General features: G+C 42.9%; 3 protein-coding genes across 3 annotated transcripts; 1 reads left to right on the forward strand and 2 right to left on the reverse strand.

Annotated features, from left to right (window-relative positions):
- Positions 1-17273: 17273 nt before the first annotated feature.
- On the reverse strand, positions 17274-20181 carry RPL37 (ribosomal protein L37). The gene is made up of 4 exons (XM_080636802.1): positions 20084-20181; positions 19272-19407; positions 18708-18792; positions 17274-17385 (listed from the first exon to the last, which is right to left on the reverse strand). Exons 1-4 carry the CDS (start codon positions 20084-20086, stop codon positions 17316-17318), a joined length of 294 nt encoding a protein of 97 aa, XP_080492928.1. The 5' UTR covers positions 20087-20181; the 3' UTR covers positions 17274-17315.
- A 14737-nt stretch (positions 20182-34918) lies between these two features.
- On the forward strand, positions 34919-62875 carry C7 (complement C7; the record flags this gene model as incomplete). Its single annotated transcript, XM_080638267.1, has 18 exons — positions 34919-34924; positions 35213-35268; positions 36022-36097; positions 37032-37173; positions 37955-38096; positions 38921-39059; positions 39612-39746; positions 40909-41152; positions 41773-41886; positions 42305-42471; positions 43476-43704; positions 44258-44429; positions 44793-44880; positions 45628-45760; positions 46765-46956; positions 50370-50466; positions 59722-59906; positions 62688-62875. The coding sequence occupies 18 exons, from the start codon at positions 34919-34921 to the stop codon at positions 62873-62875; spliced, it is 2505 nt and encodes an 834-aa protein (XP_080494393.1).
- Positions 62876-77975: 15100 nt separating this feature from the next.
- Positions 77976-100934, reverse strand: C6 (complement C6; the record flags this gene model as incomplete). The annotated part of the gene is made up of 17 exons (XM_080638761.1): positions 77976-78157; positions 80115-80356; positions 81682-81772; positions 82287-82478; positions 83481-83613; positions 84041-84152; positions 85229-85400; positions 86604-86829; positions 87892-88058; positions 88967-89089; positions 89768-90008; positions 94065-94265; positions 95872-96010; positions 96839-96980; positions 97628-97772; positions 99900-100056; positions 100777-100934. The coding sequence occupies 17 exons, from the start codon at positions 100932-100934 to the stop codon at positions 77976-77978; spliced, it is 2823 nt and encodes a 940-aa protein (XP_080494887.1).
- Between the last annotated feature and the right edge of the window lie 11103 nt (positions 100935-112037).

Consider the following 112037-nt stretch of genomic DNA (forward strand, 5'->3'; position numbering starts at 1 on the left):
GTTTTTATGATGTTCTTTATTTCCTGAATAATAAGTAATCATTAAAAATAATAAAACTAATGATAATAATAACAACAACGGGGCCGGATGCCGGATCTTTTGAAGATTGGCTCGACCCCCTCCTGGCAGCCTGTCTGCATGTTGGCCGGGCACTGAGGCAGCCTCCCAGTGTCACCGACGGCGGGGTGGCTTCCTGGGCGGCTGGGAGGGGTCCTCGGGGCTGCCAGCCCTCCTCTTCAGGGCTCGCCGGGGCCTCCCAGGGCAGCTCTGGCTGCTGCGGCTGGGAGTGGAGGACCCGGGCACAGGCTCCTGCGCGTCCTCCTGCCGCTCTGCTTGCTCCCCACGGGTGCCAACGCGGGCACTGCGGGAGCTGCCGGGACCCCCACGAAGTTCTGGTCTGGGGGCAGGAGAACCCCCACGGGAGGCAGAGGAGCCGGGAGCAGCCTCGGGGATCCCCTCCCAGCCCCCGGCAGCACGGGCGTTCCCAAGGCCCATGCGGTGTCGGGCCTCCTCGCTGCACTGGCGCACGACGGTGTCGATCAGTTGGTGGACGAAACTCCTCGTGCGCCGGCCCAGCGAGGGCTGCAGCACCTGGATCAGAGCCTCCTCATCCAACCCAAACATGCGCAGGCTGGAAATGACGCGGCTCTGCGCTGCCGGCGCTGCCGGCACTGCCTGGGCGTCCTCCACCAGCTGCCCCAGCTGCCGCTGCAGCCAGGGCAGCAGGGGATCGAGGACAGCGGGGTGGGCGCGGAAGATGAAAGCCCAAACGTACACGTGGAAGCCGCCCAGTGGCTCTATGCGCAGGTGTCCCGCAGCTGGTGTCTGGGGTGCTGCAGGGCCACGGAGGCCTTGGACGGCTGCGTGTGCCGGCGCCCCTGCCGTCCGTCGGATGACGGACGGTGCCGCCGCAGGCGGTGGCAGGACACGTTCCTCAAAGTCGTCGTCCGCCCGCACCGAGTGCACGATGGACGTCACCCTCCTCCTGCAGAGGGGGCACTCGGGCTTGCTGTCAGCCCACTGCGTGATGCAGGGGTAGCAGAACTGGTGAAGGCACGGCAGTACGTAGCTGGCCCCCTCCCCGCTGTCCAGGCATATTGGACAGTGGTCCTCCAGCTCCGTGGCCGTGCTCTCCATGGGCTGCGGTGGGCTGGGGGGAGCAGGCGGTGTCGAGGCGCTCCCTCTCCCTGGCGCTGCAGCAGCGGGTGTCACGCTGGAAGAGAGGCCACAGTCAGTCATCCGCTGCTCCAGGGAGGGCTGCAACAAACGTCCAGGCTCCTCAAGCGGGAAACCCTCTTGGCTGCCCAGGGTGAGGTTTCCGGGCACAGCTCACCTCTGCTGCTGTGAGCGCTCCTGCGCTGTGTCCCGGCTGCCTGAACCAGACAGGGCGGGTAAAATCCTCCAGCGGCTCTGGGGTCGGGCACTGAGAGTTGCAGTGAAGAAGTTCCTGAGCACGACCTCAGCTCCAGCAGCAGCCTCGCTCAACACTCCAAGCTCACGAACTCGCTCAGCTGGAGTGCGGGCACAGCCGACGGGTGAGACGCGGCGCCCGCCTATAAGCCACGAGGGACAGGATGTCACAATCCATCGCTTGGAATGTCACGCTCCAGCCCTCGGTGACATCAGAGCCCGTTGCTCGGTAGCACCACCGTCCATCGCTTGGTTGGGCATTCACACATGTGGCTGGCATCACCGTAACGCCACTGTCCGCCTACCCCCCATCTCTTGTTTGTGCCCCGTATCAGTGCTTCACACCCGTCACCGAGGCCCCAGCCGCCTCATCCTGCTTCAGCGCGAGGTTGCTCTGGCTGTGGCTGACTTCCCCAGGCGCATGCAGCCAGAGGGTCCTCTACATAACACCTCGTGCCTCCCTTGGAGACGTCAGGACAAAGTCCCACAAGCTCTCTCCAAACCCCAGCCCCGCTGACAGCCCTCTGGGCTCCCCGGCTTCCTGCCACAGCAGGTCACGGGCAGCAGTCTGCTCTCGGGGATCTTGTTCTACCCAGAGGAGAATCCCAGCGTATGGCTGACTCCAGCCCCAAGCACTGGGTGTCAGTCTGCCTGCCAAAGGTGGCTGCATCACAGACACCCAATGGAGACACCATAGGACGTGGTCCCTTTCCCAAAACGGGTTGTGTTTCAAGGTCCACTCGATGACATTTACAGGTCTCTTCCCGTGCAATCCATTCTATGGTCCTATGGGTTTTGCCAAAGCTGGAAACAGCAGCAGAGATACAGGCCTGGAGCTGGCCGAAACAGACTTTTAGGGGGAGCAACGGGAACGCCAAAATAGGACCTGGCGTCCTTAGAAGCAGCAGGCGGTATAACCCGTGGTAACAAGGAGTAGCAAAGGAAAGGGCCAGAGCCGAGCGCATGGTGGCAAATCGTAGCAGTGATGGGAAGGAGATCCTAATGGGAGCATCAACATCCACCAGCCCCCTTAATATTGTTAAGAAAGCTGAGGACCTTTTTTTCCTACGGTCTTCCATCCTTATCTTCTCGTACTGTCTCATCATCAGACCTAGACGCCTCCTGAGAGCCAGTGGGTCTCCTTGCTAGCTCTAAACTGTGCAGCTTTTTCATGGCCAGACGCAAGAAGCCCCCCAGCATTTCGTTTATCTCCAGAGACATCGGTTTTGGAAACCAAGGACAAGAACAGACTGCAGATTTCTTGCCCTGCTGTGTCCCTGACCCACAGTGCTGGCTCCCCGTGCGTTGCAAAGAGCATCCGCACCTTAGCGCCACACAGAGCTCCCCGGGGCAGCTGTAAGCCCCTGGATCCTGCCAGGGTGCGGTGTTTCCAGGGAACAGCAGCTCTGCTTCAAGCGCAGCACCCCTGAGGAAAATGCTGCTGCAAGGCATCCCCACCGTTTGCCAGGGAACCGAAGCCGAGAGGCTTGTGATTCGGCTCCTCTGTGGGACTGAGCCTCGCCACATCTCGCGGTCATGTTCCTCAGCCCCACGGAGTAACAAGACCCACAGTGGGTGCACCCCATCCCTTGAGTCCCGTAGCTCAGGAACATGGCACTGCCGAGGCTCATCGTGCACTGCAGGCTCTGCGCCGAGTTTGAGAGGGTTCTGGGTGGAGGAGGTGGAAGACCCAGCGGGCAAGTCAGGAAATGGAGTGCGTAGCACCGGGAAGCGCGGGAGAAAGCAGCACAGGTGGGGGTAGCAACGCCACCGGCATTGCCAGTACCACTGACACTTCTGCTGCAGTTTTTATGATGTTCTTTATTTCCTGAATAATAAGTAATCATTAAAAATAATAAAACTAATGATAATAATAACAACAACGGGGCCGGATGCCGGATCTTTTGAAGATTGGCTCGACCCCCTCCTGGCAGCCTGTCTGCATGTTGGCCGGGCACTGAGGCAGCTTCCCAGTGTCACCGACGGCGGGGTGGCTTCCTGGGCAGCTGGGAGGGGTCCTCGGGGCTGCCAGCCCTCCTCTTCAGGGCTCGCCGGGGCCTCCCAGGGCAGCTCTGGCTGCTGCGGCTGGGAGTGGAGGACCCGGGCACAGGCTCCTGCGCGTCCTCCTGCCGCTCTGCTTGCTCCCCACGGGTGCCAACGCGGGCACTGCGGGAGCTGCCGGGACCCCCACGAAGTTCTGGTCTGGGGGCAGGAGAACCCCCACGGGAGGCAGAGGAGCCGGGAGCAGCCTCGGGGATCCCCTCCCAGCCCCCGGCAGCACGGGCGTTCCCAAGGCCCATGCGGTGTCGGGCCTCCTCGCTGCACTGGCGCACGACGGTGTCGATCAGTTGGTGGACGAAACTCCTCGTGCGCCGGCCCAGCGAGGGCTGCAGCACCTGGATCAGAGCCTCCTCATCCAACCCAAACATGCGCAGGCTGGAAATGACGCGGCTCTGCGCTGCCGGCGCTGCCGGCACTGCCTGGGCGTCCTCCACCAGCTGCCCCAGCTGCCGCTGCAGCCAGGGCAGCAGGGGATCGAGGACAGCGGGGTGGGCGCGGAAGATGAAAGCCCAAACGTACACGTGGAAGCCGCCCAGTGGCTCTATGCGCAGGTGTCCCGCAGCTGGTGTCTGGGGTGCTGCAGGGCCACGGAGGCCTTGGACGGCTGCGTGTGCCGTCGCCCCTGCCGTCCGTCGGATGACGGACGGTGCCGCCGCAGGCGGTGGCAGGACACGTTCCTCAAAGTCGTCGTCCGCCCGCACCGAGTGCACGATGGACGTCACCCTCCTCCTGCAGAGGGGGCACTCGGGCTTGCTGTCAGCCCACTGCGTGATGCAGGGGTAGCAGAACTGGTGAAGGCACGGCAGTACGTAGCTGGCCCCCTCCCCGCTGTCCAGGCATATTGGACAGTGGTCCTCCAGCTCCGTGGCCGTGCTCTCCATGGGCTGCGGTGGGCTGGGGGGAGCAGGCGGTGTCGAGGCACTCCCTCTCCCTGGCGCTGCAGCAGCGGGTGTCACGCTGGAAGAGAGGCCACAGTCAGTCATCCGCTGCTCCAGGGAGGGCTGCAACAAACGTCCAGGCTCCTCAAGAGGGAAACCCTCTTGGCTGCCCAGGGTGAGGTTTCCGGGCACAGCTCACCTCTGCTGCTGTGAGCGCTCCTGCGCTGTGTCCCGGCTGCCTGAACCAGACAGGGCGGGTAAAATCCTCCAGCGGCTCTGGGGTCGGGCACTGAGAGTTGCAGTGAAGAAGTTCCTGAGCACGACCTCAGCTCCAGCAGCAGCCTCGCTCAACACTCCAAGCTCACGAACTCGCTCAGCTGGAGTGCGGCCACAGCCGACGGGTGAGACGCGGCGCCCGCCTATAAGCCACGAGGGACAGGATGTCAAAATCCATCGCTTGGAATGTCACGCTCCAGCCCTCGGTGACATCAGAGCCCGTTGCTCGGTAGCACCACCGTCCATCGCTTGGTTGGGCGTTCACACATGTGCCTGGCATCACCGTAACGCCACTGTCCGCCTACCCCCCATCTCTTGTTTGTGCCCCGTATCAGTGCTTCACACCCGTCACCGAGGCCCCAGCCGCCTCATCCTGCTTCAGCGCGAGGTTGCTCTGGCTGTGGCTGACTTCCCCAGGCGCATGCAGCCAGAGGGTCCTCTACATAACACCTCGTGCCTCCCTTGGAGACGTCAGGACAAAGTCCCACAAGCTCTCTCCAAACCCCAGCCCCGCTGACAGCCCTCTGGGCTCCCCGGCTTCCTGCCACAGCAGGTCACGGGCAGCAGTCTGCTCTCGGGGATCTTGTTCTACCCAGAGGAGAATCCCAGCGTATGGCTGACTCCAGCCCCAAGCACTGGGTGTCAGTCTGCCTGCCAAAGGTGGCTGCATCACAGACACCCAATGGAGACACCATAGGACGTGGTCCCTTTCCCAAAACGGGTTGTGTTTCAAGGTCCACTCGATGACATTTACAGGTCTCTTCCCGTGCAATCCATTCTATGGTCCTATGGGTTTTGCCAAAGCTGGAAACAGCAGCAGAGATACAGGCCTGGAGCTGGCCGAAACAGACTTTTAGGGGGAGCAACGGGAACGCCAAAATAGGACCTGGCGTCCTTAGAAGCAGCAGGCGGTATAACCCGTGGTAACAAGGAGTAGCAAAGGAAAGGGCCAGAGCCGAGCGCATGGTGGCAAATCGTAGCAGTGATGGGAAGGAGATCCTAATGGGAGCATCAACATCCACCAGCCCCCTTAATATTGTTAAGAAAGCTGAGGACCTTTTTTTCCTACGGTCTTCCATCCTTATCTTCTCGTACTGTCTCATCATCAGACCTAGACGCCTCCTGAGAGCCAGTGGGTCTCCTTGCTAGCTCTAAACTGTGCAGCTTTTCCATGGCCAGACGCAAGAAGCCCCCCAGCATTTCGTTTATCTCCAGAGACATCGGTTTTGGAAACCAAGGACAAGAACAGACTGCAGATTTCTTGCCCTGCTGTGTCCCTGACCCACAGTGCTGGCTCCCCGTGCGTTGCAAAGAGCATCTGCACCTTAGCTGGGGTGCTGCAGGGCCACGGAAGCCTTGGAATGTTGCGCCAGTGCTGTGTGTCGGACGACGGACCATGCCGCCGCAGGCGGTGGCAGGACACTTTCCTCAAAGTCGTCGTTTTCACCCACCAAGTGCACAATGGACGTCACCCTCCTCCTGCAGAGGGGGCACTCGGGCTTGCTGTCAGCCCACTGCGTGATGCAGAGATAGCAGAACTGGTGAAGGCACGGCAGTACGTAGATGGCCTCCTCCCCGCTGTCCAGGCATATTGGTAGCCAGTTCTCCTGATACCTTATGGAGAGTGCCCTCATTGTCCCTAGTCTCTCTTTTTATTTGCTATGTACCCCTAAAAGCCCTTCCTGTTGTCCTTCACATCCTTAGCCGAGTTTAATTCTAACTGGTCCTTAGCTTTCCTAACCTGCTCCCTAGCTTCCTGGATAACATCCCTGTATTCTTCCCAGGCTGCCTGTCCTTGCGCTCACCTTTTATAAGCCTCTTTTTTCCCTCAAAGTTTCATCAACAGCTCCTCATTTATTCAAGGAGGTCTCCTGGCCCTCCTGCCACACTTCCTTCTAATCGGGATGCAACACTCCTGAGGTTGTGGCAGGTGATCCTTGAATATAAACTAAAAGTCTTGGGCCCCTCTGCCCTCTAGGTCTATGTCCCATGGAATCTCACTAAGCAGGTTCCTGAAGAGGCCAAAGTCTGCTCTGTTGAAGTTCAGGGCAATGAGCTTGCTGCACGCTCTTCTCACTGTCCTGAGGATCTTGAATTCGATCATCTCATGATCGCTACAACCAAGGCTGCCCTGGAGCATCACATTTCCAACCAGCCTCTCCCTGTTGGTGAGCACAAGGTCAAGCATGGCACCTCTCCTTGTCAGCTCGTCTATTACTTGCAGAAGGAAGTTGTCACCCACACAATCGAGGAACCTCCTGGATTGCTTGTGCCGGGCCGTACTGTCCCTCCAACAGATATCAGGTGAGGGTGGTTGAAGTCCCCCATGAGGACAAGGGCCTGTGAGGGTGAGGCTGTTCCTATCTGCCTATAGAGCACTTCATCCACAGAGTCCTCTTGATCAGGCGGTCTGTAACAGATCCCCACTGTAATGTCCCCCGTAGCTCTTCTCACTTTAACCCTGACCCACAAACTCTCTGTTGACTGATCACCTATCTCCAGCCTATCACAGACATAAATAGCAACTCGCCCTCCCCATCTGCTGGACCTGTCTTTTCTAAAGAGCCTGTAACCTTCCATTCCAACACTCCAGTCATAGGAGCCATCCCACCATGTTTCTGTGATACCTATTATATCCCCATAGACGTGCACGCATCTCTAATTCCTGTTGTTTATTCCCCATACTACGGGCGTTTGTAGAAAGGCATTTGAGCTGAGCTCCAAATGAAGCCAACTCATTGGTTAGAGCAGCTGAAATATCTCTGCATCGCTCCGAGCATTTATTACAGGTGCTGGCAACTGACTGGGAGTATTGGGATGGAATGATGCCCCCTCCCCCAGTACATCTAGTTTAAAGCTTTCTTGTCCAGCCTGGCAAGCCTCCTACCAAAACAACTCTTCGCCTTCATCAGACCAGCTCCACCAGCCTTCAGTAGACCTGGCCTCCCAAATTGAGTCCCATGTTCTAAACACCCTAACCCCTGGCTATAGCACCACCATTCTAACCATTTATTAACCTGGCAAATCGGCCTAGCCTTTTGAATGTCCTCCCCTTTATCCTAGAGAAGTGATGAAAAGACAATCTGAGCTCCAGAGCCTCTAACCACCTCTCCCAGGGCTCTGTAGTCCTTCTTAATGTTTTCCGGGCTACTGCTGTCTACATCAGTAGCTGGAAGGGGGTAATCGTGGGACTCACTAGACCGGGCAGCCTCTCTGCAACATCCCTTACTTGAGCCCCTAGTAGTCAACACATCTCCCTCAAGACTGGCTCAGGCCTCTGTGCTTTTCAAGGGAGAGGCCCCTACTACTATGACCCATTGCCTTTTCCTGAAGGCACCAGTAGTGATCCTCTTTGCTGGTGCATTAGCTGGATGTTTAAGTGGTGAGGTGTGGGCTTCCTCGTTAACCCCCTGCAGAACTGCAAAGCAGTTCTGTGTGAGGACATCAGATTTAGGAGGAAGCCTCTTGCTTTTAATTGTTTTGTTTGGGGTTTTTTTGTTACTAGTTCCTATCTGACTGGGTTAATGCCCTCCCTCTTTCCTATCTGCACTATGACGGACGCTTAAGGCCCCTGCACAGTTTGGGCCTGAAGCAAGCAGTACTGCTTCCTCTCAGCTTCCCTGACATCATTTAGCCTATTGACAGCATCCCGCAGCTCAGCCACCTGCCAGAGGAGGACATCCACCAAGGCACTCCGAGCACAGCCCTGCCCATTGTGCACCTTCTTCTCACAAGACCACGCAGGCACTCTCTACACTCCGAGCTCTGCACTGCACTCTCCCCTCTCATCGGCTCTGTCTGCTGGCGATGCTGTCACCGCCGCGGCAGCCAGAGCAGAGCTCCATGACCGTGCTCTGCTCCCGAGGGGACCATGCCCCGTGCCTCTGGCCCAGCCTGCGCGAACTGCTGCGCCACGCCCTGGAGCGGGTTTTACCCTCTCAGGGCGGGGCCGTCCCTACTGGCACCGCCCCCTTTGGGTCCCTGCTCACCTCAGCGTTTCTGCCGGCTACTGGGTAAGTCCCGTCGAGGACTTCAGGTTCTTGCCTCTCTGAATTGAGGCTCGTGGATGCTGTGCTTCTCCCCTCTCCGATCTTGAAGGCGTCCTCTCTGGAGCTACTTACCTCAGCAATTCATAAGCCAACTGCTCAATGTCCAGTTGGAGACCAGTGGTGTCCCTCAGGGATCGGTCTTGGGATCCGTTTTGTTCAGCATCTTTGTTGGCGACATGGACAGCAGGATTGAGTGCGCCCTCAGCAAGATCGTTGATGATACCAAGCTGTGTGTGATATAAGGAAGAAGTTCTTTATTGTCAGGGTGGTGAGGCACTGGAATGGGTTGCCCAAGGAAGCTGTGAATGCTCCATCCCTGGCTGTGTTCAAGGCCAGGTTGGACAGAGCCTTGGTTTAGTGTGAGGTGTCCCTGCCCATGGCAGGGGGTTGGAACTAGATGACCTTGAAGTCCTTTCCAATCCTAACCATTCTATGATTCTGTGATTCTATGACTTATGTATGTTCATGTTCCTCAGGGAGTCTCAACCTTTATTTTCTGTTACAATGTGAAAGACTTTGCTCCCCTTGTCCCTGCCTTGAGGTTCATCCACCCAAGATGTGTGGGAGGAAAGGTTGCCAGTGAAGACGAGGAAAAAGCATTGTAGAGTTTCTCAGCCTTCTCCTCATCTGTTGTTTGCAGTTTGCCAGTTGTGTTTACTGGGCAGGTGGTACACTTTCCTTGACCTTCCTTTTCTGGCTCACATGCCAACAGAAGTCCTTCTTATTTTTGTTGATACTCAGTCTCAGGAGTTTGCTCTTATGCTATATATCTACAAATCTTAGGAGCCTAAGTCAATAAGTTTTGTCCTTGCAAAACTGTCCATGTTGGTAGAAAAAACAGTAAATCACTTTTTGCATCCACTTGCTGCACTCTGTTAATGCTATTAGACGCAAAGTGTCGTGGAATGGACTCAGTCAGAGATCAATGTGATCAGACAAAGCCATTTATTATAGAAAACTAACTCTCCATAGACTATTTCTTAAAGTTGTTAGCACTAACTTGGCCCTTTGTGATTGGATACCTATCTTTGAGGTCCTTAACAACTAACATATAATTTATTAAGGACAGGTGTGAGAACCTGACCTTCAAAGTTTTCCAACAGTCCTCAATTTAGCAACTCAGTAAATTCCAGCTCCTTCTTATCTTGCTGGGATGCTCACTCCCAGTGCCTCACTCTCATCCTCCTTCACCTTTTGTTGTTCCTTGGTTCATGTCGAACTCCATGTAGGCACTTGCTGATCTGGGTACATGGCCGTTCTTTGCCAGAAAGTCATCCACAGCCAAGGATTTGGGGTTTCTTTCATACCTAAGAAGAAATTTCCTCAAAAATTAAGGAAATTACTAGCAGCCTTTTACCAGCCAAACTAGGAGACAAAAATGATACTGAAAAGAAGTTTCCAACATATTTCACTCCCTCCCGCTCTCACATTTTTTGCAGAACTGGAATTAATCAGCAGCAGACCTCTCTTCCCTAGGGCATCCCTGAAGTGCGGCATTGTCCTCAGACCGGTTTTTCACTGCCATCTGCTGTCGTTTAGATGGTGTGGTACCTTCTATGACTGCGGCCCAAGGCTTGCACTATGCACTTCGAAACAGTCTTGAATCATCATCAGTCACCACCTCCTCTGAGTTGCCAAGTGCTCTGTGTCTACGCAGGCAACGGGCGAAGTGCTGAGAAGTGATCTGCTGCATCTCCCCTGGTCACTTTGCATCTTCACTCACACTTCCAAGTGATTTAATCCATATTACCAGGCCGTGCAGGCCTGTGTGGGCTGAAAACATAACCAACTTTGAGGGTTACTAGGTTTCATGAGTGGACAGGGGAGCTGCAGTGCTGCCCTGGCATCTGGAAGTTAAGGTAGCGTTAAGACAGCCTTGCTTCATAACCTGACCCAGGTATTGCTTTGGGGTCCCTTCTACAAGCTCACTGAGGGACTTGAAGGAGAAGGATTTTCCTTCCACTGTCTTGCTTCAAAACCATGGGAAAGGAGCTAATGTTTGCAATGTGTAAATGAAATACCCGTTCAAATCCACCTGTTTTTCCTTCTCCATCTGATCTCACCATCTAGGGGTCCAAGTCTGGGTGTTAAATATGATTGCATCAACCTGCCTACTTGCTATATCAAATGAAAACAAACCTTCACATTGCCATAAATTGACTGTAAGCCTACCAGGTCTTTCTGGTGCACCTTGAGGAGGAGGGCTTGTCTCTGCATTGCCCCTACTACTGGGGGAGTTTGAGACAAGGAACAGCTCCTGCTGCAGAGTTTCCTTGGTTTCCTTATAAAACAGTTGTAAGGACAGCTCCAAAATTCCCTTCAAAGAAAGAATGGAGAAGAAAGTAGGTGTGAAGAGCTGTGTAGGATCTGGTATTTTCAGCACAATGGCAAACAGTTGTGTGAGCGGGTGAGTTTTGGAGGCGTGATGGCTCAAATTCTGTCAGAATTCCCTTGTTTCCACTTCTATATTTTATCACTGACCTTTGTTTCAGGTCCCTAGGGTTTTTCTTGTTGGCCACTGTCTGAGGGAAGATAATTGAGGCTTCGGAGCTTGTATTTCATGACAGGCCATTCATTTGCTATTGAGTTCTACAGGTACCAATTGTAAGGGTTGGAAGATGTTATTTGAGTCCTTCCAAAATAATTGCTCATTTCACAATTGTTGCATTTGCAGGAGATGAGATTTAGTGATCCTGATAATCCTTGGTTTTGTCTTCTGATGTTCCTAAGAGTTCTGTGGAAGTGGATGGATGAAAAGCATAGATCCCCTTGAAGGATCAAGGCCCGAAGAGGAGGCACTTCCACATGACCCAAGTAGCAGGCTACCTCCACACTCCTGGGGTTCTCATTATAATTTTAGAAGTAATTTTAGTCTAAGCTTATTGGGAATTTGGGCTATAGCTGTATGCACCGTAGGTATCCCAAGGATGAAAGGTTTTATCATGATGGCTATTTTAGTACAGCAAAACTTTTCTGGGCATTCTCTATATAAACTTCCCAAGTGCGTGAGAGTATCAAGTAATAGTTTGTATTCACCAAGGAAGAATCTCTTCACTACTACAATTCAGTGTTTTTATTTTTTCAGTAAATGGAAGTTACAGGAAGAAATAATGGTTCTTGCTGCGGTTTCAGGCTGTAGAAATTTTCACATTATGGACAGAATCCTAATTTCAGCATTTCTGTATACCTCCTAGGGCAGAAGCTGGCTTTGGCCACATGTGGGCATTGTTTTTCATTATTGGTAACTAGTTTTGTTACCAATGTGTTTATTAACACTCACTGCTCTGAATCAGTCCTCCTCACCTATATGAAACATTGCTGGTGTGACTTTCACAACGTGAATATCTCTATCTAATTTTTTGAATTAATTTGCTGTAATGTCAGGATTTGTAGCAAGAAAGTTCAGTCCTACAAAGATGAGCTGAAGGTATGTGGTACTGTGTCCATCTCGGCATTCTCCAGTTGTATTGATTTACACTTGCAGACATGTGCCATTCATACTATTTCTTTAGCTCTCTGCAGTCAATATACTTCTTCTTTCACAGTCTTGTCCAAGCGAGTGTATCAGTAAGATCAATGCTTACAGCCAAGTGCTCAGAAGCAATCCTATTTCATAGCTGTCCTGTATGCTCATAAGGTCATGAGAAAATGTTACAGAAAAGAAATAGGTGTCCCAGGCCTAACCCTACAGTGTGCTACGGACTTCCAGGAAACGAGTGAGTGTTTTAATTTTCTGTTGACTGCAGTGGATGTAGGACTTCTGGCTACATAGACTCACTTTCAGCTATTGGGGTTTTACAGTGCAACTAAGGGGAGTTGTTTTGATTCTGTTTTGATTATTCTTATGTGTAAGTTTAATATTCTGTAGGAATATGTTTTAATAAAGGAAATTCTAGCAAAATAAAACTTCATTTCAGTATGTTGTGTCAGACATCTTGTCATGTATTCTGTTACAGCGTATTGTAAAGTATAACAATTTATAACAGACACTAAATTGCAGTATTGACTGACACATACATGCTTTTACTGAAAACATTATTTTCCAGTTCTTTTCAAATATGAGTATTGTATTTTGAAATGCAGCAGATTTCTTTTTAAGGTAGAATTTGCAAGAAGGTGGAAGTTCTCTTTGCTGTATAATTCCACTTGAGGTGAAATCCACCAAGGGCTTGGCCCAAGGATTTGCAAAAGTGAGGAAATAACCCTTATTTTCTGCCTTGTGAATTTTCAGATTTGGGGGGTTATGTTCTACAGAAAAGCAAAAGTGGTGTGGTACTAAGTCAGTCCTTTAATGTCTTATGTATCTCTGACTGTGAGTGAAAAGGACATGCAGAATCAATGAAAAGCTGACCATCTTACATCAGTTTAAGGCAAGCAGTGACACTGAGAGCTGCAGTCATTCTGGGTTTGTATCAGTAGGATTAAAGGCCAGTTTTATATGAAGCAGAGTATTTCACAGGTCACAGCACCTCCTGGTTGTTAATATACTGTATACTTCGTATTCCCTTTTCTTTTCTGTAACAGCCTACAGTTCTTCCAACCTCCACCCAGCCTTACACAAATGTATATTCTAATTTCCTATGGGGCAATTTCCATTGAATTTCTAATTACAGATATACTAATATGTATTAGAGAGAGTGGGTTCATGTGTGAATTACAGCTGCCATTTCCAGATTGAGCTACAGACCATGTTTGGAAGCAGCAACCACCAAAGGCCACCCATACCACAGGAAATGGAGCACCTCTTGTCCATGAGGAGCAAGCTGGACACTCTGCAAGCCTCCCAAAACCAGCATACAGGCTCTTCTTTCCGCTCTGTCCTCCCTTCCTTCTTTCCTGCCTTCTCTCCTTCAGTCCTTTCCTCCTTCCCTTTCTTCCTCCCTCATTTTTCCTAATTTTCTTGCCCCCTCTTTCTTCCACCTGTCTTACCCATTCATTCTTACCACTGAGACACTTCCATCCAGTGGTATTGTGTTGTCTGAACACTGGAGCAAAAGGGAGTGCCTTGCCAAAAAACCTCTTGTCTAGTATCAATACATTAACATTTCCCTAATGTTTGATTTCTTCAAAGAAGCTCCTCAGTTCTTGATATCCTGTATATCAAAAATGTCAACACACTGGACAGGGCCAGTAGCAGTGGTGGGAGATTTAAACATGATATAACCAAAACTAGCACTCTTTTGTTGAGACGATCTGCTCTGGTATTTGCACGATCTGCACTGGAGTGCTCTAGTGCAACGTACTGCGGTGTTCCAGAGTTTGAGGATTCCAGGTTGAGAGACAGTTGAGACACAATGGATAAAAAAACTAGTTTATTATCAGAGGGAAAGAGGGCGGGGAAGAGCTAGGGAGGAAAAGCCAGGAAAGGGTTAAAGAAACAGTGATGGATCTTGTCAGCACGTGTTTATCTTACCAACCCCAGAAACCACGTGGTGATGCTTAGGAAACCAGCTCTGAGAGACACCATCGCAGTATGAGGCAGCAGGCTCAACTGTTGATCTGGGTGGTATGAGGGTCTGCCTCCCCGCACTGCATGAGGCTCGGACTTTTATGCTAGCAAAAGGGCACGCTCATTCCAACATAGGGGGCCAGCCTACATCGAAAGGAGTGGCCAGTTGTGGCCATTTTCTTGCGACTGCGCAGTTAGTACAAAAGGGTCTCTGTTCGGGGATTTTCAAAGTGGACTGAGGGACTTTTAGGGGATTTTCAGGGAGGAACCACCATGGACCATTATCTCATGTGCCTTGCAACTGGTATAAGACTCCCTTTTGCTAACAGCAGTGTTAACTCCCCTATTTTCAAGGTTATGTTCCCACAACCTGTGCCAAACAGTACTGTTCTATTTTTGTGTATTTCACCACAGGCCATTATCTATTGTCACTGACACATGGGGATTCTCCTGAACCAGAGGAACTCCGAGGAGCAGAGAAACCTATCAGGAGCCCTCATCATTTGTAGCAACAGATGACAAGACCTGGGCAGGGCCAGGAGCAATGGCAGCCAAGCCCCTCACCTATGAAACAACCCCCAGCACAGCACTAGAGAGCAGGAACACTGCAAGCTGTGCACGTGAATCGAGCAGAGCTTGGCAGTTTGTGCAGGATGGTTGCTGTAGCTCTTTCAGCTAGGCCAGGGAGCAATGGCATCTACCTGAAGTAGCCTATATCCCCTCTAAACTCTGCACCCACCACAAAGGACGCATTCTCCCACGCAGAGCCCAGTGGGAACACTCTGTCACCCAGGTTCCAAGCTGCAGGCTGTGCCCTGCTCCTAAACCAGCTGATGCTGTAGAGCAACTCCTCCTGCTTTGTGACAGAGCTCGGGGAGGAGGGGAGGAGGTTGAGGAGTAGCAGAGAGTCTGAGGAGATTGACTACTGGAACTACATCCCATCATCACTGGGACAGGCCTGTCAGGCAAAAAAGGGCATGATACAGATATCCTCTCTCCATCCAGCAGAAGGCAGTTACCTAAGTGGTAAGGAGCAATGGTGATAAGTTCCTGCCCAGCACAGTAGATGCATCTCCTCTGTGACTGCCTCATCTTCCCAGGTGCCCTGGTACAAGAGGTAAAAGGCTCTACAAGTAGAACCAAACAATTATGAGGATGATGGTCCATCTAGGTTTGAAGTGTCACAAAGTTTAAGTGGATAACTGGTAACCCCTAAGTTGATTGTAACAAGATCTCAACAAAAGATTATTCATATACAGAAAAATCAGCAAGGCAGTCCTGCTTTCAAAATTTAAGAAAACACTACGAAAACTGAAGTGCTTCAGAATCTATATCCAGTAAAGCTTTCAGTCCAGCTATGACCGATACATTAGCTACCTGAGCTCTTCTGACGAGGTCTAACATGAACTCAAGTTAACCGATTTCCTGCCCACCATGAAGAATTTTATAACAGTTCAAAGTGCAGTGGCTGTCAAATTTGGTGTTGTCCTGGGTTCAGCTGTAGCAGTCATTTTTCTCCTTCTTAGTAGCCAGTGCAGTGCTGTGTTTTTTACTTTAATCTGAGAGCAATGCTGGTAACACACCAATGTTTTTAGTTGTTGCTAAGTAATGCTTACTCTGATCAAGGACTTTTAGTCTCATGCTCTGTCAGTGAGGAGGGTCATGGGAAGCTGGGAGGAAGCAGAGACAGGACACCTGACCCAAACTAGCCAAAGGGTTATTCCATACCACAGCACATCAAGCCCAGTATATAAACTGGGGGGAGCTACCCAGAAGGCCCAGATCGCTGCTCAGGGCAGCAATTTCTTGTTGTAGGTAAAATTCCATCTGAAACACTCTGTTAAGTTCTCTGCTTTCAGTCACGGTTACTTTGGTATGCATTACATAAATACTTGGTTTTCAGCCTGATTTGTGCTGAAGACCTAGTAAGTAGCAGCAGCAAACAGTTAAGCATTGGCTCTTGCAGTATTGTACCATGTGAGTCATTGTCCAGAACAGAACCCCATTACAGAAAGATTATGCAAGGCTTTGCAAAACAAAGGCTTTCATTTCGACCCACAGCCAGAATACCTGCTGTAGCACTGCCCAACAAGCCTTTATAGAGCCTTGCTGACCTGATTTAAGATGCTTTGATGCACTTTGTTGTTACAGAGATTAACAAAGACACATTTACCATTACTACTTCCTATACATACCTGTCCCCCTGTGTACCACAAAACCCACAATTCAGATGCACTTCTGAGCCCTGGATGCATAGTACATGAAAAGTGCATTGTAACAGCTTCACCACCCAGAAGGACCAGTTAAAAGCAGAGTGTGTAATGTGTTTGCTACATGCAACCAGAACAGCAGAGAAAAGATCTTTGTCTAGAAACAGCCCAAGTAGATAAAGCATCCAAAAGCATTAACTCTACTTAATTTAAAAATGCAATAACATGCTGCCAGGTGCACTCCAATTTCACACCTGGCTGAAAACTGCATGAGGCACCAATCCATCAGTCTGGAAATCCGGCAGGGGACTCGCTTCTAGATCATCCTACCTACCTTTTACTGTCTACACCCAGCCTAGTTAACACAGATCACTTTGTGCATCAGCTTATCTCACCCACCTCCCCAGACCATCTTGGCACTTTCTGTCCCAACTACAGCAGATCTTCAACTCCTTCATGTTGGGCAGTATGTATGCTCCAGACTTGGGAGTTTCTTTTTGCCCAAGACTCAATGACCCACTGAACAATACTTTTGCAGGCCTTCCAGCCCCATGCTGTGAAAAAAAGGCCAGGACTGGAAGCGCCTCATTAACTACTGCCTCCTATAACAGCAGGCAGTCATTATTCAAGTTAGTCTCTTCAAGATAAAATTCTGACTCTCCATGCTAGAGCACAATGAAACTTGGAGGCAAGCATGGCAACTCCATGGGGCCAATACTCCATTTCTCTCCCAGGTGAGTTCTTTTGAGTAACACATACAAGCCTCTTTTTAATTTCAGCACAGAGATAACAGTCCTTTTCAGGTACTATGGAATGAGAAGTGAAGAGACTGTTTTTAGTAAATCGCTTCAATGCATACCATCAAGAAAACACTGTGTGTAAATGAATGCATTTTCAGGAATCCTGTATTTCACTAAAGTAAAGCATAAAAGGTGACAGATTTTCTGTATAAGACCATTTATTTTAACAAACAGATGAGTCTTTATGATGAACTGGAGGCTGCAACAGCTGCTCTCTTGGGCTTCGGGGTGGTTCCCTCACGGAATCCATTCCTGCAAGTAGAAATATGGTTACTACATTTTGAAAGGATAATTCCCGCTCCAAGTTATTTTCTTACAAGCAATGTTTTGTATCGAGTTCACCAGCTTTTTTCAGGGATGCACTGAAATCACTGTGGAATTCCTATGTTCGTTTTTAGTAAGAAACACCTTACTAATAAGTGTTTGGAATAAGGAATACAATTTTCACTCCCTTCGCTGAGGTAAATCCTATTTCTTCAAATAGCAAGATTTCAGTAACTGAGTGAATACTGCAAGACTGCATCAGATACAGCACACCTGCTGAAAGCACACCTTACTTCATGTTCCTACTAAGCAACTCAGTGAAAGATTTCATGTTTGTGAAATGAAAGCCAACTTCTTACTGTAATCCTCTATTTCTGCAACCAGACATTAGGAAAGGCATGACAAAAAGAAGCCTCAGCCCTAAGCTCTGTTTTGGACCTGACATTTCTACGTCACCAATGCCCAGTGGAATGCCGGCTACAGCTGCACACTGTAAGGTGCTTCCTGGCTGCTGCTGGGCAAGTCTAGGCTCACCAGAACAGATGAACTGATCTCTCAACTACACCCACGTCTCAGACTTAGAGGACTCCTCCTACTTTTCGCTACTAAAGCCAATCTACATTTTCACAACAAGACTCTTGAATTGGTATTTTTCACCCAGCTTTCTAAAGTATTAAGCCAGAAGCTACATGTCTCAATTTTAGAACACGGAGGCCATACAAAAGAATTTCTCAGTGAGTTTACCAGTACAGTATCTACCTCTACCATTACCTCAAAGTACAACTCAAAGCTTTGTAACAAGTTTCAGAAACCTGTAAATCAGAGCCTGATACTTAAGCTACTTCCCTGCTAACTTGAAATAAGAGAGTAACTACTGAAGTTATCTCAGTCCTGAACTTCTTTTGTGGGCAAAGAGAATTGGAATGCATTTCTGACTTGTGTCTTAGGAAACCTCCACACTTCAGTGCAACTGGCATACTGTCTCACAAACAGAGGTAATACTAAACAAAACATGTATTTTAAAATGTGGCCATTTATATACAATAATCTGTGTTCTGTAGTATCTACACTGAATAGAAACATCAGAGCTTATTATACACTGTATGCCTTACAGGGAATGAGTTTTTTATCCTCAAAGGAATATGCAGTCAATTATATAAAACATCATTTATTTCATGATATATTAAAGAACATATAATATCAAATGTGCCAAATAAATAAAAAATGTTAAGTCTGATTGATGAGTTTTATCATTAAGTGGTATTTATGCACGATTTCACACCATGCCATGTTGTAATAAAACATTATACCTGAACCGACGGTAGACCTTCTTCAGGTGCCTCATGCGACCAGTACCAGTGGTGTTGCGTCTTTTAGCCTTTGCACTCCAGTTATCTAAAACAAACAAGCTACTGTCACTCTTTTGCACCAATTCATTAAGTTGCACATTGCATTTGTATAACACAATTATCCTTATCTGTCAGAAAAAAAAAAGTAATTATAAAATCAATTTCTGTGCAGCAATACTGCACATTAGCTAAAATACAGGTAATCAAACACTGCAGGATGATACAGTATTCCTCCTTGGTCAGAATAAAGTCAGACTACTTTGCACCAATTCATTAAGTTGCACATTACATTTGTATAACACAATTATCCTTATCTGTCAGAAAAAAAGAGCAATTATAAAGTTAATTTCTGTGCAGTAATACCATACATTAGCTAAAATACATGCAATCAGCATTAGTTTAATAAACTCCAAACACTGCAGGATGATACAGTATTCCTCCTTGGTCAGAAGAAAGTCAGACCACTGAAGAAGACAAGTAAGTGCAAATCTGTAAACTAAAGTCAGTCAACAGTGTGTTACTTACACTTTCTCTTACGCTTGGCAGGGTAACCACATTTTCCACAGGTAGATTTCTGCAGATGGTATGCCTTGGACCCACATCGGCGACACAAGGTGTGAGTCTTATTTCGCCGCTTACCAAATGACGATGTACCCTTCGTCTGAAAAGCATTTCAAGACATGGCATGTTGGAAATACCACCAGCAGTTACAGGTCATGCATCTACACAAGCAAGCTCTTCTAAAAACCAGAGCCCAATAATCACGTCAGCAGCACACTGAACTCTGAACCACCAGCTCAGTTTCGCCTATAGGTAGCCTCCATTTCAAGAGATCACTTCCTTATGCCCTCCGCCGCCCATATTCTGAAGTAACACTGAGCTGTTATCTCCAGCTACCTTCCTGTCACCCCCAAGCTCATCACTAATGAACAATAAGCTGCTTTTTCCTTGAAGAACGGCGATCTGCCTCTCGCAGACCCGCCGCACACTCACAAGAGGCCGGGCCCACCGAACCCCCTCTTCCTACGATACCGCGCAGCATGCTCCCAGACACTCCGCAGGAGACCACAGCGGCGCCCGGGCGGCTGCAGGGCCCCGCCACCGCCTCCCCGTCCGAATGAGCCGCCCCGTGCCCCAGCAGCAGGGACAGCGCGGACCGCTGACGGGCCCTCAGGCTCTGGCTCTGCCAAACCCGCCCCGCCTCAGCGCCCCGCGGCCAAACCCGGCCGCAGCAAAGCGCAGGGGCGCCCCGAACATCAGAGGACTCCCGCAGCCCCGCGAGGCCCGATACGGAGGCGATGGCGGCGGATACTCGGCGCCCGCTCCCCAACACTCACCATCTTGCCTGCTCACCAGCACCAAAGAGACCAAGCCCCGCCTCGCTTCCGCTAAAGCCCGACTACTGCTTCCGGAGGCGGGACAGTTGCGCGCGGCTGTGCCGGTGCTGCTGCGGCCTGGGAGTGGGCCCGTGTCGTGTATCCGCTGGCGGCCCAGCCCTGGCTTGGCCTGATCGTAGGGACTGGTCGCCATCAGCGTCCCTGCAGGCCCTAGTGTCCCGGTGAGACGTGGGAGGCCCGGGCGGTGAACCTCGGTTGCGGTGTGCCGATTCCGTGGTGCTCGTAGTAGTAGCCAGGAGGTGTCTTTATGTAAATACATATTTGCCTGGTAAAGAGAACGTGAAATGCACCCATGCTGCCGTACCGGCACATCGTTTTTAAGTCTAATGCTGGTGTTCTGCCGCTGGTGCCGTTCAGATGTGGCTGCTGCTCTGCTTCATTCTGCAGAGTCCTGGCCCTGCTTACACCTTCAGAGAAAATGGTTTTAGTAAATGAAATTTAGGGGCAAAGCGTTTCTGGCTCTAATAACACAATTTCAAAGTAAGCAGTCTCAAATCAGCAGGGATCAGACGGCTGCAGTACCTCTCCTATGAGGGAAAGCTGATAGAGCTGGGCTTTTTCAGCCTGGAGAAGCGAAGACTCAAGGAGATACTTTTTTTGTGGCATTTCAGTTCTTAGAAGAGGCCTATGAGAAAGATGAGAGGCTTTTTGGCAGGGCATGTTACATTAGGATGAGGGATAATGGTTTTAAACTAAAAAGAGGAGAGATTCAAGCGTGACATGAGGAAAAAATTCCTTACACTGTGGGTGGCACCATCCCTGGATACCCTCCAGGCCAGCCTGGATGTGTTCCTGGGCAGCCAGATGCAGTTGAAGATGTTCCTGCTCATTGCAGGGCAGTTGGACAAGATGGTCTTGGAAGATCCTTTCAACCCAAACTATTCTGTGATTCTACAAAAAATAGGCAGTCTTCCTGCACTCTCTGCTTGTCCATGTCCCCCCAGGCTTCCCATGTGCATTGCAGTCTGCCTGCAGTTGAAACATCACAGTAATGCAAAGTCTGGATCTATTCAGATTCACCTGTCAAATTCTCACATGCCAGTCTATCATGCATCGTCAGCAGACTGACAATCTATATGCAGTTTTATCTTAGAAGAGCTAGTTTTGGGGAAAATAACACAGAGAAATGAAAGAAATTTGGGTTTTTTGAAGAAAACTGAAGAAATATTTTCTTTTAATCACGAGTTCAACACCGTCTTGTCTCAAAATGTCATGAAGTTCAGAAACTGGTGATAAAGCAAATTTATTTAATCCTTGGTTATAGAATTAATCTTGTCTAACAGCTCTTGGTAAACATACATATTTGTCTGGCATGCTAGATCTCACTCCTCACTCCTACTTCCAGTTTACTGACCAAAAATGCAGTTATTCCAAAATGCAGCTGTTTGGGCCTGCCACAGACCACAAAAGTGTAGGGAACCCTGCCACAACGAAGTTGAACAACGGCAGTTGAACCTCTGTAACGTGGTGCTTATTGTCCAGAATAAAGGATCCTGCCATGGCACAAGCCCCAGAGCAGTGAAACTGCTCTGTGTCCAGCTGCTGCATTTCCACTCCTGGACAAAGCAGCCTTGTACAGTTGTCTCAGTGTTAATTTATCCTCACTTATTTCTTGAGCGTGGACTCTCACTGCCTTTGTATGCTGAGAGGCTTTTGACCTCTGCTAAGGTTGAAGGATGGGACAAAAAGCAATTTTTACTTTAGCACCATTGTTTCCAGACACGTGAAAGTGTGGCCCAGGCTGTTCACTTAGTGGTTTATTTTGGTTGGTGATTTCTATCACAGAAATAACACTGAAAGCAGAGGTCTTTGCTCATATTCATTTTAACAATTTACCAGTCTATCAATTTAGTCCATCCATGGTCCTACTGTAGTTAAAGGAGAGAGATAAATGGTTCGAAAGGGTAAATCACCCCTAAATTAGGTGTCCAAAATAGGCTGGAAAAATCACATTTGGGAGGAACCCTTCTCCTTCCACTAATTCTAACAGGAGCCTAGACAGATCCCTTAGGCTAGATGCATAGATGGCTGAAGTTAGTCAAAATGAGTTTTGCCCTGATTGACTGAATGAAAATATTATTACAGCAATTTTGTCTTTCTTGCCAAAAGTCAGAAGAGAAAACTTGGTGCCTATGAATGCAATGCCACACAGAAAAAAAAAAATCCAAATTAACTCCAACAGTATGAATACATCCTACAGGCTGGATTGGAGTCATGTATCTCCAGCAACTTTGCTGTGTGTCGTTTAACTAGTGCCTTCTTTCTTTCTTTCTCGTTAGATCTCAGAAATCTGGAAGATCCTGTGAAGACATTGGACAGATGCCATGGCAACAGCTTCCAAAGGACGTGTGTTGGTTTGGCTGCCTGAAAGGATATGCTGCCAGAGGAATTATTCTTGTCCTCTGTGGGATAAAAATAATCCTGTTCATTTACATGTCTTCAGAGCAGTTAGGAAAGAAATGTATTTTGTGTTTCCGTGCAGTTGTCTTCAATGTTCAGGAACGCTGCATACTTTTAGTGTAGACGATGGGCAGAGCTCTGCCTGACCCAGTACCATTACAGAAGCTCTTAGTCCCCATGCAGTTCATGGGTGAGGACAGAGTTCATTGCCCATAGTGAAATCCAGCATGTTCGAAACCCACAGACTCATTTCCTGGCACCGCTGAATGCATCAGCCTAAATAAAATCGTGGAATGGTACTTAAAGATCATCCAGTTCCAATCCCCTTGCCACAGGCAGGGACACCTTCCACTTGACGAGGTTGCTCAAAGCCGCATCCAACTTGGCCTTAAACACTTCAGGGATGGGGCAGCCACAGCTTCTCTGGGCAACCTGTTCCAGTGTCTCACCACCCTCACAGAGAAGAACTTCTTCCTAATAACTAATCTAAATATCCACTCTTTCAGTTTAAAGCCATTCCCCCTTTTCCTGTTGATGTACAGTGAGAATAGAATTTGCCATGGTGATAACAGCATCTGGCCTGATAAGCAACATCACTTGGAGAAAACAGAGTTTGTATAAGCAATACATTCCTTACTAACTACCTTAACCTCGGAAGCAGAGCTAAAGAACTGATAAAAAGAGAACATCTTCACTAGAAGGTGCCCAAAACAAGTACGAGAAAATAAGTAGTCAACAATAAATGGCAGTAGGTGGGTGAAAGGGAAAGGTGGCAGGGGGAGATTGTGACCACTGACTCAATTTAGGACCAAAAAGCTTGTCCCCATCCTCCCTTCATGGAGTAAGTGTGCTAATTTACATGGCAAGCAAGGACAATTTACCAAATAGAAGTTAAGAATACTAATTAATCATACATTTGGTAACTTTTGACCAATGAGAAGTAATTTCTTTGTACTCAGAAATGTATATATCTGATGTACACAAAACTAAGGTGTGCTAGCTTTGTGGAGCTTTCACTTCGCACCCTATTTTGCAAAACAGTTGGCAATAAAATACCTTATGTATATTCTGTATACGGACATTTTGCACACCAGGTAGCAATCCCACTTTTGGGATAACACTATCACTATATGTCCTTGTAAAAAGTTCCTCTCCAGCCTTCTTGTAGGCCCCTTTAAGTATTTGAAGGTCTCCCTGGAGCCTTCTCTTTTCCATGCTGAACAACCCCAAATCTCTCTTTTGGTGTCCTAGTTTTGGCTGGAATAGATCTATTTTTCTTCCTTATAGCTGGTGCAGTGCCCTTTTTTTTCTTTAGTCTGAGAACAATGCTGATTACGCACTTATTTTTTTACCTGTTGCTAAGTAGCACTTCCTCTGATCAAGGACTTTTCAGTCTCATGCTCTGCCAATGAGGAGGGGCACAAGAAGATGGAAGGAAGCAGAGACAGGACACCTGACCCTAACTATCAAAAGGGGTATTCCATACCACAGCACGTCATGCCTCATATATAAACTGGGAGGAATTGGGTGGGAGGGGACGATCACAGCTCAGGGTGGGGTGGGAATTGGTCAGTGTGTGGTGAGCAATTGCATTGGTTTTCCTGAATTTTATTCCTCTTCCTCTCTTTTTCCTAGTATTTCTAATATTATTGTTATATTTCACTTTGTTTAAATTATGAAATTGTTTATCTCTCAACCTGCAGGTTTTACCTTCTTCCTATTCTCCTCCCCATCCCACGGGGGACTGGGGGGAGCAACCGGCTGTGTGGTACTTGCTGGCTGGCTTAAACCAGACACTCAGCCTGTCTTCACAGGTCACAAGGGTGCAGTACAGCCATACAGTCCCTGAAGTGACCTTGTGGGATTTGCTCCAAAAGAGAGAAGTTGTACTGGTTCTGCAAAACCTGAACACTGTTGAAAGGAGTTGTGTGTGACAAATGGAAGCCTGATATCCAAACAAGTTCTGTCTGATGTCATCATATGATATCACATTATTTGTGCTCGTATGTAGTGCCCTTTGTACAAGCAGGGATGATTGCAGAGGATAGAAATAGTGAAGATTCAAGCTTCATATACAGTAGAAGCCAGTGAGTGTTCGATACCAATTATCTTCAGAGGTGCAAGCAAGCTGAAGTCTTTATTTCTAAACGTTGTGTTAGATCAAAGGTGTGCCTTTCATTGTCCTCTTGATGTTGATCACTTTGACCTAGGTGACACTGTCTCATGAAGGCTGCAGGAGAACTGAGGAATTCAGGGGCAACATTTTCATGAGGTTCAGTTTGGATGCCTTTTTTTCTGGATATCATCTTGATTTGCAGAGGTAGACACCTTGGTTGGAATTGGTGGGAAAGAAACTACACTGAATATCTGTTGCCAAGCAGCCACAAGAAACATAACTTCATTTGTACAGTATCCAGATTGTTCAGTTTGATCATGTGTGAATTTGAACCAGAAACTTTGGTCACCACCAGATGACAGTATAGCTCAACTAAAAATATTTCTCCTAAACAACTCAGTACAAACTCTCTAAACAGTAGCTGTAAATTAGGTAAATAAGTTGAAAACATTATCTGTACAGTTCTTACATCTCTATGACAATAAGAGATTATATGAGCAAACAGCAATGCTTATGAAAAAGGCTGTTGCATCCTGCTAAGAAGCGAGTAAATGTAATACAAAAAGCTTTCATTTGTTTAAGATGAAAATGGTAGAAGAGAGTTAAAACAGCTGTCATTAAATTATGACACCGATTGTTAAAATGTAGTGGAAATGATAAAAAAAAAAAAAAAAAAAAAACAAAACAAACCAACAAAACCCCAAAACTGTTTGTGTAACAAAGCTTATACAGTGTGTATAAAATGCGTTTGATACTGTTGCCTCCTGTCTCTAGTCCTTAACGGAAAGGGAAGAGCCCAGGGGAAGGCTTGCAGAGGTAGTTGTATGGCAGTTTAAGCTGAGCACCAGAGGGGGTGCATAGGAGAAAGCTACAAGTTCCTTTACAAAGTGGCAGCCCTTTTCTTCTCAGTTGTGTAACAACTAGATATTCCTGTGCTGCTAGTATTATTTTGATAAAACAACCTATATTCATCTTGTTTTGTTTGATACTGTTGTCTTAAATATTTGTTATATTATTTATACACAAATGTATGCACATACAAGCCTAGAACAAAATTTTTTTTACTGGACATGCACAAAAAACATTTAATAGAATCACAGAATTATAGACTGCTTTGAGTTAGAAGGGACCTTAAAGCTCATCTAGTTCCAACCCCCTGCCATGGGCAGGGACACCTTCCACTAGACCAGGTTGCTCAAGATTTCTTGTCATCCCCTTTAAGTACTGGAAGCTGCTCTCAGGTCTTCCCTGAGCCTTCTCTTCTCCAGGCTGAACAAACCCAGCTCTCTCAGCCTGTCTCCATAGCAGAGGTGCTCCAGCCCTCTGATCATCTCTGTGGCCTCCTCTGGACTCAGTCCAACACACCCACATCCTTCTTACATTGGGACATCCTTCCTATGTTGGGCCACCACATTTCAGCCACCGCAGCTGGGAATTGTAGTCTGTATTATGGAAAGACCCAGCTTCTAAGCACACTTAGCAGTGTTAGCACTATTTTCTTTCCTTTTTGTTTTTTAACTAAAAAATTTATTAAAAACTTGTCTGATTCACAGCTATACACAGCCTTTGTCTAAGCCCAGACATTATTGCTGGAATTTGCTAACCTGAAAGCCGAGTGTCTAAACAGAACTTACAATGTCAACTCTTTTATAATTCAGATTGTTCTGGTATGAATGATACATGGGCATACTTTTTCTAAAAGAAAAAGAATTTCATCTGGCTGGAAAAAAACCCCTAACAGCCTTTCTTGCAGAAATGTTGAAGTAAAAGTCTGCCAGAAGCTCAGGAAAGGAAGCCATCTTAAATTTAAAGTTAGATTCAAACAGTTGGCTATCTTACCCTCTCAGTTTTCTCACTTTTTATGTGGAATTAATCAGTTGCCTTGATGTATCTCTGTCATCATGTTCCCTCCATGTGTTACTCAGCTGTGCTTTAACTGCATATGTGAATGATTTTATCTTTAGTAAAAGTATGTGAATAATTTTACTTCTCGTCAGCCATTCCTTAGAACATGATTTGATGTTCTCCTCCTAGAATACTTCTGGGTAACTGGAGAAACACACACGCATGTTTTATAGTGCTTTCTGTCTCCAAAGGTAAGCAGATAGTTCAGTTTTGCAAGACACATCCAGGTTTGGCACCTGTTAGTGTTAAAAGCACTGGTACAGAATGTATATGTTATGTGGTACATGGTATGTTATTATGTACCACGTACCATGTACATGTATATTGCAATTCAAAGTATCCAATTACGTGAATAAATACAAAGCTGTGTACAAAACATGCATTAGCTAAATATAAGATGTCTGATTTTCTTTCAGAATATGTATTTACTTCTCACAAATATTTATTGTTCATACATTTCAAGTTTTCCTTTGGCCTAACATTCAGGGGAAAAAGTACAGATGCCTGTAGTAAAGTGGGAGGTAAGAGGAGAAAACATTGGAGAAAACTGGAGCATTCAGGATTAATCTGAATAAAATAAGCCCAATACATTATCTGTTATTTATTTAATTCATCTCACATCTCACTTCAGTCATCTCAAAGAGTTTATTTTGGAACTATGACAAATGGCTGCTTTCCCTGGTCACCCTCTCCCTTCTCTAGAAATAAAAATAAAAGCCCACTTTAAAGTAGAAAAACCTGTCACTTGCACAGCACTCTATCCTGTATGGAATTGTGGGGTTTACCTTTAGTTTTTGGATGTGAGACACTAACTGTAAGAAAAAGAAGGCTTTACAGTGGACTGAAGTGGACAAATGCAAGTTCTGTATATATTAAAGATAAAGCCTGTTTCCCCAAGAAAAATAAATTCACCTTCCTTCAACAAAATCACTGATGCATTTCATTATTTTCAGCAGCTGAGAGCCTTCCCTAAGTACAAATGCTTTGCTAACAAAGGTCAGCTTAACTCTGCAGTTACAAATGTTATCTTCTGTTTATTCTGGAATTTATTTTCCCTGTATCAGGCATTTTCAGCTTTGCATTTACTGGAACTGAGGCATACTGGCTCCATCAGGGAATTCCCCTAACACCCATGTACAATTTCCCTCTTGCACTATTTCACTTTAATAAAAATAGAGAAAAAACAATGCATGGCCTTGATAGTGCGTGCAAAGAGAACACAGAAAAGAAATGGAGCCTTTTGATTTTTCGTCTTGTCACAACATGGAGCTCACAATCGTGTGGCCACAAGACTTAGGTTATACTGCCACATGCATCGCAGCCAGTCTTTTGGAGGGGAAGGCTGTGAACCAACCGTTAGGACACAGTGAGGTGGTGTTATTGGTTTGCCTGCCAAGGCAGCAGGTACACAGAAAAGTTTTCCAAAATGCCTGGTTAAGAAGCTCCCATTATTATGATTGGAGCTACACATTAGCACCTTTCTGTCTCTGAAAGGCTGCCTTTGGATGGAACAGGGCAAGCTCCTCTTTGCCAGCACTTATGCAGATGGTGGAGATCTTGCCAGTACTTACAGTTTTAAATTTAGTTTATCATGTTAGTCAGTACTTGTTAATTAATTAGATTAAATTATAGGTGGTTTTCAGTTGTGCTTGAACATGTGGTAGGGAGAGATGTAGCCTAAAAAATGGCTGCTTGAGAAGGAAAAAATGCCTGAGGGTATGTTGTACTGTAAAAAGGTCACAAAACTGTGACAAGTCCAAGCCTAGTTATTCTGTCTTACTGTGTTTTAACAGCAGAATAAGATGTTGTAACCTTCAAAGCAACTATATTGGTAATTGACTTTTTCTGCTGAGTCTTTCAACCATTTTACAAGTTTGTTATTGACTACAGACAAAACTGATCACCAGCTTTTCTCAAGGTACCTTTCTCATGGCTGATACATTTTTTTATGTGGCATTATTTCCCTGCCCTAACTTCATTACTGCCTCAGAAGACATAATGTATAGTCACCAATAAACAGGCAGAAGTGTGCACCACTCTTGCCATGACCCTGTGCTTCAGTGCTGCTTCTTTGAACTGAACCACAGGTACAGAGGAAAGCCAGAATAACACAGCCTCTCCTTCTCTGAGGGAATGTCTCCTTCACGGGTTGACCACTGAGGAGGAGAAAAAAGACGTGTAATTGTTAAACACTTCTATTACATACCTCCCAAAGTATAAAGGTGGTGACCACACTGGGAACACAAGCCAGATCAGTTTCATGATCAATCATTCTATTGCATTACAAGTCATTACCATAAAGTACAATGAAACAAGAACCTCAGCCCAAGGCCCCCAGCTGAGAAACACTAGCACAGCAAATACCGGCTCTAAGTAATGTACGACATGCTGAAACTGTGAGATCAAGAGCGACAACTTTGAGAGCCACTATATCAGCATTGTGATGAGGGACTATTAATCCAAAACAATAAATGCTTATCACAAATACAATTAGACACACTCTGGTCAGATCTGTCGTTATCTCAACTCTTCGTGCCCCACGTTGGACACCAAAAAGAACTGTCGTGGTTTAAACTCAGTCAGCCACGCAGTCTCTTTCTCACTCCCCCTGCTTCCTCTCCCCCACTCCCGGAGGGATAGGGAGGAGAATCGAAAGAATGTAACGCCCATGGGTTGAGATAAGAACAGTTCAGTAACTAAGGTACAACACAAACCACTGCTGCTACCACCAATAATAGTAAAGACAAGGGAAATAACAAGGGAAGAGAATACAGCCGCTCACCACCCGCCGACTGATACCAAGCTTGACCCGAGCAGTGATCTAGCCCTTCCGTGTAACTGCCTCCAGTTTTATAGTGGGCATAATGTGCTGTGATATGGAATACCTCTTTGATTAGTTTGAGTCAGGTGTCCTGTCTCTGCTTCCTCCTGGCTTCCCCTCCTCCCTGGCAGAACATGAGACTCAGAAAGTCCTTGGTCAGACTAAACATGACTTGGCAAGAACTAAAAACGTTGGTGTTATCAGTGCTGTTCCCAGGCTGAAAGTCAAAACCACAGCACTGTACCAGCTACTAAGGAGGAGAAAAATGACTGCTACTGCTGAACCCATGACAATGGCTCATAAATTTTAGAAGAATAACAAACGTTGAGCACACCTAAGTTTCTGTGGAGCTCAGGTGAATCTCTGCGATTACAACATTATTACCGGTATGTGTTTTCATTTATTGCAGTGTGATGGTTGTGGTATTCATAGCCAGACCAGATTTAGGGAGGAGAAAAGTCAATGCTATGTCATTTCCATTTCTACACAATGCTCGGCATCTCTGTTGTCTCCGTGCAAGTTTGCAAAAGCTTACTTTGTTTGTTGAACTTTGGTTCCAGCTGGAAGGTGTCTACAAAAGCTCATTCCAGAAAGTTTCACAGTAGCTGTTAGGGTTAGTTACTGAATTCTTGAGTAAGCTGACAAAATTTTTAATGGATTTCAGATTGTCCTAAAAATTTTGTAGTTAGAAAGACAATTTCAAGATACTTGGACTTTTTCAGAGGGAGATTGATGGACTTTGATGACCAATTTTTGTTCAAAGCTTGCTGCTTGGAGCATTTTAGATTTCCAACTAGTTACAATAATAATTCTAAAATATATAATGCACATATATTACTGATTCAGAAAGAACCAGAAAATATAAAAGCATGGGCAACGCTGCTAATGGATGATGTTTGACATTCTATTCACTCTAAAAGAACAATCATAAAGAGATGGTATTTTGAAAAGCACCAAGACATCAAGCTTAAAGAGAAGTTCTGGATCAGTAACTCAAGATACTGCTGTCTCTGGCAGTCATATAAAGCTGCTTATGAATTTATTAAACTTCATAAAGTAGATTAGTAGTTGATATAGAAAAATACAAGATAAAATCAACAAAAATTTAATTCATTGGATACACGTGAAAAATTGACCTTGTCTGACCCTGAGGTTTAATTGCTTGCAAAGCGGCCTGCAGTCCTCCATATGATTTAATTCTGATGCATCCTTTTAAACACTATGTAGGGTTTTGTGTCACTATTAACACAAATGCAGTAATACTTCCACTTCAGCCTGTTTCACATGACTTTTCAGTGTTTAAAGTTAAGTTTAATTCACCTGTTTTATGTATGTGTGAGCCTCTCTATTACTGGGCAGCAAGACGAGAGCATATAGATCTATGGTAGATACTCTGCTCTTGCACATAGCTGTCAGGTGATCTCTCAGAAGAGCTTGCGCAGAAGCCCTTACCCCTGGGAGCTCTGTGGGCATGATTTTCAAGGAGTACCTGACTGATGAAGGTCATTGGAAATCTCACTCATATTTACTATCCATACTTCAGTTGCAATTATCTTCAAAGATGATCTTAGCAGTATTTTTCACACTGAAAGTGGGATGTCTCAGGGAGGCAAGTATCAGTAATGGTAGAAATGAAAAATATGTATTCAGCTTCTATCACAACCTAAACCAGGTCTGTCGGGCAACTGATCAGTAGCTAGGATAGTGAATTGTGAATTTTGATGCCACCATTCTGTCCAGAAGAGTGAGCAGGGGTGGTCTAAATCTGGTACTGTAGGATGAGCAGCAACCAGAAGAGTTTGTGCAAGGTCGTGATTCATTGGCACTTGAGGAGATGCAGTGCCTGGCTGCATTCGCAAGCAGAGGTGTTTTCTGCTGCCCTCCCTCTTCTCACACTTCCCACTTCTTTTCTCTCCTCTCTTTCCTCCATGGTTGTATGTTTTTAACCTTTTCCTTAGTCTGTTGCCCACTAGACCTTTCTGAGAGATGATCTAACTCGTTAAACCAGCACAAAACCACAAGATTTTTTGCTAAAGTTATTTTCTGTCATTGTAATAAATTAAACTGGCTCACAGAGAGGGCCAAGTTGTGCCAAAGACAGCACTCAGATGTGCAGAAGGAGCACATGATGGGGATTGGAAGTGGAAGCAGGAGAAAACGTGTAAAAAACGGAAGAGTAACTCACCATTTTGGGCAGTTTCAAGCTGCTGAATTTGTTCACCTTGTCTTGTGTCCTAAGATCAGAACCTAATCCTAAAGAACAGTAATTATTTGTTTGCCCACAGTTGTGTGCACACAGGCCAAAATGTCTGTGCTCTAGACAAGTCTGATTTATTATGTATATACTACTAAAGCTCTCTGAATTTTGAATTAAAATAACATGTGCTCTTTTCTTCCAACCGAATTCATTCAAAACTGAACTCTCACAGTCCTTTTTGTGTAGTTTCTGCAGCATATGGATTCTAGTATCTAAGGCAGTATCCTTCTTCAAGGTCCCCTGAGAGATAATAATTTGCATTACAGTTAGCACAGCAGTAATCCTGTCTGACATATTTCATAGAGACACATCCCAAGGCATTGTCATTAATCCTTGAAATGTGACAAATACATTAAAAACAAAATAGGCAATTAAAATGCTTTTTTTTAAAAAAAGAGGAGATGTCATTAGCAAACCGAAACAAATCCAGAAACTTTCCAAGTCAATTTCGCAATTTAAAACCATAATGACAAGATGTTCTTTTTCTACCCAGTTGTCACTGGATCCTTGGCATTTGCGGCAGTCACAGAGCACAGGCTGTCTTTAGTGCCTTAATACATAATGAACTTGGACAATGAAGACACAAGACTATTTAAAGCTTTGTAAACTATAGAGTAACCTTAGCATCAATCCTATAAAAGGCTGGAAGTCTACAGGGAAATATTGCTGGTAGAATTATATTCTGGCTGACCTTAGTGTGAAGTAGAATTTGGACAATACCATTTCATGCTGTCTCCAGACTAGGCAGGATATCATTAGCCCAGCAAGTGAGGCATTGCATTAGTCATTCTTGTGCTAGAATTATCATTTGGTGCAAGACCAGAAATGCCTTGCCTTATGGCTAACCCTTTGTGTCTGTCAAACTACTCCTCTTTTATTCCCCTAAACCATTGGTTTTAAGCCTGAAGGCAGTTTATTTCTAAATAAAGCATAGAAATGTTTAGCAAGAACTTAAAGTTGCTAAGATTAAACATTTTTAATGGCAAAATGGATAGTAGATTGTTGCCATTTTCACTAACAGTAAGGGAAAATCAGCCCTGTCTTTCATGTAAGCTACACTCTGTACCTCAGTACCATACAGTCAGCTCCTTCTATCAGGCCTTTTCTTATAATTTATGTTACTGTAGAAGTGCATATCAGTCAGACTGGGTTTGTGCTAGGTGCTGCATAGTCTCCCATCACAAAATTGAGTGTAAGTAGATTATCATGCAACTGCACGTAGTCTTAAGTATCAAAATCACATGAAAGAGGGAAACTATCTAATGGTCCAGAGTCTAAATGCTAAGTAGAAAAAAAGTTACTATAAGTATCCTATGAAATGAAAGAAGAATGAACCATTCACAGTGCGACTGTTGTAGAGGAGACTGAACGAACATTTGTACACTGCAAACCAGTAAGGTGTCTTGAGACCTGTGGAGTTGCAGTCCTAGGAGTGACACAACTCCAGCTCTAACCTCCCTCTGTTTTGCACCTTGTCGGTTCAGTCTCTTTGCTTTTGTTACTGCCGAAGCGAGGTTCAATAAAAAAGCAAGATCCTGATTCAAATGGAAAAAGTGTTTGAGCTGAGGTGCCTGAAAATGTGCACTAAAAGAACTGTTGTGCAGCATCTACTAAAGCAACATATTTGTCTTCCTGAAATGCTTCTTTCAAGAAGACATTCCCTCATATAAACTAATTGGAATATGATACCCAGTATTACCAATGATTTTGCCACCTATTAGTGAAGGGCAGATCCCTCCATACTTTCTTCGCTAGTTGTATTTGTCCTCTTATGTTTATTTGTATGTTTTGTTTGTAAGCAAATTACAGTATATATTTATCTTGAGAGTTATTATAGCTAATGATGTACTTACAGAAAATGAAATTGCTATCTAAACCATTAAAACAGCTAACTGCAGGATCAAGACAAATGTCTGGACAGATAAAATATTTTCAGAGTTTGCATATTCTGGGACAGGTATTAAAGGGCTTAACTCAGTTTTAATCATTTTCTTCATAGCAAATGACCACTGACAATCTTACACAAATTGGTCACATAAAATTTAAAAGGCACATGAGGATTTTGATCAAAAGCAATAAATGTACAGAAATGATGAAAAGTGTATGAATTACATTAATGAAGAGATTCATAGTTACTTAACCTGAAAAGTCCCCAAAACAGGCTCTGGCTTAGCTAAGTTGTCTCTGGGGTTGCCAGCTGCTGAGGTGTGCACATAGGCATAGGCATCCCTCGCATAGATGGGGTAATGTGATCCAAGATCTAGGCATCTTCTTAAGGAAAGTAGACCATGCCAAAAGAGAGTAGGGTTAAACAGTTACCATGTAGTAATGCTGTGACATGAAGCATTTAGTTTCCTGAGGACTGTTAAACTGTACAAAATAGATGTAGCATCTGAGACATAGCATACGAAGAGTTTTCAAAGGGGCGCTGCTTCTCCATGAGGGCTTCATCCAGGCTCCATTAGGATAAATTAATGTAAATTTTCTCAACAGTGGCATTTTCTTGCTGCTACTGTAATGGACCAACTCTGGAAAGTGAAAACCAAAAAGATGTCAAAAGAAAAAATAAAAGCGCATATCAGGGTGAGGAAAGAGAAAATGGAGTGCTCTTACACTTCAGGGGCATCCCCACATAAAGCCAGCTGTTGATGTGTCACTAGAAGTAGGGGTTCTGTATGATCTTAAGAAGTCTTTCACAGGCAGTACCATCAGGCAGAATTTACCTAAACTTGCATTTGGACGCATAAGCTGATTTCAGTGATACACAAAAATCAGAAACTGCAGAAATGGAGACAGAAGACTGCATGATCAAAATTAAAATGTAACAACATCAGCTTCATTCCTACTTCCTACTGAAGCAAGGGGCTCAGCTGTGGTGCACAGTATGTGACCAGAACTGGCCTGGGATCTCTGAAAAGGCTTGTTCATAGGAAAGAAACTGTGAGAAGCAAGATAAGGAAAAGATTATTGTTCTTCCAGTAAGCACTCTTCAGAACTTTGTGCCAGCCTCAGTCAGTACATCCAGGATTTGATTTATATGTCTTAAAAACCCTAAGCAACTCCCAAAGCAGGCTGTGTCCCTGGAGAGGACTAGATGAGTTAAGATTTAAAGTGCTTGGCAATATTCAGCCTTTTTAGGGAAAGAAGAGCAGAAAAGCAAGGCAGAGTGAGAAGAGACATGCAGTAGCAGACAGACTGACTGACTCCTTTGGCTGCTGAATTGAGTGGAAGTGCATTTTCCCTGGTAATTGCTGGATATCGAAGTATTTATCTAACATGAAGGTAAGACAATTGCTTACTTAATTCATACTGATGAAGTGAATATGATAAGTGCAATGAAATATTAATTTATATGGAGAAATACTTAGCTGAAAATGCAATTGGGGAGTATTGCGAGAAAGAAGAGAAAGGAAAAACAACAGCTTGCACAACAAAGCTGAAGAAAATAAGCATTACACTCTCATTATTTCTTAAGCTGATGAGTATAAAGATTGCAGAAAATCAGAACAGCTGTATGAGCTAATGGAAAAAGCAGAAAGTAAGTTTGCTTTTACTTCTCTTTTTTTTCAGGTGCTGGGAATTTTTCTGTTGCTGGAAGTTTCAGGCTTCTTTTCCACTTTTTCCAGGTGAATATTTCTTTGGTAAATTACATGCTAAAGACTAAGCATGTGTAATTTAGCAGATAACTTCTGGTGCGTGACATGGGTCTTCAAATGTATTTCCTGGAAGAAAAGACACTGCTTGGTGTCAGGACTGCCACTGCCATCAGTGGTGACAACAGTGAGATGTTATGGTGTCCCTCAGCTCTTCCCAGAGGAGTCAGCCACCCATCAGGAAAAGAGCACACAGCAGTGATATGAGTCACAGCAGTGCACATGTGTGAAAAACAGCACAGCTTGCTCCGAGCAGCCCGGATCCCAGGCGCAGGCTGCACCCTCAATGTCTCCTGTTGACAAACTGGCTGTTTGAGAGCTGCTGTGGGAAGGTTTGCAGCATGCCATGGCACACGCAGCCCCTGGCAGCTCCCTCCCATTCCCAGATGTGGTCTGTCTGCTCCCTGCTTTGCAGCGTGGAGCTGGTCTTTGAAGCTTGTATTATGGTTGCACAAAGTCCTTACTGATCTTCAGGCGAGGTAAATGTGCCTACTTTCTACTTTCAATGACTGGAAAGCCCAGGCTGGGTCTGATTCCATTCATACATGTGAAAAGCAAATCCAAGTGGTTTCAGAGGGAGCCTGATCATACTGCTAATTGTTACTGTAGGCCTGTGTTGCTGTTTAGGGATGTTCTGCAGGAATGCTTAGGGATGGAAATCCCTGATAATATCTCTCTCTCTCATTTTTTTTTTTTTTATAATTCAAAAAAATACTCCAGGAGCAGCCCTTCCCCTCCAGTCCACTGTCGCTGGAATTCTTTTGGCCCTTGGTCTGAGTGCAATGGCTGTACTCAAAAACAGGTATAGATGGACACTTCTATTCTGTATTCATGACTTCATAAGCATATGCTTTTTTTGTCAATAATTAAGGAGCATGTGTATCTTTAAAACCTCAAATCCGGTGTCAAGCAGAAGCCCCAGCAGAACAAGAAAGCTGAAGAACAAAAAACTCAGAAGGGAAATCCTCCAGTCTGTCCCAAATCTATTCCCTTTCAAAGCTACGATATTAATGTTGTAAAATAATTTGTGCGCTTTTTATTTTGGTGATAGTTCCAAAAAGCTTGACTCAATTGTTCAGTTAACAGAGATATTCCTCCACTGATGCTGGTTTGTACCAATTCTGCTGATTTTTCATTAGTGGTGTCACATCTCAAGGAAAGAATAGTTGGTTACAGAGTATTATATTCAATGAAAACAAAATGATTATTTTTACAGTGCAACTGTCTTGATGTGCAAGATACTTGCTTGTGATTTTCTTTCTCATTTACATTGATGTTGCATCAATTAGGGAGGAATTAATCAAAATTAGAGCTGTGCCATGAGACAGTACTTCCTCTTTTTAGAAGCAACAAATAGCCCCACTTGTTTAGCATCTTCCTTAATGACACTGTTTACTTTGAAGAACTTTGGTAAATTCATATCAGGCATGATTGGTCCTATTAAAAATGTAAAAAAACCTGAGATTTGTCAGCAGCTTTCTCTTGGTTTCAGTTACTTATCAGATTTTTTGAACAAAAAAGCCAAGCTTGTGCATCAGTCTAAAGACCTTGTAGATAAAATAGTTGTTGTTCTATTAACTTGTTACCATATTGTGGTAATAGCAAGTGTGGGTGTTATTAAAAACAGTGAATGTCTAATTTCCTTACAGCAGTAGAGTGGTAGCATTGTCTTGACACTAGTAGACTGTTCCTGCTTTGCATTTAGATTTCTCAGTTCTCCCTTGATTTGCATTCAGACTCGGAGACGGACAGTAGCAGTTTATGGCCAATATGGGGGAAACCCCTGCTCTGGGGATGCATTTGAAACAAGACCATGCACCACCACAAGGGGATGCCCAACAGAGGATGGCTGCGGTGATCGTTTCAGGTGTTACTCAGGTACCATCCAAGATCTTTTTCACCATTTTCTGGACATAAAGTTAAGAAGATAACCTTGTTATCTTTGAACTTTAGTAAATGGGCAATGGCTTTGCAGAACCCTTGATCTATAAATAAATTTGATTTAGGAGGATGTTTCCTTAATTCCATCCTCCACTATGCATGCTTTTAGTTCATCTGGAGTGTTGCAGAGCTTTGCAGGTAACATGCTGCAGCTCTGGTAGCCTCTGTAAGTCATTCTGCCTTACTTGTTTGACCCAGAGACCTTACAAGAAGAATGCAACCTTAGATGTGATTGTTTAAAGCTAGGCTGTATACAAACATCTTGGAAATCACCTAGGTCGTGGAAATTGGTGCTTCCTAGAATAGTCCTAGAATAGCAGCTTCCATTACCTTCACAAAAAAAGTGCATTGTCTCAGTTGGTAGACATTTATCAAAGAGGAGCATGGTAAACATGTTTTGGTGCTACCAGAGAGATAATCATAGTTAATTATAAGTGGTGGGATCAAAAGATGAAAGCTCAGGAAATAAATCTGGAAGTCAACTTTTATTAATATATCATAAGCCCCAAATTGCTGCTGTTCCCTCAAGTGTACTCTATACCATTTCTTTGTCTACATTTACTGTTGTTTCACAAGCCCTCCTAGGCACAGACTGTTCACCATGAGTGTGAACAAGCTAATTAGTGTAGTAGATAAGTGGGACTTTTGCTTTGATTTAGGTGATTTATTTTTAAATGAACAAACACTTCTTTCCCTCTGCATTTTTGTTCTGATTTAGGTCAGTGCATTAGCCGATCTCTTGTATGCAATGGAGATCAGGACTGTGAGGAGGATGGTGCAGATGAAGATCGATGTGAAGAGAAGAAGACTGTATGTGATATTGATAAAACCCCTCCAAATTCAGAACTTACAGGAACAGGGTAATGTTCTGTGCTAGGATCAGTAGTACTGGCGCCAAGTGCATTTACATTTTTGTAGTATTTACAAGCTCTGGCTGTACAAATAGGCTTCCTGGGCTTACAGTAAAATGTTCCATATGCAAAAGTGTTCAGTACAATGGCTTCCATCATGCTAACAGCTCAGTGCAGCCAGATCTGAAGCGCAGAATAAAGCTTTTTTTTTTTCACTGCTGCTATTGAAAAACATCTTTTAAGATATGAAATGAAATGTCAACCAATACCACATGATCATCAGCATGGAAAAAATGAGCTAGCAATGTTCATTATTTGTCCTTGCTGTTGCGTTTAGTACTGTGGATCCATACGGATTTCTATTTATACATCCCACTTACAACCTAGCAAAATAATTATCTTAAGTTTCTTTAGGGTAGTTGTGTCACTTGTTATGCAATATAATGCAGGTATAATAATAAAAAAACCCATTTTGGAATGGAAGCCTTGTTGATTATGTGTGGTGTTGCTTAATTGAACTTCATTAATAATATTAATAAAAAATTAATAAAATCAGTTGTGATACATATGAATGGCTTAATGTTAAGAGATATGTGTTCATTTTTGTTGACAAAAAAAAGCAAAATTTTGCTTTACTGTAACATGCTCTGCACATTGCAGTTCTGCAGATATAGAAGTTGATCAGTTGATATCCTCTTTTTTTGGGTAAATCAGCTTGTGATCTTTATCTGAAGACACAGCATTCAGTTATTATGGCTTTGTAATTTTTGCTTCCTGTAAAATAATTTGCTACCTCGCTGTCTTACTGACTTTTCATATTTTTCTTCTCATAGTTTTGATGCCATTACTGGTGATACAAGGGGAAGAGTCATTCACACAAAAAGCTTTGCAGGACAGTGCAGAAAGGTCTTCAGTGGTGATAGGAGAGAATACTACAGGCTGAGTGAAAGTGTTCTTGCTTACACTTTTCAGGTATGTTTCCATTAAACACAGCTTTGTATTCAGAGTCATGCTTAAAACGAGGAGAGTGATGCAAAGCTTGTATGGTCTCTTGGTAGGCAGGTTTCCTAAATTCAGCTGAATGACGCCTGTTTCTTCTCTGCAGTCACTTAATATTTTGAAATACAAACTGGTGTATATCTTGCTAAAATGAAAGGAGGAAAAAAAGTTATTGAATGGTATATATTGTTGGATGGGATTTCTGTATGTGCACAAGGCTTTGTGGAAATCTTCCAGAGAGATACTTTGAAGTCCCAGAGACATGGGTCACTTCACATTTATCAAAAGCATGCTAAGCAATCCTTAATGTACTTTACTTTATAACGTAAATACCTAGCATATGAATATATACGTGTAATGCTTTTCCAATACTGTTCACTACTTTTCATGAAATCTGAAATGGATTCACCCTGAAAAACATGCCGGATTTTTTACATCAGGAAGGACTTGCTTTACTCTATAAATTATCATTTTTAACATCCTTCATGAAGCCCTTTATACAGAATTCTGGCTTTCATATTCTAGGTTAAAATTCAGAATGATTTCAGTTACGAGTTTTTCAACAGCAGCTGGTCTTATATGAAACACACAGAGAGGTATGAAAACTCAAACCATGGGCACAGTTATTCACAGAATAAAATTCTGCAACACAGTCAAAAGGTATGTATATAGTATGTATATGCTGTCACTGTGGCTTCGTAATTTTCATAAATATTTTCATATTCTTTCATGTAATTTTATAGTGAGATACAAATTAATTTTATCCAGATATTTCTGGCACAAAGTACATAACAATAAAAATCCCATAAAAACTTTCCAAAGAGGTCACTGGTTTGGTTATCAATTGAGAAATGTTGTCTGCTGTTTTTATTTTCTTTATTTTACCTCTCTACTAGTAATTTATCTACTTACTATATGGTTTTGTCCCTATTTGAGGACGAAAAATATTGACAGCTTCTTATAATTAATTAATCTTTCGCATTTTTGTTTAATGAGTTACTCCCTTTTTTTCCCCTATTACCTCTACCAGCATCTGTGATTAAAGTGAATTTGTTTTATAATTAATTTCCCACTAATAGAAACCCATTAAGATTTCTGTTTTAAACCTCCAGAAGGTTACAGTACTTATGCTTTTGACTTGTCTAAAAAGGAGCATTAAACAAATAATTTGAGAGTAACTCTCAATTGCGAAGTATGATCTCTATTTTATAGCAAATAAAATCTAGTAATAAATTCATATCTTTTATGTCCCCAAAGCTGACAGAAGAAAATCTCATTTTACTGCACTAACAATAATATATTTTGAGACTTACTCTAACAAAGTTCAAAAGCAACTTTGAGAAGCTCAGGTAAAGAATATGGGATAGGCAGATACAAGTTTATAATTCAGCTACAGCTGCTTTCAAAGAAAGGATTCTTCAGACAAAACAGGGTACAAAGACCTCTCTACTGCCTATAATTTGCTTTCAGACAAGGCTTGTTAACCTTGCTACTGCCAGGCTGATGGTGTTGGAAAGCACCTTTAGCTTTGAAGAATGATACTTTGCTTTCTTGTCTGTCCTTATTCTACCTTTCCAGCACATAGGAGAAAAATAAAGATGTTGCAGCAATTATAAACAAAGGTTCAAAAGATATTTCCTATTTTCAGAGTGGTGTGGTTTTTTTTTTTTTTGCGTTCACCAAGTTGCTTAAATACATCTAACATCAATACTAACAGCATAAGCTGTTGATTAGTGGCCAATATAACGTGCATGTCATCTGGATAGTAGGAACCACTCTGACAGTAACCTGGGGCATGACTGACATCTTTTCCTTTCCCCAGAGTAAGCAGCTGATGGTTGTTGAGAACAGTGTGGAAGTTGCCCAGTTTATTAATAACCACCCAGAATTTCTTACTCTTGCGGAGTCATTCTGGAGGGAACTGGCCAACCTTCCAGTCGTCTATGAGTACAATGTCTACCGAAGACTTATTGAACATTTTGGGACTCATTTCTTACACTCTGGATCTCTAGGAGGACATTACAAAGTTATTTTTTATATGGATACTGACAAAATAAAAGCAGAAGGTAAAGTACTAGAGTATTGGTTACAATAATCTAAGTGAATATACAGGAATAAAAATTTATTTGCATGTTCTGCCAGCTAGTGTCTAAAATCAGGTAAGAGACATATGTTAGTCACCACATTATCTTCACAGGCAAAAGAAAGAAGATTAGAAAATGTGCTCAAACCACAGCATTAAGTTCTAGATCCACATCTGTGAACTGCTGTGCTCAGAATAGCAAAGATTTGATAGTTGGTTCAGGACTTCCTCAGGCTAAATCTGAATTCTAGTGCCAGTATAAATTTCAAATAATGTTATATCTTAAGAGCTACTTGGAGATGAAGGTTGGATAAAACTGTGTAAAGCAGAATAAATTACCAACAGAGCAATCACCAGAGTGACGGGTATGATGGTACTCAGTGTGGAGCGGTGCTGTAGAATTAGGGACTGCTGAGAAATGAGATAGAATAAAAAATAAGCATTTTCCAGATACAGTTCCTATTTCTTTAGCAGGATGTGCTAGTTGGTTGCCTTCTAATTTAGGCATAATTCTTCATGACCTCTCAAGTCAATGGGAAACTTAGAAATGAATCCAACACACTTTCTGTGTACAGTATTGTTTAAAGCATCAAGTATCTGCAGGTATGACCATAACAGACATGTACGACTGCACCACATCAGGCTGGAATGCATTCATTGTGAAAAAGAAGAAAGTAAAGTGCTCCAAGCTGGATGAACTGCTGCAGACTTCTTCAGGTAAGTGTTCAACAGTGACTTGTGTAGTTATCACGTCTCCATCTTCCATCTCCTCCTAAGTAGCTGTCAAAATCTGGAGCAGGTGTTAATAGCTTTGTTGAACTGTTTGCCTTAACACACTGAACCCAGATATCAAGTGCATTGCTCTCCAGTTCTCATCAATCATTGCTAATGCTTTCCCAGTAATTGGCACTTTCCAGGACACCCTAAGTCAGAGCTGCCAAGATACCTACAAAACCACATACTTCTTACATATTATCAATGTAGGAGCTCTTGATCCAGGCACAGGTGGTTGATATGCACTAATGAGTACTTTCCCTACTTGCTAGCATAGTTTTTTTGCACCCATTGTTTCTATTTCCATTTGTGAATATAGCAATGCTGGTATTTTTCTGTATTTTTCATCCTGAATCTACAGGAAGCAGTGGTAGTAAGATTAAGGGAGACCCCTACATAGCAGGAGGAAGCCCAGGTGCTGTTGCCGGCCTTCATTATCTAGAGCTTAATGATCCTGTTGGCAATAGTCAGAGATATTCCTTTTGGGCTGGATCAGTGACAGACTATCCCAGAGTAATTAAACAAAAGGTAAGGCTATTTTCCTGAAGAAAAGATGAGCAGCTGGGATCACCTCAAGGGGAGAAATGATTAAGCTATGATTAATAAAGCTGTAGTCTGCAATCATGTTGTTTTCAGATCACTTCATAAGAAAAAAAAGTTCACAGCAGGAAAATTCCATGAGGTTAACATAATCAGCTGCATCACAAATCTAAGTCATTTAGCAGATCAATCTTACTAGCCTTCTGTGACTACAGGGGAATTCTGCTTAAGAACTGAGGGTCACAATAGCATTGGAGAAAGCCCAGATTTGAGATAGCCCATTTCCTGAAATACATATGGGCACTTCAGTGTGGCTTCCACTCAGCTTGCTAACTTCTTTATATCACTTTTATCCCTCCTCCTTGTCTCTTCATCCAGAAGTTCAGCATAATGAGATTCTGGAAGCCAGACGCTTCAAAGTTGGGCATGACCGTATTCACTGCTGCCTTGTCTATGTCCCTTTTGGGAACTGACCATGTATTGAAGAATAGTATAAACCCAAAAGATTTCTGACAGGAAGTTTTCAATTAAATGTAAAAGCACAGAATATCATAAAATAGGAAAGAGAAATGCAAAATGTTTTCACTTATTGTTACCTTCAGTCACTGCTCAATGAAATACCATAATGGATTGCTTAAATGTCCAGCTTCTTGGGCTAGGAACAGCTGGGTGAGAATTCAGGTTACTGTGCATTGGTGGTCTGTGTTACACTTTTATCTCAACCATAATATCATAGCTCAAATATGTTTAAACACTATTAATACACCACTAGCTTTAAGGGATGCTATTAAGCAGGCCTGACTTTTCAGAAAAAGGCTGGTATGAAATACTAACAGAAGATTTTAGCTAACTAGATAGCAAATTAAAGCATCTGTCAACCCCTATGGGCAGCAGCATACATCACAAATTATTTTGCATGATGAAATGTGCTTATAAACTCTTATTATTCAGATTATCACTATTTAATATAAATTTTTCTCTACTGTGTGTAGCTAACACCGTTATATGAGCTGGTAAAGGAAGTGCCCTGCTCCTCAGTCAAAAAGCATTACTTAAAACAAGCCATTGAAGAATATATGGCTGAAAATGATCCCTGCAAATGTCAGCCTTGCCAGAATGGTGGTGAGGCAGCCATAGAAGGAACTCAGTGCATGTGTTACTGCAAGCCTTACACCTTTGGAGCAGCTTGTGAGCTGGGAACTCTCGTGCAAGATCAGCCAGGTTAGCACTCTTTAAACCTATGAGAGTTTAGAAGTGGCAAAGTACGCTCTCCTGCTTCTGAGGTCTGTTTGTCTCACTGCACAAACTGAATGAGTGGCTGCTGTGTAGTGTCTGCTTGGGCCAGATACCACTGCAGACATACAGCATGGGTAGAGAGTGTCATGCTAAGCCTGAGTCTTAGCCTGTCCAAACAGTACTTAACAAAGAACTGGTTTTTTTATTGTTAAATGCAGTGGACAATACTAACTGCTTAAAATGTAACCTTCTAGAAATAAGTATGTATACTAAATGAGTATCAGTAACTTTAAATTTTTTGTTTTTAAACTTTGTGATTAACTGCAGCTAATAGCTATTCTTATTTTCTCTAAGACTCTGATAACAAATAGCCTCTGTAGAATTAGACTTACCTAAAATGCAAGCTGGAGAAAGGTGCAAGATTAGATCATTGCAACCTGGAATTCTTTGTAAGGGCGCAGTTTGGACCATCACTAGCTTGTGCCTTTAAACCACCTACGGAGAGGATTAATGTGAAATATTCCCAAACATTGCATAGGTGTTGTTGATGGACGCTGGAGCTGCTGGTCTTCCTGGAGTCCTTGTTCAGGGGGAAGGAAATCAAGGAGTCGAAGCTGCAACAATCCATCCCCCCGTGGCAATGGGAAGGCCTGCATAGGAGAGCAGCATGAAAGCAGATCATGTGAAGATGAGGAGTTGCAGCATTTTCGGTAAGCAGAAAAAAAAAAACATTTGGAACACAGCTGCAGGAAGGTTTAAAAATCTATTTCATAAGGGTGCATAAGCAATTGAACTCAGGATGGCAATCACTTACTGAGCTTTTTTATTTAAGTTGAAACAAAATGAAATTCAGCAGCTGTGAATCTGACACAAGGTAAGTGAAGAAAATTGAGTAAAAGCTGGTAAACTTGACTCCATTCTATTTGGCATCCTCTCAGATAACCTGGCAGTTCCCAATTTAATTGTGATGTAAACACAATGCATAATAGTCTTGGGCTTCAATGAAAAGTGTAGAATTTTGAAAGGAAGGGAGACTGAATTCAAACTAAATTGTACTTTTGCTTGATTCATAGCTTGATTGAACCACACTGTTTTGATTCATCCATAACTCCTACAGAGTTCTGTTCACCTCCTCCTCTCTTGGAAAATGGATTTGTTCAAGTAAGTTATTTCTATTACTCTGTTATCTGTTCTATCCCTACTTGCAGTGTCTCTGTTAAAGTTCATACAGATTTTCACTTGTAAATTTGTATTTATCTTGGTAAGTTTAGTATCAGAGCTATAGTATAGCAGCTCTCTCAGCATTTCTCCCTGGCTGAAGTTTGCATAACGTTGGCCAAGACTTCCCACTAAAAATAAAAGAAAAACAAGAAAGTGAGATTTAAAGTAAGAAAAGACTTGCATCTTCAAGTCCAGCTCTTTTGAGTGACCATATCACATTATCCTTTAGGAAGCTGATAACGTGCCATGCTAAGAATTAGCAAAGCCATATACCCTCCCCTGGAAGACTGTTCAAGAGCTTATGTTCCCCCTCTAATGCTTGACAACAGCCATATTTGCAGTCAGTTCATAAAATGGCAGGATAGCGCTGTTCCATCACTGATGTACCGCTGCCAGACCCCTGTCACAGCGTACCTTCAACTCTACCCCTCCCTTCGCTAAGGGACCTAGCCCAAATACACTGTATTCTACCAACCACCAGCATCATCTCCATTTTCACCACATTTACTGGCTATTGATAACCAGAATTGCCCACAGTATTCCAGACACTCTTATCAGTGCATTGCAGAATGGCATTAATACTTCTTGCTGTCCTCAGCCACTGCATTCCAGAATCAAAGGGAGTTCAACACTGCTGGTGGTTTTTAGGTAGTGTATCCAAAATTTCACCTGTTCCTTTTCTTTCAGAATGCTGAAAATTTATACCCTGTTGGGAAAAGCATTGTTTATGCTTGCAGACATGGATATTCTCTTGTTGGTGACCCTGTTGCTAAGTGTGGCAGTAATTTACAGTGGCAAGTTGGAGACAGATATTGCCAGGGTATGTTTAACTGATTTTTGATTTGAAATACAATTCCATTCCTGAACTCCAGTGAAACATCTCTGAACATCTGCTTTCCAACAATAATGGGGGAAAAAATACACATTGCATTTCCCAGTTCTCTAGACATAATCAGGTCTCAATTGACTTATTTTAAATCCAGATATTGTAATACTGAAATAGAAACATGCCAGAAAGTCTGGTTTTAAGGAAGGCTGGAAGTGAGGGAGACTAAATTTCAGTCCAGGAATTACTTCCTGTGGAAACAAACTTATTACTTAATTCAGTCCTATGGCTATATCCGAGATCCATGGAAATGAGTCTATATCTAAAGCCACCTGAGCAAAAGGTTCAGGAGGCAGCACTGGGCAACCACAAAGTTCTCAAATAACCACCTTGTCATAAGAACACAACTCCAAGGATCACTTTAGATCTTGGATGATCTCCCCACTTCACTCTTTTCCTCTAACCTGGTCAGTAACCATTAGGGTTTCTTTTTTCCCTGCACATTTTATTTGTGAGTCAACTTTGAGTGTGATCAGATAGACCTGGGAATTTTCATACCTGCAGTTCAACACCATTCTTCCCTCCTTCCAATCAGGACTGACAGCCTATAAATGCTAGTCCACACTGTTTAAATGCCACCTCTTTGCGTATCAGTACACAGTTTCCCAGAGACCTGTATGTATGACGTGTCTACTAAGGCGTTACTTTCTAGTATGAACACTCAACAGAAGCATGGGTCCTAAGAACAGAGAAACCCTTCTCAAGCCATAGCTGAACCTTCAGGCAGTAGGAGATGTTGTCACTCTGTCCCTTGTGTTGCACCTTTGCCTGCTACAATGAGTTAGTATCCTGTGCTAACATGATTGATATGTTTCTACAGGAAAATCAGCTAATCTTACAATTCAATTTGTTAAGAAATTTAAGAGAAGATAAATTATATGACTGCTTTCTGCATTCCACTGATTCACTATGGCTATCTCAAATCCTTTAATCCTTAGAAACTGCTTGTCTCCCTCCCGTCCTTGAGGGGGGCTTGCAAGGAGAGCTATGGAAACCTGTGTATGAGATTGGTGAGAGAATAACCCTGTCCTGTCCACATGGAATGCACTTAGAAGGGGCACACTCCATTTTGTGTGAGCCCAGTCTCAAGTGGTCTCCTGCCTTGAAGACTATCCAGTGCAAGAGACCAGGTAAGACATTGCAGTCCTTCAAGTGCAATGTAGGAGTTTCTTTCCTGGACAGACTGTGGCTTATGTCGATAAGATATAGACAGAGCTATAACTGATATAGTCATAGAGAAGCCATACTTATATCACCAGCTGGAAGCACAGAAAATGTGGGGGTTTGTCTTCTGTGGGCTGTTCAAAAAAGATGCCATCAGACATTTCTTGTGAGGTTTCCTTAGAGCTTTTTGCTTCCCACTCCCCTGTTGCCATTAAGTATTGTCTCTGACAGTATTTTGAGAGATTGCCTGGGATGTATGCTGCCTATTCTGCTTTCCAAGTATACTTTACCCTCCACCTATGTTGTTTAGCACCATTACTATGCAAGCTGCACCTTAGAGATATGGGTTTTCTATCTGGAAGATGGTCCGTGCACCACAGCATTTCATGGCAGATAAGGACAGGGCTGGATGACTCCTTTTGCTCATATGACATTCACACAGCTGATACGGAGTAAATCTCCAGGAACATCCTTGTCTCTAAATTGGAGAGACATCAATTTGATAGGTAGACCATTCGGTGGATAAAGAACTGACTGGATATCTGCACGCAAAGAGTTGTGGTCAATGGCTCAATGTCCAGCTGGAGACCAGTAACAAGTGGTGTCCCTCAGGGCCTGTGTTGGGACCAGTCTTGTTCAATATCTTTGTCAGTGACATGGACAGTGGGAATGAGTGCACAGACAGCGAGCTTGCTGATGACACCAAGCTGTGTGGTTTGGTTGATACGCTGGAGGGAAGGAATGCCATCCAGAGGGACCTTGACACACTCGTGAGGTGGGCTGCTGCCAACCTTGTGAAGTTCAACTATGGCAAGTGCAAGGTCCTACACCTGGGTCGAGCAATCCCAGGCACAATGACAGGTTGAGCAGAGAAGAGATTCGGAGCAGCCCTGTGGAGAAAGACTTGTGGGTGTTGGTTGATGAGAAACTGAACATGAGCCAGCTTCAGTGTGCATTTGCAGCCCAGAAAGCCAACTGTATCATGGGCTGCATCAAAAGGAGCTTGACCAGCAGGTCCAAGGAGGTGATCGTGCCCCTCTACTCTGCTCTCGTGAGACCTCACTTGGAGTATTGTGTGCAGTTCTGGTGTCCTCAACATAGAAAGGACATGGAACTGTTGGAACAAGTCCAGAGGAGGACCATGAGGATGATCAGGGGCTGGAGCACCTCCCGTATGAAGACAGGCTGAGAAAGTTGGGGCTGTTCATCCTGGAGAAGAGAAGGCTGCGTGGAGACCTCATAGCAGCCTTCCAGTATCTGAAGGGGGCCTATAAGGATGCTGGGGAGGGACTCATCATTAGGGATTGTAGTGATAGGACAAGAGGTAACGGGTTAAAACTTAAACAGGGGAAGTTTAGATTGGATATAAGGAGGAAGTTCTTTACTGTAAGGGTGGTGAGGCACTGGAATGGGTTGCCCAAGTAAGTTGTGAATGCTTCATCCCTGGCGGTGTTCAAGGCCAGGTTGGACAGAGCTTTGGGTGACATGGTTTAATGTGAGGTGTCCCTGCCCATGGCAGGGGGATTGGAACTCGATGATCTTAAGGTCCTTTCCAACCCTAACTATTCTATGATGCTATGTTTCTAACTGGAAGCATTGGGAAAATGCTGCTTTAATTTCATGGTAACAGCTATTTAAGATCTGGGTTGATACGGGCAAGCACTGCAGAGACGCAAGTGGACTATATACCATACAGCAGCTCTAAGTCATCTTTTCCAGCTGTCGAAGGCAGACAAGGCTTTCTCTAGAGTACTCCTATGATGCTAATCAGTGATATAGAGGCACCCAAGCAACTTGCTGTTTCAAGCTAATCACATCTTCACTCAAGGTCCCAGATTTTCTCATACCTCTGGGGAGACCCTTGCTTGTGGAAAACACACACTGCTGTAGAAGACTAGGCATGTGTCCTAGATTTCATGTCCATCTTTTTAACAGCCAACTGCTGCCTGAGGTTACCTCACCTAGTGTAAGAGGCAGGTGACAGTCAGGCTTAGAACTCAAAAGGCAGCGACCCTGTGAGATTTCCAGTGTAAGTCATCTGCTGCTGTGTCATATCCACATGAATTGTAAAAGATTTCATAAGGAATAACATATCTGTACTTAAACAGGTTACTGCTGCTGAAGTGGTAAAGTACCAGCAGTGAAGTACTGTTGCCAATTACTCCTTAGGCTTAGCCTTAGTGAGTGGTTTTTCATAATTTTTTTGTTACATCCTGTATTCAAATTCCAATTATTAATTAAAACCAGTTTCAAATGCTTCCATCTTTAGAAACAGCTTATGTCTGGCTGTATGGGAACATTACATTAGCACAAAAGGGTTGTGTTCGTTGTTTGGTTTGGTTTTTTTTTTAGAAAAAGAGAGACAACAATTAGATTAGAACAACTGTTAAAACCCCCAAGAAATATGAGCTAAGAAGGGTAAAAATTAAGATGTGTATACCAGACACAGTGGCACACATATATTTGGATAAGAATATTTAGTCAGCGATAGTGTCAGTAACAGTCACCTATGCAACCAACAGCCCCAGTGATGGAGATAATGCAGTGACTTTTGGTGGAAATTTCCCCTCTGCATAAACACAGGTTTATGCCTACTGTCTGTATTGCAATCCTGTCAGTTTTGCTTAGCAAGTCTTAATCCATAAGAGAGATGTGGGGTTTTTTGTTTTATTTTTTTTTTATAGAACATAATATTCAGGAGTATTAAATTTTCACGTTAAAGTAGAAAGCTACAGACACGTAATCTAAAACACAAATCAGGATAAAATGTTCTCAGAAAGTGTGTCTCTACAGATTTATCAAGGTCTTGCAATTACTTCCTACAGAAATCTCCAGAAGAATGTTTAGGAAAGGTTGATTTAATTTTCAAGCTTGAAATATAACTCAGCACTCAAAGAATAATACATGTGCAGTGATTAAAGCTACCCAAGAATCACTATTGCTTTTGTTTTCAAAAGTGCGGATTGAGCATGAATGATGGAACTTGTAGTTTTTGTTAAGTGAAGCCAGTAACTCTGAAACCTAATGGTAAAGCTGTTACCAGCTATGATTCAGCACTGCTAAGTTCAACAGTTCAACCAGCTGTTGCAGAAATTAGGTGGATGTTTAAGCTTGAACACAGTAACTGTTTCCTTCCATCTGACTCATGACCTGTGGATAAATTACTGAACCATAACTTTGCAAAGTAAATCGTATCTTTTTAATAGTGTTGATTCTTCCCATGCAGTAGATACTTTTAATGAACATGCAGGATGTGACTCTATGTTATGGTTGTATAATTTAGTGCATTTTAAGCTCAACTGATAGAATAATTTCAGAGAAGACCTTTAACAGCCCTTGTTTTCTGACCCTTAATAGCACTGTCTGTGTTCTACCTCAGCGCCTAGCATGAAACCAGAAGTGACAGAGCCTAAATGTCAACCGTGGGAGAAAATACATCAGTCGCAGTGTGTGTGCAAAATGCCCTATGAGTGTGGGTAAGTACAAAATGATTTTGGCAATTACTTTCTCACTTTATTCAAGACCAATTAAATTCCTTCAGTCTTCAGTTCATGACAGATGAGAAAGCTTTACTCATATGAGGAGGCATTGTATTTTGTTTGCTTTACAACTCAATGTCCTGTTCATCACTTACCTGCCTTGTCAGAGCTGTCAGTGGGTCTTAGCAGTGATGGAATTTGGTTGAATGGGAGAAGGAGAAGGCATAATTTCAGCTCCACTTGATCTATGAAACAGGTGGGAAAAGATAAAATGGTATTTTTAAGATTTAGAAGATTGAGGAAGAGTTAGAAGAGAGTCCCTTGGGACATAAACCATCAAAGCAGTAAGATAGTGAAATAAAACAGATTTCTTTCCTCTGCTGAGAGAATGGAGAGTTATAAAAGGCATAATAATCTAATCTTACATTTATACAGCAGCATGCACAGACCAGTCACATCACCTTCCCTGACCTCTTAACGTGCAGACCAGAGTCTGCAATCCTGTTTGATTTAAGCCTGTATTCTGCAATAAGCAATGAAGGAGAAATGAAGGAAATGAGTAGCTCTCAGTTCTTTGCTAAACATAGAGGTAACAAGACTTCTGAGACCATCTGGTGCTGATGGCCAGACGTGTCAAAGAGCTCAGCACATTGGGTCTGGCTTGCATAGACTGGATGAAGTCTCCTATAAAGTCATCACAGTGGGTGTGAGTTCTAGATATGAAATCTGGCCAGGTTTATGTCATAGCAGGAGCTTAGGAGTTTGGAAACTCCGAACAAGTGATTATTGATATCCAAGGATAACAGACCAAATTTTCTTGTCCTTGCATGGTAGGAGTAAAAAATTTTGCCGTCTTCTCAAGTGACTCAAGGTAGCAGAACTTCTTAGTAGAGGATGTGTACTTTCCATCAGCCACATAGCTCAAGAGTGCCCTGCATAGTGACTGGTTCTAAGCCCAAATTAGCACAATTTAAACATTTCAGAATTAAAGTTGATGGGCTTATTTCACGTTTTGTAGATCCACTGGGCACTTGCCCAGGGTCTGAGGCCATTGTTCTGCATGCAAAGATCATAGAATCATAGAATAGTTAGGGTCAGAAAGGACCTTAAGATCATCGAGTTCCAATCCCCCTGCCATGGGCAGGGACACCTCACATTAAACCATGTCACCCAAAGCTCTGTCCAACCTGGCCTTGAACACCACCAGGGATGAAGCATTCACAACTTACTTGGGCAACCCATTCCAGTGCCTCACCACCCTTACAGTAAAGAACTTCCTCCTTATATCCAATCTAAACTTCCCCTGTTTAAGTTTTAACCCGTTACCTCTTGTCCTATCACTACAATCCCTAATGATGAGTCCCTCCCCAGCATCCTTATAGGCCCCCTTCAGATACTGGAAGGCTGCTATGAGGTCTCCACGCAGCCTTCTCTTCTCCAGGATGAACAGCCCCAACTTTCTCAGCCTGTCTTCATACGGGAGGTGCTCCAGCCCCTGATCATCCTCATGGTCCTCCTCTGGACTTGTTCCAACAGTTCCATGTCCTTTCTATGTTGAGGACACCAGAACTGCACACAATACTCCAAGTGAGGTCTCACGAGAGCAGAGTAGAGGGGCACGATCACCTCCTTGGACCTGCTGGTCAAGCTCCTTTTGATGCAGCCCATGATACAGTTGGCTTTCTGGGCTGCAAATGCACACTGAAGCTGGCTCATGTTCAGTTTCTCATCAACCAACACCCACAAGTCTTTCTCCACAGGGCTGCTCCGAATCTCTTCTCTGCTCAACCTGTCATTGTGCCTGGGATTGCTCGACCCAGGTGTAGGACCTTGCACTTGCCATAGTTGAACTTCACAAGGTTGGCAGCAGCCCACCTCACGAGTGTGTCAAGGTCCCTCTGGATGGCATTCCTTCCCTCCAGCGTATCAACCAAACCACACAGCTTGGTGTCATCAGCAAGCTCGCTGTCTGTGCACTCATTCCCACTGTCCATGTCACTGACAAAGATATTGAACAAGACTGGTCCCAACACAGGCCCTGAGGGACACCACTTGTTACTGGTCTCCAGCTGGACATTGAGCCATTGACCACAACTCTTTGCGTGCAGATATCCAGTCAGTTCTTTATCCACCGAATGGTCTACCTATCAAATTGATGTCTCTCCAATTTAGAGACAAGTATGTCATTGTGGGACAGTGTTGAATGTTTTGCACAAGTCCAGCTAGATGATGTCAACTGCTCTACTCCTGTCCATCAGTTCCCATCTTAGAAAGCCACCAAATTGGTCAGGCAGGATTTCCCCTTAGTGAAGCCATGTTGGCTGTCACCAAGCACCTTGTTGTTTTTCATGTGCCTTAAGCATGCCTTCCAGCAGAATCTTCTCCAAGGTTTTGCCAGGCACAGAGGTGAGACTGACTGGTCTGTAGTTCCCAGGGTCATCCATTTTCCCCTTCTTGAAAATAGGGGTTATATTTCCACTTTTCCAGTCGTTGGGAACTTCACCTGACTGCCATGATTTTTTCAAATATGATGGGCAGTGGCTTAGCAACTTCATTCGCCAGCTGCTTCAGGACCCATGGATGGATTTCATTAGGTCACATGGGCTTGTGCACATTCAGGTTCTTATGATGGTCTCGAATGAGATCCTCCCCTACAGTGGGCCTAAGGTCTTCATTCTCACAGTCCCTGCTTCTGCCTTCTGAGATTTGGGCGGTGTGGTCAGAGCATTTGCCAGTGAAGACCGAGGCAAAGAAGTCATTAAGAACCTCAGACTTCTCCAAATCTAGGGTAGCCAATTCTCCCGATGGCTTCTGGAGAGGGCCCACGTTGTCCCTACTCTTTTATTTGCAATGTAACTATAGAATCCCTTCCTGTTGTCTTTCACATCCCTAGCCAAGTTTAATTCTAACTGGTCCTTAGCTTTCCTAACCTGCTCCCTAGCTTCCTGGATAACATCCCTGTATTCTTCCCAGGCTGCCTGTCCTTGCGCTCACCTTTTATAAGCCTCTTTTTTCCCTCAAAGTTTCCTCAGCAGCTCCTTATTTATTTAAGGAGGTCTCCTGGCCCTCCTGCCACACTTCCTTCTAGTCGGGATGCAACACTCCTGAGCTTGTGGCAGGTGATCCTTGAAAATCAACTGACAGTCTTGGGCCCCTCTGCCCTCAAGGCTATATCACATGGAACCTTACTAAGCAGGTCCCTGAAGAGGCCAAAGTCTGCTCTCTTGAAGTCCAGGGCAGTGAGCTTGCTGCACGCTCTTCTCACTGTCCTGAGGATCTTGAATTCGATCATCTCATGATCGCTACAACCAAGGCTGCCCTGGAGCATCACATTTCCAACCAGCCTCTCCCTGTTGGTGAGCACAAGGTCAAGCATGGCACCTCTCCTTGTCAGCTCGTCTATTACTTGCAGAAGGAAGTTGTCACCCACACAATCGAGAAACCTCCTGGATTGCTTGTGCCGGGCCGTACTGTCCCTCCAACAGATATCAGGTGAGGGTGGTTGAAGTCCCCCATGAGGACAAGGGCCTGTGAGGGTGAGGCTGTTCCTATCTGCCTATAGAGCACTTCATCCACAGAATCCTCTTGATCAGGCGGTCTGTAACAGATCCCCACTGTAATGTCCCCCGTAGCTCTTCTCACTTTAACCCTGACCCACAAACTCTCTGTTGACTGATCACCTATCTCCAGCCTATCACAGACATAAATAGCAACTCGCCCTCCCCATCTGCTGGACCTGTCTTTTCTAAAGAGCCTGTAACCTTCCATTCCAACACTCCAGTCATAGGAGCCATCCCACCATGTTTCTGTGATACCTATTATATCCCCATAGACGTGCACGCATCTCTAATTCCTGTTGTTTATTCCCCATACTACGGGCGTTTGTAGAAAGGCATTTGAGCTGAGCTCCAAATGAAGCCAACTCATTGGTTAGAGCAGCTGAAATATCTCTGCATCGCTCCGAGCATTTATTACAGGTGCTGGCAACTGACTGGGAGTATTGGGATGGAATGATGCCCCCTCCCCCAGTACATCTAGTTTAAAGCTTTCTTGTCCAGCCTGGCAAGCCTCCTACCAAAACAACTCTTCGCCTTCATCAGACCAGCTCCACCAGCCTTCAGTAGACCTGGCCTCCCAAATTGAGTCCCATGATCTAAATACCCTAACCCCTGGCTATAGCACCACCATTCTAACCATTTATTAACCTGGCAAATCGGCCTAGCCTTTTGAATGTCCTCCTCTTTATCCTAGAGAATTGATGAAAAGACAATCTGAGCTCCAGAGCCCCTAACCACCTCTCCCAGGACTGTAGTCTTTCTTAATGTTCTTTGGGCTACTGCTGTCTATATCACTAGCACCCACATGGATCACTAGAATTGGGTAATAGTGGGACAGGACTTACTAGAGCAGGCAGCCTGTCTGCAACATCCATGATCTGAGCCCCTGTTAAGCAACTCACCTCCCTTTAGATTGGGTCAGGCCAACATATGGGTGCCTCTGTTCCTTTCAAGGTAGAGTCCCCTACTACTGTGACCTGCCACCTTTTCCTGGCAGCACCAATAGTGATCTTCTTTACCAGTGCATCAGCCAGTTGTTCATGGTGTGAGTGTGTTTTCTCGTTAGCCCCCTGCAGAACAGCAAAGTGGTTCTGGGTGGGAACATCAGATTTAGGAGGAAGCCCCTTGCTGTTAATTGTCCTCTTCCTCCTTTTTTTTTTTTTTTTTTTTTTTTATTGGTACTATTTCCCAGCTTCCTGGGTTGACAGCCTCCTTCTTTCCTCCATGAGCTACAGTGGACGTTTGCGGCCCCTGCACAATTTGGGCCTGGAGCAAGCAGTCCTGCTTTCTCTCAGCTTCCGTGACATTTTTCAGCCTATTGACAGCGTCCGGCAGCTCAACCCCTGCTGCAGGAGGACCTCCACCAGGGAGCACTGAGCGCAGCCTTGCCTGTTGGGCACTGTTCCCTCACAAGACCAGTGCAGGCACTCTCTACACTCTGAGCATTGCACTGCAGCCTCCCCTCTCATCGGCTCTGTCTGATGCCTACGCTGGCCACTGCCGGGGCAGCCAGAGCAGAGCTCCCAGACCGGGCCCTGGTCATAAGACGCGTGCTCACCATCCTGCTCGCCTGCCCACGCAAACTGCCTCTCCGCACTCCTGATCACTCGCGCTCCCTGGGGCAGGTTTTTAACTCAGGGCAGGTGCTGCTCTCGTGGCTCCGCCCCCTGTGAGTCCCTGCTGCGTCAGCTGAGCTGCCGGCTCCTGGGCAAGTCCTGTTGAGGACCTGAGGCTCCCTCGGTGGCTCTGGCTGCGCTGAGTTGAGGCTCCTGGACGCTGAGCTTCCCCCTGCTCAGGTGTTGAAGGCGTCCTCTCTCGAGGTACTCACCTCAGGAATAATATTGGAGTTTCCAGTACAAACTCAGATAAGTTTGTAAGAACTCTGCTAAGACTATTCCTATCCTTAAACAAACAGCTAAATATTTTAAATAATCTCGTCCTACTCTTTTTGTTTCAAAACTTATTAAAGTGAGGAAACAACCCCTCCTCTAGTTCATGGGTGTGATGAGATTAGTTACATAGAAGATGAGGAGTCCACAGTGCTAGGGAAAGCCGTGGGCAGAGTCACAATAACCTTGGAAGTTGGATGGATTACATTCAGTTATGCATTCAGGCTTCAGTTATAATTAATCTATTACTTGCCTGTTTCTATTTTTTATAATTATGTTCAGAATGGCAGGAAGATAAATAACAGTCATTTCTGTTACTTGATGCTATTTAACTTTGTCTTGAAATAACACATCTAATAATGGAAGGATAAAACATCAGCTGTCAAAGCAGACCACTCTGCCAGACTGTAAGGCCGTAGTAATAAGGCATGGAAGCAGATCTTGGTCCTTCCTCAAAGACCAGAAGTAACTTGGCTTGCTTTGCTGTGGCAGTGACTTTCAGCAGCAGCCTCTGCTCAGAAGAGTGCTGGAAACAAGAGTTCATGAGGGAATTCGGGAATCAGACCCATCATAGATCCTTTCAGTTTCCAAGAGACTAGCAACTGAGACTTCCAGGGACAGCACAAGAATCCCAACAGGCTGGTGAGGGAAAATTTGTTGATGATGATGCCTTAGGCTACATCTATCCTCATCAGTTAGAGAAAGAGAATGATTCTGGGTACCACAGCTGCTAAACTGCTAAAAAAGCCCCTGATAAAGATTTTGGGCCAACTCCTGGATAATCCCCAGGCACAGCACAGGAGTTACTAAGGTCAGGACCATTCCAGTCTGATGCAGTCATCATCTTTTAGGCACAAAGAGAATTTAGCAGTCCAGACACCAACTATTCTGTGTAAATTTACCCTTGTGAAAGGAAGAGGTCAGAGCACAGTTAGTGTGGTAATACAGATCTCTGGTCGCTAAGACCAGCTATTCACATTCTCCGCAGTGAAACATGAGATTTGATAATTTTTAAGTATTAGCCCTTCTTTTTTACTTTGTGTAGCACCTATGTCTTCCTAAGAGTTCTTTGCCTGTTTTATATTAAAACTTAGGGTCTTGAATATGAATTCAGAAGTTAAAATGGTTTCCAGCATGCTGAATTTTTCGCTGTTTAGTTTCACCAAGAGTTGTCTGCCTCTCATTGTAGGTGAAAGGGAGAAAAGGTATTTGCTGAATTATATATGCTATTCCATTTCTCACGATATGTGCTTTAGTAAAAGCTTGTTCTTATCCAAGCCTTCTTTTTCAGGTAAAAGGTATTGAATTTCTCACGTTCACTTTACACAAAGATTCTTTCTTACCTCTAATAATTTTTCTGGCACTGTCATAATGCTCCCAGCCCTGTATAGGTGCAAATTTCTCTTATGGGTACAGGTTCTCCCTCCTTTTTCTTATGCATCTAAACACATTGATTTCCACTGGCTTTCTACCAGCTGCCCCAGCTGTGGCAAACACTGGAAGCACTTTCAGGACAGTTTGAGGGATTATACTGTAGCAAGAAGTTGGCAACATGGACTATGAGCTCCTGGGTTTAACCTTTGAGAGCTGGTTGAATCAACCTCCTTCCGCTCTTTTGGGTGTTGCTAAGGTGCAAAGCAGAGAGATTAGTGCACTTGTATCTGGCCTTAATCTTTTCAGCTAAATTACTCAGGCTTGTGTACAAGATTTTGACCTTAAGACTCAGATGCTGAGATTTATTACTCAGGCAAATAAAGAAGGCCTCTGAACAACTTACAGGAAACAACTTAATTACAGATTAGATGTTTTCAATGGATCACACTTGTTCTTCCAAGCTGAAGGTGATATTTAAAGATGTGATTTTTCTTATACCTGTCTGTAAGGATAACTCACAAATCGGGGCAGTCATGGGCTGTGAACCAAATGAGTAAACAGTATAATGCAGACAAATGCACGGGGCTTTATCAGATGCTAAGTGCTGCATATTGGCTGGGGTAGAGTTAAGTTTCTTCACAGTACCTAGTATGGGGCTATGTTTTGGATTTGTGCTGGAAACAGTGTTGATAATACAGGCATGTATGTTTTAGTTACTGCTGAGCAGTGCTTGCACAGAGTCAAGACCTTTTCTGCTCCTCACCCCACCTCACCAGAGAGGAGGCTGGGGGTGCACAAGGGGTTGGAAGAGAACACAAACCCCAACTAAGCCAAAGGATATCTCACAGCATACGATGTCATGCTCAGCGTATAAAGGAGAGGAAAGTGGGGGACATTCACAATGATGGTGTTTGTCTTCTCAAGTAACCATTATGTGATGAAGCCCTGCTGTCCTGGGGATGACTGAACACCTGCTTGGCTATGGGAAGTGGTGAATTAATTCCTTGCTTTGCTTTTCTGTAAAGTTAGGTCTTTCGAGAGCCTTCAGAACCATCTCTCAGAGGACCATTCCCAAAGCTTGGAGCAGGCACTTTTCCTCGGTGGCCTGTTTATAGATCAAAACCACCTTCCTAATTCCCAGGGAAACAAACCAACCAACCAACAAACAAAACCCCTAAACACTTGGCCAACAAATGAGCAAGATTTGAGTTAGGACTTTCTCATTAGACTTCCGTCTTCCAAATCTGTCTTCTATACTCTGACAAGCCATTTTCACAGGGAGCTAATTTTCCCTTCAGACAGCCTTCTGAAGTTCATTAAGGCCATTCGCCTGCTCCTCTTCAGCCTCTCCTCACCAATAAACACCTGTTTAGCTGAGGTTCACCCTCAGAACTGACCCATTAGACACTTTAAAGTTTCTGTGTGAGTGTTTGTGAGCTCTAAAGGAGGAGCTGTGCTGAAAATAAGCCTTTGGGGCTGTATTTCAGTGCCCTCCATCCCCTTGGAGTCTGTCTCTCATCTATCCTACACCTTACCTTACCTGTGGCTGTAATGTGCATCCAGAAGATGCCAGGCATGCCCTGCTCGAGAGGCACTTTTTTTGTTCACATTACACAGATGCCACTGATTGCATTGAGAACAAGTGAAGAAGCTTTGGATTTGACATTAAAGTCCAGAAATAGCGGAATGGATGTTTCCTCCCCTCCTACACTGAAGCATGAAACACAAATGATGACAACTTCCTGGAACTGTCTCCAAAGCAAACACTGTTTAAGGTTTAGCTTTTGCAGGTGTTAGAACCATATCTGAATGTTAAAAAATAAAAAAACAAATTCCCTGGATAAATAGAGCAGATTTTTCATAAAATTTTTGTGGAGATGTATGAGGATTTCCAGAAGTATCTTTGGTCTCTGGTGTTGGATCATAACATTTTATTCAGTAAAAGCTGAGGCTTTTAAAGAACAGCAGAGAAAAAGTCTTTAAATATATTCTAATGTCTTGCAATTAAGAAACAGTTACAAAATATTTTAATATATGTGCCTGTGTGTATGTAACATTAGATGTATATGAAATGTTTTCTGTATCTGCTTAGGTGTGTGCATATATAGTATATTAGAGAATAATGGAGATCTGAACTCTTTTTAACTGAAGTCTTGCTCTCATTGCTATGGAGTTCAATGGCAAATACCAAGTAGTATTCCTGTTCTTTTGAGGGGACAGATCCTGACTTTCCTGACATGTAGCGTCCTGTGGAAGAGTCTGAATTACTCACATGTCTATGTCTCAAGTTCCCCTGCTGCACTCTTAGGATATACTTCAGTGAACAGGGAAATTGGAAGTGGATCCTAAATATTTTCCCCTCCCTCAGGTCTTTTCAAGAGGTACCAAGATAAAGCACATGTAAATAGCTCAATACCTGCTTCTGTTTCCAGTCCTTCCCTGGACACCTGTGCTACAGATCAAAGAACCAAGAGAAACATACATTTGACTGTTTGCAAGATGCATGCCTTGGAATGCATGGGCAGAAAATATTCTCTTACTGATGCAGAAAACTGCAAAGTACCTCAGGCAGCTGAGATATCATGTGGATTGTGCCGTCCATGGGAAAAATGTGATGGTAAGAGATTCTTTGCAATTATAAGCAAAAATTGTTTATATGACCAAAATGAAATCTTTTTCCCCAATTACACATTAGCCATAGGTCTATCCAAGCTAGATATCGCCCGTTCTTCGCAGAAGCATCATGGCTAAGCTGGTTCAAACCATCAGCTCAATGTTTGGTGTCCAGTCATGGCAGGAAGCTCCAACCATGGATAAGAAAACCCCACAGGATATTGTAAGAAAATGCGCTGTCTACAGGAAATGCTTATTCTTAGTCCCTGTTAGCAAGTTACCTTGTCAATACTCTGGAAGTCTGGGCTGAAACCCTTACCCACCTCTTTCTTCACTGTATCCACCTGTTTTAAATTCCTTAACACAGCAATTGTGGGAGTCCTGACTGCCCACAAGAATCCTTTCCTGAAGCTGAGTGGTCCCCCCCAGCAGCATCTTGTGACAAGGAATTGAGTGTCTTATTCTACACTAGCTAGGACAGCCACTTACTTTTGTTTGTACTTCACTGCCTATCTCTAGTTTCTCATATTATGATCAAAGGTGAATATCTCTTCCCTCAGAGGAAATAGTCCCAGTCTTTTGCAAGCTGTCTGCTGTGGAAGTTTTCAAATTCCCTGATCTAATTTCCCTGAGTGTCCTACACTACACTACATTTAATGGAGGATTGCCAGAAATGGGAAGATAAAGAAGTAAATTAGGTTTTCAGAAGTGCCCAGATAAAGGCACCTATTGTCATATTTTGAAAATAAAAACGATTACTTGATAGGGAGTTCACCTATTTTGTGTAACAGGGTTGAATAGAGAAAAATAATAATAAAAAAAGATTATAAAAACTGACTGGAGCTTCAGCAGAGACAAATACAGGCAAAAAAAACCAAAAAACAAACCACCCCCAAAAAGTACAATACCGGAACAAGGACATGGTTATGAAAAACAAATCTCAGATGGGACCTTCTTCTTATTTGTTTATTTATCTGTTGTCACTGATACAATTACACACATTTATTTGTAGTACTAGATCTTTTGATCTTAGTGAAACTGCCTGTGTGTAAATAAAGATACCACTTGTAAGTGTTGGAATGATCAGTTTGTCGCTGTCCAAAGACAGATCACTCATCGTACATGTTCTCTGTACTTTGGAGCAGTAGCTACATGAACTGGTTCAAGCAGTAGCATCAGAGAATACTTTGAGAGCAATATCTCGGGAACCTTGAGCAAGCTTTTCCCATAAGCACAATCAGCCTCTTGAAGCAGAGGAAGCCCCAGCAGTACACCGCTTGTTTCCACTTCTGGTTTTTCCACCGAACCTGAATATCAGCTAATGTTACTTCTGGTTAGGAAAAGAAATATGGAATCATAGAATTGTTTGTGTTGCAAGGGACCTGTAAAGGATTCCAATCCCCTGCACTGAGCAGTGACAGGTTGCTCAGAGCTCTGTCCAACCTGACCTTGAATGTTTTCAGAGATGGACCATCTCTGGGCAACCTGCTTTTTTGGCAAGCTGCTCCAGTGTTTTACCACCCTCATTATAAAAAAATTCTTCCTTATATCTAGTCTAAATCTAACTTCTTTTGGTTTTACACCATTAACCCTTGTGCTTTTGCTTCAGACCCTGCTAAAAAGTCTGTCCCTATCTTTCTTAAAAGCCCCCTTTAAGTACTGAAAGGCCACAATACATTATTTCTGGAGCTTTCTCTTCTTCAGGCTGAACAGCCCCAACTCTCTCAGCTTACTGATCCTCTAGTATGGCTCCTTGGTTTTTATTCTTTTAATCATAGACTTATAGAATCATAAAACCATATAATAGTTTGGGTTGCAAGTGACCTGTAAAAGCCATCTGGTCCACTCCCTTCGTTCAATGAGCAGGGACATAGAATCATAGAATCATAGAATAGTTAGGGTTGGAAAGGACCTTAAGATCATCTAGTTCCAACCCCCCTGCCTTGGCCAGGGACACTTCACACTAAACCATGTCACCAAGGCTCTGTCCAACCTGGCCTTGAGTACCGCCAGGGATGAAGCATTCACAATTTCCCTGGGCAACGCATTCCAGTGCCTCACCACCCTTACTGTAAAGAACTTCCTTCTTATATCCAATCTAAAATTCCCCTATTTTAAGTTTTAACCCGTTACCTCTTGTCCTATCACTGCATTCCCTAATGAAGGGACTGCTCCCTTCGACCCAGATGTAAGAGCTTGCACTTGGCATGGTTAAACTTCATAAGCGTGTCAAGGTCCTTCTGGATGACATTTCCATCTTCAGTTAGATCACATTTCTCAGAGCCTTACCCAACCTGACCTGGAATGTTTCCATAGATGAGGCATCTGCTACCTTCCTGGGAAATCTGTTCTAGTGTTTCTCCACACTCATCATTAAAAGTATATCTAGTCTGAATCAAATTGATTTTAGTTTAAACCCATTACCCCTTGTCCTATTGCTACAGGCCATACTAAAAGGTCTGTTCTTTCTTATAAGTATAGCTTTCTAGTAAGTATTTCTTTGAGTATCAAAAGGCCACAATAAGGTCTCCCCTGAGCCTTTTCTTCTCCAAACTGAACAGCCCCAACTGTCTCAGCAGGACCTCAGAAGGGAGGTACTCAAGCTCTCTGATCATTTCTGTGGCCCTCCTCTGGACTCACTCCAACAGGGCCATGTCTTTCTTGTACTTTTTTGTACCCTCCAGAAAATTGCTGTCAGTCCTGCAGTTTTGCTGTGAATATTTGAGTCTGCTTTTTGTTGAGTCGGCTGCCATCCTGACTGTTTTTCCTATTTGCTTTTGCTTAGCACAATCCAACAGCTGTGTTTGTGACAAAGATGGGCCATGCAAGGAAGGAGGCATCCAGATCTGTGCTGAAGTGAGTGGCTCTGCTGCCCATCAGACCATGACCGAGTGTGAGGCTGGGAAGCTCAGATGCCGGGGGGAGACTGTCACCCTTGTCAGCGTAAGGCCCTGCGAGGTACAAAGCAAATAAGATATGTTATGGTTCATTTTGCTTGTTGCCATGGGATATGTCAAAATGTGTCAACTCTTGGGCAGGACACACTTTAAACTTTGCTCTATCAAACGTAAGCTCTACTATGCAGTCCTCTGCAGCTTATGAGAGTGTGCATTGCTTCTGGTGGGCTCTGACTCGGGGCCCAAGGCTTTTCATTAAGCAGAGCTGCACTCGCCACTACTGCTCATGACAGGGCTCTTGCTTAGGCCCCGGACTGAGCACTGCAAGCTTAGTTCAGGTTTCCATCATAACTAAAAGATATTGCTGAAGTGCAACTTAGTGTTTATAGTGATGGATTACAGTATCTAACATTGTAAATACATTTTTCTTAAAGTCACACAAACATATGCATGCATGGAGTAGATTTAGATTTAAAAAAAGAAAAGAATAATCTATACAGAATAAGATGTATGATTCCTCTCTTTTAATAAAGTATCTTCTTCCTACTGTGTCTTATCAGCAGAGCAAACAGTATGAACAGTATTGAACCTGTTGTTGAGCCTGAAGCTCTTAAAGGTCAACGCAATGTGCATTAATAGTAAAGCCAGCTTTAAGTAATGAGAATACTTCTTTGTTTGCAGTTTCTTGTACACTGAACTATTGAACCACTTAATGAAAATTACCATTTTACATTGTCATCTATATCATCTTGAGCTACATCTGTAAGAGCAGGTATCTCAGTTGCATTTATGCTTGTGCCAAAACCAGTTTGCTTACAGACAGTTGCACATAGAAGCCTTCCACCACACAAAACTTTCTCAAAGGCAGCTATCAGTGAAAGTGTATCTTCACAGAAGCAGAGACACTCCAAATGCAGTCCTCCTGGACGTATCTTTGGACAATCTCCTACAACTGTTCCTACAACCCCTTCCTTACACATTAGACAGCTAAGCATGCTGCCTAGTGTAGTCAGACAGTGACATAGAATCATAGAATCATAGAATAGCTAGGGTTGGAAAGGACCTTAAGATCATCTAGTTCCAACCCCCCTGCCATGGGCAGGGACACCTCACATTAAACCATGTCACCCAAGGCCTCATCCAACCTGGCCTTGAACACTGCCAAGGATGGAGCATTCACAACCTCCCTGGGCAACCCATTCCAGTGCCTCACCACCCTCTCAGTAAAGAATTTCTTCCTTATATCCAATCTAAACTTCCCCTGTTTAAGTTTGAACCCGTTACCCTTTGTCCTATCACTACAGTCCCTGATGATAGGTCCCTCCCCAGCATCCTTGTAGGCCCCCTTCAGATACTGGAAGGCTGCTAGGAGGTCTCCACGCAGCCTTCTCTTCTCCAGGCTGAACAGCTCCAACTTTCTCAGCCTGTCTCCATACGGGAGGTGCTCCAGTCCCTTGATCATCCTCGTGGCCCTCCTCTGGACTTGTTCCAACAGTTCCATGTCCTTTCTATGTTGAGGACACCAGAACTGCACACAATACTCCAAGTGAGGTCTCTCGAGAGCAGAGTAGAGGGGCAGGATCACCTCCTTGGACCTGCTGGTCACGCTCCTTTTGATGCAGCCCAGGATACAGTTGGCTTTCTGGGCTGCGAGCGCACACTGAAGCCGGCTCATGTTCATTTTTTCATCGACCAACACCCCCAAGTCCTTCTCTGCAGGGCTGCTCTGAATCTCTTCTCTGCCCAACCTGTAGCTGTGCCTGGGATTGCTCCGACCCAGGTGTAGGACCTTGCACTTGGCATGGTTAAACTTCATAAGGTTGTCATTAGCCCACCACACAAGCGTGTCGAGGTCCCTCTGGATGGCATCCCTTCCCTCCGACGTATCTTTGCTCACATATGGTGTACCCTTGTCTGTTCAGGTACCTGCCCTGACAGTCCAATCCCTTCTGACTATTTTCAGATGCAAACAAGGGCAAAGGGCTGGATAGCAAGTAGGTGATCAAGGAAGTGCAGTACTTTCAGCAGGAAGCCTGTGTGCTTTTTAAGTGACAGATTTTATTTCTCACTATCAATAAATACCTACCAGATAAATCATCTCTTTTGGTTATCATGTTTGTACCTGTAGCTTCCCCAGATAATCTCTGTGCTGAGCTGGAACAGCTTTGCTTTCCATGTTGTTGGCAATGAGGATTAAGCCAGAGCAGGAGCTGCATGCTTTGCTTTGAGATTCTGTCTCCTTGGGCAAGCTATATGGGAGATGGTTGAGACCACGCTAATAGAAAAGACCTCCTAACCTTTATACCACCTGGAACTTAATGGCACTTTTTTTGTTTTTGAGCAAATCATGAATATTTGTGAATATCTTATAGATGAAAACAAGTGGAATAAAAGCGAAATTAATTTGATCAGTTTTCTCTGTATTATTTGCTCAGGAGTATCATGTTTGGAGAGCAGACAGCTGTTTGCACCTTGGTTACTATGAACTTTTTTGTCCACAATTTCTAGCCTTTTTCTTGGAGCAACAGGCACAACATATGATTGGACCATGATCCCACTGGATATCAATACCTTCTCTATCTGCTAAAGGCAAGAGAGAATCACCTGGAAATTTCCTGATAGATAACACATAAAAATAGTGACTTGGTGATTCGTGTCTTCAAACAAAGGGAAATGCAAAAATCCAGCACAAGCCTTTAAGAAATGTTGAGAATTCCTGCTTAAGAAACAGTTCAAAACCCAGTAAGGTTGCCTGATAATCGTCTTGATACGTCAGGAGGAACAGATCTCTGCATTCATAAAATAAATTAGTCAGAGATAAGACAAACAAAATATTAATGAAGGCTGCATTTCAAATACTTCAGTCCCTGACTTCTCTGTTCATCTGACCCATCTGAATCTTCACAGGGATCCATATTTTATCTTTTTTCTTTATAATTACTCATTGTGGCATTTCATGACATGGACTCAAGTTGATGTAGAGACTCAAATCCTCGTTTATTACCACCAAGCCATTTTTATCCCCTTGTTTGGTACTTTGCCAACCTGCATATACATACAACATTCAATCTCATTGGCCCCTGTGAAACTGTCCAGGTAAATAGTCCAATCACAATGTTGCAGACCCTCTCACAACCCCCACATCCTCTGGCCTCCAACTGAGATTCTAACCACAAGTACATCCTGGTCCATCCCCCCAAGGCTTGCTCTTCGACCTTCCCTGGCCTTCAACCTTCCAACTCATCGCCCCAGGGCTTGTCAAGCATCAAGGCCTCGGAGCTCATTCCCAAACTGTTCTTCATGCAAATCTTATCGCCTTCACTCCCCGCAACTCACTCCATCTTTTCCCCTCCTGCTTCTCAGCCCAGCCAGCTCCCTTCCCTGTAGATCATAGGCATTTTTCCTCTCACTGCCTGTCTGCAGGTGTCCAGCAAGGATCTGCTTCCTTTCCTGCTGTGGAACCTCAGTTGTTTCTCTGCCTGACTTCTGCCGCATACTGTCTTCAGTATGTATTTTCCCAGGTCAGGAAGCACTTCAGTTCCATCATCCTTCCTGGAAATCTGAGGATATCTGACAGCATTTTAGAACAGACATGATTCCTTTTTTTTTTTTTTCTGTTTCTTTAAACAACCAGCTGACTGTCTAATGCTGCTTGGGCAGTAGGAAGAAGTAAGGTGAGTAGGTAGAAGTTTTCTTCAAAGCAGTATGACTGTTTAACGAAGGAAAACCAGGTTCATGTAGGACCAGTGGCTGGGATGACAATCTGTCCAATCATTTGTTCACCTCTATAGTGTGTACATCTGCTGGCCATAATTTGGCCCTTTCATTATAGAAGCATCCCCTGTCACTGTTGCCCACCTCATCACCATACTGTTCTTAAACCAAAAAAGAACTGCAGGACATTTTTTCTTAGTGATAAAGCAAAGTCAGATTAATTATCGCTAAGAAGAACAGAACAAAGGGGGGACCATGGTTCCATAGAGTCAATCAGCTTAGCAAAAATTACATGGCAGAGACTGGTGAACCCCTTTGTTTTACCTGAACAAAATGACCACATGCTTCTTTTGGGTGAGACACATCACCATGTGTCAGGATACTTGGGAAGAATTAGATATTAGATTACCTGAGCTTTGGGCAGCTGAACTGTGAAGAGCAGAAATAGAATGCTGCAGAATACTTCTGTGGCAGACAACAGGTTTTTATGGGAACTGGGCTTTTTTGAGCTACTGAGAGCCTTGCTTTCACATTTCTCAGTCAATGATACCAGATCCAATGAGACCTGCAATGCGTATATGTCCCAGGAGGGAGCATCTTAATGTTCATTCAGTATCTGCCACTGTTATCAAGGAGAAGAGATACTTCCAGGGATGTGTAGAGGGACCAACAGTTTCATATATTGTGTGAAGAGAGAAGGAGAAAGAATAGAGAAAACTCACAGCAAGCTGGTAAGTTTTTGCAAATTACATTCATCTAAAAAAAATATTACCCTGTAAGTAGCTGCTGAGACACAGAAACCAACTGGGAAATTAAGTGCTGCTGTGGTGCTGTGGCAGATTAAATTTCACTCAGATCTAGGTAAGGTACACTTGTTATCCAGACTGAAAAGCCAAACCCATGGGATCATCTGAGGCTAGTGACTTGGAAGACACCATCATAAACTGCTCAGTGAAAAGGCTTATCTGATGTAGAGCAGCAGGTACAAGGACAGTAATGCTGAAAAAATTCCTCCTAGTTAACACTATTTGGTAAACAGAACCAGCATGTGGAGTAACATTCAGCCTTTGTTTCTTCCTTGCAAAAATGTGGTCCCCTGAGCAGCAGCATTATCAAGACCCATTTTTCTAGGAATTTATTTCTTTTATAGAGTCTGTAATTAGTAAGAACAAGTCTGCACTGCATCCTTTCCCTCGGGGAAGACACAGAATAGATTTTCCTCTACTCAGCTTCCCATATTCATGAAAGATAATAAATAATACCTTTGGGATGTCTAACCTTCACTTACATGTTAAAAGGTAGACAACAGGTTCAAATACTGTTGAAGGGACAACGCAGGTAGATAGACTTCTTCTTAAATGGGCCTGTAGCAGGCTCCCTTTCTGAAAAATGCCAAGCTGGAAAAGGAGGGAGGAGATAATCCAGAAGAAAAAGTGAGAAGGATACAGTGGGACTGGCACAAAGCAGTAGCAGCCCCAGGTTAAGTGTTAAGACATGGAATAATCTGGGAGCAGCAAATTAACACCTTAAGAGTGACAGACACTTTGTCTTCCTATACATGGGAGAAACTTCCCAACTTGCTCCCAGATGGGAGCCTGCTTGCTTGGAAAAGATTTGGAACCAATATGTATCTGCAGACTAACTGAAAGAGGATAAGTAATGTCCACCAAGCTGCTGCTGTTAAACTAATAACAGTAGGACTAATCGTATGAGATATCATTTGCAAATCTCTTTCACTGGAGGCTATCCCTGGTGTGCTCCTCTTGGCTCTTTGAGCTCACACCCTGGCATCCATAGGTATCCTCCACCTTTCTAGAGTAGAGACACATGGAGCAGGAGGCTGTGGTTCCTGAAGCACTTCCTCATCTGCAGCCTGGACAGGAACCTCCCAGATGTAAATGGATCAGCAGTTTAGTGCCCTGCCTAAAGCAAAACATCACTAACTAAACCAAAAATGTTCTCAAGAAAAATGTAATGTGAAAACATGAAAAAGCTGGTGTAAATAACATTTCCAAGGTATATTATTCACTGCCACTGAGAAGTCATTTTTCTTTCTTGTTCTGTTACTGTCTTCTTTAGCCAGCTTTGGCCAAGTGCACTTCTTCTATCCCATACCTGTTCTTGCTAGGCTTAATTTGCTGTTTTCCCTCACTTGCTAGTTCATAACCTGATGAAACACGCTTGCAGTTTCTCTAGGAACAGATCTTTATACCTGATGATTTTGCCAATTCCTTTCAACCTGGGAGCTGTTGCTTTGCTGCTTTATGCATTCTCTCTCCAGCCCCAGTAGAAGCTTAATCAATAACCTCCTGCCCTGGTCTTGTCACCATCTAAAGCCTTTGTATCACCATATTCATAACTACTACAGACCAGCTCCACCACACTGTGGCTCTGCCATATTGCTCACTGTGATGAGCCACCACTGTAAATAACAGCACAGTCATTACCGCATATGACAGGAGACACACGAATATAAACTGCTATTAATTTATTTCTCTCTTGCAAAATACCAAAGAGTTGTCTCTGACCAGCAGGAAGGATGGTGCTGGCACCCTGGATCTTCTGGCCAAACTCAGGAGACATGTTAACTGCTCAGGGCTCAGCTCTCTTGCACATGTTCTTCAGGCAGCTGTTTTCATTTCTTGGTCAGGGATCAGAGTCCTGCCCCACAGCAGGCAAGGGAAAACCATCAACTCACCTTAGCACTTCTCCAAATGTACTTTTAGTATAGTCAAACCTCTAAGAACTGTATTGAATGTGAATATACAAAATCAAATTAAGCAAGAGGGAGGCAGTGACAAACAGCCTGCAAATGGTGCTTTTGAGCAGAGGATTTTAGCCGGACTAGATCATCAGCTTCTGGTAAAGCAAAGTCATGATTTTATATTTTACTGCTGACAGCAATTATGCTGAGACTTCTACAGTGATTGTAGTATTCGCTTCTGGAATAATTACATGATGTATAATGCTAACGGAGCTTGCTTGTACTACAAGACCTTATTGATTTAAAGGCAATTGACAAACTCAAGCAATGTTCTTGTATTTTGAGAACTGTTGCTCAGGCGAGCAAATCTTATGATGAGGAGAGCTGTGTAAGTACTGTCACATGCATAAAGCAGGTCATAGCATTCTACTTGTGCAGATAGTCCAGGCACATGTAGCAGGAAAGGCTGCTGCAAATCTTCTCCAAATAGAAAAAGACACCAAGGCTGGCATTTCTTGAGTGAGAATGAATTTATTTGGATCATCTCCTGGGACATGTACATGCTGCTATCTCCCTGAAAACAGGATTGCCATCTTTGTTTCAGTGTATACCACTGTTCTCAGTACACAAATACTAGATATTGTCTTTCTGCATGAAGCTGCCATTAAGATGCAATCAGACTGCTTCTAATCCTTGGAACACTGGCTGAAGTAAGAGGAATAGGTGTTGTGACTCTCAGTGGGAAAATTTGGGGGGCATCTAGAGAATAATTGGAGTTTTATTCTTTTTCTCCTCTCTACTTTACCTGATTTTATGGAAGCTCACCAATAAGATGCCTTTCCAAGAAGGCGAAATCCCCATGAGTCCCAAAGATGGCCTTTAGGCTATGCATATCTACTCTATAAGCTGTCTGGACACTGATACCCTGATCTGGGGGCCATGTAGCTGCACTAGGATAATACAGTGGCTAAGCTAATAAGCCTGTGGTGAGATCAGAATGGATTAACTTGAGCACAGCTTTGAAACTTCAGCCAGCTTTCAGTCTGAGAAGAAGTGGCACAAATACAGAACCAGGGCCAGCAGTGCCAGCCACAAATGCATCCAGCAAGGACTGGCTGCTTGTGCTGTTTTGCTGCTGCACTCAAGATGCTTCTCAGTATTTTCAAGTCTTGTTGATTTTAAAAAGAGAGGACATGTATCATAAGGTTAAAATGTAAGCAGAAGTCCTGACATTGAGCTTGTACCTCTGGGGGCACAAATGATTAAGCCTTTGGTGAAATCTCTTCGTTGTGCATGCTCGTATATGCAAGCTATCTGCAGCCTAAATGAGGACTGCAACATACATGGCAATATCAGTGATGGGAGCATGTGATGGTGTTGGCCAGTGCGAAAAAGCATTTTCAGTCGCTCCAGTAAATGTGTGTTTTTGCACATGTTCGCAGACACATACCTGCACATACCCCCAAGCACGTCCATTGAGCCAGTAAGGAATGCAACCACTACCCAGCTTTTTCTTGGCAGGGCACTGCACATTGTGTCAGCCAAGAAAAATTTCACATTTACAGGAAAACCCATTGCTGTTCTCACCCTGCTACACAGTAAACAATAATGTTGTACAGCAAATGTTGACACAGTAACTCACAGAGGAATTTCACAGACAAAACAACCATGTATGCACAGATGCTAACAAAGTAACCTGGGATTTCACATGCACTTAGTAAGAAATTATTGCCTTGCAAATTAAACCAAGGGTATGAGATGATTATCATGAATCATCTGGTACCACCAGGTATTGTACTATTCAGGTTTAACTTAAGAGAGCTTGAAGGAACATACAGAGTTTTGCTTGAGGTTTCAGCCAATACTGAAAAAATATCTCAGTTTCTTAAGATTTCCCATCCTCATTTAGACATCCCAAATGATTGAAACACTACTGCCAAGTTTCATTTACACTTCAAAAGAGGAACATTTTTCTGGCCCTGAACAGTGACCCTTTGGAATGTTGTGTGTCCCTGGTGCATGCTAGAGAGTTTCAAAACAGATACAGGAATGAGAATGAAGTAAATCAAGTCTATGAATTCCTGGAAAAGAGAAAATAATCAGTGGTTATAACAGTAAATAAAATTGGACAGACCTCATTTTACAATCTCAGAGGCAAGGGGGTATAGGTCAATTCACATGCAGCCAGCTAACCCCCTGCCACCAAAAATTGTCTTGCTGGAGACAGTCCTTGTCCCATGTGAGTGGTGGAATTGGGCCCAAATGCTCTCCTGGTGGAGGACTAGCTAGCACTGACCAAAACCATGTTCAATAATTCAGCAGGGAGGATAATCATGTGCCCTTTCCTGAAGACTATGACCTGGGCCTCTTTAATTTAAGCAACACAGACACAACCAGACTGCTCAACAGGGGACAGAAATGCCTGTAGTGTTACAGTGACCCCACTCTGCTGCTTCTAGGGAGTCAGGATTAAAAACACTTCACTTACAATATATCCTGAACTTACAGGAACAATAAAATCTTGAGCACAATTTCTTTATAAAGCAGCAGTTCTGATACAATTCCAGGAAATTAGCCCATTGCTACGGCTCAACTCTAAAGTGCTATTCATTTGTTAGATTAGTTTTATTTCTTAGGTGACCACTGTTAATAACAGCAGCTCCCAGAATGGTTCGTAAGATAAGTACTTACTTGCCAAACTCATCTCTACCTTTCAAACCTCTGCAAATGAAATCAGCAAGTCATTATATGCAGTACAGAGCTTTGTAAAGAGCAGTCACGAAACTTTTGAGTCCAAGGACTGACCATCAAATTTAGCTTTCAAAATGTAAGACCTAAATCAAGCCATTTGAAAATTATACCTAATGCATTTTCAAGTGTTAGCAGGTGTCATACCTGCAGGGCTGTTTCCTTTCATTCCTCACTGAAGACTTTATCTTTTCAATAGCCCAATTCATGTCAATGTCATGATTACAGAGACCAGGACTCAGAAGTCTAGGCGTTTTCAACCAAATACTGGCACTGTGACTTCATCCTCTTCCATTCTGCAACTTTGACAAGGACACAAATGTCTCCAGAACTGTAATTATCAAAAGAGAAAAACTTAAAGTTAAGCAGAAAAAATCCTTAGTCCCCAAACTTCATAAAAGGCTAGTTCACTTCTGCCTCCTGAAATCTAAAGCATACTTTTTGAGTCTGGCAACCTGACTGGTATGTGTCACAGTTCTTTGTCCCTGCTCCTGTTGCAGTACTTGGATACATCTTTTTCTGGATGCACATTTTTCCCTGGTGCATGGCCCTGGTGAACCAAGTCCACCATTTTTCTGTAATGCAATCTAGCACTATGTGGCATATGTTCATCTTTGAAATCATATCACACTGGCTGTAAGCATGGTTCACTTTTAGTGGGTTATCATAGAACAGTTGTTTCAGGGCTTCAGACTATTTTGAGCAATAATCTCAGGGAATGGAAACACCAAACTTCCCCACATGTTGTTACCCACTGTCACTGACAGCTGTAGTTGTACAGATGCATTGGGATCCAACTTGCTTTGTCCAAAGTTACAATTATTCCTTGAGCTCTCCTGAAAGGCAGCAGGAGGTGGCAGGCAGCAATCGTCACACCCCTAGGGGAAGCATCAATGGGTTTAAAGGCAGTCAAGGCCTTCCACAGTCTTGCACACCCCCTGAAGAATGACTGGCAGAACATTCAGTGACTCATTTCTGGAGAGACACTGTGGCAATGGCACCTATACCTCCTGCTTATATAACCTGCATTACCCTGATTGCATGTGAATCATAAACATTAATTGTGGAAATCAGAGATAAAAAGCCCCAAATGTTTTCAACCATTGATGTTTTATTCTGCTGTAAATTTTAAATTGTTTCTAGCCAAGCTGATTTTCAGGAACAGATCTAATTTCTGCTCTGCTATTAGTTGCAGCTCTCTCTCCAGACTGGTAATCTGAAGCTATGGATTGGGTGCTTTGCAGTGCTGTGTCAGAAAGTCTGAATGAGAGGCAAGTAAACAGCCATTGAGCTGAGGAAACATCAGATAATCAGCTTTATTTTCTCCCTGAGTGGGTTTTAACACACAGGTCACATTGACTGGGACATGAAACCTCTGAGACAGCATTTGACAAGACTTTCTTCTTCATTAGAGACTTGAAATTCTCATTTGGTGCCCAGTTATGTGCGATCACTTGTGTGTGATAACTTCTGTTGAGTTGTCTAAAAAGTAAGATATCACCACAGGAAAACTAAGGCTCTCCTATCATCTGCTCTATTTACGCTATGCCTGCAGAAGCATCTAATAAAAGAAGAAGACTGTCTTTATTTCAGCAAGATCTCAGCAGCAGAAAACAGCAGAGGCAGAAAGTCCCTGGAGACAGAGGTTTATAGCCAGAAAATTCAATATCATCAGTTGTACTTGCTGACACGTTTATGATTTCCAGCTAAATGTGCACTTCTTTGCCTTCCTGGCAGGGTGCCACAAGGGCCGGGGATCCCTGGCGACTCCCAGGGTTGAAAGCAGCAACAGGCAGTCCAAATGTGTCCCCACATCCATGCAGGGAGTTGGGCAGCCCAGGCCCTGTGAATGGAGGCAAGCCAAGGCCAGGCTGGGACATTGCCCCATGGGCAGTAATCCCAATCAGTGAGGTCCATGGCCGGACAGGGAAGGTTCTGATGGCCTCAGTGGGCTGAAATGGTGTCCTGGTCCATGGGCAGGATGGGGGAGCCCCATGGGAAGCCAGTTTGGGCCTTATGCTCTCAGGTCCTGATGCTTGAAATACCTTGTGTGCTCTAGGTACATGAGTTCATCACATAAGGATGATGCTGGGTGAAAGGTTCTGCTACCCTGCAAATTAGGGAAGTAACAGCTTCCAGAAACAAAATGGGTACATTAGCATACCTCTCTACAGTAGTTTCTTGTCTTCCTTCAAGCTCATTTATGTCAGGCTGAAGACCCCTTAACTCTCAACTTAGAATAGAAGGAGACTGCAGAGAGGATTGATACAAATTAAAGAAATAACTGAGCTTCATCTAAAAAGCAACATGTTAAAATCAAGCCCCTTCTGCTCTGGGTTTGGTTATTGCTGGTTTTTTTTGAACAACTGGGCCCCAAACTCCATTGGGTAGTGAGTAGAGCACAATGCACTAAAGTAATTCCATCCTCATTTTGCCAATGGCTGGCTGTGTCTCATATGGACAGGCTCATGCCTTCCACTCACATGTGAATAATGCTCAGTGGTTTCTGCTTCACAGAGTATGCAATAGGAGGGAACACAGACACCTTATTTGGTGTTCAGCACAATTTTGGGAGACAGTCTCTAACCCTGAGTTATCTAGAAGCCAAGCCACACAACAGCTTTCACCCTTTGTGGATGAAGCCAGTTATTCCTGAAAAGCAGTGACATAAATGGCACTGATCTGGAAGACACATTTAAATATTTTAAATATACATTAATTTTTAAAATTAGAAGAGGTAAGATTAATTTAATCCAATTTTAGACATCTATAGTGTAAATATTTGCACACAGCATAGTCACTGCCTAGCTCATTTCACAGTCAACAGAGGAAGACAGGCATCTTAAGTGCATGACACACCAAGCCTGTTATTAGATGTCCACCTAAGAAGACAGAAAGCCTATTTCTGTCATAGGAAGGACTGTTTCTTTCCTCAACTGACTAAAAGGACAGCCAAAGATCATTAGCCACCTTTTAGTGGCATCTCACTCCCAGTAACCACAGAAGGAAAATCATCTTACTCAAAATCCTCCATGTCAGAATACTTCACTCTTACCCACACATGAACACACAGAGCCTTGGGAGCAGATTGAAAGACCCCTTATAGTAAAATTGACATCTCTTAGTCAAGGGTGTATTATATCTAGTGAAGTTTTAACTTACAAGCAATGTTATTTGCAGCATGCTTATCCCATAATGTTCCACCAGCAGGACTGGGTCAGTTCTATGACAGATATAGCTGGGGCCTCCATTTTCTGAAACAACTAGCCAAAGCCTACTGTTGAGGGACCTCTGGGTGAGGAGAAAGGTCATGTACCTCTTCTACTACACACATAAACTGAATGCATTGAGCTGGAGCTACCATGAATGCCACAAATTATGCTGCTGCTGGTGTTGCATCCCTGGATTCCCTGGAATACAAGCCCAGGAGTGCGTTGGACAGCAGTGAGTTCTGCAGGAACCCAGTGGGAAAAAACTGGCCAAGGTTGCCTCTGGTTTATTGGTCTCTGGAAAAGTGGCACTAGCACAAGCTCTGGTACCCGTTTTCTACTGTGCTCCCTGCATCTAGAATCTTTGCCTTTAATAGTGACAGTCATATTTTGTACCTAATTCTTAAATTAAGAAGATGTTTCCTCTCACATAGGAGCTGAAATAAAGATGTCAGGACTCAAAGAATTAATACAAGATGTTTTCTCTCATAGCTATAACAGGAAATATTAATTGCTATACTTAAGCGGTGGCTCATTGGCAAAAATTTGGTGGTTGATATTTAAACCTATATATCTGCCTTACCTTCAAACCATTGAGGCAAACTCTGGATTACCCCTTTCTGAGGTTGCATAAGGATAAACATTATAACAAATATTATATTTATATTCAGTTCTTTCCTATATTTGGTCAAATTTCATATTCTATGTTACAATTGCAATAACTATTTATACAGAAGCCCACAACAGCAGCTGATAATTGTTCAGCCATTGAATTGTGCCTCAGCTGTCTCACTGTGGTAAGTGTATTCTACATACACTTCACATAGTCTTGTGCTGGTGAAAAATTGTATATGCTGTGATGTTGTCTGGAACTTTGCCTCAGTGGAAAGGCTCATTATATTCATTTTGATTCATTTTGGATAATGCCTCCTTTCTGACATTAAGAACAAACAGATGGGATTTGAGAAGCTGCATTACCAAAAAAGCTGTCCTTTGAGAATCTGTAATTTCTCTGTGACCCTGGTTACTCTGACAGATTCTGCTCAGGTTTGCTTCATCTTCCCTAATTACAATTTATGAAGCAAGGCAATGATCCATCAAGCCATATAACATTAGTTGGAGCTTACAATGGAAAAGGAGGAACGACGTTTCCTGCCACAAGTAAACAAGAAAACTCTATCATTACCTGATATAAGCTATCACAGTAGAAGAGACCTTATCCAAGAAAAAGAGAGATGTTGCAGGAAGCATTGAAGAGCTGCAATCTTCAACGTTCGGATTAGGGACCCCTGTGACAGAGCATAGCAGCAAACCCAAAGTTCTTGCAAGCTCAGCCCTGACCCTACTGAAGCCAACAGCAAAACTCCCACTAATTTCAACAAGCTGAATTATTTCCTCTGGATTCAGTTTATGGCTGAATCTCACCTTATTAGAGAGTGGCAGATAATGTTTTGTTCTATGCCATAATGCTCAACTGTAAAATAGAAAAAATGGGAGTTATCCACATCAGCAAGAGAGAACAAGACAAGTTTTAACGTAAGTGCTTGCACAGCACACAGCCACCCTCAGACCAGAGGTGCTGGAGAAGTGGGGGCAGACAGGGAGCTCTCTGCTGCCTTCAGTTTACCAGGAAATACCTTAACCTGGCAATTTATTATGGTGAGAAGTATCAGGGGAAAAAAATTCCTCCTATCAAATGAGGAAATTTTCCTATCAGAAACATTGCTGAACAGTCACACTGGAATCAGGTTTCCATCACTCTGTATTGGAAAGCTAGTATTAAGATTAGAGGGTTGGGAGCAAGAGATCTTCATTTCTTGTGAAGAAAGCATACACAGCCATCCTGAATTATTCCCCCACAGAATGCAACCAGCGACAGGAAATAAGGGCACTAAAACCAATCTGGGAGCAATCAAATTTGCAACCCTCTCCTAGGCTATCACCAGTATATTGGTATATATCTTCACTTGGAGGAACGAGCTGTAGAACTACAAAGGAAAGCCTATCTAATTTTGTAATAAATTTTTCTACACATTTTAAGCAAGAAAACATAATGCTTCATTCTATTTAGCAATAGAATTAATTGCTTCTTTTCCTTGAACTCCATCCAGCTGAGACCAGCTGCTGATTTGTGGAGCTTGGCAACATCCCACATATAGGGGTCTGATACCTCTTGCAAGGAAATGCCCATTTCACTTCCAGCCCACTCCCAGCTCCCAGGTGGGCTTGCCCAGCCCCTGGTGAGATGTGACACTTACACATAGGACAGGTTATTCACCAATGGACACTTCTCATGATTTTCATTGTTATGCTGACTGCTGGTGAAAAAAGAGTTCACTTTCAGCTTTCTCCTTGGAAGGCAGGCTTCTAAACCTCAGTTTTGTAAAATCCTGGTTGTTGAAGGGGAAATTCTAGTTGTAACTACTCAGTGGGGTGCACAGCAGTCACAAGGAGAAGGACAAAGCAACAAATGGCTGAGGAAAAGACTCATCCAGCACCACGGAATGCCAGAGGTAAGGCTCCTGTTTCTCCCTTCCCATCTTGCTCTTCTCCCCTCCTCTGAGCATCCAGTTACCAGCACTGAGAGCAGTCACTGTACCCCACAACCCAAGTCATTTTCAGACCAAAAAAAGGCCATTGCCACTCATCTCCAAAAAGTCTGTTAAGTGAGCTTTATTTGTTTATTTTTTAAATCTTATTTTTAATCTACTTGTTGTTTTGTAACCAGACAAGTTGTTCCCAGGTTGGCTCAGCCTGCTCATGGTGGAATGGTCATGGTGGCTGCCAGGAGAACTGATGGGTTACACTAGGCAGCTCCCCTGCTCCAGCACCTCCAGTTTGATGCCAGCACACTTCATGGCTGCCAGCGTGCAATGACTGACTGTCCTCCTCCTCCCTGTCGACTCCATTTGGATGCAGTGAATGTGTCTCTCTTCTTTGGGGCATTGGTAAGGCATCAGGCAGGAGCACTGGGTCTGTGTCTCTGGGAATGAATGTGTTGGAATTTTAGCTGCAAATGTCATGACTAAACCCATATTTTATAGCTTGACAACATGTCAAAGTCCAGTGGGAAAAAACATTAAAGGAGGCTCATGATACATTAGTTACGAAAAGCCTATAGTCATACACTAGATGGTAGGGTATTAAGACTAGATACAAAAACAGCTTTAAATGCCAGGTTTTGCAGCAGTGGTTTAGATACAGAAGCAGAAATTAAGTATCTATTTTTATTCACTGACTTTCCCTGACCTTTCTTTTTAAAAAAAAGATTGTAAGTTGACTTTCTGTTCCAAATTATCCTATCACAGAATGCTGCTGTGAAATGGAGTCTTAAGGTCCACGTTGTGTCAGCTCCTATTTCACTAAAGCTTCCTTTATGAATGCTAAGCTACCTGCTGCTGGCCTGTGGTAAAGCTCAGTCCTGTGGGTTATTTCATTACCCATTTCTGACCTAATCGGATTCTGACTCTTCATATTCTTTCCCAGAAATTCCCTAGGCATAAAAATAAGTTTCTGCCTTCCCTTTCTTAAAACATATGAAAAATATGTTTTCCTCCATTTAGCAGTATTGCAGTGTCTTCTGCGTCTGTGTTGATACGAAATACACATCCTAAAATCAAAACTTCAAATTTCTGACTGTTTGTGCACTCTTATGAGAAAGAGGGCTTTCATGAACATGGTGAAGAGGAAAGTCCAATTCAAACCTCTTGAGCACCACAATGAATACTTATGTATTTTAATTAATTAATTATTTAATTAATTATTTAATTAATGTATTTTTTTGTCTCTCTCATTTTTCCTCACTGAGCAAGGCTCCTCTGCAGGCTTTTGAGAGAAAAACACTGAGGTGCTGGCACAGAATCCAGCTTTAAGCCACTTCCACAGTGGGAGCAGATCTAGGCTTCTTAGGGGCTCTGGAATAAATACGCTCAATATATATTTTAAATTATAGTCACCTTCCCAGAAGCCCAAGGTGTCTATAGCCTTCACCAGAGCATGTTCCTTCAGGGCCACAAAATGGTGATGCCTTCTGCTTCAGCCTCAAAAGGAACATTTCATGTAGTAATTTTGTAGCCACGTACTACAAATCCTGTGCTACCAAAATCTTTCATCTTCAAAACAGGGTCTCAAGATTGCTGCACACTGCTGTTGCTTTATTTATCATAACAAGACAAGGCGTGATAAGGATCGTATTTGTCTCTGGAAGCAAGTGAAGGAATAAGTGTGGCTGCCACTCAGCCTTTTCCTGGCAAACACTCAACATGTGCAGAGCCAGCCAGCACCTCAGATATTTACAGGAAAACCTACTGCTCTTATCACAAAGTTACACAGTAAATAGCCAAGTTGCACAACAGTGTTTATAAAATAATCCTCTTAGGGATTTCATCAGCTTAGTGAGTTCATTAAAACTTCTAATAAACACAGTTTTCACATATGGTTGTTCTCAAATTTTACCAGTAAGATCCCATTAAGCCTGCTGGCCCCAGTCTTACTTTTTAAGTAGCATCATGATTTAATTTCATAATTTAGTTATATGCTATAGAAGGTGTGGCCGAAATTAACTCCTGAATTATAAACTACTGGTTATAGTAGCTTGAAAGGCAATGGGCAATAACACTGCCAACTACATTTTTGTGATTAGAGATTCAAAAGTTAATTTTACTGAAAAAGTTCCCTTCATTTCCAAGTTCATTTTGTGCCTCACTAATGGGAAGTGTCAATCCTACACCACTTGTGGGTAAAGGGAAAAGGCGTGTATCTAGGTATAACACTTGCTATCAGAAACACAGCACTGACCACAGTTCCACCCTCCTCCTACCGTAAATTGTTCATATTGACCACAATGCTTGTAAATCTCATTCCTGGAGCAGTGAAGGAGTCATTGCATTTTATTTTTAGATCCAAAGGGCTGGATAAATCCCACCATTCGAAAGTCATACCTGGACACTCCTCCCAGTCATAGCAGGTATCATAGCCACAGGGAACTTTCTTCAAGCTCTTTGTGGAGAGCTTTGCCCTTTCAATAGCCCAGTCCAGGCTGAAATTATCATGACAAGGGCCAGCATGCAAGAAATGAAATGACTGCTCTCCAAGGCACAATTCAGCTGAATACTGACAGCTGGGCTTGGTAATATTCTGTTCAGAAGCAGCATGTAGCACACAGATGTCTTCTGAGTAGTGGCTGGCCCAAGGGAAAAAGAAAAATTATTTTAGCAGGCTGTGGAACAAGTCCATGCTTCTAAACACTCCACCAGCAAACACTGCAAAGCCATGGCCAGGCTGGGTATCTGTCTAGGCAGTCCTAGCTACTGCAAGACCTGGACCTGTTACAACATCATGCTGTGAGCTGAGGAAGCTTTGGTCCCGTCAGACAGATGGGAAATGGAGGACATGTGCCTACACAAGAAATCAGGAAGTGCTCTTACCTCTGCAAGATGGCTTGTCTGAGTTAATGCAGCCGTGCAGCTGTGTGCCTCAGTCTGCCTCTGAAGTTAGTTTGGGACCAGTGATAGGCAAACACAGCCGTGCTGCTTGTAGTTTCTTTCTGTATTGCGCTTGTTTCCTGAATGGATTCATTCTCAACAAGTACAGGCATTTCCAAGCAGCACTATTTTGTGGAGCCTAGTCATCTCCCAAAGAGAGGGAGCAATACCGTTCACCTTGTTTATGTTTCTGAATTAAGTTTATAGTGTTAGTCAACAAAACATTTCTAGTTCTCAGAGGATTTGGCCCATGTATGTTTGACAACATCTATCACCCCCTTAACATGCTCTCTCTCTTCCCAAGGGCTCTTAAGAGAGAAGACACTTGGTTATTTGGGCATTGACATGAATGAGATGAATCTCATGCCAAGGGACTTGCCTGCAGTCACACAGGAGCCCTGTGGTGGAATGTGTTTTGATCTCAGCACTACAACTGCCCAGCTCATATCCAGTTTGTGGTCACCTTTCCTATCTCCAGACCCACACCTGCACCTTGGCCAGTCATTTACTAAAAATCCTCTAGAATAACCCTCAATTCACGTGATTGCTCAATGGTCTCTGTAGGTCTTGTTGTGTGGAGATAATAAATCCAAGTTCCATACATTTTCATATGCTCTGGATTCTGAAACATACAGTGTATTTTGCAAAATGTTCATCTGAAAAAGGTAAATCTCAAACATAAGGAGCATGACTTGTTATAGCAAGGTGATGACAGTGAAAATACAGAAATTGGAGGAATAAAGAGAAGAAAAGGAAGACTTGGAATCTCCAGTAGCAGATGATAATGTATATTAGAAGGATGTGCCATGGTGTGCCATTTGGTTAATGTCATCATTTGTTTATTTCACAGGCTATATATGTGGCTGTAATTTGGATACAGAGGCATAGGTGCCTAATATCTGAACAGAAAGTAGTGCTGAATTGTTGTTGTGTTTTTTTAGTCTGTTTTGTGTCACAGTGGATTCTTGGCCTATCAATGGAGAAACTTTGGCTTTTCTTTTTCTAATTAAAGTAGTTAACTTACCCACAATCTTCTTCTGGAGACATACAAACACACTGAGATCCAACCTGCTTTTGTCCTGGATTACAAACACCTCTAATTTTAGTTTGCACATCTGAAACAATAGAGTGAGAGTTATTGTAACTAGCAACAGAGTGAACAAAAATATCTTGGACTCCTGCTATGAAACCTAAAATGGATTAATTTCTACCTATCCTTTATTTCTCTCTTCAAAAGCTGCTGTGGTTGAGATTCTACAAGTAGACATCAGTCTTTGCAAAAATCACTGGAAAATCCTGTACTATGAGAGAAGCTGAAGTTTTAGTAGAATGCATTCTCTTACTTTGCTTTCATAAAGCCTTGTTAATACAGCTGGGGGTTGTTTTGTTTTTTAAGAAAACAGTTTCAGTATCTCAATTTCATAATTAAATGGTACGGTACATTGCACCCAAAAATTTTGAACTTAATGCAGAAGTTTGGGGATGAAATTATATGGCACTGTGGTAGGCACAAAGTAAAACCAAAATTAATCAACAGTTGTTATACATCTTAAAACCAGGCAACTAGCTAAAACTGTGCTGTTAATACCAGCAATATAGAAACAATAAGGTATCTGCAGGCATACTGACCTTTTCCGCATGTAATAGGTCTCAAAACAGGTGGTATCCAGGACAGGTCTTTCCCACAGGTATACTGTGTTTGACCAGTGACTATAAACCCAGCCTGGCAGCTCACCTTCATGGTTTCATCAACATTGTACTGTTGCTTAAATGGGGAAATTGTGACACTGTCAGATGTTGGTGGCCTGAGACATACCGAGGCTGTAATAAACAAGAAATAAGTATAATTCCTGATGGTTTTATGGTGTTTTTATGGTAGATATTTACAGCAAGTCCTAATGCTTCATCTAAAGAGCCATAAAGGCACTTAATAACACTGAACATTTGACTGACATTCAAAACTAATAAATATTTAACACAATTAAGTCTAGAAGTTTTCAGTGAACTGTCATAGTCTTTTAAAATATTTTTCAATCAATAACTAAATAATTGCAATGTGTTTCTACTGTTTGCTAGCATGAGTAATTTAATTTTACAGTTTAAAAATAAAAATGGCATTAACAGCTTCTTCTTTTTTTTTTTTTTTTTTTTTTCCCACATGAAGCCAGTAACAGAACAATTAAAATTAATGGCAGTAGAAAACTCATAACTTGGTGTTATTTTTTTTTTTTTTTATAAAATGAACACTAAGTCAGTGAAATCACACCAGTTCTGGAAAACTATCAGAATCTCTCCTGTTAGCAAACCCAGATCAGTTCTGGTCCTTACTTCTTAACTGGAATGTAAATACTTGAAAGCTTCGATTTATTGTGGAAATTTTGAAGGCAACCTGGGTGGGTGGTGTACCATTTAATACAAAATGTGGTAGACGAATTCCTCTAAGAACACTTTCTTCACCACAACTCTATCAACTTAAAGCTAGCTTTGCAAGTCTGGAAACAAAAGGTGAGTCCTTCTGGTAAAGATATTTGAAAGCAGAAAAGAGAAGGACCTCTCGGCATCCATCTGAGGGCTTTCTAAAGCACTGAATATTACAATGTCCTTACAAAGAATGTAATAGTTGTACTTCTGAATTGAAAGAGGAATGATGCAGTGACTCAGCAGGCTTTTGCTGTATCTACATGAAATACCTTTTTAAAATGCCATCTTCTCAAACATCATTACAGATTCTTTTGTTAAGACCTGCATTAAAATGTATTTTTTTTTGCCTTTTTCTTCCACTACTGTTTCGTTGCTGGGCTAAATTAGTTTTCTCTTTCTTACGTTGACATTCAACAGGTTGCTGCATCCAGGTTTGATCTGGCAGACACCGAAAGAATTGATAGCCACTGAGAACATGACCGCTCACACAAGCAATTTCAGCTTCTTCCCCCACAGCATACTGGTTCTTTTCATTCTACAAAAAAAAAAGAAACAAAAAAACCCTCAGAAATCTATGTTAATGAGACTGGACATTGTTGAAAGAAACAATGGTAAAAGCCTTATGATACGATGTAATGAATGCGTGTTTTTCCTACTCTGGAATAATGAGTCATCCACTCAGCCTATATAATGGTATGTTTGTTCAGCTGAGCTACCAGATGTCATGGTTACAAAACAAGAATTCAAGGACCACTGTTTGAAATGAGTTCTGCCTTGCCTTTGCTTCAGTTGCTGGTGGACTTTGATGGAATAGAGTCCTACAGCGTGCCACATACACAGGAACGTGCTCACTGGCATAGTACTTAGCTTGAGTGTAAAGCGCATGTAGCAAAGAGCTGTAAAATTTCCCAGTTTTGCAATTAGTATACTTCCCTTCTGTAACACTCATTTTTCATGCTCACCCTAATAAAGCCATATTCTGGTGGGTCTGGCCTGGAGCATCCAGACTGAGGTTCATCAGTCAAGACATCCTCTTCTCTCCTGGCTTCATCATCATTTATACAAGGAGCAGCTCTAAAAAGTAAAAATTTCTTGCTGTGTTGTATCTTAAGCATTGGTGTCACCAAATGACAATGGCAGAATGTCAGGAGCTTTGGAAAGGAATGCTGCTAGTGCGTCCTGTCCCCCTTTCCATGGTAAAAGCCCAATATTATTCTATTAAATAAAAGATGATGAACATGAAAATTTGCAGGTGCTGATAGGAGTGATATTGCAAGAGCATTAAAAAATGTGATAGATACAGGGCTACAATTTCTACTGACATAAGTCATGAAATATTTTTATGGACTAAGAAAAAGAGGTGAAGAACAACAGATGGCAGAAGTCTCTAAGAAGTCCATGTGATTTGGCTGGGTTTAGTCAAAACCCACCTGCTGCCATCAGGCAATGGTTAAAGGAGACTAATCTCTGTGAGCATGGAGCCATACAGCCATGGTGCCTAAGTGAGATGAGTAGCAAAGAGCTGTGGAGCCCATTGCTTTTAATCCTCTGCTATTTGCTCCAGAATCTCCTCTATAGTCATTACAGCAGGGATGATGAAAATCCTGCTTCAGCTCTTGGTTCCAGTAGAAAGACTGAATCTCCACAAAGCCTTGCTCTTGAAGATGCAAGAAACTGAGCCAGTTTGGGGTTGGAGTTAGGGTTTTAAATTGAAACCATGCAAAACAGGTACATCAGACATACTCAGAGTGGAAATATGAAAAGGTTAGTGGTTTCAGTGGAATTCTGTCTGAGATAAGTTCAGACCTAGAGAATAAGATGTGATATTCAAAAAACAGAACCTGCAAACTCCCATGAAAGGAAACAGATGAGTTCTCCATGGTTTTGGACAAGAAGCCATGTAAAGTAGTGTTAAGAGGCCTACAGGCACACTTTATATGTAATTCATCAGTCGTTTCTAGGAATGAACAATGGATACAACCAAACTTGCAGCAAGTTCGAAGATTTTCAGGTATTTCCTTCTCTCAACCACAGCACAGAAGTTGAGAGAGATGTCTGCTATTTCTCCTTGGTAGTCACAAAGCCATTTTGGAGGGCTCCTTAACTCTGCCTCATGACTAAGGAGATCTTTTGAATTACCATCTTCTTACCTGTCTGTGAACACAGAGACATAGCAGTCCTCCTCTTCTTCCTGTTCACCTTCACACGGCTTCCCGCCATTCACAGGGGTGGGGTTATTACACTCCCGGGTCCTTCTTCTTTTGAAGGAAGTATCACATGAACTCCATTCAGACCAGCAACCCCAGTGGCCATCTACAGCATCTGCGGGAAATAAAAGAAATCCCATCTTTTGGTAGATCTGTACCATACATAGTATTTCTCTTAAGGCCGCATACAAAAGAAATGATGGTAAATTCATTATAGCGACTTTCAGAGGATTTAAAATTGTTATTCTTAAGGGATTAGATTGTATCTAGAAAAGTGTTTTTTCAAAAGAGGCCAGCCAAATTTCAGCTGCTTTATGAAAACCTAAAAAATACCTTTCTTTCTAGTTTTGATCACAAGTAACATTCAAACCTAGGAGCAGCTAATTTGTATTTCAATTGCACATGCAGATGTTTGAGATTTTGTAATGCTGACAACCTTTTTACGTAGGGCAGTATTTAATGAGTTATTAAATAAACCTGAACTCTAACACCATGTCTAAATCCCTAATACACACCATATGCAAGCAAAACTAAAACACTACTGTCTTCTTTTAACCCTTGTCTTTTTTTTCTGTGCCACCATGAGGCATATATATAAAAATATATTTACACATCCTTTCTTTTCTGCATAAAAGATACTTTCTACATTCATCTCTACCTTCATATTTTTGATTGTTCATTTTTTTCAAAGTATTTCTTTATCAGGGTCGCAAAATGAGACCTGTAACTGCCTTAGTGATTTTCCTTTTGTCCCCTTTTGGTCCTTGAATATAAATATACATAATCATAAGTATAATGCTGGAAGTCTCTTCTGCTTCCCATAGGCATGGCACTAGTGCCAATTTAATTAAAAATGCTGTTTGCATGAAGTAGTTCTTTAAATTTTTCAGAATGATGATTATGTTCCCTCTCCTCAAGACAACTGGGTTTTCCTTCAACATTGTAATCAATTCTTACCTCCATTAGCCATTTAGTCTGAAGTATAATAGGCTATAGGGAAAACTAGGGAACTGGTTTCATAATTTTTACATCGATTATCTTTGATCTCAACTTCATAAACATTGCTGAAAAGCTCATTTGCTATTATCTTAATTAGATAGCTAAGGAATCTTCTACCATGTCTTACAATTTCTTTTGAGTTGTGCCTATTCAGTTTGATTCTTTATTTTCAATCCTATCTTTATTCTTACTCTTTCTGACCATCATCATGTAGTAAGAAGTGCTAGGGATTTAGTAATGGAAGTTTATTTCAGATTAATCCTTGATTAATAGATACCAGAAGGACCATATTTACATTATGACAGTATCATCCAAATACCTGATTTGTATCCTGGAGCTCGTGTCTCACAGCTTTTGCCATAGGTGCCAGCCTTGCACAGGCAGAGGCACTCTGTCCCGAAAAGCACAGGTCTGCCATTGTTGGGACATGGGGCACACTGACAAGGGTCAAACCTTCCCACGTACTCTCTCAGGGCTCTCTGCAGGTTGCGACGTTTGGTCACGGCGCATGGCACATTTTTCACCAAATCCATGATGGGTGACACCTGGAAGACAGCTGTTCAGTAAGCAGTTACGTAGACACAGCAGTGTCCTGCTGGGAGAGCTGCAGCACTTCTAAAAGCTCTGGAGTCTGCGTATGAAGCCATATCACACAGGACTCAAGCATACTGAAGGTTGTAGATGCTTTAAAGGAGCATGACAGTGCTATACATCTATATGGAAGTATTTAAGGCCAGGTTGGATGGGGCTTTGAGCAATCTGGTTTAGTGGAAGGTGTCCCTGCCAATGGCAGGGGATTAGGACTAGATAATCTTTAAGGTCTCTTCTAGGTCAAACCATTCTGTGATTCTATGCTTATCCTGTTTATACTTCTTTTCCCCAATTTAGGGCTCTATGAGCCAGTGGAAAATGAAACAAGTGGAATACTATGTCTAATAAATCAGAACACTATAGGTGACATGGAGTTTGTTTACATGTGGTTCCTGCCATGTGAGACAACCCTACACTGCCTTCAGAAGCTCAGCATGTGCAGTTAAAGATCACTGCATTCAGGCTGGTTTTGCTGCTTGCCTTGAGTGCTTTGACACTGCTGCAGAGTGACTGTTGTGCCAGCTGTGGAAGGAGGCAGCTTCCTGCACTTGCAACAGTGCTGGCATGCTGCATTATATGAGCAGGACAGAGATAACAGGCGACTGCTGCTTTGTTTCAGTTTGGCTATGTGCCATACCTTGCAACAAGTGAAAGAGCACAGGGGCAAAATGTGTTCCCAGCACCTTGGACTGCTTTCCTGCGCAGTAGGAAAGTCCTGTCAAAAACACAGTCCTGTCCCTGTCCATGCCTGAGCTCCTGCTGGTGACACAGCAATTCATTTGTATTCCTCCTTCTTACTCTAATTGTCCATGGACAATGCAAACCTGGTGTAGCTTAGAAACCTACATGCACAAGAAGCAGTTCAAATAAATGCTTTGTATATTTATGTTAAGCCCATATACATTCATATCACACACAGCATCACATTAAAAGACAAAACACCCTCAGATCTTTCTGAAAAACTGTTAACTGGTGAGTGCTTTGCTACTTCAACATTTTTCTTATTCTTCTCTTACCTCAAAGTCAATCACAATAGGATTGTCCTTTACTGATTCCAGCCAGTTTGTGAAGACTGTGTGTTCTGGAAAAACCTCCTTTTTCTCCCAGGCCAGAGCTGCAGCATACTCTGCCCTGCCACCCTTTACCAGAGAGACCGATCGTTCGGCCGACTCCAGAATGGAACCTAAAAGGGGATTTCACCACAGTATTGTCAGACAAAGGCTCCAAAGATGGTGGATATAACAACAACAGTCTGAAAGTGTAAGAGGATACAAAACAATATACTAAGATTTTTTGAAGCTTGGAATAATGAAGTCTAAGCTCAGAAAAGCAATCCCTGCTATGACAGCAGCCTGTCAGTCTTTCAAAAGAAAATGTCTGAGACCTCAGGGATAGAAATATTTAGAACTACACAAGACACTGAAAAAATTGCAGGAGGTACAGCAGGCTTTCCTAGAATACACACTGTGAGGCAGGATCTTTATTCCTAGCTGTTAACACCTGAGTAATGTGAAATGATTATAAAATGAGGACAAAAACATGTAGGTGGTGATGAAATCCCTGTTTTCATTTATGCAGAATATGACTCTTGCCATTCTTGCAGAATGCACCATCTTTCCGTCGTTCCTGAGACACATTTCTGACATTGCTAGTGAACTCCTAGATGTCTGCTGACATGAGAAAAATGAAAGAGGAAGATCAGGGAGTATATTATTGTTGCCCAACTCTCTCAATGAGCCCTGAGCAACCCTTAAAGATCATAGACTCAGTCATGATCATGTGTCCATTTCCCATTACAGTATGCTTGGCCCTGGACCCAGGGCTATGGGGAATGTTTGTCAGATATGTGACTGACTGGAAGAGCAAGTGCCACTGGATCTGCAGCAGTGGTGCTTCAGAGCAGAAGAGTAGTGCTTCTACATCATAATTTCTTTTATATGTTTTCAGTGCTCTCTACAGAGACAGTGAAACACTGGCTCCTCTGGAAGAGCATCTGCAGCTCAGCAAAGCTGGGAAATCACCTGGTGCTAAGGAAAATGGTATCTCTCAGGGTAAGTAACAGGACACGGGCCCTGTTTTCATCATAGTCACCTTCGTGTTTCACAGTCATCCTGTTTGTGGTGCATTTGGTACTGACTTTCTTTTTCTTCCGGAAGAACACACGCCTTGTTGTTTCTGTTCGTACACACTCTGTTGATTCATCCACTGCCAGGCCTAGAAGTATCACAGAGCAGCAGCTTCATACACATAACCACATTACATGATGGCATCATGCCCCCAGCCTCCCACATTGAGGTGAGACATCACAGGTCTCCCTGCTGCTCACCCACCACTGGAGATTTTGCTACTGCAGGCACTTGCTTCCCCAGGTACCAACAGCATTGCACTGCATCATGCCTACTATACGGTTTAGGTACCCTTCCATACCCACGCAAGTTACAGAAATAGCATTAAGGATCACAGCTTTTAACTTAAAATTTCCACTTGTATTGTGTTTTCATTTTGATAGTCTGGCAGTCATGGAAATATTTTTAGAATAATTTCTAATAAATACCAACAACTTCAATGACTGTATCCCTAAAAATACCACTTACACCTCTCAGACTTGAGTCCCACACTGGAGTATGCTGGAATACCTTTTCCTGGTGGCACCTGGTCTTGACCTAAATTACTTTTATCAAGTAAGGAACCTCTTGAACTCTTCAAATTAATATAATGTAACCAACATTTATTCTTGTTGTTTATCCAGGCAGTGTAATTCCTGGATCTATGCAAGTCTAAAGGATTTTTTTTTGCTGTTGGAGGACTTACTATGTGGCGTAAGACCTAAAAACTGTGACAGGGAAATGCTGGTAAGCATATTGTGAAAATTTCTTCTTAAAGATTACATACCTGAGTTCTTCAGTTCCTCAGAGCTGTACTGGTAAAGAATGTCATAGGAGCCACCCATCTTCCCAGAGGTGTAGTAGTGAGTGCCAAAGTCATCAAATATTCTGCTGTATAAAGCATAATTGTACTCCAGGGGCAGGTGGTTAAGTGCTTTTAGAAAGACGTCTGACAGCTGCAGATCTGACTGTTTCATTGTGAAGTTTGCAACAGAAGTTATTTTGTGGACTCTAATAAAGTTGGAATTCTAGAAGAAAGAAAAGGATAGTCATAGCATCTACATAGGTAGTTAATTGCAGAAAGTAGAGAAGCCAAAATTATGTCCTGAGATATGTTGCTAGAACTAATTAATCATGTGTATCATGCTGCTTTAACCATGAACAAACTATACCTGGAGATTCCAAGATCCCTGTGAGGTCCTTGAGGACAATGCTCATTATTCCTTTACATTGTGGGTGTATATAGCATTCTAAAGAAAATTAGGACTCCCTGAGCACCTACCAAACAGAAAGCAAAAGGATTCCTGCCAAAACAAATATACCAGGAACTGATAAAACAAACAAAAATGTCAGAGGAAAGGCTTGGTTTGTTTGCAAGCAATCTGGTGAGTGGCTATTTTGGATGCTAAGTCAATGTCATAAAGTTTCAGAATACATCAGTCTGCTAAAACTAAACCACAGGAATAAAGATCTCATTGAGTTCAAGTGTCAGGGTAATAATATTGGAGGCAAAAGAAAAGAAAGTTCAAAAACTGCAAACCTCTACCTACTCTTACAAAAACCTGATGTTTTTGAGACATCTAATTCATATATTTTTTCTAGAGCTAGAGGCTTTTAACTAAATAGAAAGGAGAGGAACAGAAAATACTGAAAGAAGGGATTTGTAGATTGTCAAAAGGAACTGACAGCACAAGGCCAAAGCAAAAAGATCAAGAGCAACAGGAGTGGCAGAAAACTGGAACAAATGACCACCCAGCAGATAGGAAAAATTCGTTATAAAAAAAAAATTGTTACTGATTTATACATGGGTGCTTCTGCTGAATTTTGGTGCTGGTAGTTTGGCTCTACTCTATTTCTGTCTCCAAGGTCACTTGGCTTAGAAGATTCAAGGATGCATTTAGACAGGGAGGTCTCCAAGCCAGGAGTGAGCAACGTAACACATGAACTGGACTTTGGCTCAGTCCTGCACAGCAGTGCTCATTTCATTGCCCTCGTTTGCACATTGGAAAATAAGCTAAGGATATGCAGCTTTCTGCTGCAGTAAGAATTAGTATAGAAGAAATAGTTATGTAACACTTCCCAGAGTTGTACTCAGCCCCTAAAATTCCCCGTGGTTAATCCATTTTTAGGATTTTCAGGTGATTTAGGTTCTTATCCTCAATTTTCAGCTGTACCAGCTAACATTTCAATTATGACATACAAAATTACAAGCCTCTTTGGCAAATGTTGATTCTAAAACCTTAGCTGGTTTTGGCATGCTTTTCATCTCTTGCATGCTAAATATGAATTTCTGCTTCACATGCATCTTGCATTTGCATTTGCTGCTAGTGAAAGTATTCTAAGTGCTTTTATTACTAGCAATTAAGTGTTCTTATTACTAGTGATTTACCTTACAGTTGTCAAACCTAGTGATTTCTCTGTTAAATCCCTGAGGCTCACACAGTATTGGAAACCCTCACTTGTAGAACAATCCCAAGAAATTGGATTCCAAAGTCTTTAGTTATTTCTGGGCACATGTTTAATCATAGTGGTAAAACCTGGTGCCTGTAGCAAGCTTGACCCATGAGTAACAGGTATTAATATAAAATATTAGTAGGCTGGAAATTATTATTCCCAAAGAAAGCCTGCTCTGAATCAAATATGAGTGCTTGTCCTGAGTTCAGATCAAAACATTTAAAACACAGCATTTCACCAGCTACTAAGAAGGAGAAAAATGACTGCTACAGCTGAACCCAGGACAGTACTCAAGTTCAGTTTTGATACACAACTTCATTGACAAAGGGGACTGAACACAACCTGAGCTGAACTGATGTTGAGGCCAGTAGTTTTAGCTGAAAATTTTCTACGAAGCAGGGTTTCACCTGAACATGCTGGTTAAGTAATCTTTTATCCCAAATATCATAAGCGGATTTGCCACAGAATCATGTCTGTCTCTGACTGACATCATGTCCTGGGTTCAGCAGTAGCGTTCATTTTTCTCCTTCTTAGTAGCTGGCACAGTGCTGTGTTTTTGACTTTCGCCTGGGAAAAGCGCTGATAACACCAATGTTTTTAGTTGCTGCTTAGTAAAGTTTAATCTGACCAGGGACTTTCTGAGTCTCATGCTGTGCCAGGCCAGAGGGAAAGCTGGGAAGAAGTGGAGACAGGACTCTTGACCAAAACTAACTATCCTGAGTTCAGCAGCAGCAGTCATTTTTTTCTCCTTCTTAGTAGCTGGTGCAGCACTGTGGTTTTGACTTTCAGCTGGATATAATACTGATAAAGCCGATGTTTTCAATTGCTGGTCAGAATGTTTACCCTGACCAAGGACTTTGTGAGTCTCATGCTCTGCCAGGGAGGAGGAGAAGCCGGAAGAAAGCAGGGACAGGACACCTGACCCAAACTAGCCAAAGAGGTATTCCATACCACAGCACGTCATGCCCAGGGATGTAACTGGGAGTTACCCAGAAGGGGACGTCCTCTTCTCTGTCAGGCTCATTTCCGGCGGGTGGTATCGTATTCTCTTCCCTTGTTATTTCTCTTATCATTATTATTATTGGTGGTAGCAGTAGTGATTTGTGTTATACCTTAGTTACTGGGCTGTTCTTATCTCAACCCATGAGAGTTACATTCTTTCGATTCTCCTCCCCATCCCTCTGGGGGTGGAGGGGGGGAGTAGAAACTGTTGCTGACTTGCTGACTGGCTTAAACCACGACACTAACCAAAGATGTATTCCATACCACAGCACGTCATGCCCAGGATGTAGAACTGGGGGCAGCTACTTGGAAGGGCTAGATCACTGCTCGGTCAGGCTGGGTAGCAGTCGGCAGGTGGTGAGCAGTTGTATTCTCTTCCCTTGTTATTTCCCTTATCATTATGATTATTGGTGGTAGCAGCAGTGGTTTGTGTTATACCTTAGTTACTGAACTGTTTTATCTCAACCTGTGGGAGTTACATTCTTTGGATTCTCCTCCCCATCCATCTGGGAGAGGGGGGAGGAAGGGCGGGGGGGGGGGAGTGAGTGAACAGCTCTGTGGTTTCTGAGTGACAGACTGAGCTTAAACCACAACACATCACCAGTGACAGAGATGGCCTCTTATCTTTGAGCTCTCAGTTTTTCAATTGTAGTTCAAGCAGTCCAGCTCAATTAGCTCCTGCCAGAAACACTTGGAACATAGGTTAAGGGAAAGGGCACAAATTCTGATACAGAGCGTTCAGAAGCCCTTTGGAGTAACAGCATGGGAATTCAGTGACAGAAAAAGGAAGAAAATAAATACTATGTAATAGCAACAAACTGGAATACTTTATAATGAAAGAATAGAAGAATAGTTTATAATGAAATGTGTTGCATAATATTCCAGTCCCATGGTAAGAATTTTTTGTTATGTTTAGGATAGAGAAGAGTGCGAAGTGGCCACCTAGACTCACCTGTGCAAACAATAGCCCACCCCTTACTGCCATTAAACTATAAAAGGGCACAGTCTTATATCCCACAGTATTCAACTGTATTAAATGTGCAGAATTTCTTGGGAAAAAGGTTTTCGGTTCTCAGAAACTTTTCTGTGAATGTGTTATTTCCGAGATTATCTTTATGATCAAGTACATTTTGGCAGCCTTAAGACTCTAATATGCAAGTTAGTCACCAAATGAGAAACTAATGTAGAATAATTCCCAGCACATGCATATGTACAACATTCTTGAGTGCACTTTTTTCTTTTCAGAGTTGTTCACTCCTGTTAGTACATGGCATTCTCCCTACTTAATCTGTAATTATGACAGGAAAAGGAGTGTTTTACCTGATCTGATAATCTCAAATCTATGTTAAATCTATACTTTTTTTAAATGAAATAAGTTAAGTTCATGAATTCTATGCTAAAACAAGCAGTGCATGTTGCATTATGGAAAATATGTTACAACCAGGAGCATCCTGTAGTTTTAGAAAAACTTTTAATGTGTGATTCTAGTAATGTAGTTGTTTGCTTACTTGTTTTTTTAAATGCAATGCCAATGCCTTGATAAGGAAAGAAGCCCCTGGTAGCTCAGTTCTGAAATGAGCAGACAAAAATCAAATCAAATGAAGAAATCTGAGGCAACATTCAGTTACCTTTTCATATGAGGCTTCAACAGCTTTCTTGAAGGAGGAAGATGATGTGACTTTAACCCGTTTCTTTCTTGCAAATAAAAATGGGACACCAGAAGATCTTTGAGCACCATGAGTGGATGAACTATGGCCATGAGCACTATCACTCAGGGGAGTTAAATCATTGTAGAAATCTGATGTTACATCATCCTCTTCATCTTTCATCTGTAGATTTAGTAAAGCAAAACGCATTTTCCCAAATAATAATCTGAAACAGAAGCCTACTGAACAATGAATTCTTGATTTTTAAGGAATAAAGATGGCTGATTAATTGAGACATGGCAGTAAGCTGAAAATTGTTCTTAACACTAAAGATGAGGCTGAGAAAGGTTAATAGGTGAGGTGAACACTAGATAAGAAGTAGAATTACAAACAGGCATTTATACAAGACAGAAAAAAAGAAAAAGGCATGTTATAAATTTTTTTTTTTTTTTTTTAAATTTCCCACCCTCATGCCCCAAAGCTTAGGAATAATTTTCAATGAAGTATTTCAACAGACATTTCAAAGACTGTCAGACCTTCATGCTATGTCCACACTATGACTAAATCCCAATCCCACGGCTTCTATATTGTACAAGGCAAAGAGCTTCATGTTTTCTGTCTTGTCTTCATAATTCCCAGCTTAATTCCCAGTAGGTGGAGAGGAACTGGGAGCAAACCTGCCTGATCAAGTTGATAAGCCTCAACGGTGCTGTTATGCAAAGCACAAAGAAAACTTTAGAATCAGTTCAGAAGTTACTAATTTCCCAAACCCCAGGTGTCTGAAAGATGCATTTTGCTTTCCTTCTTTAGACTTGTTTAATTAATAGGGTTACTAAGGAACCTGGGAGGTGAGATGATCCATTTCACCACTTCCGTTCTGCAAGAAGTCATACGCTTTTGCATGAAAACATACTGGAGTTCCAAAAAGAAAGCCTGATCCAGTGACCCTTCTATACCAAAGGCTGGTCTAAATGTTAAAAAGATACAGATATGCTTTCAAAGGTCAGATTCACAAACCCTTAACACTTCTGCAAATGGACATCGGTAACTTAATAAACCACACAGCTTTAAAGTGACCTGGGCAAACCAAGGCTTGTTTTTCCACATTGAATATTTATGCACACAGTAATTTTTCACTATTATTTATAAAACCTACATGTTTAACAATGAGAACAAAAAGGCTTTGAATAATCTCCCCAAGGAAGTGGCAAATTCCCTAACACTGGACACTTTAAGGTTTGGCTGGGCATGATGCTGGGACATCTTGTCTAGACCATGCTTTTGCCAGGAAGAGTGACCAGATGATCTTTGAGGTCCCTTCCAACCTGCTATTCTATGTCATGGCCAATCCAATTGCAGTTTCCATGGAACATATTAGGGTGTCCTTTCTTCAGTTGCTCCCCTTCAAGTAATACTAAAACCTCACAGCACTCCTGGCAAAAAATCAGCAGTTCAGTTTTCACACATTAATTGAGCTTTTTTCACATCCTGCATTCTGAAGGACCAAGGCTCAAATCAAAACAAAGACATGGCCATGAGGAAGCAAGAGAGAAGCCCAAATCAATAATGCTGACTGTGCAGTGAGTAAACACAGATCTGAAAGGTGTGAATAGAGCCACATGACTGCTCAATTTATCCCTTTTCCACACATCACTTGAAGAATGTCCTGGCCTCACAAAGTTGAGAAATCTTGTCCTAAACCACAAATTACTGCCTAAGACTTGAGCACACAACTTGGACTGTAATTATGGCAGTGGTTTTTCAGCCAGGAGTTGATCCTTGAGAATACCTGAAAGCTGACAGCCTCCAGGTTTGCAGGAACACGATAGGATTTCCTTGTCTCTTTGTGCTTCACTGTGGTGCATTGTCCTCCACTGAATGAGTTGCCAAGGACTTCCCCCCGGCTCTCTCCCGCCAGAATGTGAAATCTAACAAAAAAATATATCCAGAGGTTAAACAATTCCAGAAAAACATATAGACTTGCAACTTTTTGTGATATATAGCTGCACTGAAGATTTTACAGGTTTGAATGAAATGGCATTAACATCTGTGTTATTTAACTGCTTTGAAAGAAGTTCCTCTACAAGAACATCTAATTCACCTGAAAAATGCTGCAATAGCGACCGTTTTTCCTACTTTTCATCTGTGCTTAACCCTCTAGGTAATTCTGATATCAGTATGAGACAGTCACTCTTAAACAGAGAATGGCTTAGTAAAACGAACAAGCAGTTCTCCCTTTCTGCTATAACTGATGTTGAGCAGAGTGCACTGAGTTCAAAATTCAATTAAAAAATGCATGACTACCTGGGATAAGCATCCCTTGTTTAGGTCTTATACTGCTTAAATTAGTAGCCTGGAAGAGGTGTTGGTTGGTATCATGTAAAATGTATCATAGACAAAGAAAGCAATACCCTCAACACCCTCTTTTTTTTCTGAGGCACTAAGCATAACTGAGATGGAAGTTGCCAATATGTGGTGCTAAGGTTGCTGTGAGGCAGGAAGGGTAACTCAGAGAGCAGTGCTCCTTGACAGCTCTTTGTCTAGTCCAGCAGCTTTGCAGAGCAAGACTGACAGATGCAGTGGGCAACTATTAGCCTGAAGGTTTGGCTTCATTTTTACAATTTCTGCTTAATTTTAATATGAGAGATTGTGTATTTTAACGTGATACTTTCAAATGCTAACTGGGGATTATGTTTTTATGTAAATTAGTGAGGTAAGAATCTCAGGTTTATGAAAAATAAGAAAAGATGGCTTACCCACTGCCTATTAACTGCACACCTGGGATGCTCTCATACTTTCTGTTGCACACGGTCTTTATCCTCCCACAATTTCTTTCATCAGAGTTGTCCCCACAGTCATTTTCTCCATTACATTCCAATTTTTTTGCAATACAACGACCTGCACCAGAGAAACAGCATCAGCAATGCAAAGATTCAGCATGTCAGAATACAGAAAAGGGTAATCTGTTTTTTTCCTTAGTAAATGTGTGAACTTGTCTTAGGAATTAGTAGTGAGGCAGTATAATACATAGATTATTCATATGAGAAATGGATGTTTCATTTCTGCCAGTTTTGACTTGCTTTGAAGATGTGAAGGCTTAATTTTAGGATCAGCAAAAGGATATGAGAATAAAGCTATTTTAAGGCTAATGAGGTATATTTAAATGGAAGTAAACAAGAAATACCAGAAATTCAACAAAAACAGAGTGAGTTTGTGTTCAGAAAAACTCTATGGATATGTTTGTACATGAAGAATTTGTGCAAAGAAATATTATTGGAACAGTGCTGTTGTCTAGCTATCGTGGTCATACTGACATCCCAGGCTAGAGACTGCACTTGAATTACTTCTAGTTACAGAAGAAACTGTAAACATAAGCTGCTACTAATTCACATGAAATTCTTAAGTAGACTTCTGTCTCTGCTTCTTTCCCCTGGAATGTGTGTATGGAATATACAAGACCTAGATTATCTGGACCTTTCTTGCCTCAATGTCTAATCATTCAACTATCTAATAGTGCAACAATATGCAATGAAGATTATCATTACCACTTTCACACTGAAATTTATTCTTGCAATCAATTTCCACTACATTGCAGAGCTTAGTCGGGAAGCATGGGCGGGAATCCACCAGTGACTCCGTACAGCCCTGACCCCCAAACTGAGATGGTCGCAGGAATGTCCGGACACGAAACTGTAAGGCAGAAGAAATAAAACCAGGGTGCTTTGTGTGAGCTATTTTTGTAGGTGAGTGCACCCTCAGGCACAGTCACATGCCTCAGTGCTGCTGAAGCTTTTATCAAAACCAGGGTCCCAAAGGAAATAATTATTTTTGTCCTTACATCCTACCATGCCATCATCCCAGGAAAGGGAGGCAGTGATCTGGAATCCAAGAGCCCCACTAGCCCTGACAGAGCACATATGATGAAGCACTTGACAACCTGGGCTACATCACTGGAAGAATCTAAAGTTCAGTCCCTATGTGTTCAGTTTTAATGGTACAGCAGGAAATGGTGTGCAACAATCTTAATGGAGATTTTTCACGTTCTTTATCATCTCTGTTGAAATAGAAATACTCTGACAGGCGCATGTAGTGTCATCCCCAAACCATCTGGCTTGGCTTCCACACATGGGGCCTCTTGTTTGAAGAGCACTGGATGAACTGGGAGAAAAAAGTGGTTTACCTGACAGTTTCTGTTACCAAACATGATCTGGAAGCAAAATCTAAAGCTTACTGGGTTTTCTTTCCCAAAGTCACTAACTCCATGCAGAATAACAATGCTGAATAAATGCTGCTAGACAAATCACTTCAGATATATTTTTCACTCTAAGGGACTGGTGGTGAAACTTATCTGCATGGGACTGAACAGTTGCTCCTCTAAGAATTTTTTCCCACTGGAAAAGCACAGTTCCTTGCAGAATTCTGTTACTTCTATCCCTGTAGAGAACTACTGAACTCAAACAGTGCAGGAAGATATCTAGTAAAAATCAGTAACCAAGTGAATATGAAGGGAAAATGCAAGGAACAACACCAGACCATCTGAAAGCTTTTGAGCTCAAGATAACAATTACTTGTACTCCATTTGGGGTTCATAACACTCACTGTATTACTTGTGTGAGCATCCACTTCTTCATCTCTTCCCCTCACTTGGACCTTGCTTACACTAATCTTCACACTTAACCTTGGAAGTCATGTTATTTTAACAGTTACTTATATTTATCACAAGCAGTGATCTTTATATGTGAGAGGGGAAAATGGATCACAGTCCACAAAAGCATCTTTTTTCTTGAAGCAGCAAATATGTTGCACCAATATTTGAAGTTAACAAAAATGAACAATGCTTCTACATATGGGTGTGTAACAAAATCAGCCATTTAGGAAGATATAGATTACCAAAAAAAAATTCCCCTTTTAGCTCTTGCAGCTCACTGTCTCCCACTTCCATTGTTTCTCCCTGCTCTGCTGTCATATTCTCAATCCCTGTTGCAGGATAGGAACCCCATGGTGTGGTTTACATTCACACCTAAACCAGCTTCTTCATGTTTTCCTTAATCCTGCGTGGGCATCAGAAAGTTATATATGTATGTAAAGATATACTTAGGGTATCTGACAGGTTTTTCAAGATTGTTTTTCAGGCACAGAATGGATTTTGGAAGCTGAGCAGGACATTCAGAGAGTCGTATACTGCTTCTGCACAGAAACAGAGCTTCTGTCACAATCGACCTCAAAGCTCAGACCCAGCCACATAACTACCCCATGCAATCTGCACTCCCCTCCACTTCCTAGAACCTAACAATTGCCAGGACTCGGTTCCTTTAGGTCAAATCCACTTGAACTTGACTTTTCCCCTGTTCCCTCTCTGCCATCTCACCTCTAAGTCTATCATCAGTCAACAGATGCAAGCCCAAGAGTAAAAAAACACATCCTGGGGTTTTATTCCACAGATACTAAGCATATCCACTTCAGTTTTGTGTAGGCTGAAAAGGTTGGAGGAATGGTGCTCTGGATTTTTTAAAAGCAATCTTAAATTGATCCTCACTACCAGTCTGACGCATAGCCTGAGAATTTCTAGCCACTGCTGGTTAGGATTTGTGGGTTAACTCTTTTTTAGTAGATGATTACATCCTATTTTTCTTATCGTTAAAACATATAGAATGCTATGGATAAGCCAAAGATACTGTGACTTTCTCCTGCTTAAATAAAAATGCAAACTCTACAGCTTCATTTATCCTTTAAGTGGAAAAATCCACTTTAATTGTGACAATGGAACTTTAGAAGCAAGTTCTCATAAATGGATTTACTCTTTTTTTTTCTACCTACTTGTTTTTTAATGCACGGGTCACATTCTGACCAGGGGCCAAAGTCTCCAAGCTGACAGTTGATAGGACATGTTTGCTGGTTACATGCACGAGATTCCTGCTTTGTGCACAGCTGGTCACAGAAGTTTTGACTATAATATTCATCCATCCTTATTTGCCTAAAAATAAATTTCCAAGTTATGCTAGGAAGGAATCACAGATGCTTTCTAACTGTGTATGAAGGCTGACACAGAAAATTATTTGAGCCCAGTGAAAACAACTTGAGAGATAATAGGTAGTTGCAGAATGCTAATTAAAAGAAAAATACAAATATGCTTTATGTTTACACAGCAACTTTTTCCACTTCACTTCAACTGTCCCAGAGATATACAGAGGCTGTACAGAAAAAGCCAGCAGGAAAAGAGGGGATTTCTCATAAATTTAGAGTATACCACTGCATTGCATCTAACTTGGTGCTGCTGAATCTTTATTTGACTTTAATAAGATTAATAAAATTAACCATACAGAGAGAAACTTTCTGTACATTTGCCAGCTGGAGCTGACTTATCCCATGAAAATGCTCTGAGCTGGGCAGAGCTCCCAGAACAGGGCACTGGGCACTGGTCCCCCCTTACAGGGGGCTCACTCTCACTACATCTGTTGGCAGATACAGGTTTGAGGGAGGCACTGCAATGCTATATATATATAATATTGTATTTTTTTAGTTTTTAAATTAAAATATAATATGTCCATCGGGTAAATTGTTTGATATGACACATTTTCTCAGTATATTACAGAAGCTGGAGCTTCAGGCACAGGTCCCCCTCCTCAGAAGTGTTGGGGTCTTTTTCTCTGGGAATAACTGGAGACAGAGAACTAATGAAATAGGTTGGCCCTACCTGTGCCTGGTCTGTGTGCCATAATTGCAGGTTTGTGAACATGCAGACCACGATCCCCATGGGTAATGTTCACAGTAGCATCCCTGACTGCTCCCAATCACGAGGCTCAGCAGGATCAGATGCCTTAACATAGTCTTGTCCGTAGTGAAGATGTCCATCTACAGCACATGGGCAGGTAACAATAGCTCAGGAAACTGTCATTTACAGTTATTCCTGTATCCTTAGAGAGACATTTTTTCTAATTTGCAAAGTCTATAAATCTACTTCATGATACAAAGTTGCTAGGCAATGTACCTAGAAAGGGGCAATAATGCAAGACACACGTTTATCAATAATTTAATTAATACTTTCAGGACCAAAAGGCTCAGTGGCCTTGTTGGACACTTATTTATCAGGAGTACTAATCATGCCTGCACATTATTTCTATTGAAGAAATCACATAAATAATTTTGAATGTGACCAATAAAGACCTACGATTGCTCTTCATTGCTTAGAGGTATTCTCAAAAATATTTTTAGGAATAAGAATAAAAGCATGAGACAGCTCATAAAATATGCAAAAAATCAAAAGGAAATGAAGAGCAATGAGCCTATCTATTACCCTGCAATCATTTTCACATGCCTATAAATCCCTTTGCATAAGTGTTTTGCTGGAGTGAATTATTCCTTTAGCTTTTCGTTTTTCTTAGTTTTGACTAGCCTGTCCTAACTGCAAACCTTCACTATTCAAAGCATATCCGAATTTTCTACCAACAGGAGAAGACAGAACAAATAACCTGTTTCTTACTGCAGTGGTCAATTAAACTTTATTTGATGAGTCAGAAGGTTATAGGCAGTCTTTAGGAAGCAATAATGCTTAGTAAACGTGAAAAACTTTTTCCAGACAAACTGTTTATTCACTGATTGAATCAACACTAGATTTGATATGCCATTACAGTAGAATATTATCATTATTGGTTTTTTGCTTCAAAAAATGAAAAGCCGATGAGAAGTTTTAAAAGCAAAATATTTATTTTAAAACAATACTCCGAAAGGTTTCATTTTTGAAAGTTTGAAATGAAATGTGCAATTATTTTCTATTTTAAGGTTTTTAGCCATATATGTTATCATGATTTTTATACCTTGCTGAGAAAAATGAAATTATGTCAAGTTTAAACGTTGCTTCCTCCTTTAGTAAAGAAAGCCAGTAAGTCTTCACACAGCTGTTGTAGTGAGGACTCAGAGCACTTTTTACACAATAATTCATCAAAGAACATGCCTTTCAGAGAGATCCAAGTATAAGCAAACCCCAAATATGGTAAAACTTGAAACAGAGAAATCAACAGTCTAGCTAATGAACTAGGAGGAGAAGAGGTATTACGTCTTTTTGCTTACCTGGGTTGCTGGTTTAGAAAAGAGATGAAGCCCTACAGAACGATTAATTTGTTTATTCCTTTGCTGTACTGGATATAGAAAAGCACCGCTTACTCTCAAAAAAAGTTGCAAAAAAAACCAACTTGCAAAAGTGCAACGAATTAATGCATCAGAAGCATATCAACAGCCATTAAAATGTACACACGTGAGAGATTAATACAATATTGTCAAGGAAAAAAAAACAAACACAAAACACTTCCTTATATGTCTTGTAACCTGTGTGCATTGAAGCTAACAAAAATCTTCCTTATTAATTCATTGTAAGACTGATAGCTGCAAAGCCAGTCAACTTTGCAGACTGGTGTGACTTTGGCATGGTTTGCTGCAGTTTTTTATATTAAAGTTTGGAGGTTTGTTTGATTTGGTTATCCATTAATGAAGGCAGACATAGTCTAGTGGCAGAAATGGTCAGAATAAAACTGCCTCTCCACCAAGAGAGACATGTTCTAGAAAATTGTGGAGAAACAGTAATTTATATAAATTTATATTAATATAGCTGCCCATCAGGAGCTGAGAGGAATAAAAATACCTCTGTATTAGTCCTTAATGCCCTGATATATACTGCAAGTCTCCTTGTGCTGCCAGATAGAGCTGCACAACCTCTCTGCTCTCTCTTCCAGTCTGAAGGCAAAAGAGAATCTGGTAAGGTGGCACATGTCTATAATTCATTATTGCTTTCTCTAGGAAAGAGAGTCCAGGCCAGGGAAAAATACCTGTCTGCTGCTGCACCCTCTCTGCAAATGGGGGGCACCCAGAGAAAATAAAATCCAAAATATATTTGAGGTTATATACAGCTCTTTGGCTTCTGCCCTCTGTGGTGAGCTCTGGGAACACAGTGACCCTTGACAAATGCAGACAGAAGACAAGAGCTGCTGAGAGCCTCTTCCCTGCAACACAGGCGCTATCCCAAGACTGAGGGCATAGGGCCGGAATTAAAACAGAAAGTGAGAGAACACACCCATGCAGAACAGAGACAGCAATGAGAAACACAAACCCAGAAAGCAGATTGCCCTAAAAAAATAATCAGTGTCTGGAATACGACCCCAAACCTCTCAAATACTCAGCGTTCATCCTACCCAGAGGACAATGCTGCATTGAATCCCCCTTCAGTCCAGCAGACTGGCAGAAACATGTCAAGATGTCAAAGTTTTCAAAACAAATTTCCCAGTTTGCTGGGACCCAGTGTTATATATATCCTTGAAAAGAAAAACTCAGAGCTTCCTGCATAGCTTCATTTTCCAGTTGCCTTTGCAGTTTGTTGGTTTGGGTTGGGTTTTTTTTAATTCTGGTTTGGCCAAGGAAGTGTTGTTACACAACGTGAGGGCACAATTAGCAACCTGATGTTCTGCCAGATCCTTATTACATTGTGTAAACTTGTCATAAGAAATCAAAATAGTCATCACTCTGGCGCCATGGTTGCCTCTGAGCGTGATTTGTAAACTTAAGCGAAAAATATTGGCATCTACGTTCCAGTGAGCTTCTAAACCTTAGCACTCTCAGCTCACCAAGGGCAGTCCTCTAGCCACAGTGGGACCCCAAACAGGAGATAACTGGCTTCTCCCAGAGTTGTAGAAGCAAACCACAGCTGTGAGCTCAGGTCAGTGTTCATAGTAGTATGATGCAGATGGCTAAAAGATTCTAGCAGAGGAACTACTTTCACGCTTTTTCTTAACAGGAATACAAGGAATTACTAAAAAGGTTTATGAATTTTAAGTTTGTTACAAGGAAAAGGTGCTTCATGCAGTCTACGGAAGTCTCTGTCGTTCATAAATTAGAGAACAAGCTAGCAGAGAAGTACCACAGTTAGCATCGTCAGAGAAATGCTAGGTGTAGACTGGCATTGGTGGACTATGCACCAAAGTCAGGGCTTGAGGACAGCATGAGTACATCCATATTCAATCCTTAGTTGGGGGTTCATGTCAACTTAACTCAGTTACCTGAAGCTGGAAGTTGTCAGCTCATCTGCAAGCATGTGAGTTGATCAAAAGCATGAAGGGTCTGGATCAGGATAACAAAGCTGGCACTCTTCAAATCAAAGTGACTAAAGAAAGCCTTTCCCAAGCATGGCATCTCACCTTGTGACACTGCTTTCCATATATATACCTCAGTTCCTTGCATGCTTTGTCTGTAGGATATCATCAGAGAAATCTCATTCTCTCCTGCCCTGGCTGGAAACCAGCACTTCCATGTGTGCATCCTTCCCTTATACCTTTCCTCATAACCTTTTAGAAGTATAAGAAATCGAATCAGTCCACTTAGAGATACAAGCACTTAGAAATTTAGTCAGCAATATGGCAATGGTATCTCATGCGAAGGGTGCCTGTAAGAACTGATTTTCACTGACAAAAACATCATCACTGAAAGATCTCTTCCTATAAACTGTGGTTCTGCAGGCATTCATACCCACATGATGGGGTCAAGTCTCTGGTCACAAGCTCTGGTGCAGTATTCCCCAAAGACCAAAGCATTGTCACTGAAATCAAACTGAGAGCAACCCAGAGAGGTCAGTGTAGAAGTGCATTCTATTTTACAACACTCAGACTTTGGGAGTGTCTGTGCACATATTTGTGTCCTCAATTTCATTATTTCTAGAACAAATATTCTCTAGCAAAACAAACATAACATGCCTTCATCTCTGCTGCAATGTGTTTATAAAAAATCATTTTTCAAAGAATGGAGCAATGTTATCTCAAAGGGAGGGGAGAAATTCAGTAAGTATAGTAGCATTCTGCCTGAGATTGTAGCATTTCTAGCTGGGTTTCACAAGGTCACGTCTCATCTATTTCATCTTATATCTAATTCCTCCTACTCAAAAAATCCATATTATCCTCCTAAGCCAACCTCTAACCCCCTCTGAGAGAAAACTCTTCTTTCATTCCAAAGCTCTGTTCAAGGGAGAAACTCCAGAACTGTAAAGAGGAAAGAACAGAAGGAAGGGGGCAAACACCACAACATTTTCTGGGAAATAAGCGAAACAGAAGTAAAACAGCTCTTCAGTTAAGTGACATCCCCTGGTGCTTTCCAGATCCCCAAGCTGCAGAGGCAGGAAAAATCGGTCATCCTATCCCATGAAATTCATGCCTGCGAACAGTTACAACCTGTCTCTAGTTCTTTGGATGATGAATAGCAAGAGTTTACTGAACTGCACCACTCATCTCATGTTGATCTTGCAGACATGGCTTCAGCTGTCTGCTCTTTGACAACATCTGGAGTCTTAAGAGCATAAACTAATAATATTCACTGGACACTTTCTTTTCCCCTGAAAATCTTCCTGAAAACAAAGTACAGGAGGAATCTCTGCTACCTATAAGGCAGATGAATATAAGGCTGGACTAGGAGGAAAATACACTTTGAACATAATTCAGTAATTCAATGAAGTATCTTTCTTCCTCTTTACAATTCTACCACCCTGTATGCCCTCCATGAGAAGAGATATTGAAACAAGAAAAGGAAGGCGCCTTTAAGCACAAAAGGCCATATGAATGACTTCGATACTGAGCTGTTGTGACGTATCCTGTGGCAATAAGAAAAGTCAACCATAAAATATCTTGTTTAGTTTGTCCATCACCATGCTGTCTGATGATGGGGGTGGCACTGCCCCTGGCATGGCACAGCAGTGGCAGGCATCTCTGCTGCAGCCAGGTGCCCGTCGCCTGTACTAGGCTTCACTGGGAAGCCCACACCACTGCCTCCCCCTTGGCTGCCACCATGAATCTGGAGGAGCTGTAGGATCAAAGGCTTTGAGAAGAGGGGTTGTAGCATCACAGAGAGTGCTGTGAAACAGCTGCACCTGTGGAGAAAAACAATTTCTGTCCAAGGCCTGTGTTAGCAGGTTAAGACTTGGTACTGCAGGATTTGAGATCGTTTAGTTGCAGCTGGCCTCTCCAGATGCTTTGTTGAATGAACAGTCATGCATTTGCTCTTTTATACAGAATTTGCTGGTTCTCGACTTCAATTAACAAACTAAGTATTTGCTGCATCAGTAGTAGGCCAGCACCCAGGACTTCATCATGGTGGGGCTCAACACCAAAGCCACCCCAGAGCAGTAGCAAATAAATCCAGCCTCTGCTTCTGGAAACATGTTCAGGTGGCTTTGCTCCGGATCAGGCACAGTTCAGGGTGTTTAGCTCAGAAAAGCACATTCACTGCTTGCATCATCAGGAAGACCCAGCATGAGCCTGATCTGCTGAGCCTCAGCCCTCTTCTTTGGATGATGTGGTAACGGGTGGGTTGGAGCCAAGGATGGAAAGCCCAGCTCAGCACCTTCCTTCATTTACATGCTTTCAGGCTACTATTTTGTCATTTCTTCATCCCATAGATCACTTGGAAATTAAATTAAGACTTCTCATCTGTAGAGGTCACATTGGCTTTCATCCCCATTAACACCCAGCTCTGATGCGCTGAAGCACAACCACAGATTACCCAAGCATAACTACAGCACAGATACGTACCCCCAGAGCAGCAAAAGCATCCCTTCTGCCAGGGACTGAAATGCTGTAAAGTGAGTTTCATCTACCACACAATGAAAACCCCAAAATTCTGGGAAACTAAATCCCAGTTTCCATGCTTGTGGAGCGCCTTATCAACAGAGAGGACAGGGAATAGAACAGAAATGTTACAAATAGACATTCGCTCAACATTCGGCTACCTCAACTCCATATGCAGGGTAGATAGAAAGTCAGCCACACTTTCCACAGCACCCTGACTGCCGAAACAGCCACCAGGGAAGGAGGAAGCAGCATCTGAGTGAAGAGAGTCTGAGCTGGTCTGTCTCAGAAGGGTCACACATCCTCCATTGCGTGAGTTACAACACAAAGCACCGGGATCCCATCTACCCCACAGCAAGCCAACACTGTGAGGTTCATGGGGAAGGAAAGGAGATCAGAAAGCACCTGGCACTAGCTAGTGATTTGAGTATGCAGCTGGAAGGATAATGCATGGGCTGGGGGGCCTGATGCACACCTTATATTAGCCCAGTGGTATATGGCGGTATTATAGGTGGTATATGAACACCACCTCACCTTAAAACATTTTTCAGAATAAAAAAAGCTATAATTAAGTAGCTACTATTTAATCTGCTTTTATGTTGAAGAATTTGTATCTAAAGCATGCCAACTATATGAAAAAAGTGATTCATTTATTTTGTTTCCTCGTAAACACTTCACAAGTGTTTATGAGACGGCATCATTAGTGACCAGTAAAACATACTCTGATCATTATTTTTTATAAAAGACTTGTGGAAATGTTTGTCAAGACTTTAATGGAAATTGCTTTTTTAACATTTTTCACAGAAAATACCTACTTTCCCCTGTTTTTTTTTTTTAAATGTGAAAACTTGTATCTGGGATGAATAACATTTTTAAAAGAGAAGGGTTTTTTTCCTTTTTTTTTCTCTCTCCAAGAAAAAGTAGAAATATTCACTTGAAAAATGCTTGAAATTAATTTGAATTAATTATTATGGACATGGTTTTCCACTGTCTTGCATTTTTTCCCCCACAGTTCTCTCTGCTAAATAGATCTAATCTCTGATGTGCCCAGAAAAACCTGAATCACACATATACACAGCCCCCTTCCTACAACCCTGTGAGTGCTTAAATTAAGGTGATTAAGCTTGACAAGAAGAAACCACAGAGGCAGATTTCCTCAGTACCATTATCTCTCTGTTTTTCATGCATCAAAATAAAATAAGACATAAAACAAATCTGCAAGAACTCTTTAAAAAAATATCTCCTAAAGATGCACCAGCAGATGTCTCTTCATGCTTTGAAGGGGTCAGAAATCAGCTGGAACTGCCAAGATTGAAGCCCTTAAGCCTTTTATGATGCCAAAAATGTGCCTTTTCCCCATAATGGTTGTAATAGTCAATTGCCAGTGCAGGGACTCCTTGCTCCTGGGTCAGGCAGTCTGCAATGCTGTTTTGGCCTCCTGCAGTCAGAAACCTGTACACATTCCCTGGAGCCTGCCCACAGGGAGAATAGCATTTTCTGTTCATGGTATCCCTATTATTTATGCAGAGTAGGAACCCTTGGTCACATAGGCCCAAGCAACATCTTGGGGGAGCCGTTTTCCACTATCTCTGCACAGACTGCCTGGAGAAAATTATATTTTATCTATCTTATAATTTAATTTATAATTATATTAATTTATATTGAAGTGCCATGGTTTAAGCCAGTCAGCAAGTCAGCAACAGTTTCTACTCCCCCACCCCCACCTCCAGAGGGATGGGGAGAAGAATCGAAAGAATGTAACTCCCATGGGTTGAGATAAAAACAGTCCAGTAACTAAGGTATAACACAAAACCACTACTGCTACCACCAATAATAATAATGATAAGAGAAATAACAAGGGAAGAGAATACGATACCACCCGCCGGAAATGAGCCTGACAGAGAAGAGGACGTCCCCTTCTGGGTAACTCCCAGTTACATCCCTGGGCATGACGTGCTGTGGTATGGAATATCTCTTTGGCTAGTTTGGGTCAGGTGTCCTGTCCCTGCTTTCTTCCGGCTTCTCCTCTTCCCTGGCAGAGCATGAGACTCATGAAGTCCTTGGTCAGGGTAAACATTCTGACCAGCAATTGAAAACATCGGCTTTATCAGTATTATTCCCAGCTGAAAGTCAAAAACACAGTGCTGCACCAGCTACTAAGAAGGAGAAAAACTGACTGCTGCTGCTGAACCCAGGACAGTATCCACCCCTTATTCCATACCATTCACGTCATGCTCAGATCCTACATTTTCCATATACCCTCACTCTCATCTCAGTGCACTGTTATCTTAGTGCACGGACCAATTCCTATAAAGCTGCTGAGTCCATTCGGTCCATGATGTTGGGATCCATCTCTTGTAACAGTCTTTCAGGGCAGGAGAGGCTGTGTGCAGTGTTGGATCGTTGCCTGCTGATGCTGATCGTTCCTTTACTGTAGAACTTGTTTGGTTCTATCAAAGTTCATTCTCTGCTGGGATGATGGTCGGAGGGAAGTCAGGGCCAGTCACTGGTGCCCTGCAGACTTCTAGTTGATGGGCTATAAGAGTATTACATAGCAGGCAACAGCATACAGTTGAGTTCATTGACTGTTTTCCCCTAAAATCAAATCCCCTTGAGGTATACATCGGACTTCCCCATCTTCCCGCATTACCCACCAAGTATATTCAGGTCCCTAAGCAAAAGCAATCCCACGAGTGGGTTTGCCTTTACCTGAAGCAGGAATAACCCAGCATGTCTCCCCAGCAAATTCTTCATGTGCACCACAGGAACTTTGTCCCCCTCTACAATATGTAAAAGTTCTGATGGGGCTGGGCCAGCTCTGTTGGCAGATCCTCTGGTGTTGACCAACCAGGTGGCCTTTGGTAAGTGTGTATCCCAATGCTTGAAACTTCCCCCACCCATTGCTCTCAATGTAGTTTTTAACAGCCCATTGTACCGTTCGATTTTCCCAGAGGCTGGTGCATGGTAGGGGATGTGATATACCCACTCAATACCATGCTCTTTGGCCCAAGTGTCTATAAGGTTATTCCGGAAATGAGTCCCATTATCTGATTCAATTCTCTCTGGGGTGTCATGTCACCACAAAATCTGTTTCTCAAGGCCCAGGATAGTGTTCCGGGCAGTGGTGTGGGGCACAGCGTATGTTTCCAGCCATCCGGTGGTTGCTTCCACCAGGGTAAGCACATGGCGCTTGCCTTGGCGGGTTGGTGGGAGTGTGATATAATCAATCTGCCAGGCCTCCCCATATTTATACTTCAGCCATCGTCCTCCATACCAAAGAGGCTTTAACCGTTTGGCTTGTTTAACTGCAGCACATGTTTCACACTCGTGAATAACCTGGGCAATAGTGTCCATTGTTAAGTCCACCCCTCGATCATGGGCCCATCTGTATGTTGCATCTCTGCCCTGATGACCTGAAGTGTCATGGGCCCACCGAGCCAAAAATAATTCACCTTTATGTTGCCAATCTAAGTCCATCTGAGCCACTTTAATCTTAGCAGCTTTATCCACTTGTTGGTTGTTCTGGTGTTCCTCAGTGGCCCGACTCTCGGGTACATGGGCGTCTACATGCCGTACCTTCACCACCAGATTCTGCCCCTGGGCAGTGATATCTTGCCACAGTGCAGCAGCCCAGATGGGTTTACCTCTGCGTTGCCAGTTGCTCTGCTTCCATTGCTGCAACCACCCCCACAGGGTATTTGCCACCATCCATGAGTCAATATAGAGATAAAGTACTGGCCACTTTTCTCATTCAGCAATGTCCATGAGACTCACAAAGTCCTTGGTCAGAGTAAACATTCTGACCAGCAACTGAAAACATTGGCTTTATCAGTATTATTCCCAGGCCGAAAGTCAAAACCACAGCACTGCACCAGCTACTAAGAAGGAGAAAAACTGACTGCTGCTGCTGAGCCCAGGACATGAAGGTATAATTCATAATACATATTTATAAAATTTCTATTTCTATAAGCACACAATTTACTGAATGTCGTGGTTTAAGCCCAGACAGTAACTCAGAACCACACAGCTGCTCACTCACTCTCTCCCTTCTTCCTCCACTCTGTAAAGGACAAGCTACAAAGCAGGGCTGTGTGCACTTTTCCACTTAACAGGATCTGTAAAGAGCAAATTTCCCCCATGCAATCCAAAGGAGATATGTGACTTCTTTCATAAGAAGTGAGTGGGTTTTGCTTCAGCAAGACTTTTAAGGACTACCCAGATTATCACAGGACTCCCCTGCCCAAGGACGGGTGAATGTAGGAAAGTGATGGCAGGATTTTGGCTCCATACTCTCATTCTGCTTCATCAATCTGCACTGAGGGCTGGACCATGGGTATCGTTGCACAGAGGCTGGCATCTCCACTTGGTCCTACACCAGTCATCTATCACATGGCAATGACAGACCACAGTCTCCTCATTTGCAGTCACCTCCAAAATAACTCCCAGTCACTCTTTAAGTCACTGATCAAACTGACTCACTGCCGGTACCCATGGGACTGGAGCACTGGAGTGAGAGATGGATATTAAGATCTGAGGCAGCAAATAGGGTTGGAGATTCAGGATCCCTGAAACATCACCCAGCAAGTCATGCTGGAAGCTGCACCTGTTTAGTTCTATAAGAAATGATAGTACTTCTAGAGAGCTAGCAAACAAGAGGGACAACTGAGCTGTGAGGCTCTGGTACCCCTTAGTTGAGCGTGTATTCTAGACCAAAGAAAGGAGCAAATACTTGTCATTTCACATAACAAATAACTCTGCAGCTGCATCAATGCCTGATGCAGATGGTGATACCATAAGTACCTGTTAGCATACCTAGAGTTCAGGAGACAGCAGTTTGAGCCACAGCTGATTTACCTGACTTTTACTGGGGCAACTGCTCCATATCTGCAGCAAGGGAGCTGGGATGCACATCACCTGCCTATGGGCTTTGGAAACTTCCAGGGAACCAGCTCTCAAAAGCTGATCCAACTCATGTGAATTACTTGGAGAAAAGGCAGAGCCATCTTCTGTACTGGGCTTTCTTGCATCAGGAAGTAAGGTCTAGTAATGTATGTACATAGGGCAAACACTAGAAAATTAATTTTTCCTTTACAGGTTCCATAGATTGATTTCAGCTTGCTTCCAGCCAGTTTACTGGTAGGTCTCAACTTCCTGAAAGAGATAACATGGTACTGAAGGTAGGAAGGTAATATCCTGCCTGATTGAAAAAAGGATAGGAAAAGATTCAAAAGGAGAGATGTGAAGCCATAAGGATCCCTGATAAGCAAGGGTATTTACTACCAAAAAGTCTGATAAACATCAATCAAAGAAGCATCTGGTAATCACTTTGTTCAACTAAATCAGAACCTGAAAGTCACCCCAC

The sequence above is a fragment of the Psittacula echo genome (genome assembly GCF_963264785.1).
Source record: "Psittacula echo genome assembly, chromosome: Z".
NCBI lineage: Eukaryota > Metazoa > Chordata > Aves > Psittaciformes > Psittacidae > Psittacula > Psittacula echo.

Excerpts from the sequence above, each read along its gene's own strand:
- RPL37 (XM_080636802.1), bottom strand. Across the intron at positions 18,793-19,271 it reads TGCCAAGCGTAAGAGAAAGT|ATAACTGGAGTGCAAAGGCT; the intron begins GTAAGTAACACA and ends TGTTTGTTTTAG. Across the intron at positions 17,386-18,707 it reads AAGGTCTACCGTCGGTTCAG|GAATGGATTCCGTGAGGGAA; the intron begins GTATAATGTTTT and ends TTCTACTTGCAG.